This window comes from Lagopus leucura, unplaced genomic scaffold (genome assembly GCF_019238085.1).
Source record: "Lagopus leucura isolate 7727_CA_CO unplaced genomic scaffold, USGS_WTPT01 Super-Scaffold_810, whole genome shotgun sequence".
Classification (NCBI taxonomy): domain Eukaryota; kingdom Metazoa; phylum Chordata; class Aves; order Galliformes; family Phasianidae; genus Lagopus; species Lagopus leucura.
The window spans coordinates 13,263,826-13,408,004 of record NW_024962261.1 but is presented as its reverse complement, the minus strand read 5'-3'; the positions used below and the strand labels follow the sequence as shown (position 1 = coordinate 13,408,004).

General features: G+C 40.5%; 4 protein-coding genes and 1 long non-coding RNA gene across 12 annotated transcripts in view; 3 read left to right on the top strand and 2 right to left on the bottom strand.

Annotated features, from left to right (window-relative positions):
- HINT1 (histidine triad nucleotide binding protein 1) overlaps positions 1-3,111 on the bottom strand; it is a 3,997-nt gene extending 886 nt beyond the window's left edge. Inside the window, exons 1-2 of the mRNA XM_042866225.1 lie at positions 2,952-3,111; positions 181-285 (exon numbers count right to left, since the gene is read on the bottom strand). Of these exons, the coding sequence (XP_042722159.1) occupies positions 181-285; positions 2,952-3,062 (216 nt within the window). The 5' untranslated portion in view covers positions 3,063-3,111. The remainder of the gene's footprint in view (positions 1-180; positions 286-2,951) is intronic.
- Positions 3,112-5,144: 2,033 nt separating this feature from the next.
- LYRM7 (LYR motif containing 7) lies at positions 5,145-15,840 on the top strand. 6 transcript variants are annotated; one of them, XM_042866094.1, is made up of 6 exons: positions 5,146-5,243; positions 7,562-7,634; positions 8,641-8,711; positions 12,316-12,397; positions 13,773-13,810; positions 15,343-15,840. In XM_042866094.1, exons 1-6 carry the CDS (start codon positions 5,226-5,228, stop codon positions 15,448-15,450), a joined length of 390 nt encoding a protein of 129 aa, XP_042722028.1. In that variant the 5' UTR covers positions 5,146-5,225; the 3' UTR covers positions 15,451-15,840. The 6 variants fall into 6 exon arrangements, with proteins under 6 accessions (XP_042722029.1, XP_042722028.1, XP_042722030.1 ...); XM_042866095.1 differs by lacking the exons at positions 13,773-13,810; positions 15,343-15,840 and adding an exon at positions 13,462-13,718 and having other exon boundaries at positions 5,145-5,243; XM_042866096.1 differs by lacking the exon at positions 13,773-13,810.
- An 8,244-nt stretch (positions 15,841-24,084) lies between these two features.
- On the bottom strand, positions 24,085-25,194 carry LOC122177040 (actin, acrosomal process isoform-like). The gene has a single exon (XM_042866092.1). It carries the CDS (start codon positions 25,048-25,050, stop codon positions 24,085-24,087), a length of 966 nt encoding a protein of 321 aa, XP_042722026.1. The 5' UTR covers positions 25,051-25,194.
- Positions 25,195-26,764: 1,570 nt separating this feature from the next.
- Positions 26,765-43,687, top strand: LOC122177043. Its single transcript, XR_006177916.1, has 3 exons — positions 26,765-26,854; positions 37,947-38,529; positions 43,331-43,687. It is a non-coding gene; the product is annotated as an uncharacterized LOC122177043 (long non-coding RNA).
- Positions 43,688-44,261: 574 nt separating this feature from the next.
- CDC42SE2 (CDC42 small effector 2) lies at positions 44,262-143,046 on the top strand. Of its 3 annotated transcripts, XM_042866101.1 has the most exons (8): positions 44,262-44,403; positions 44,909-44,960; positions 65,162-65,234; positions 90,637-90,790; positions 97,740-98,058; positions 132,456-132,557; positions 141,807-141,924; positions 142,337-143,046. In XM_042866101.1, the coding sequence occupies exons 5-7, from the start codon at positions 98,005-98,007 to the stop codon at positions 141,903-141,905; spliced, it is 255 nt and encodes an 84-aa protein (XP_042722035.1). In that variant the 5' UTR covers positions 44,262-44,403; positions 44,909-44,960; positions 65,162-65,234; positions 90,637-90,790; positions 97,740-98,004; the 3' UTR covers positions 141,906-141,924; positions 142,337-143,046. The 3 variants fall into 3 exon arrangements, with proteins under 3 accessions (XP_042722035.1, XP_042722034.1, XP_042722036.1); XM_042866100.1 differs by lacking the exon at positions 90,637-90,790; XM_042866102.1 differs by lacking the exons at positions 44,262-44,403; positions 44,909-44,960; positions 65,162-65,234; positions 90,637-90,790 and adding an exon at positions 79,156-79,227.
- The last annotated feature ends 1,133 nt before the right edge of the window (positions 143,047-144,179 follow it).

Genomic DNA, 144,179 nt, shown 5'->3' with positions numbered 1-144,179 from the left:
ATATCACTACCTTTACCGGAAAAGCTGAGTTCCATTCCCATTCTAAACTAGAACCAGCAACTACAGTATCAGAAAACTACTTTATTTCTTCATAATGTCAAGATGAAAAGGGGGAGAGAAAAATATATTATGAAGTATTTAAAAGTAGTTTAGTGTACAGAAAGCTTCTACAGTACTTACAGATTCATCAGAATCTTCTGCTTCAGACAACCTGACAATAGGCTTCTTGGGAATCACTAGAAAATGCGTTGGAGCTTGGGGTGAGATATCATGGAACGCAAGGCACTGGAAGAAAAACAGATAAAAAGTAAACTTGCTTCAGAGAAAGGTAAGAATTTAAGGAAATCAGTATGCTCTGTGACATGTGCACTTAGGCAGATTATCAGATATTCTAAACATAACCAGAGATGTTTTTTTCTTGAGTGATATATATTAGCCACGTTTATGATTTCTGCACACTGAGCACCTACTTAACAAAACTTAATGGTGTGAACAGAGAATGATCATTTTTTAAAAGCATTATTCAGGAGCTGTAGTCAGCAAGTGACAACAATTTTTTCTTCTCAAATATGTATAACAACTAAGAGAGCTGATGACACACATATCTATAGAAAGTACATTTATTCTCATTTTTCCTCTTATTGCTCAGTTCATTAAGAAAAGAGCAAACAGTTGCCAACCATACTGCAAAAACATCTAAGTATTGCTTTGGTCAGAAACAGGGAACCTGCTTTAGTGAGGGAATTGAACTAGACAGTCTTCAGAGGTCCCCTGCAAATCCTACAATACCATGACAGCAAGGCAGCTATGCAGTTGAAGCCATATTACATTTCCTGTTTTCAGTAACATCAAGTATTTCAGAGAAAGACAATTTCAAAATAGTGTATTAAGGCTGCTATTTCACATATTTCCAGACTGAGAAAAAGAATCACCTTAGAAATACAAACAGCAATGCATGATAAGTAATTTACTCCTACCTTCTTTTACACAAGTACCAAAATTTGTTCTGAAACCACGCAGTACCTCCTTAGAAATATCAAATAAGCCTGAGCATAGACATTTACCTCCAGAAGTAGGATGCAAGAGAACAAGGGTAAGGAGACAGATGTTTCCTTTAAATCAGGAAAGTCCAGTAGGTGGAGAAAGAGAAGGGAAAGGACTTCTATGCCTGTTTGTGCAAATAACTGATGACAAAATCAGATTTTGGTACTGCAGCCATCACAGTCTTCAGAAGCCCAGACCATGTTCACACTTAGCTACTGGTAGCTAGAGGTCATCTCTGACTTACTCATCCACTTCACAGCAAAACTTACAGCAGTAACATTCCTCAAAACACATCTTTCCTAGAGGTTTCATTTATTTGTTAACCAATAAGGAAATTCCTATGCAATTCCAGATCTACAGCATTTCTAGTTCTCCTGCAGCAACTGAAGCCATTGTTAAGCTTTATAACATATTACTTTATTCTCAAATCCATCTTATCTTAAACTACCTTTGCAAAGAAGGCCAGTTTTAGATTTCTGTTGAACTGTTTGTTTCTCTCTACTAGAGAGGCAAACAAAGATTAATCAATGATTAGAACTAATTTGCACATAATTACATAAATTTTACACTGTACTCATTTTTTCAAAGCAGTTTTTCTGTGCTCTGTGGTGGAGTGCATATGCATAAACTAATTCAAGTACGTTAATGAACCAAAACCCAGCAACAACTAATTTTCTGTAGAATAGGTAGCACAAGTAGTAGTCAACAATCAGAAAAGAAAAACTGAGGGCACACAGGAAATCAACTGTCACCTTCACAAGTGCCATTTTTATTCTGACACAACTAAAAGAACAGTGACAAGCTTTAACTCTACAGAGACTTTGTACTTTTTATTATTTTTCTCTACATGTCTATTTACAATGCAAAGTCTTCCCTGTATCAGTATTACCTCACTTTAATCTCTAAACATATCCTCAGTACACTTAATAAAGTAAATTAAAGATTATTCTCTGTAAAAAGCAACTAAACTCTGAATGCACAGTTTCAGGTAAAAATCAAACAAGACTGCAGTTAATCACTCTTCAGTATTGGTACTGAAGAGTATTCAGTATTGAGCACTCAGTATTGGTGGCTGTCAGAGCCGCTTATCTACTGACAAGATTGATCAGGCTGCCAGCAGCACCCTTCTCAATCAAGCAATCGTAAGGCTCCTGGCAGGACAGCTGAGGGAGAATCTCACGCAGATTTCCCTTGGTATAGAAAGGACGCAAACACATCCCAACACAAAGGCACAGTATCTGACAACCTGAAGCCAGGGCAACTTCTCTTGAAAGTATACAGCAGCTGCAACATTACTACGATTTGTTAAAACATTGTTTCAGGCTGCCCATGATTGTTAAGCTCACAAATAAGGCATGGAGATGTAGCCGCAGGTACATCGTTATTTCAAGAGACACCCACCTAGCGTATCGTACTAAAGACAAAAAAACTGACGTTAGGGTAAATGCTAACTTAAAGCCAACACCTCGCAGTTAACACCTGCTTTCACATCCGAACCAGCTTACTGAGTTCCCGTACACCGCGATGAACCAGCAGTCAAGTCTCTGACCGCACTTCCCCAGTCACAGAAAGGCTATTTCCAGACTTCTACCAACAGAACCAGAAGCTAGAACGCTCCCTCATTTCCTACTTTAATGGCGCAGCCCAGAGATCCGTCGCAGGGCCCGGGGGGCAGAGCCCCACACACTCCACGGCGCAGCGAGACGGCGCTGCTGGACCCGCGCACACCGATCACGGGAACCCCGCCCGCGGGCACCAAGGCCGCGGCGCCGGGAAGCTCCAGTGCGACACACGGGCCACCGACACCGCGAGGCCGGGCGCACAGCGGAGCCAGCCGACGTCTCGCCCGCCCCAAGGCCGGGAGCGGCTACAGCCGCAAGCTGCAGCAAGGGGCGCCTTGCCCGCACCTGCTCGTCCTCGTAGATTATGTTGGCGGGAATCTCCTTGCGGATAATCTTCCCGAAGATGGTGTCCCCACCAGGGCGCGCGGCCTGCGCCTTACGGATCTCGTCAGCCATGCTGACGTACCGCAAGACACCGCGCACGCCGCCGCCGCCGCGCTTTCTCGCCGCCGCAGCCCCGCCCCTCACGGAGCTCATTGGCCCAGCAGAGCACCGTCCCCCGTTTCCCTCTTCGCCATTGGTTGAGATGCCTGCCTTTTTTTGCTAGGGCCCGCCTCACCGGCCCCGCGTTCTGGAGCTCAGAACGTGTAAGCGCCATGTGGCGCGGAGGGATCCAGCGAGGACGGGGTGAAGTGAATGAGGGGCGTGTTGCGGCCGTTTGTGTTGGTTGCAGTCGCTCGTTGCGGTTTCAGGCATCCGGCGCCTGTTAATCCCGCGGTCCTCACGCCGTTTTCGGTTCACGGCTAAGTCCAGAGGTTTGTTGATGGAAAGCTGAAAGAGAAACAGGGCCTGCTGTTAAGTTTGCGGGCAGCCATGTGTTCGTGGAGGTTACTAAATGAGGATGTGCAGCTGGTGGCACAGAGCATGAAGTGCCAGATTTGTTATACACCTCTGGTAATAACACAGAAATTCTGCATCTTTAGACGCTACACAAAGCTCTGAATGCTGGGATGATATTCCGTGCCTCGTTGTGGTCCTGCATTAATTTATTTTGGTGTGTATGTGCTCAAAGGATTCTACTGTAGTACAAGGCTAAAACGAGGAAGGAATCGGTGCTTCATGGGCAAATGTATTTGGTTTCTCTGTTTGTCTGTTTGTAAAGGAAAAGATAGATGAAGTCATTCCGTTGGCCGTGGAGTTCTTAACTGGAATATATATGTTTAAAAAAAGCCTTAGTGATAAATACAGAAATACAGTAATTTGGTACAGGTTGGCTTGTTTAGCAATGGGGACTAGTACATTAGTTTAAGAAACAATACATTACTTTAACAAAAGGAATCTCTAAGTCGTAATTCTGAAACTCTCCATTTTGGCTTTAGTGGGTGAAGAGTTTTGTTTTCTCTCTATAATATTGCACTGGTGACACAATAGAATACTTGTATCTTCTGCCTCAATGGTTTTGCCTCACGAGAAGTACTGGAGTCACCATAGAATACTTTTATCTTTTGCCTCAAAACATGTAAGAACATTCTCGTCAGGTTCTTGTCTTTAGAAGTGGCTGAGTGTGGCCTAATAAGCAGTGAAAATCTTCCAGAATGGGGAAAAGTGCATAAAAGTGGGTCAAAGGCTTCAGTGAAACTGATGGTGAAAAAGGGGAAGAATCAGGTGGGCACTCAACCACCCTGAATGCACGCCCAAAGGGACATTAGCACATATCTACTAGCGCTTGAAAAAGAATGAATATGTCTGCCGGTGTACTGAGTATGTACGTATTAACTGTTCAAATGAGAGGATGCCCTTGCTTGTCAAGTCAGCTGTTGCACATTGTGAGGAGTAAAGCCAAACTGTTTCTGTAACACCAATTGGAGTTAGAGAGTTTTCTTCTTTTTTGCCTCTCAGATGACGAATTGGCAAGGAGAGAGCTAAATGTGATTGGGCAGAAACTTTTTTTCAAGTAGCTGATTTCAGTAACATTTTTTGTCTCGCTGGGTATATTATATATTGTTTTGAAAATAGTAAAATGTTTTCAGAGCTTCGTGTTCATTTCATTTACAGCTATCATAAGCAATCCTGCAAATGATAAAGACAGTTTCTTCTGCTAAGGGGTCAATTTTTGTTATAAGATACATAATCTCGCATAATATAGTCCATTATAGTCCATTTTGGAAATCTGACTTTAAAAATACTTAGTAATATTTTTATTTTCACACACACCAACTATCTTTGAATATAACTACAATTAAATGTATTGAAGCAAGAGTAAAGAAAAAAAAAAAAAAAAGCAATAAAGCTGATTGCATTTGAAATCCTTATGCCCCCTTTTTTTCTTAGAAAGGCTTTGCAGCGTAAGACAGCCCAGTGATGGCCGTGGTGGGGCCGCGCGGGGTCGCACTGTGAAGCCGGGCCGCACAGCGCGTCGCGAATGACTACAATGGGCCCTGGGGGCGCGGCCTCCGTTGGGTCGCGGTGCTCAGCCGCAGTGGAGCGAACACTGCTCGGCACCAGAGAGGTGGGTCGTTGGGCTCGGCCGGGCAGCGTTGTAGGCTGCACCCGGCTGCGCCGTGCCTGGGCGGGGCCGGAAACTCCGAGAGTGCATTCCGCTTCCGCACATCGGTCGCCATGGCGAGCCGCGGGAGGGTGAGCGCAGTGCGCATGCGTGGCGGGGAGGGGGCTTCCGTTGTTGGGGTTAGCTGGTCCCGCTGGGTGAGGGGCTGGCTGGATTCAGCCCCACGGATCGGGTTCTTCTGGTCCTCGGGGGCTGCATTGAGTCAACTGGAGCCTGGGCCAAACGGGGAAAGGACGGAGGCGGCCCGCGCGGGGTCGTCCGGTCGGGGTCGTCGCCGTCCCTTCCCCGTTCGGCCCGTACCCGCCTGAGCTTCCGGGGAACGGACGTCGAGGAGAGCGGACTGTTGCCGCTGGCGGGGCGGGGTCTGTCTGTCGTGCTGTGTTCAGTGCCAGCTTCCGCGGCTCTGTTCATCGGTTATGGAAGTGTAAATAGAAGCGGCACGCATAACGAACTTACAAGATTTTTGCTTATATTTCCCTGGAAGTTACATAAAAAATGTCGATCAGAGAGTTCAAAATAATCATATCCTTCCTCTGATTTTGTAAGGCCTATGTCTTTGACTCAAAGCTGTTAGTAATGCTGATTTGCAAGGATGGTGAAAACATAGAATAGATATATTTTAAAATATGCTATTCAGATGGCGTGGTCAGATCTACTAAAATAGACTTACAGGACAAGAAACACAGTTGCTGGCTGCTAGTGTCCTTTATCAGTCTGTTCTCCACAGTTTTATCCACCTGGGGAATCGTTCATGAACAGAACAGATATTTGCTGGCTATGAATTATTGAGGACATGGAAAGCGAGTGGGAGTCAGCAGAGTCCACCTCTTCCATATGTCTGCACATGTGGTTTAACTCACTGTCAACTCCTATCCCAAGTCTTGTAGAAGAAAAGGTTTTTGCATAAGAATGCCGCTGACTTTTAAGTGGTAGAGAGTGTACTGGTCTGCCTTATGGCACAAAGATCTATTTTGCAGTTTATCCACAACAGCAGGATGCTTGATACTGAATTATAATATCTACTCGCTGAGATGAAGTGAGATTGGAATTTGTTGGTGCTTGTAAATTGTCCCTTAATAGACTGAAGTTGTTGTAATGTTATATTACCACAGAAGTAGTGGTAAACTGGTATAAGGCTCTTACTGCTTACAGCTTTTCTCTCTTGTCATCTGTCTTTTGTGTATTTATATCTCAGGATGGATTATGTTGAGCCAAGTGAGCAGCACAGGAGGGGAATCAGGAAAATGGCTTGATGCCTGGTGAAAGTAGTAGCATCCATAGAAGCCTGCTGCTGCTTTCTCTGCAATTGAGTGACTGAAAGCAACATTTTTTCCAGGGCCCTGACAGGATGTATTTACTGGCCACTCTCCCATGATTGGTCTTTCACATCTAAGGCATAGGCCTGCTTACTGATAAAAAAAGAGTGCTAGTGAAAAACATAGATATTTCTCATTTACAAGCGTGTGTTTCCTCTGTTTCCTTCTGAGAAATTTGTTGCATAGTAATTGTGAGAACACAATTCAAGTTTATCGTGAAGTACTGAGAACTGTGCCTTCCTGAAATGCCTAAACATACTAGAAAATACTAGAAATAACTTCAGAAGATGTCCCCTTAACAGTCTTTCTGGACATGGAGTCAGGATTTCCTGAAGATTGCATTAATTCATATATTCTATGTGGATAAGCAGTCAAAACTTTATGACTGTAAGCTGTGATTCTCAGTATTTTTGCTGTATATCCGCAGGCAAGTCTGTCACTGTTACATTGAAAAGACTTTGTTTTGTTCTGGATTTTCCGTGTCACCTGAGGAAGATGTTATCTAGGTGTTACAGAGGGAGATTAAAAATGTGTTCTAACTAGTGACTGTATGATTTTGAAATTCATTTGAAATTCACTTTTCATGTTTCTTACAATGGCAAAGTAAGAATACTTTGGCCAGTTAGATTTCTTTGCTTTTTTTTTTTTTTTTTTTTAATTGCAGAATATCCAGTAAAATGATTGTGCTAGTCCCTTCAGTGACATATTTGCACACTTATTCTGGTTTTGTTGTTTCTGATTTATATTGGCAAAATGGATGTGCTTGCATGAAAGTATTTTCAGGACTATATCCCCATTACGTTGAATGATTATTTAGAAGTATACTGCTGGTTCTGCAGTATTTCAGGTTGATCTGAAATACCTAGAACTGTCCAGGATTTTTTTCTTAAATCTGTTCTGGCTGCAAGCTATCTGATCAGGAATTGAGGTAAAGTATCTCAGATATTGATTTCATACGAAGTGTACTAAGTGAAAGTGCTGTGAAAGATTAACCAAAACACTTCTAATCACAGCATAGTTGTTTTAACTAAGGATCTTCCTTGCAACTAATTCTATTCATCTTGTATTTACAGGCTTTGAGGCTTTTTAAATTGTTACACAGAACTCGACAAGAAGTTTTTAAGAATGATACAAGAGCCCTTGAAGGTAAGATGGGCTTTTGTGTGATGAATACATGTTACACGCGAAAATAAGATTGATTCTCATTGGTGTCATTGCTGAGTCCATTAGAGTTACTTTTTAATGTTATGGTGAGGAAGCTATACGAGTGTTGTTTTTTTTTAAGGATATGAAAGTGGTGAAGAGAGCTAAAAATACTACCTTTTCCAGAGAAGGTGGTGTCAATTCTGCAGCTCCAGTTTGTACTTAACAATGCTAATGCTCCCATAAAAGTGAGAGAGTATGTGATGCAAGAGCATAAATGCAAGGTAAGGAGATGGGATCAACGTAATTTCAGTAGAAATCATGCTGTCTCATCCATTTTTTTCACAAGAAATAGCTAGCTGGATTCACAGAATCAGTCATAGAATGGCTTGGTTTAGAAAGGATCTTGAAGATCATCTAGTTCCCCACTGCTGTTGGTAGGGTTGCCAGCTGCTTGATTGGGCTCCATGGGACCTATCAAGCCTGACTTTGAACACCTCCAGGGAGGAGGCATCCACTGCTTCTCTGGACAGAGAGTTCCAGTGCCTCCTTACTCTCAGAAGTATTTCTTGCTAACATCTAACCTAAATCTCCCCTCTTTCAATTTAAATCCATTCCTCCCAAGATCATTGCTATCTACCTGTGTAAAATGTTGGTCCCCCTCCTGCTTCCAAGTATTGGAAGATCACAGTGAGGTCTGCTTGGAGAAGGCTAGATGAGCAGATCTGGCATTGCATCTTCCTTCTGTATCAGTAAACTCAAAATATAACATCAGCTGAATTCTACATAAGTCTTGTGTTTTTCAGAATGAGTGTGCCAAGAAGGTGTTGATATATATATTTTCATTAGGGGAAAAGGGTAGATAGGTAGATGGAGCATCGTTTAGCCAAGTTAAGAAGCAGACCTGAGGTAGATATCACAGCCTTATTTGTCACGAGCTTTGTTCAGTCACAAAGACAAGATATTATTGTTTTGTTCACATTTTATTTACTTTGCTTACTTTATTTAGCTGCAAGACAAAAGATAAACGAAGAATTCAGAAATAACCAAAGTGAAACATCTGAAGAGAAAATAAATGAGGTATTTCTTGTTTTCATTATACTTAGGGTTGGGTTTTGTTTGTTTTCTCTTGGAGTAAAAAGAGCATCTTTTACTTAAAAAATCCCTAAACTACCACAGATACTTACTGAATCATTACAAGAGTTGGTTCTAGAAAGGCTTTCCCATGCCTGTGTTTATAAATATATTGATCTTAGTAGTCTGTCATAGAATTTTGCACATAAGAAAGATATTTAAAAAGTAGGCTTTTTCTAGTAGTTCATTGTGATAATTTTGGAGTGTATATTCTTTAGGGGAAAAAACTGCTCTATTTTTCATGGAATTTTTTTTTCCTGTTCTGCTCATAATTTATATTTGAGTTTTGTTCACTTGAATTTACCTGTTTAGTTCGTTGTATAACAAAGGTGTGAAAGTTTTAAATAATCTGCTCAGTAATTGGCAGAAACGAGAATTTTTTTTTTAATCCTTGAGCACTAATGAGATGGCTTATTTTGTAAGACATGGGAAAGAAACTAATAGTCATGACTATTGTAACTATTGTATTATTTATACCTATTGGAGTTTTTTGCTTCTTTCCTCATGGTACATTAAAAATAATAAAGTATTCTGTTAGTTCACTTTGTAAGGTACCTTTACTTGTTACTTTAACACATTTTCCTGAAAGACATACTGATGGCCAGAAATAAGGCTTCTGTATGAACTATTTCTACTATTAGCATCCATATTGAGGAAGTAATTTAGTCAGTGACTTTTAGCCTCATAAGGGACTGTTTGTGATTTCTAGTAACACTGATGTTTTGAAAGAGGTTGCCTCCACCTGTCATTGAGAGAAATAAATCTAAACTTCTGCGTCACGTCAGTCACTCAGTTATATCATAAATAGTTCATAGCACTTAGTCTTCACTTTGTAGCTTTTCCACTTGTTGTCAGGCCCTGGTAGTGATACTTCTGTGTTTACATTCCACATATGTGATCAATTAAATATTATGTTCTTTTCTTCTGTGATAGGTGTATGGAAGACATACTTGCAGTAGTTTTATATTTATATGTATGTATGTATATAATTTATATGTATTATGAATGGCAACCTACAAAATACATGTCACATTTGGAATACATGTTAAGGTACTGATTAGAGGTCTGTGGAAGAAGTGGTAGAATTTCATCAAAACTGCATGGAAACACCATGGAAGCTTGGCATTATTTATGTAGTGGGGTGACTCAAAGGCAGAGGAATTGAATCAAATGATTTCTAAAAATCTAGATACGTACTTTCATAAACACCTGGGGAATTAGTGTTCTGCTTCTGTACAGCAGCTAACAAAAGCAAATACTGACCAACCAGATGCTCATTAGTTTGCCAGAGTTGAAAGCTGCAAAGTCTTCTAACATGGCATGGCGTCATTTTGGTATATAGTGCCTACAGAATAGGCATTTGGTATATATATTCCTACAGAATTTGGTATATATATGCCTACAGAAGTAAATGCAGTATTAGGAAGTGAGAGATATATAACACCTGAATCTACTAAAATGGTTCAGGTCAGGAGTGCATCTCATCTTGGTTGTTGCAGCTTAATTTGGTTTTGCTTGTTTTGTGAAGCAGCCTCAAAGCAGATGACAGTCCCTTTAATGTGAAGCTGAATTGGAAGGGGTGTATGCAGTCTAGCTCCTGGTGTATATTAACACACTGAACAGGGTGTTCTGGATGTTTCCCCTTTGAAAGGAGAAGAGTGCAGAGAAATTTTGTGTAGATGCCTAAATCCTCTGCTCCAACTCTTACATTGCAGAAAGCCTCTCCTGTTGATATACACTGCTTCCTAGTGTAGGCATGTTCCCAGGGTGTCTCATTTGTGCAAATTAACTTACTTTTGACAATGCTATCATGCAAACAAGTATGAGGCTTCTGATTATCGCTTAGCAAAATATGCAAGGGTTACTCATCTTCTTAGTGAGGAAGGGAATTGTAGGTCTTTTACCAATTATACTGTGCTAATCTTTAGCTAGTATCTGTTCCTCTACCACTTTTAATAAACCTCAGTATTCTTGTCACATCGTGCCCCTTTTTTGCCACTTCATTTCAAAATCAGGAATGTCAAAGGAGATAGCTTGCCCTTTTAATAGGTGTAAGTCAGACTACGTTATTGAGACATTCACTGATGTAGGTTATTACTGAAATGGTCTGTGAGGCCATCATGTGAAGTCTCTGGTGAATGGAAAAAGGGAACTGTTACTCCCATTTTCAAGGAAGGGAGAAAGGAAGACCCAGGGAGCTGCAGGCCAGTAACTTCATGTCAGCACCTGGGAAGATCATGGAGCAGATCCTCTGAGATCTGCCAGCCAGCGTGGCTTCACTAAGGGTGTATCATGCCTGACCAGTCTGGTGGCCTTCTATGAAATGACAGCATTGGTAGACAAAAGAAGGGCAACTGATGCTGTCTACCTGGACTTGTGCAAGGCCTTTAATGTGGTCCCATACCACATCCTTATCTCTGAATTGGAGAGGTGTGGATTTGAAGGCTGTCTTTTAGGTGGATAAATAACTGGTTGGATGGTTGTAGCCAGAGGGTTGTTGTCAGTGGCTGTGTGACAAGGTGAAAGCCAGTCACAAGTGGTGTCCTCCGAGGATCTGTCTTTGGACCAGTGCTCTTCAGCATCTTTATCAATGACATAGACAGTGGGATTGACTGCACTCTCAGTAAGTTTGCTGATGACACTAAGCTGAGTGGTGCAGTTGACACAGTAGAAGGGAGGGGCACCATCCACAGGGACCTGCACGTGCTCCAAAAGTGGGTACTCAATAATCTAATGAGGTTTAACAAGGCCATGTGCAAGGTATTGGCATTCACTAAGAGCAGCCCTGCAGAGAAGGACTTGGGAGTCCTGATGAACAAAAAGCCGAACGTGAGCCAGCAGTGTGTACCTGGAAGGCCAACTTCTGGGCTGCATCAGAAAAGAAGTAGCCAGCAGGGTGAGGGAGGTTATTATCCTCTTCTGTTCTGCCCTCAAGTACCTTCAGTACTTGAAGTGAACTAACAAGCAGGAACTGATTTTTTACATGGTCTGGATGGATAGGACAAGGTGAAATGTATTTAAACTAAAAGAGGGCAGTTTCAGGTTAGATTTCAGGAAGAATTATTTTACTCAGAGTGTGGTGAGAGACTGCAACAGTTTGCCCAGAGAAATTGTGAATGCCCCATTTCTGGAGGCACTCAAGGCTATGTAGGATAAGGTCCTAGGCAGCCTGATCTAGTGGTTAGCAACCCTTCCCCTCATAGAAGGGTTTGAACTAGGTGATCTTTAAGGACTCCTCCAAACAAAGCCACTCTGTGATAAATGTACTTACTTGTTTTGGTAATTGCATTCTACCGTTTTCCTTTGCTGTTTTAATCAGATGTATAGATTTTATACTGCTGTATTCTATTCAGCAAAAGGTTTAATCATGCTGTAGCTATTTTATCAGCTGTGACCTCCAAAGTGAAAGCTATGCAGAGACAGTAAATAGCTTACTGAATAATAGACCTGACTGACTTTGGTAATTGAATAGCTCTCTCATGTGGAAAATACCTTCAGAAAAAAAATTACATGCTACTTAAACTACTGTTTGTTTATTTCTCTTTATTAGCTCCTGAAAATAGCTTCAGATGTTGAAATGATTCTCAGAACTTCTGTTATTCAGGCAGTTCACACAGACTCCAACAAAATATGTGAGTAGAGCTGCATGCTTAAGGATGTTTTTAATTTTTTTTTAATTTTTTTTTTTTTTTTTATGGGAGCTATCAGAAGAGAAGCTCGAACTACCTTTAATGACCTCATTGTAAAAAGGAAGTTATACTTGGTATCCTAACCATTAGCTTGCATGTACTGGTTAACCGGTCTGTGTATGTATGAATGAATTAGCTACAATATCTGCAGGCTCTTGCTATAACATAAAGGTAGAAGTTGCCTGAGAAGAATTAACAAATGCAATCTCTATGATGTCTTCCAACAGCATTTTCTTTGAAATGCTGTTTTCTATCCTTGTTCTGACTGTTAAAGTTTCAGGTGGTGCCTTGGAATATTTGCCACATGATTACAGCCTTCATGCAGAGCCTATCAGATCCTGAAATCTTGGCTCCTGGCTTGGAAATTTCCTTGTAGGAAGAGAAATAATTAGTTCATCTTGCAGCCTCATGGTAGGATATAGAAGAAATCTTCAGCTGCATACATCATTTCCTTTCACTTCTGCTTAGAGTCTTAGTGTAAATCTTCGTATATACTTCCAAGTTTTGGGTTTGGTAAAGCATTTAACATTGGGACAGCCATAATGATTGAGGCCAGAGATTTGTCTAGACTGTACTGGCTGTAAATTTCTGTTGTATAGAAATCTAGGCAGATGACAATAGAAGAGTAGGAACAGAGGAAATGTGTTTTGCTGTCTTCCATCTGTTTAACTTGGCAGCACTTCCTGAGCCAGGAGCTGTTTCTGTTTTAGTTATCCTCAATGAATTTCTCTCGTGTTTCCTCCTGTCATCCACTCAGGTGGATTCAGGTGCTTTTGACAGAGAATTTAATATGTTTTATAAAAGAATAATTTGCTGTGGTCTTGCTTATCAATTGCTATCCATTTTTGCCAAGCTGCTCTTGAGTTTTTAAGACCTTAGTTGCCTCTGTCTTGCTTTCTTCATCTATGGTAAAGCTTATCTCTGAAACAGCAGCTGAATGTCTGTGATCATTCTGTTGCTTTATTCTGTGCTGTTCTCAGTTCTCAGTTCTACTATGTTTTTTTCAGATGAAGGCATCAGGGCTAAGTGGAGTCATCAGACTATGGGCAAACCAGGAGTTTTTGGCTGCTGTGTGCATACATGTATTTATTTTTACAAACTTACCTTGGATTCATTTAAATCATTTAGATAATCATAGTAATTAAAGCAATTAAAAAAAAAAAAATTAAAAGAAGAAGCTAAGCAAAATATGTTACAGAAGCTTATTGCTGCAGTATTGTCCTTAAGTGAGTTACTGTCAGAATCTTTAGTACATTTTTTTCTATTTTAGCTGACAATATATGATTTAGTTTCATCTGCTGTTGTTACTTCTCTGCAGTCCTGCCTCTCAGCCTTAGACAAAGAGAAGAAATATTGGTATGGAGACCTTTTTTCCTAATCAAATGAAATTATTCTGTGTTGTCTTAATTCCAGAACAAGTGCACAGGGCCATATTATTCTTTATAAAGAGAATTTGGGAATGCTGTGTATAGTTATGTTTAGATTTACCAGTAAATTAGTTTAGAAAAGAAAGACTGAGCTTTTCTTACTAATGAGAAAACATTTTCATTTTGGAGTTTGTTAGCCACAGTAAACATTTTTCTTATATTTTTTCTTTTTTTCTTTTTTTTTTTTTTTTTTTTTTTTTTTTTGCAGATTCAGATGCAGTATGATTAGGTTACTGAGCAGCAGACAAATATCTCTTCTTTTATTTATTTCCCTGTCTTTCAAATTAAACTAGTGCAAGTAAAACTTAAACTTTAATAGTGCTCCATGCACACAGTATGTTTTGATTGTTTTGATTTGCTGTGTGTATAGATATGTTCAAAACTTAGCTTCTTGAACAGAAGTTTAAAAGTTCTTTCATCTTTATCTGTTTGCACTTGGTATTTTTCAATATTTTGAAATTTTTGTTAATTCTGTCTTTTGCATTTCTATTTCATGTATCTGTTCCAAGTGTGTATATGAATGTGACTTGTCATAAGTTTAATTATCAATTTTTTCTCTATAAGAGAAAGGGAATTGAAATTTTGTTTCAAGATTTTAGAAACTTATTACATGCATTGCTGCCAGTCCACAGAGGCAGAAGTAAGATAACCTCAAGGAAATCATTTTTCCTTCTCATGGTTTGTGGGATATCGGTGTACTCTGGACCAAATGTTTTTGCACTTACAGATACACACCCATATTTGTAGGTTTGATATTATTTTAGAAGGTGTCTGACTTGGTCCAAGTGTTTGTGCTTTATTTTGTACTGCTTGAGCAAATCTGACATGACACAGCTCTTCCCCTTCATGGTAAGGGACAGGTTGATTTCTGAGGAGCTAGATGCAAGAGTTTAGTAAGGAATGGGTTAAAGTGATACATAATTAGGCAAACCCCAGCTTTATGGAGTTCTATGAGGATATAGCAGTCAGAATTTCCAATTGATGCTTTCTTTTTTGTTGGCATTTAAAGCATGTAAGAAGATGAATATTTTACAGATTTCAGGAGGCTGGAATAGAAGGCTATACCAAATTTAACATTAATTTTGGGAACTGTTGAAGTAAACAATCTGGCTTTGGACTTACTGACTGACTCAACTTACTGTTCTCTCTCGTGCTAAATGTTATTGCAATTCTTTGCCATTTTTTTAATGAATCACTAATACTATTAAAATATTTTCAAATATTTTTTCTTAAAAGCAAAAAGATCAAAAATGTTCTTCCAACAGAAGGTAAAGTCATAAAATCATTATAATGTTGTACTGAGTTGGTAACATGATGCTGCTTGTTTGCTTACCATAAGCTTAGATTCTTGTTTGACTGACCTGATTTTTTGTTTTTAAATGTAAAAACAATTTTATCATTTTAAGTAGTATTTGCAATAAGATGACATTCTTAATAGTTTGGTTTTTTTTTCTTTTGCAGTGCTCTTACCCAGGAAGGATCTGCTACAAGACAATATTCCTTACTTTGATAAACCAACAAAAAAGCATGAATCCTGAGAAGAGTGTGCCCTTCTTCACAGTATGTTAAAAGCTGGTAATGGAAACTCTGAAAAACAGTAGTGTGTGCCTGTCTTATTGTTTTCCAAATATTAATTTAATGCCAAGAAAATGTGGACTGAAACCAGTTTTGTTTGTTATGATATCACCATGGACTTCTTTTGAGGAAGATGGTACTGTATCCACAGAAACTTGAGATACATGATTTCCTTGAAAAAGAAAGTGTGTAAATATATGTACTGCTGAACTTCAGAGAGCAGTATCAGATACAGATTGTTTCCTAGCAGTCTAGAATTTTGACAAACTAAACGCAAGTGAATTGCAGCTCTTAATTCTGATAACGTGACATTACATACTGCTTTGAAATAACTGAAAACCATGTTGTAAAACTTATCATTAAATTTATGCTTCACATCAAAAAGCTTGAATTCTTAAGTTATTAACTTTACGCTAAAATACTGTAGTGTTTAAGAAAGTTCTTAAGGCTTGTCTGAATAAATTATTCAGGTGTTACAGAAAGGCAAGAGTGTGTGGTGTTTGTTTTCTCTCTCACACCTTTGAATGGAGCAGGATTGGCAGGGTTTGAGTTCATGAATGACAGTGAAACAAGACAACTGAAGGATATTGTTTTAGATCACAGGGTTTATGATTTTGTTTTTTAATCTTGTAACTATGTTGAGGTGTTTTCCAAAAAAAAGAGACTTATTTCTTTGTTGCAGTGGTTCTGATTTCCTGAGGCTGAGTTTATGGTGAGTTTTACTAAGTCATTATCACTTCCTCCGTTATTTTTTTAGGGAAACTCATTGGCTTCTCACTGAATTTATCGTACCATTTTGTTCACTTCCATTTTAATTGGAGCCTAACTACAGTGATAAGTACACAGAATCTTCTGATAAATCAGTACCAGCCGTCATGCTAGGATCAAAGCACGTAATACCATGGAAGAAGGATTCACTTTCAGGTCCAAATTACTTTATTTTTATTAAGCACTAAAAATATTTGTGACTCGTGTGTTATCTGACATTAGCTGTGACTGTATAAAACAAAAAAACAGTGCTTGAATCCAGTCTTCTTCTCACTGGTTGAGACAACAGGCAAATTTTAAAACCGTTGCCTCCAGCTGCCATGAGCAGGGTAGCCAGCAATAAATAGTTTGTCCGTGTAGCAGAAATGTTAAGTCATGGCTTGAAACAGTGACTGAGCACCTGGGAGGAAGCCAGGACCAACCCAGGCGAGCTCATATCTATGCAATGCAGGATTCACTCTTTCATAGACCTCATTTAAGGGTTGGCAGTGGAGGCAAGGGTATTTCTCTGGAGATCCCTGCATACCTGAAGCTTTCTGAAGGTAAGCAGCTTCTTTCCCTCTTTTCTGTGCCCATTAGTGTTACATTTGAGTGAATCCTTGATGACCATAGCCTGGTACCTTTCTGCTCTGCTGTCATTGTTGCGCTTTCCATCATGTTACATTCAGTAACTCTATTTCTGTTTCACTGATATTTCCTGCCAACACAGCTAGAAGTTAGGAAGCAAGTGATCTGAGGCAGAAGGAAATGCTTGCAATTCTTGCTGTTTTGTTGTGGTCTGTATCTGCTCTAGTACAAAACAAATATCATGGTCTGGAGCAGATGTGGTTCTAAGCCTTTTGTGTCATTCACTTCCCAAAGAAGTGTGTTATGCTTCTGGTTTTCCGTTCATTTGCACCTTGCCTTTTTTTGTTAAAGAGCTTAAGAGAGGGGTAGGCCAGGGTGAGAACAGGAGGTAGTTGTATCTATAAAAAGAAAACAATAAAACATAATATGGCCTTATGCAAAGTGACAAATTTTTAGCAGAAATTGCTTAATAGTGGACTGGCAAGAAAGACAAATTGCACAACCTTTTAAGTTGTAGGTCATCTGGAATTAGGAGTCAATTCATTTCCTGTATAGTCATGGCTTCTGGCTGTAGGAATAGTGTATTAATGATATTTAAATCCATTTCATAAAATTGTAGGTTTGGGAGGTCTTTACTCTTTCAGTGATTATATAAAATTATGTTACCCATTACTGTGCATAATATGTACTGAAAAAATGATACTTAACAGAAGGTGGCACTGTTTTGGCACAATCTTTGAAGAAACTGCAAGTGGATAAACTATTTGCATGTGACCATATTTAGTGTTGTTGTGCTGCTTTGTGTTTATTAGCGTTTTGTCTTATGTATGAATAGAAGTGCAAACTTACAGATTCAAACTTGGAAATTGACAGCCAGCTGTGTTTCATTTTGCATACATCTTGAATACTCAATAAAAATATAGTTAGTTACTGGAATAACACATAGAATGCTGAAAATAAAGGATATGTTCAGAAGAGATGATAAAATTCAATGGCTCCTGCATACTCCTGTACCGTATGCCTATGGTTCTGCACACTAATATTCCGTGTTTCTGCTGCCTTTGTGCATTCCTGGGCAGCAGAGATGAAGAGTTTCAAGTGCTAAGATGAGAAAAATCAAATTGTTAGACAAAATGCTATTAAAGTAAAAGAGGACTATTGTTCTTGTTTCACTGCTTTCAAATAGGAATCTGGTGAATATCCAGATATGGGATAAAGAATTGAGCCTGACAGTACTCCGAAGTTACATTCACTATTTGGCACAGCAGTTATTTTCTTTCAGCTAACTTATCCATCAGCCTGAAATGACTCTCATAAACCTGCTTAGTGAGCAGCTGTTTCCTCTTCCTGATTCCTTGCTTACCTGTTGATTCATTTTCCTGTACCCAGTCCTCTCCTCCAGCTTCCATTACCATTTGCTTTCACTGTAAGTATGATTCTGCTTTTGATACTTTTTACTGGCTTTGTGCTTTTGTGTATTTTTGTTTTTCTTAAGAATTAAATGTGAACCGAAATTTGGCTTAAAACATTACAGGGGCATTCAGTTGTTGGTTTGGAGGATTAATTGTACTCAGGAAAAACTGTAATTTGATAGGCTCCTGATAAGGTGATTCGATCATGCTGTGTCAGATATATCTTCATTAGCGACATAGACGATGGCATCAAGTGCACCCTCCGCAAGTCTGTGAATGACACCAAGCTGAGCAGTGCAGTTTTTATGTGGGAGGGAAGGGAAGCCATCCAGAGGGACCTGGACAGGCTGGAGAAGTGGGCTGTGAGAACCTAATGAGGTTCAATAAGGCCAAGTGCAAGGTGCTGCACTTGGTCAGGGCAATCCCAGGTATTTATACAGACTGAGGGAAGATCTTCTTGAGAACAGCTCTGCAGAGAAGAACTTGGGGTTCCTGGTGCACAAGAAGCTGGACATGAGCCAGCAGTGTGTGCCTGCAGCCAGGGGCCAACTGTGTTCTGGGCTGCATTAAAAAAGGGGTGGCCAGCAGGGAGAGGGAGGTGATTGTCCCCCTCTGCTCAGCTCTTGTGAGGCCTCGCCTGGAACACTGTGTCCAGGCCTGGGGCCCCCAGCACAGGAAGGACATGGAGCTCTTGGAGTGAGCCCAGAGGAGAGCACTGAGATGATCAGAGGGCTGGAGCACCTCTCCTAAGAGGAGAGGTTGAGGAAACTGGGTCTGTTTAGCTTGGAAAAGAGAAGGCTCTGGGGAGACCTCACTGTGGCCTTCCCCAGTGTTTCCTCTTCCTCTGATTCCTTGCTTACCTGTTGACTCTTCCAGTACTTGAAGAGAGCATATAAGCAGAAGGGGGAATGGCTGTTTACAAAGATGGATGGTGATTGGACAGGGGGGAGTGGTTTTATACTAAGATGGAAGGTTTAGGTTAGATATTATGAGGAAGTTTTTCACTCAGAAGGTGGTGTGATAGTGAAACAGGTTGCCCAAGGAGGTTGTGGCTGCCCCATTCCTGGAGGCATTCAAGGCCAGGCTGGATGTGGCTCTGGGCAGCCTGGTCTGGTGGTTGGCGACCCTGCACGTAGCAAGGGGGTTGAAACTAGATGATCATTGTAATCTTTTTTAACCCAGGCCATTCTATGATATTGGAAATGCAAAACTTCAGGCACATGTATGTGCCTTTTATGCTGGGATATGCACTTATCACCCTCAAAATATAAAGCTTAATGGTAGTATTTTTTAAGCCAAATAGAAAGAGATCTTTTTTTAAAAAAATCCATGGGCATTTATTGCAGTCAAGAAATTCTGTTGAAGAGGGCTCATAGCTTGTTCTGATGTCTTACAGTTCAGCTGGGATAGCAACCAGGTTGGCATGGTTTAACCAATTGGGTGTTTGTTATCTGTCCCTGCTGACAGCTGGTAGGAGAATATCAGCGGTGCTACATAGTAGTATGTGGCTTGCATAGTTTAAAGGCTAGTTTCAGATCTACATAAAGTATCCACATGCTTAGTTAGAATTTAGTAGAAGAACTGTCACTTCAGTGATTGCATTTAAGAAAATTCTTAGCGTATCAGCTTTTGACATCATTTACCAGAGAGACAGCTGTTAGAGACTTAAGCCCTGGCATTCTTCTTGAAGTCTTTATGTGCACTACAGCTTTAAGGAAATCATTAAAATACAGTAAAGCTGTGTTTCCTATTTAAATATTAAGATATTTTATTGTTCCAGCCACCTTTCCCTTCTTTTTTAATAGTTTTAAAAGACGAGGTTTCTTAACTTCTTTCTGCAAGCAGTAGCTCAGGATAGGGACCAAACATAGTCTTTTTGCTGAAAACTTGAGTTAATAAAACACAGTGACATTTCGTCTGTGAATTGCATGGTAGGATTTGAGCTCAAGTCTTTACAGCCTTCAAGTGAAGGTGGCTGTGCAAATTTAGCAGCACCAAATTAAGCCCATTTTCTGTTCCTATGCACCTTGGTAAAGGAAATGTTTAGCTGCTATTTTTACAAGGTCTGCTGTTGTATGATACAGGTTGATTCCACAAAGAGTTGATCTAGAAGTATTGTGAAGAATATAAGCCAGAAAAATGGCTTGTACTTTCCCTGATGTGATGAGTTCTTGAGCATTTTTTTCAGGTTATATAGGATCAATAAACCTGTGACATCTTCAGTGACTAAATCTAGCACTGGTATTTTTTAGATGTCAGTGATAGTTGAAGGTGCTGGGCTAGACAGAATGCTGCGTGGCATCACCTATGCTATTGGTTTTGTACTGAACCTGTAAATAAAGTAATTGAGCTTCTGGCAGTTCTGAGTACTGGCAGTTCTTTACACTCCCTTTACAAAAGAGGAAAAAAAAACATTGCCAATAAAAAACAAGAAGTTAAGGCTGACCAACTTACCAGAAGAATTGAGTCCCTGTACTTCCCTACCCTAGATAACTTTTTCCAACCTGCTTGCAGCAATGTATCCTGAAACTCTGCAGTTCAGTGGGCAATCAAACTTAGGTTGTCAACTTTGCTGGAAATTGCACAAAGCACAAGTTGCAAAGTGAATTTGGTACTAAGGCTGGTGTTTTACAGCAGCAGTGTTCTGATATTTTGATAACTGTAGTAAAAAATCAGTGATATTTGAAGGTACCTATATGTTACTACTATAGGGTAATATAAATCTGTGAAGTGGGCATCCAGATCTTTTGAATTCTGTTGGAAGACTGCTATAGAAGCTTTTATGAAAGTTTTTTCAAGGTGTTTTTTTTATTCTTGTGACTGTTTTCTTCAGGAAAAGTAAATAGGGGGGGAGGAAAAGGAAGGAAGGACAGATCTTCATACTTTTATAAATAAGTTTAATTTTTTTTAACCAAATATTTCCGTTTAGTAGGCATTTTGGTAATCTGGTTTGTGTCATACAACAGCATGTATTTTCCACTTTACACTTTCATTTTTCTCACAGTACAAATAACAGCTTTCCATTTAACCTACCCAGAAGACTATAGTTTGAGCTGGGATTAGTCAAGATTAAATAAACAGCCTGTGAAACTAATGTTTGTAGGAGCTGGAAGGGAAGATGGCGTTCTCTACATTGAGCCATTAAAATGGGAACAGTTCTACTGTTGCATCTGCTACTATGGTAGTTGCAGCCCGTTTCTTGAAGTCTGCCCTTTTATGCAAAGGTTGATTCAGATGAACTAAGACTGTGGAAAAAGCAAGTGATTTTAAGAAGGTATATGTTTCCTTTTTGCAGTTAACTGTCTCTATGTCACAACACAAAGAGCACATCTTTCAGGAATTAACATCCATTCCTTTGGATGTACTTTCAAATTTCATAAGCTTTCTGCCATGGTCTGTACATTATACTATAGAGGGACATCAGGTGAAGGAATTTCCTACATTAAAGCATAGTACTGAGAAGGGGCAAAGAAGAAATTTTTGGGGAAAGGAAATTGCCTGCAATGTGAAAAAACCTGTCTGATTTTTTTTTTTCTGGTCAGTGTCATTTAATTAGGTGTGTAGCTTTCTCAGTAAATAATCTCTGAACATGGATCTTAGCGGTGGAAATAAAAGCAGACAAATGGTCTCTGTAAACCCTGCTGAGCTGCACATTACAGGGTGGGGGAAGGGCTGGCTGCTGTCAAAGCAGTAAACGAAATACAAATTGAATGAGCATGTGAACGAAGATGAGAAAATTAAAATTCATTGAAGGATGAGCAAATTGAGTGAAAGAATACTAAGAACAGTTTTTGCACTACTGAAACAAAGATGCTGATATACTAAGTGGTTCTTAAAGCAATTTTGCACTATAAATTGTACTATTTTCATTTTTTAATTCTAGTCTGCGATGCAGGCTGAAGGTGAATGGAAGATGTTAAACCTGGGCTGCAGAGATTGAGCAAATGGAAAGAGAAATAGTAAAGGCAAATAATTTGTTTAATTTGCGCTTAACTATATTTTGATGCAGTCATAGTTGAGGTTTTGATTGACCAGAAGGTAACTTCTTTGAATGGAAAGACTGAGTGTCAATCATCTGTTTTGCATCAGTTTTTCTGTATAGTTTTGTCAGGGTCTTGGCTTTATCCTGTGTTCAATGGAACTTGGAGAAATAGCTGCTGTGATGTTAGAAATTTCTGTCTGTATTTGTATTCCTTATAGAGAATAAAGAAAAGGAATGTTTCCTACAAGGGAATTGTAAAAATACTAAATAATATGAGGGGGATAGTACAAGTATTTTCCGCTTACAATGTAAATCTGCAAACATTGTGTGATAAACTTACTACTTCTCACAATTCCATCAAAAGATGGAATTAAATAGATCTGAAATGTGCAAGGAAATTGCCTGCAATGTGAAAAAACTTGTCTGATTTTTTTTTCCTGGTCAGTGTCATTTAATTAAGTGTGTAGCTTTCTCAGTAAATAATCTCTGAACATGGATGACATCTTAATCTGGGATTGACACTATAGCAATACCTTCCTTCTTAAAAGGGGAATAAAGACTGTAGGAGTTGAGGTTCATTTTGGATTGTCTCATATATGCTTATAGAAATCATGCAGAAAGGCTTCAGGCAGGCAGAGTTGTATCAGGTGTGCTCCTCACTGCTGTTTTGCTTTAGTTACTGCATAAAAAGACACATTGTGACTCTACGGACAAAAGACCTGGAATCGAGTTGTAAGGGGTGCATGATCTGGCTTTCTCAGAGTGGAAGCCTACATTCTGATGCACCAGTTACATCAAATGATGAATCAGAAGTGACAGCATGCAGTTCAGCATCATTCACAACCCTCTGAAATTGATTTGGAGTTTGCAGTTCTGCTTTAAAGTGAATTAACATTCTTTTTTTTTTTTCCCCCACCATTTTTAACCATATTTCAGTGAATGGTGAAATAAGTATCAAAGGTGGAGAAATAGAAAAATAAAATATTCCAAGTGGGAAGGGACCCATGAGAATCATTAAGTCCAACTCCTGGCTTTATGCAGGACCACCCAAAATTTAACCCAATGTCTGAGAGCATTGTCTAAATACTCACTCCCTGAACTCTGGTAGGTTCAGTGTGTGGGCACTCTGTGCCCACTGCCCTCCAGTGCAGAACCTGTCCTTAACCCCCAGCTGCCCCTCCCCTGACAGCCATTCATGCCGTTCCCCTGAGCTCTGTCACTGTCACAGAGAGCAGAGCTCAGCGCTGCCCCTCTTCTCCTTGTGAGGAGCTGCAGCTGCCAAGAGGCCTCCCCTCAGCTCCTGGGCTCTGGGCTGAACACATCCAGAGATCTCAGTTACTCCTCAAACATCTTGCCCTTCATACCCTTCATTGTGCATCATACAGCCCTCCTCTTGATGCTGCCTTAATAGTTTTGCATCCTTACATTGTGGCACTCAAACCTGTACCCAGAGCTCAACGTGAGGCTACACAGAGCAGAGTGGGACAACTTGCTCAGCTGATAGTTCAGAGCCTGATGACCCCAGAATACAGCTGGCCCTTTTGGCTGCATGGGAGCACTGCTGGTTCATACTTAGCACAGCACCAACAAAAACCCTCAGATGCCTCTCTGCAAGGCTGCCTTCCGGCCATTTGTCCCCCATCCTATACATCCATCCAGGATGACACCTCCTGGATACAGAATCTGGCTGGTATGTGTATTCCATTCCAAAACATTATTTTGGGGCAGTAGATCCCAAATTTGAATGGAATAAGGGCTGTAAAAAAGGGGGGAGAAAGTCCCTTGGGGAAAAAAGAAAAAAAAAAAAAAAAATGTAGAGCTTGAATTTTCATTTTTTTTTTTAATAAAAATTTTCAAGCAGATGTAGTTGCATGCTACTCCCGCAGCTCTCTAGCAGAGTCAGAAGCAATACCGGTGCACAGCACTGGAGCCGCTCTCGATGTATATATCCCGAGGAAGCCATGAGCCCTGGAAGGCATCAAGTGAAGCAGCAATGGAGCCTCCTAGCCAGGCAGCAATATGGCGGCTGGGGGCAGCAGCAGGGTGCTCGCTGCCCAGATCCTGAGCCACACGTTGAGCAAAGCCACACAGCAGTGTGGTGCCTCCAGCCAGCAGCAGTGGGGGGTTACCAGGTTGGGCTCCACTGAGGTGCAGGGAGCGGGCCGCCATCTCTAGTAGCCCTGGGCCTGGGACTCCAAGGACCTTAGGGGTGAAGAGGGCCTCAGCACAGCGGGAGTACTCATCTTGAAGGAGGGGCCCCATGGGCTCAGAGTGGGCACCGGGTGGGTGGCAACAGCAGCGTGTCTCCTTCAGGTGCTGGAGGGTCTCTGCTGGCAGTCGCAGTCCGCGGGCTGCCAGCATCTGGCCCAGGTAGAATGTGAGATCATTCCCAGCCAAGTCCAGTCGGAAGGAGGCATGGGGCAGCACGTAGCCGTCCTGTACTGCCACTGCATAAGATGTGCCGGCACCAGAGCCCAGAACCACACCGGTGGTACAGCCATAGGAATAGGCAACAAGCACAGAGCGGGGCATCACAAGCATGGCTGGCACACCAAAGCCCTCGAAGAGGAGCTCGGCCACCTTCTCACGGTTGACGATAGGGGACAGCGGGGCATCGGTGGCCAGCACAGCCAGCTCCTCAGGGCACACAGCCAAATCGTGGTAGAATATGCGATGCCACAGCTCTTCCAACCCGTCCCAGTCAGTGACCACACCGTGAGTGAGAATGGAGCCATCCTTGACCTGGCTGGGCACCACTGATCGTGGCCTCTCATCCCCGGCCAGCCCGCTCTTGGTGTGGCCCATCCCTGTGTCAATGACAACAGCACAAAGATCCTTGTACCTTGCTGCTAAACCAGACATCATCACACGTCTGGGGCTGGCTCACTGCAGGGTGGACTGTGAGTTGCCAGAGTGCTTGCCTGCATCACAGCTGGAGGGAGGTGACATCACTGATGGCAGAGAATAGAGAAGGGCAAGAAGGAAGACACTGATAATTACAGGCCTTTCAATCAGTGCCTGGTAAAATTATGGAGAAAATGATGATGGGAGCTACTGAAAAACACCTGAAGGAAAATGTGGTCATTGGTCGTAGTCAGCATGGGTTCGTGAGGGGGAGAGTCCTCTTTAAGTAACTTAACTTCCTTTTATGACAAGGTCACCCAACTAATTGACCAAGGGAATTCAGTTGATGTTATCTTATAGAATTCAGTAAAGCTTTCAGTACTGTTTCTCAATATCCTTCTAGACAAAATGTCCAGTATATGGCTAGACAAAAACATAATGCAGTGAGTGAACAACTGTTTGATGGGTCAAGCCCAAGGATTATAGTAAATAGGATAACATCAGGTTGGCAGCTAGTCACTAACAGGGAACCCCAGGGTTCCATTCTCTTTGGTGCTTTCTTGAACTGGATGTAGGACTAGAAGGTGTTTTGAGCAAGTATGCTGATGATACTAATCTGGGAGGAATTGTTGACTCTGTCAAGGGTGGAGAGGCCTTACGGAGAGATCCAGACACATAAGAAAGCTGGACAGTCTCCAACTGCATGAAGTTTAACAACAAAAAGTGCTGGATTTTGCACCTTGGGAGGGGCAACCCTGGCTGTACATACAGACTGGGAAATGAGATGACTGCTGTGGAGCAGCCCTACTGAAGGAGATTTAGGGGTCTTCATCAATAGCAAACTGAACGTGAGTCAACAGTGTGCCTAGGCAGCAAGCAAGGCAAACTGTACCCTAGAGTGCATCAGGTCCAGCACTGTGAGCCAGACAAGGAAGGAACTGTCCTGCTCTATGCTGCACTGATGCAGCCTAATCTTGAGTACTGTCTGCAGTTTTTGGCACCACAATGCAAAAATGACATAAAACTATCAAGAGAGTGCAGAAAGGAAGACTGCAGAGAGACTGCAGATTAAGGATCTGGAAGGGAACACACATGAGGAGCAGCTGAGATCCCTTTGTTTGTTCAGCCTTGGGAGTAGAAGACTGAAGGGATTCTTCATCATGGCCTGTGGCTTCCTTATGAGAGGAAGTGGGAAGACAGGTGCTAATTTCTTCTTTCTGATGACCAGTGATGGAGCCTAGGGGGATGGAATGGAGCTGCAACAGTGTAAGATCACATTCTGTGCTGGGTAGCTGTGTATGCAAAATATAAATCATAGCTCGAGTCCAATAAAACTAGAAAGGCCAGAGCATCTTGTTGTCCTGTCTTTAACTGTCAATCTCAAACTCTCAATCTCAAATCTCAATCATCAAACAATGAAGAATTATACAGTAAAGGTACAGCATGGAAATACAGGCTTAAAGTCCCTGGGTGTGTAGCCCTCACTACCAGCAGCAGCAGCAGTGAGAGAGGACTTTATATGAGAATTCCAGCTATGATACATGCTAAAGTATGTACTATACTCTACCTGATCATTGTTTAAGCATATATCTCAAAGGATGGGAGTTGAGGTGAAGGTACAGACTCTTTGGTGGTGAGCAGCAACAGAATGGGAGGCAATGGGCACTAACTGGAACAGAGGAAGTTGCATACTAACACGAAGAGTAACTTCTTTACTGTTTGGAACAGGCTGCCTAGAGATGTTGTGGAGCCTCCTCAGGAGATATTCAAGACCCACCTGAATGCCTGCTTGTCTGACTGCCACAGGGAACCTGCTTTAGCAGAGGTTTGGACTCAATGATTTCTTTTTTTTTTTTCTCCATTTCTCTCAGGTAGAACTGTGAACATTTTCAGACTGATTTCAAGTCCTCCTACAGTACTATTAGACTTTATGAAAGTTTTAGCTGAATTGGTACAGCTGTATTCAGAGTTAAATCTTCACTGTTATGGGAAAACAAGTAGCAGAAAATAAAGAACGTAAGACTGAACCTCTCCTACCACTCCTCACAGTCTACACCTGTTAAAATTATGATAGCACCTACTTTTGTGGAGCTGATAGCCATCAAGACCTCTGCCTGCTTAGCCTTGCGAAGAGCTACAATAGACATGTGTGACATAAAGATTTTACTTGACTACTGGTGAAGTGAATACTGTTGAACAAAAATAACTGTTTTCTTTAGATTCCAGCATTAAGCAGTTTATCTCTGTTCACTATCGCTGAGCTTGTATAAAATGTAATTTTTTCATGCTTAGTCTCCCTTCATGCCTGAAACACCTTTGGAAAGAAAGGAATTCATGGTCTCATAAAAGCTGTAGTTGGAATAACTGTCAGAAGTCAAATCATAAATCACTGTTAGCAGGAAAGCATACTTGATGCAAATGAATTACATGGGCAGAGGGCTGAAATAAGCCAATTGAAGTTATTAACAGAAGCCTCCATAAATAGAAGTTGTTGGAAATAAACACTGACAAAATAAAACTTAAATAGATTATTAAGAAATGAAATACATAATTCTGATGAATTATACATGATTTTTTTTCTCTTCCTTACTTACCTCCTTTCCCCACCATCAAGCACCTCAGTAAGCCCTACATTGTGTGGTGGACATGCCTTAAATTCCCAGCAGGCCTCTTTACAGAAGGACAAAGGAGTTGCGCCACTGAATGTTGTGTCCCTGTGTTTTTGGTGTCTATTTTAGTAGTGGAACTAGGTTTGTACCCTTGACCTTCCCTTCAGTGTCTCAGATGAGTTGTGTGTCCATAAAGGACATCATTAGTTGGTATGGAGCTGTGTTAGCAAGAAACAGGAAAAAAACAAGTTTCAGGATTTGTCTGCTCCTTTTAAGTGGTGGTTTTCAGTTTTTTATTGGGCTTCTAAAAAACTATCTGGCTTTCTGTCATGGTTTTATGATGTTTGGTTATCAGTATTCCACATCATAACATCATGTAGTGCACTGGGAATTGAAGAGTTAATGCTCCAAGTCTGGATACCTGTCCCGGAAGAGAATAACTACTGCATGCCCCAGAGGACTGCTTGCTGTTCTGTTATCATTTCTGCTCAGGGGGAAAAGATGAAACGCCTTCGTAGGTCACCTGATGGCTCTTTTGGTCATCTGGCTTGTCTCTGTTGTGGGTGCCATCTCGTCCGTCACAGCATTAGAGTAAGGTCTTTGGTTTTCAGACACTCTCTCATAATGTTTGATTTATTAGCTTCAATTCTGATTATACTGTATTATATTGTATTATAGTGTGTTATCTTGAATTCGAATATGTTGTTTAGTAAATTAGTTTGTTTCTCCTCAGATCATTGCCAGGCCAAACCAGCCTGTAAACAGTTGACATTCTTGTTGGAGAATGCCTTGACACTTTCCTAGCCCCTTTTTATAAAACTCCTAATGCAGATCAACATTCTTTTTTATTTTAAAAATTAGCCACATTAAAAAGTACCTATTTATTTAACCAAATGTTATCAACTACTGTTACAGCATTGTGGTATAAAACAGCACTGAAACTCATTCTTTACTTGTGTAGAAATCTTTGTGTAGAAAGCTTTGTGTGGAAAAGACTGCCAGTGCTTTAGCAGAAAAACAGGAGCAGGAAGATCAGTAGAGGATGACTCTTGTGAAGGAAGTTCAGGAAGGAAAGCAAAAGAAAAGTAACAAGTGAGTCAAGTGAGACTGAGAGGGACAAGAATCTCTTCTTAGCATCAGTGCCCTCTTCTAATCATCAGCACTCCTCAAAACCTTCGTATGTTTCATGTCTCAAAACAATCTTCAAATAGGTAGCCAAAATACATATACCCTAAATAAAAACATTCATTTTCAAGATGTATCAAAAATGAGCCTCCTCTCACACCATTAGGCTGAGCAGCACGGGCACCAAGCTGCGCTGACCCCCTTCAGAGCAGGGTTGCATCTACCCCTCCTGCCACACTGAGGTCACAGAACCCTGGTGAGTAATACCTGGCACTTGCAAGAACAATTTTCCCTCCCTTGCGGCAAAGACACTTTGCAAAATGTCCGTCAGAGAGCTTGGGAAGCATCGCCATTTTCATTTTGCAGCTGGAGGAACAGATGCAGAAATAACGTCTGAGAAGTTGGTGGCAGGGCTCAGAAGCTAGTTCAGTGAAGCCTAGGTCTCAGGACTTTGAGCTAAGCAATACTTTGTTCTGAAGATGTCTCAGTATTCACATTTGCCTTTTTGTATAACAGGTATTTAATTTCAACTACATGAAAAGAGAAACAGTGTAGAACGCGAGCAAGTCAATTATATAAATAAGGCTGATTTCTTCAATAAAATAGAAGGCATTTATTGCTGAGAGAAATAGAATACTGAGTAAGCTGGGAGCGTGAATACTATTAATTCTGACTTCTGCAAACAGATCTTGTTAGATTGGCAACTGACACAAGCAACCTTCTGCTGCATTTCCAGATATGGGTTTTGTCTGTTCAGGACTGTCTTCCATGCGTTCATGTTTTAAATTATATGATTTCCTGAAAATAAAAATAGCTTTGTTAAACTTAGACATTCAACAAACTATGTCAGATTGCTCAAGGCAGGAGAAGTATTTCTTTGCATAATAAAACTTCCTGAATACTGAACAGTTTAAGAGTTAAAACTTATATGCTGTCCTGAGATTCCTCTTGTGTTCACCAGTTTTGCTCTGGATAAAATGGATGCTGCTGCTTACCCCATTTACTTTTTTTCTCACACTGAAATTTGCAACCACAGTAAAAACCTAAGTCCTACATCCGAATTCTTCTATCAGACTGAGATGTTGAACAACTTGGAGGAGTATCAGTATTTAATGTTTTCTTATGCGTGCACAGCTGGCCAGCAGTCCATGTCATGAACTTTGTGAACAGCCTCACTGAAGGTAATCAAGATGCTTCCATACAGTGGGATATAAAGAAACAGTCTGCTTCACTAGTGAGTAGACTGCCATTTTTGGAGAATTCCACAGACTGGGTGAAGCTGCAGGCCTGAACTGTCAAGTCCTGTGGGCAGGGGCTAGCTGAGAGACCACCTGCATGCACTTTGCAAACAGTAGGAGGTGGAGGTGGGCAGCACGTGGGAAAGCACCTGGCAGAGGCTAGCAGCTGGGAGTAGCTCTGCACTTACAAATGTGCCAAATTAAGGAAATGAGACAACAACCACGTGGAGGAGTTTGATATGGATGCGTCTAAGACATGATCACAATAAAATATCACATTAAGGCCCTACTTAATGTCACATTTTCAGGGGGGAAAAAAAGAAAGATAAATCCTACAGAACTGCCCAAGGTGTAGGCATTAGCAACTTCCTATACCATCTTCCTGAGGGTATTTTAGGCCTGAATCACTGACAAAGGAGTGCAAGTTGTCCGACAGGCACTGTATGCCTCTCAGCTAATGAGTGCATCTGGCTTTTAATCCCTTCATGGTACTAAGACATTCTTCACATCATCAAAGAATGTTGTTCTGTTTAGTCCAGACAGAAGCATGTGACAAGGAGATTCTCACTTGCTGGAATAGCGCACTGAAGAAGGGTCCCCTTCCTTTGTGCTGTCACTTAACCGTGTCAGTAGCTTTCCTCTGCTCACTGCTGCAGTGTTGCAGTAGGTTTGTAACTGTTGGTGGTTGCTGACCTGACAGCAAAATAAGAGACAGCTGGAAAAGACGTGGAGGAAGGAACAGCAGCAAAGTTTTCTGCTGCACTTTGCTACTCGCCTGAGGAGAAATTCTGAAGCTACACACACATTTTCTTCAGTATTTATTTTCTCTTGAGAAGTAGAAGCATGAAATGAGAGAAAGTCATCTTGCAGTATCAACAGCCTTGCAGTACTATCGTCTTGGGGCCATATCAAGACAGTCAACTCTAAAGAGGCTTCAGGTGTCTCTTTCCTGATAGCGCCATTGACAATGACTAAAGAAAAGAAAACAAATTACAGCAGAACCACTAGTGCAAAAGGGAATAAAGAAGAATACTCCTATTATGCTACAGGGACTGATGCCGTAATAGTAGATTGTGATTCTCCAAGCCTCATGAAACTGGTTCTCTGTTACGCATGCATGCATGCACAAAGATTTGATGTAAATCTTTGTCAACTCAGTAGATAATACAATAATCAACCAGAACTTGAATGATCAGGGTCCAGCAATCTAATTCTTGAACAGATACAGAAGGCTGTTCAAATTACATCTGCTGTTGTATATCAATGAATTCAGATGTCCTAATAACTTTTAGGGCACTTCTACATTTTGATGTCTTTATGTCACAATGAGTTTATCTGACATTCAAAGAAGAATATACAAATGGTTTTTTTCTTATTGGCAGCTGAGAATTGAGTATTTTTCTTTTCAAAACAAGTCTGAGACATTAAATAAATATCCTACATGCAGGGTGGGATAGTAAGCATTCTCAGTATGGGTTGGCAAGAAAGCAGTCCTGAATTCTGGGCCAAAGCTAGAAGTTACTTGCAAAATTTGATGATAAAGCTACATGTATAAATCTGTATTAGGGAATCCAGGGCTGCTTGAAAGAGACAGAAAGCCTTATACCCTCCAGCCAAGTTTTGTAGGTGAGTTGCTGAAGTCTGGTGCAGGACGTGTTAACTGCGTATCAGAGATCTGAAATAGTTTAGAAGAACAGTTTCTACTTGAACAAGCAGCATAGTGCAGCTGCAGCAGAGCAGTAGAACAAAATGCTCAGTGTTGGAGGACTAATGACCACAGTATATTGGAGGTTTTGAAAGAGTAATGTAAACATGAACTAAGTGATACAGAGGCAGAATGAGTGAAAGCAAAACAAGATGAAGAAAAAAAAAATCTATCAGCAAACATGCTGCAAACAGATTTTTTTTTTTTATTTTTTATTGTAGTTATGCATAGACTGAGCAGTAGCAAAGGCATTTTCCAGTGTCAGATTGGGTTGAAACAGACCATTTTGATCAACTACAACAACAAAGCAGCAGCAGATTTGCCTTTCAGTGGGAGGCAGGGGTTTGTCAGAGCGGTACCGCAGCCACCTAACCAGTCATGGAACCACCCACACTTCTCTTTGATTATTTTTAAGTTCAGCTTGCTCCTTCTTGCTCTTCGTTTTGACTGTGAGCTCTTCAAGCAGGTTCTCTTTCTCCATATATAAGAACTTTATTGTTTTATTTAAATATGCCATAATGGGAATTTTGGATTCTGACCAAGGCAAACAGTAAACAGAGAAAATCAACAGTAGCCATGTGTAATATCACAACATTTCATTACATTTTCTGCTTGCTCCTGGTTTTTCATTGCTGTTGACCACCCTGGAAGAAGAATGAATACAAACTCATTTTTTGTTTCAGTAGTCTCAGTTTTTTGTGCTTCAGAAAATTGCATAGGTAGTGGTCATATATGAGTGAATTCCAAATGTCCAAACAGGCCAAAGGATCTAGTGTCTTGTTCTGAACATACACATGAGTAGATTCAAAATTTGAAAAGAAATTTGGCAGTTGTGAGATTTTCCAACATTAGTAGAAGCAAAGATGCTTTGTCTCCACTGTGATCTGAATGCATTTTGCAGCATATTGTAGAATCTTAGAATGACATAATCATAGAACCAAACACAGATATAGATTGGAGGGGATCTTGAACATCACCTAGTTCCAACCCCATGCTGTGGGCAGGGCTACCACCCACCTGATCTGGCTGCCCAGGTCCCATCCAACTTGGCCTTGAGCACCTCTAGAGATGGAGCCTCCAACGATTCTCTGGCAGCCTGTCCAGTTGCCTCACCACCATCTGAGGAAAGATTTTCCCCTGAAGTTCCCCCCTAACATCTGTTCTAAATTGTCCCCCAGCAGAAGACATGGTGTACCACACTGTTCACACCCAGCAAACTGCTAATCCTGGTTAGTGCTGTCTCACAGGCAAGGCACAGCACAAATGACAGGCACTGTGTGTTCCCTAGGCTCATCCAAACATGGAACTGCCTGTGTGTATTCTTAGACTGAGATAGTGTAGGAGTAAAAATGAATTCATTAATAATGCAAGGTGAACAGTTTGGGGAGGGAGGAATGTTATAACTGCTGGTAGAGAGGTATTTTTTTGTGCGTGTGTGTGTTCAAGTCTTATCTGTAGAAGGCAGTATGAGGAAATTTTTAAGGAAACCCAGAAACTGTTTAATTGTTCTGTTGCCACACTATATTGTCTAGGCATAATAAAAGGAACATGAGCCCCATGTCTCTAATTTGATACCCTCAGAAAGTTCCTCATTCTCTTCTTGCCGAAGGAAGACATCTATTCTCCTTTTATATTTGCTCCAAAACTAATGCAATTCTTGGGATTTAATCCAGCTTCCATAGAGGTTAGTGGGAAATTCTTAATGGATTTCACTGGGATACAGTGATTATTTATTTACTTATTTCTTGTCAGATTAGGTCATTACAAATATATCCTTCATTCTTAAGGAAGTGGCATGGGAGAAAGTAAAAGGATTTCACTTCCATGAAATCCCTCAGTATGTTTCAAATCTAAAATGAGGTAAGGAAAAAAAACAAAGGAAAAATGGCCCAAAAGAGTTAGCACATTTTTTTTAAACTCCTGCAAGTATATCCCACATACAAAGTCCAGATTGTCACCATAAATATCTCACAAATGAAGTATCTTACAGTGCCAATCCATAAACTTCCAGTAGCAACTACCCAAGATTTTTGTCAGAGAGTCCCAACCATTCCTGAACGTGGTGGAAATCTTCTGGTACAACACCGCTATGTAGAACACTGGTTGCCAGCAGCATGTCTTTGCTCTCACTCCTACTTGTCCTAAACATTAGTGAAGCTGTCCTAGCACTGGCAAAGCATTGGTAAGAAATACCTTCAAAGAAAAGCTTAACGCATTAAGCTTTTGGATGTCAGTGTTTTTTAATTGTGTTCCCACATTGTATGAGTAAATTGTGCTAAAAGTTTTCCAGGAAGATTTTGGCTTAAGCTCCCATTGCTTCAGATGCCTTAGGGACAAGCCTCAGAATAGAACTGGCTATGTATAACTTGATGGTGACAAAATACTAAGCATTCGGGGAGCAGCATGCTGTTTTCAGTCCTCTGCACACTGAGGCAATCTGTTTGCTTTAAATGTTCTGCAGACCTTCTTCTTTCCAATAAAGCAATCAAAATAAAGCCAGTAGCAGCAGGCAGTGTGGTATGCTGACGTTGCTCCCTGCTTTGAATTCCTAGCTCAGTGGGTAGAACAAGGCTGTGCACCAACAGCTGAGCCACCTCAAGTCGATATGGCTTTATCCCACCTTAGGCTCCCACCATAGGCTGCTTGTGGTTCCAACAAGATGAAGTGGTGCTCCATCTGTTCCCAAACACACATTTGGACCAATAGGACTAAAAATACAGAAACCAAAAAGGAAGCAATCACATGGTGGACATAAAACACTAAAGCACATACTGAGTTTCCGAAATTACATGTCCTTATATTCTCGAGGGCACAGCTCTATTTATCTCTATTTATGTATCATTGCCATTTACTGCTCAGCTGTGGATTGTTTGAGGAAAAGAGAGTTTCTATGAGATAATTCAGCACACAAATCCTTGGAATGTCTTCCTAGATGTATAAATAGGCAGTACATTATATTTGGTAGCTCCCTGCTGCTGTTCTACACATTTTCACTGTAATTTTTTTTTTTTTTTTTTTACTGATTTATGCACACTGTAATCAGTCTCTCTGTCAGGGATCTTTAAAGTGGAAAGCAATTCATCAACATTTTGCTTGACTTTTTGGAATGCTGAAAAAGTAAGTTATATGAACTACCAGGGGATAGCCTGACAAACTGTTGAAATTGTTCAGGTAGTGTATGTGATTTGCTCATGAGCAGAATCTATGCCGGTGTATTTTTTTAATAGAAATAACTGTTCTAGAACAAATAGTTGAAATCTACTCAGGTGAATAAAAAAACTGCTTTTTGAGAGATGGCTGGAGTTGCTGTAAATTTCAATGTGAGTTTAATATCTGAAGAAGCTCCAAGATCTCCCAGTGTGGAACCTGAATTACATTTAATATGCATATAAAGCCTCAATTTTTTTAAAGTTTGCCCACCAGCGTTATCACATGGTGCCTAATTTTTTCTTTGCAATTGCTCAGAGGACACCAAACTCTATTCCAGGACATGATTATGCCCATTAGCATACTTCCAATACATTTCAGCACCAGTGTTGGCTGCTCTAGTAAAGAGGCAGACACTCTGTGGCCCGACCTCACTAGAAGGAGGTCGTTATGGGGGAAATGAAACATAGGCATTCTTAGGCTTCCTACACAGCCCCAGCTTCCTGCACTGCTCCTGCTGCCAAGCAGGTGCTGAAGGCACAGGTGCAAAATACACCCAGTGGGCACCCACCCATACCTATGAATCTGCTCAGAAGGACATATTTGGATAACCTTTCAGGTTACAGCTTACTAATTAAGTCATAAGAGTGAATCCTTTTTTTTTTTTTTTTTTTCCCCCAGCATAAGTCCCAATGATTTAGAGCCCCTTATTCCAGAATGTTTACTTTTCTCTTTGGATATTACAGGATCATACTTTAGGTCAGATATCCCAGTGCTCTGATAAGTTAGAAAGCAATGCTGGTACAAATGACATCCAAGGGAAATTTCCCATGTTTCCCCTAGTTTTGTGAGGAAAGAAAATAAATTAAGGTCAAATGTAGACTTAGGAAGGGAAAGAGAATGGTTGATTAAATATTCCTTTGTCAGTTTTGTGCCATAGGGGAGAAAAGGCAGTCACTCAATACCCAGAGGAAATATACTTTCAGAGAATATTTGAACAATCATCTTGCAGAACTTTTTGCTACCGTATATTTCTTAAGGCATTAAACTGGAAAAATTGTATTCTGACTGCCTGCAGTAGCTGTGATTTCTATTATGTGAATTGGGTGATTGGATAGCCCCATTTTCACAGCTAATTCTCTCAACCACATAAATGTGAAAATCTGATATTCCTTTAAGGCAGTTTTCATTATTCTATTAGCTTTCTTTTCAGATCAAGTTTTTTTTCTCTCTCTTTTTTAATTTCCTATTCAAATTAATAAGGTTTTCTTACCTTGCTTCAAGCTGTGAATGCTGTGTAAATCTTAGTTTTTGTCATAAAAAGATAAAGTCTCAGATTTGTAAGTTCCTGTAAGTTTTTGTTGTCCTTTATTAGACTGCAGAGAAACCACACAGCAGAGAGTTGGTGAACATCTCACCTGCCAGAAAAACTTTGTTCATTTGACTTTTTTATCAGACCATATAGAGAAAAAAACATAAGAAACTAGAATTTATTAGCTCTGGCAAACCTGGAATTTCATACTAATATTTTACTGTTAGTATATCTTAGTCACATTTCAACTTACAAGTATGCTTTTGTCCTTTTGTAGTTCTGTCACCACAAAAGACCGAGATTTCACTTCCCATTGCACACCGGAGACCAGAATTCAGAATGGATATTGTCATCCATTTGCATCTCAGGAAGACATTTTCCTGCCAAATATTATGGGCAACATCCATGTAATCTGATATCTTGGTTTAATTACACATACAGCATTGATGATTGCATGTACCTATAACTTTCAGTTATTAACTATGTCCATAAACATTTTGTTTTCATTCCCTCAGCACCTGTGAAGAACTTTTCACTTCTACAGAGATGTTCACTCACCATTCACTTGTACTCTGTCTCCAGCGTCATTTGCTGCATCAGTGGTCTTGCTCAGTTCAGGAAAATAAGACATGTTCAGGTCTGCCCCACACAAAAAGCCATGCCCTGCCATGGCAAACTGTGGCAGTGCAGCTGGACAGGCAAGCCACAACTGTGCTTCACCCAAGCAGGAACCAGTGAGGCTGATGGCACAAAAATAAAAAGCTGCATAACCTCACACATACATTTTTCTACTGTGGGGATGGTGTTTAAGTTTTTTGATGGATTGTCACATATATCCTGCCTCTGGCTTCGAGCTTTCTAAAATTCTCCGAGCTCTATAAGCAGTCCTAAGGATTCTTATTTTCAGGAAAGCTCAGCATGTTTTTCCCCTACATCATCTAGTTCTATTGTGAAACCCCAACTCTTTTGACCAGTGCTATGGACACAGAATAAATGCCTGTACTTAATGATAGTACTGTTACAGATTTCAGTAGCAAGCAGAAAGATGGTGCTTCAGGACACAACATTACTGTGCATATAGGAAAAAATATAGGAAAAGCAGTTGCTTTTCCTTTTTTGTCAACATGAATGTCCTGCTCAAAATAAATGTCAGTCTCTGGTGGCTTGAGACTGAAAGTTATTCCAAAGTAATGTGGCAGGTTGGAAAAAGGTCAAAACTACCAGCAATCTGTGAGTTGATGTAACTTGCTGCCTATTGTGTAAAGGAGGAAAGGAGGTATGTCTTAATGGAATGGCTAACTGCTCAGCCAAGCTGAGCAAGCAGGCTTTTAGTACCACCCATCCACCTGCCAAGTAGGATTCTGTTTTTAAATGTCTAGCTGCAGCAAATAACAAAACCAGCAGCAAGGGAAAAGGTATATTGCAATTTATTAGTGTAACTGAGCATGAACCTTCCTGATACTAAGTGGGGGGAAAATAAATAAATAAATAAAGACCCAGACACTCAAAATACTGTGTTACAAAGCTATAAACACACAAACACATGGTAAAAACCTGGTCTTACTGAAGATGGGGGCACATTTCCCACAGTAGATGGGAAGGATCCCTTCCTTTGACCTGGAACCCAGAATCCCATTGGCCTTCTTGGCCACCAAGGCACACTGCTGGCTCATGGCCAACCTGTGGTTCACCAGGAACCCCAGGTCCTTTCCCACAGAGCTTCTCATGTCCAGCAGGTCAAATCCCAACCTGTACTGATACTTGTGGTTATTCCTTCACAGGTGCAAGACTCTACAGTTGCTCTTCTTAAACCTCATCTGGTTTCTTACTGCCCAGCTCTCCAGTCTGTCCAGGTCTTGCTGAATAGCAGCACAACCTCTGGCATATCAACCACTTCTCCCAGCTTTGTATCAGCGTAATTGCTCACAGTGGATGCTACTCCCTCATCAAGGTCATCAATGAAGATACTGAACAAGACTGGACCCAGCACCGACACCTGAGGAACACCACTAGTTACAGGTCTCCAACCGGACTCTGCACTGCTGATTGCCACCCTCTGAGCTCATCAGCCAGTTCTCAACCCACCTTGCTATCCATTCATCTTTCCCACACTTTCTTAGCTTTGTTATGAGGATGTCACGGGGGACATTATCAAAAGCCTTGCTGAAGTCAAGGTAGACCACATCTATTGCTCTCCCCCTATCTACCCAGCTGGTGATGACATCATAGAAGACTACAAGGTTGATCAAGCACGATTTTCCCTTTGTGAGTCCATGCTGACCATTCCTGATGACCTTCTTCTCTTCCGATTGCTTGGAGATGCCATCCAGAACAAGCTGTTACATCACCTTTCCAGGGAAAGAGGTGAGAATGACTGGCCTGTAGTTCCCCGGATTCTTCTTCTGGCCCTTTCTGAAGACTGTAGTGACACTGGCTATCCTCCAGTCTTCAGGCACCTTTCCTGTACTCCAACACCTGTCCAAGATGATAGAGAGTGGTTCGGCAATCACCTCTGCCAGCTCCCTCAGCACATATGGGTGTATGAAATCAGGTCCCGTGGCTTTGTGCACACTGATGCTCCACATTTCACAGAGAGAACAGAAGTCTCTTTAGAGGTACAAAATGTACCTGACACCAGATACAGCATCAAAATATATATTTTAAAGCTAGAAACAGAATTATTGTGAAAGTATTAGTAATTTCTTTGCATGCTCCTTTGGCCAGAAAAAAAAAAAAAAAGAAGAAAAGGGAAGGTATGAGAAGGGAGGAAGGGAAGGGAGGAAGGGAGGAAGGGAGGAAAGGAATTTTTTCCAGAATGAGAAGGAAAACACTTGAGCATAGTCAGCACTACCAATGGTGTAAATCTGTAAAAGTCTCCATTTCATCAGTAAGACACTTGGGAATATTAATACTAATGGTGAGAAAAAGTAGATGTTGAAGAGGATTCCAGGGGGTTCGCTCTCATCCCCTGACCTTTCTGCCAAATTTCACAGCAGCATCTCTCAGCAAAGCCTGCTTTCCACAGTGCCTAAAGGAATGACCTTTAATGTCCCTGGTAAAACCAGTAAAACTCATATTTTTATACATAGGAAAACAAAGTTAAACTCGAGAGCTCCTGAAATAACAATACAAAAAATTAAATTGCAGCATTATTTATTATTTATATCACAATAGCAAGTAGAGAAGCCAATCTAATAGGAAATTGCTTAAAGCCAGGCAATGACAGCATGAACATAACATGCACCTTAAACAGACCGGGAGCAGAGGGTGAGAGAGGAAACAAAGAAGGAAGTTAAATAATTACAGCTTTCCAGGACCATATAAATGCCTACAAAGAAAATTCAAGGAAGTTATATAAAGTGTGTTACAAACCCAATTATCAGCCCTGGTTCTTGCACAGACAATAACTGTAAAAAAATTTTTATGGTATTGCATTTCTGTCAGGAAAAAAAAAAAAGAGCAGTGAATGAAGACATTGCACAGAGATTTGACTGCAGGCTTAGAAAGAAGCAACAAAATCACTGCCACTATTTACTGAAGCTCCTTTCTGACAGAGGAAGTGCTGAAATGGAATAGATCTGCAAAAATTCCCTTTGAATTTACAATTGGTGAGCTGCTTTTGTTTAAAAATCTTATTTTTACATCACAGAAAAGCTCTGGGGTACTCTGCCAGATTCAGGTCTTTACATGTTAAGTGAGAAGTGATTGAGCTGATAAAACACATGCTCATTTCCACTCTCACCTTCCCGGTGAGTGTAAATGTGCCTCACTCTGCTAACAGAGTACCTGAGCTTGTGCATCAAGTGTATCTTCTGTGAGTGTAAGTGAGAAAGAAAGCACCGCTGCCTATAAAGCTACGAAGCATGTGGCATGAGCCTTCGTGTCGACAGGACATATGGACGGGCTTGCATGCCAAATCTGTGTGAATTTGGAGGATTTGCAGGGACTTCCAGGGGGGAAAAATAAAAAAAAAAAAAAAAAAATCTGGAGGAATAAAGGTCTTCCCTTATTCTGGCTTGTTTGTGGTGAAGGACTGGGGATATCCACTATGGGTAAGTGGAGATCCCCATGGAGATCACAGTAGCTTTCTTTTACAGTAGCAGACCAAAGGCTAAACTTGCTCCTTGCCCCTGCACCACCTGTCAGAGCTGTTCTTGAGTCTGGCTCTTAATGTTTGGACTGATCTTCAGTGCTGGCTGTGAACAGACCATTGCAGACTCTGGCTGAATGAACAGAGCTTAACGTGTTGCCTCTCAGAAGTTGAGCTGCATTAGGGGCCCCTAACTCCTTGCTTGCAGAAAACAGCAATAGAAAAGACTTCTGCACAGACTGCCACAAGAATGCACAGGGTTGGCACAGGTCAGCAGCATGGGCCTAGCCAGCTGCAGCAGCTCCATATATTGCTGACCCCACTGCTTGTAGCTGCCGTCCAAACCTTCTTAGGACAGCCATGGCAATTCCAGAAATAGAGGAACACCATGATGTTTGTGGGTGTTACATCCACACACTGTAGCTTGGTCACAGCTAACATGTTCAATTTATTGTTTATTTAAAACAGAGAACAATGCATTGCTAGATTTGGAATTATTAAACTTCGGTTTTTTCCTTTTAAAAAGCAACCATTCTATTGCAAACATAATCAAAGCAAGCAATGGTGGATTTCTCTTTGTTTGGAATGCTAACTGCCAAGCATTCTGGCACACAGGGTGGGAAGAATATCATTTATCACAAAAGGTTCATTCAGATATAGAGTTATTTCTGCCCTGATAAATTTCATTCTTTGGCATGAGGCCCCGAGGAAGCGGGAGGGGGAAAACTAGATTCTGAAAGATAAACTTCCCTTCTAACTTTAGATATGGAAGAGATAATTTTAAAAAGTCATCAGTAATGGGAAAGAAATGCAGAGAACAGTCACTCTTTGCTCAGAAAGACACAAGACAAGTATTTAGAAAGTGAAGATTTTATGGCTGTGTATATGTGTGGCTGTATATATGCAGTCTGGCCCACGACTGTCCCCTGACATCTTCCTGGCACAGTGTAGATGGACTTCACATGGTGCTGCTGCACACATCTTGGAGACATTGGGTGCTCACTACTTTGTGCTACCAGGACCAGCAAGACGCTCTGGGCACACGGCAGGGAAGATGCCCAAGACTATGAGCATTATCAGAACTGCCTAAAACAGAGAATGATGAATGTATACATCAGTGGTGCTCCCAGTGTGGGCAGTTCTCCACAGGAAGAATTCCTGTATAAGCAGGTTTTGTCCAATATCCTGCAGTGTCCTTCTGATTTATGCACTTCAGCACAAAGCCTGGCCAATAAGATCTGGACATTCTCACTTAAATCAAGTGCACAGTGTGGAAGCAACACACGGCACAGCATTCTTCATTACGCTTTTTGAATATACACTACCAAGACAGGATAAAATTCTGCAGAAGGTTTTTTGTACAAATATGTCTAGTTATAACATTTCTATTTAGATATTCAGCTTTCTGCATAAGTTGCTTCTCAAAAGATCTTATGTCAGCATGTCCTCTTCATTATTTCTTCAATACTACCTTGACTTCTTGACTACTAGGAGTCAAGAACTGAGAAACTGAGCTAATGAAAGAAAAGGAACTTGTGTCTAGAATGACTGGGACTGCATCCAAACTCAGGATTGTTTTGCGTGACTTACCTAGTAGTCTTCTATGATGGTATTAAATGCATCAATAGACAAGAAGTGAGCCACTGATATAATCTGTTTGGACTCCAGTAAGGTCTTTGACATGGTCTCCCATAACATCCTTTTCTATAAATTGGAAAGATATGGATTTTTTGGGTGAACTCTTTGATGAACAGGAACTGTTTTCAAGGCTGTATCCACAGAATTGTCTTAATGGCTCAGTATCTGGATGGAGATCAGTGACAAGTTATGTGCTTCAGTACAAGGTCAGTACAGGGAGAGACATTCTTTAGTATCTTATATCATATCTTAATATCAGTGACATCGACAGCGGGGTCAAGAGCACCCACAGCAAGTCTTCTGTGGATGACATCAAGCTGTGTGGTGCTTGATGACATGCCTGAGAGATGGGATGTAATCAAGAGAGACCAAGGCAGGCTTGAGCAGTGGGCCCAGGAGAGCCTCATGAGGTTCAACAAATCCTGGCGAAAGGTCTTGTACCGGGCTGTAGCAACCTCTGCTATCAGTACAATCCCAGACAAGAAGATTGAGCATAGCCATTGAAAAGGACTTTATGGTACTGGTGAGTGGAAGCTAGATGTGAGCCAGCAACGTGCCCTTACAGCCCAGAAAGCCAACTGTACCCTGTGCTTCATCAAAACAAGCATCGCCAGCAGGTTGAGGGAGGTGGTCTTGCCCCTCTGCTCTGCACTGGTGAGATCTCACCTGGAGTACTGTGTGCAAACGTGAGTCTTCACTACTGGAGAGACATGGACCTGTTGGAGCATGTTCAGAGGAGGGTCACAAAAATGACTGAAGGGTAGAATACCCCCCCCTAAGAGAACAGACTAAGAGAGCAGGGGTTGTTCAGCCTGAAGGGGAAAAGTTTCCAGGGAGACCAGAGAGTTGCCTTTCAGTATCTAAAGGGTGGCTGTAAAAGGGATCAGACTATTTAGCAGTGTCTGTTGTGATAGGACAAGGGAAAATGGTTTCAAACTAAAAGAGAGGAGATTTAGAGTAGATATAATGAAAAAAGGTTTTTAAAGTGATGTTAGTGAAACACTGGAACAGGTTGCCCAGAGAGGTGGTGGATGCTCTGTCCCTACAGACATCCAAGATCAGGCTGGACCAGGCTTTGAGCAATCTCTCAGAGCTGTGAGTGTCCCTGTTCATTGCAGGGAGGTTGGACTATGTGACTTTGGGACTCCCTTCCAACTCAATTGTATGATTCTATGATTCCATGATTTGGTTTCTGGTTTTACTATGCACTATCTGTACGACATAAGGCAAGTTATAGTGTTTTTTTATGCAGTCCATTAAGAATAAAGAGAAGTTTAAAACCAATGCTAATAAGGGCTGCAGCAGCACTTTTCAAGAACCGGATAATATTCACGATCTAAATAGATGCATGAAAAATGCTGCTGGTGTGGCTGATACATACTTGAGTTTGGAAGAGAATAACTTTTATTTTTATTTATTGATTTATACAATTTTAAGACAATGCACGGTCCTAGCAAGTGCTATGGAGAGCACTCTGCTCAAGATTCCTGATGCCATAACAGCTACTTGGGATCGGCAAACCAGTCACTGCTTCACCACCCACTCTGCCGTCGGTAAAATGGTGAAGGTCATCAGCAAAACACGGGGCCCGCTGCTGTGAACGGTCTTGGGTCTAGCTCAGAGCCTTCTGCCGCGCTCTACACTCCCCTCTCCTGGAGCTATGATCCGACCGCGTCAGATCTCGATAGCTGCTTTCCCACGGCCTCTGCAAGGACAGCGCACTCCCGCTGATGACTAAGCAAGCAACCAACCCCTCACAGCTGCACAGCAGGTGAGGCGATCCCCGCGGCGCGCCGGGAGGGGTCCGGAGCTAGGCCTGCAGGCTGCGGCAGGGACCTTCCCTCTGGCCACGGCGGGGGCCGTGCTGCCCGCAGCTCTAATACCTTATAGAAGCACCGCGTGGGGCGGGCGGCAACAGCTCGCCGGCCGGCACGACGCAGCACGGCCCTGCCCTGCTGCCCGCCGGCGACTCAAGGCCCTGCTGCGCTCCGAGAGGGAAGGGCCGGCAGGGGTCGCTGCGGGGCCGGGCACGTTCCCTCCCGGCGCCGGCGGTGCTTTGGAAGCGCTCTGGCGGCGGCGGCGGAGAGGGGAGCGGGCGGCGGCAGCAGCCGCCGTCGCTACCGCCCGGCCTCCTTTGTCCCCTCCCTCCCAGCGCCGAGCCGAAACCGACGGGGAGCTGGCCGCCCGGGGATCCGCTCCCCTCGCCACAGCAGCGCTGTCGAGGTCGCCATCTTCACCTCCATCCACCCCGCCCCGGAGCCTCCCGGCCGGGCTCGCAACGCCGCGCCCCACCGCGCAGGGAGGGCGCTCGGCCGGGAGCGCGGGAGGGGGCCCGCACCCGCTGCATGTGACTGCCCGGCCGCGTCGGACACCCCGCCGATCGCGCCCGCATCCTCCTTGCAGTCGCCCCGCAACGCGGGGAGAGGCGCGGGACGCCCTGCGGAGGGGTACGGAGGTTCCGAGGCGCAGCGGGCAGACAAAGGAGAGGGCGCCGCCGTGGGCAGCGGTGAGTGACGTCGCGGGGGTCCGCAGAGCCCGAGCACCCGGTGCCACGGGAAGCGGCGAGCAGGGAAGGGAAAGACCGGGCCGGGCCGAGCGCGGGTACCGATACCTGGCGGCGGGAGGGACCGCTCCCTGCCCGCGCGCTGGCGCTGCAGCGGGGCCGGAAGCGATGCTCGGCCGGCGGGCTGCGGGCAGGGCGAAGCGCGCTGCTCTCTGTCGTGTTATCGGGCAGGTGCCTCGGCGGGCGGGTGCGCGGATGCGGGCCTTGGGCCCGGCCTGCGGGGGGCGGGAGCGGGCGGGCGACAGCGGGCGTGGGGTGACCTCAGGGTGGTGCTGTGGATGGGCTCCCCGAGGGCCGCGAGCTTGCCGCTGGTGCAGCTCGGTAGCACGTCCCCGAAAAGGCGGCCGTGTGGCAGCGGAGGTGCGCTTGTCCGCTGAGGGGGGACGGGGGTTCGACTTCTGCTGACCGCATCTAACCGTGTGCTTCTGCCAAAATCTTGCTGTTACAGAGAGAAGAACATAAGGTCCTGGGACTTTTTGCTCTGAAGTTGATATGATTGAAACTGTAAGTCCGCTCATTCTGTTCTTAAGTTTGGATGGGTGAATGGATGGATGGAGGAATTATTTAATCTCTGTCTCACATTTTTTTTTTTCCTACAAAAAACTTCAGGTGCAAATTAAATGAAATCCTAAACAGATTTCTCGTAGCTATTGCAACACATCTTTACAGTACTGTGATAACAGGATGCAAAACTAAGTGGTTGTAAACCTCGGATGTACTGTTTGGTAAAGCCGGAGGTTCTGTTTTTGAGGTTTTTTTTGTTTGGTGCTGAGTCTTATTTAATCCTGAAGGACAAATGGCTGCTACTGAATCTCAGTTCAGCAGTAAGGGAGCCCTTGTAGCTGTAACACTGACGTGCTTCCTTATATTTAACTGAATAAATCGGGGCTATGTGTGAGGAATAACCACATTTTAAGGAATGTTTAGTCAGTGCCATTTGCTTAGGTAATCTGATTAATGATAGCTCAGTACAGATACAGGGATGTTTCTGAAAGGTATCTTTCATATTGGTGACATAGTCACAATTTTGAAAGACAAAATAACTTACAGAGATTAGTTTTTTTAAGGTTAAAAGGGGCTATTGTCAGTGAAATTGTAGGGAATGTTCAAGCAAATAGTGAACTAAGTAGAAGCTCAAGTAAGCAAAGAAGTCATGCACTGTGTATAAATTCTAATTTGCACATAGATTTGTTTACCAGTATATACATCACTGGTCTTCAAACTTAATTTCACCTTAAAATCTGAATATGGTTGACTGAACACCTAAACATGTTTTGCTAATGTAGAAAATGTTTTCAACACAATTTCTGCTTTGAGGAAAGGAGGCTCTTATTACCATAGAAGATCAATTATTCTGTGTTCAAGACTCTTCCTTGTGGAGTTTCTGAGTATCTAGACCAAAGATGTTTAGGTCTGAGAAAAACTGTGTTGTATGGTCTATGAAGTGTCCTAATCCATTTCTACACAAGATGATGAAAACTGAAACTGTTGGCAGGTGCATTTTGTTATCGAGAAATGCTGCGGCTCTATCACGTATTATCTTTTATTGAAAGCTGTAAAGCTGTAAAGCTGACCTTATACAGTTTACCTGTGCTGTAATACAACCACACAAATTACTTTGAAGAATCCTGGTAGTTCTGACCCTATAAAACATGTAAGGAGTTCTGTGATGGCTTGCAGTGTGTGGCCATCTAAGGGAAAGCCTGTGGAGGGGGTGGCTTATCATGATTGAAAAAAGAGAAATGAAAATGTTTCAAACATCCTGTCATGGTTTCTGCTGTCAAAAAAAAAAAAAAAAAAAAAAAAAAAGTTGGGCTGCTTTAGAAATGGAAATGGAGAAAAAAAAATGCAGTTTATGTTCTAAGTGACTTTCTGAATGTTTTTTCTTTTTTATTGTTACTTTTCTTCCTAGCCATCAGAGCATTCATTGCAGTGATTAGAATACTACTAAAGCAGTGTCAAGAAATTGGATTATGTCCTATGGAAATATTGCAGTAAACAAGAAATATTAGATGTTCACGCTTAACATTTCTCCCTGGTGTATGATCAACACTGTTCTGCTTTTCTAGAAGTAGTGGTTCATGGTAGTTAAGTAGTTTGTTAACCAGAAGTTCCTTGGTAGTCTAGCACCTGGTAACCTGAACAAGCCTTTTGGAGCTTGCCCAAACCCTTTAGATGTTGGTACCAGACTTTTTGACCGTCAGACGTGGAGTGTGTGTGTGTGTGTGTGTGTGTGTAAGGGTGTCTCTTTTTTCAGTAAGATTTCTTGCTGGCAGTGCAATACACTATCACATAAATAAAAATGACTTTTTTTACACTGTTGACATATAAATAATAAGGAGAATATTTCATTATGGAGTGTGTAATTGAGGTGATAGTTTCTTGGAGCTGAAGAATTTTTTTGAAGTTAAGAATAGTGAAGTGATATTTCATTTGTTTAATGTGATCATAGACCAACCCTTAGGCATGAAATGTAAAGCTGAATTAAATTACTCAATGATGTAACAAACTGCTTCCCAAAAGTATCTTTCTTTCAAGTCTTTTTTTTTTTGAAGGAGGGTAACTTAGCTTGTTGTGAAGAGGCAGACTGTACATAAGCCTGGTGCGCTACATGCCTAAAAAAATCTCTTGTCAATCTGCTTTACACATACAGTAAAGACTCACTGTAACTCTGGGTTCTGGTCAGTGTCACCTGAGCACTTGGTTATAACTTGGTTATAATCCAAATACTCCTGACCTTTTACCTCCTTTGAGTGATCCCTTGGCTGTTCAAATTAGTTTTTGGTTTCTTAGTTGCAGCTTGTGACTACACTTGGGAACTTGAGTGTAGGAGCTGAGTAGAAATTTCACATCAGATATATTAGTTCAACACATGTTTTTAGTAGGTAGGGTTCTATCTAACACTAAAAAGTGTTGCTTGACATAAACACATGCCTGAACAGCCCACTTATCTTTGGTTGCCTCCCTAGCTCTGGATATCTGTTTCTCATGCTTTGCCTCTCTGTATGTACAGATATGAGAAAATGGGTAGTCAGTAGCATGGTCCTTCCTACAACCTTGCTAGTACCTTCCTCTGTCATGTTAATGAAAAAGTGTTTGCTAGTAACTACAAGTAACTGCCCATCTTGAATACTGGTCTCATTATGTCTCCCAGTAGTAGCATTTTTCTGCAAAGCACGTAACTGAGATGTGTGAAAATGCTCACTAGTTCTGATGCCTTAGGTGCAAAGAAAAGCATTCTTGTTTTTGCTCAAGGTTTGTGGGGAATTTGCTGCTATGTACTCCATTTATGCGGTTGGTACATATGTGCCCATTTTCTAATGCAATTTTATCAATTCTTAAAGCACACTTTAGCAGGATTAGTATTATGGTGGATTTTTTAGTATTACAGCTGTTTTGCTATTTTCCTCTTGGAACAGACATGCTATAGAGGCTAAGTGTATATGATGATGACTACACAAGTAAATACTTTGTTGTTGTTGTTCAAGAGCAAACATTTGAATGGATTTGATATAAACTTGGGAGTGGAAAAGAAAAGGGGGGATGAAAAGAGAAGTGTTTTTGTAAAGCATTCTGGATGAAAAAAGGAGCAAATTTCAAGCATCTCATAATCATTTGAAGATTTGATATTTTGATGGTGCAAGACAGTCTTGCATTATTAGCGTTTCTTTTTTTTTTTTCACTGCATTACTACTGATGATGTCAGGAAATAATGATAAATTTAAGGCAAAGCAACCTGAAACAAATGAAAGTGGGTAAGAGAAAAGTCAAACAGTTGCACTGAACATGTTGAAGTTTTCAAGTTCATGCTGCACTTAATGAGTAGAATGAAGAGAATGAAGAGGAAAATTAACAATGAGAATGCTGGCTGGTTTTGACAGACAGTGTTTTAGAAAAAAGAAAAAAAGAACAAGATGAATGATTCTGGAGAGTGCTGTGTGAGAATCTTCTCAGTGCTTGTTGCATAGCTGGGTGTTATAATGTTTGAGGACCCTTTCGGTCTCTTTTTACTTCTGTGTGTTGTGTGCAGTTGTTGTTGAATTTTTCACATCAGCTTTTTACTCTGGTGATAACTACTGTCCTACTCAAGTTTAACCTGGCAGGTACATTAGTACTAGACAGTCATTCTCAGTGCGCCAGGGGAGAGTATCGAAGGAAAAAAGAAATAGAATTCATAGGCTGAGATGAAAGCTGTTTACTAAGAAAGAAGAGAGAAATAAGCATGTTATTATTATTATTATTAGAAAACAAGTGATGCACAGCACAATTGCACACTACCCACCCAACAATGTCCAACCAATTCCTGAGCAGCAGCTGCAGCCTCAGAACTGCTCTCAGTTTTATAGTTTTTTTTTCACACAATGTCATATGATATGGAATTGTAAAACCATAGAATCATTATGCTTGGAAAAGATTGTTAAGATTACCCAGTCCCAGTCCAACTGCCAGTCCATCCTCACTATGCCCACTAAACTATGTCACTCACTTCCAGATTCACGTATTTCTTCAACACCTCCAGGGACAGTGACTCCACCCACTCTTTGGGCAGTCTACTCCAATGCCTGAGCACTCCTTCTGAGAATAGATTTTTCCTAATACCCAAGCTGAACCTTCCCTGGTGCAAATTAAAGCCATTTCCTCTTGTCTTGTCACTGTTGTATGGGAGAGGAGGCTGACTGCAACCTCACCACATCCTCCTTTCATGCAGTTTCAGAGAGCTATGAGGTCATCTCTAAGCCGCCTTTTCTGAGACTAAACAATCCTGGTTCCCTCAGCCACTGCCCATAAGACTTGTGCTCCAGACCCTTTACCAGTTCCATTGTCCTTCTCTGGATATGCTCCGAGGCTTTGATGTCTTTCTTGCAGTGAGGGGCCCAAAACTGAACACAGTATTTGAGATGTAGCCTCAACAGTGTGCCAATATGTATGCATGGCTCTCACAGAGGGGTGGTCACCTCCCTGCTCCTACTGCCAGTGCTATTTCTAATACAATCCAGGGTGCCATTGGCCTTCTTGGCCACCTGGGCACACTTCTTGCTCATTTTCAGCTAGCTGTCAGATCCTTTTCCACCAAGCAGTTTGCCAGTCACCCTGCCACAAGCCTGTAGTGCTGCATGGGGTTGTTGTGACCCCATGTGACACACAGGATCTGACATTTGATCTTGTTAAAGCTTATACAGTTGACTCAGCTCTTTCATCTATTCCATCCAGATGCTCTGAAGGACCTTCCTACCCTTGAGCTGATCAACACCTCCTCCCAACTTAATGTGACCTCCAAATTCTCTGAGGGTGTACTCAATTCTCTCATCTAGGCCATCAGTAAAGATTAAACAGGGTCCCAGGAATTTCTTTTATCACTATTGTTTTACTTTCACCTTTTGGAACGGGATTGTTTTCCTCTTGTAGTCATCAGGTGAATTTGAAGAACGCTTACTTAAACACTGTGCAAAAGCAGAACTTTCATAAATTGGTTTTCTCACAAAAACAGTTGTAATTAAACATTGAAGTATTATGCAGAAAGTTCTTTGTTACTTTTATTTTTTGCTTTATCTTGTGGCTCATGCTCAAAAACTCTTGTACTGACTGATAACGTTTCTTTCAATTGGCCCCGTGTGGTGCAGCTATTCTCATCAAAGGCCAGTGCTAAAGGAACTCCACCTACTCCTTTAAAGCTTCCTGAGAACATTTTTTTGTTTGAACTCAGCTACCTGTTTCCCTTCTTAACCATTCCAGTGAAAGCTAGCTTGGTCAGAGCTTCCATGGTCAAGTCTCTTTCAAATAAGCTGTGTTTTTTAAGACTTACTCTTGAGAGAAACAAAATGAAGTAAAATTGATTTAAAAACCAGTTTTAAGTTAAGGTCTGTCATGTTTACTTGAGCTTTGTAAACAGATTTTGAGTTCTAGTAGATACTCATTTCTCCAGTCAAAACTATGTGTTGTAGAGTTCAGAAGCAGGATTTTAGCTAATTTTCTGTGTCTAGGAAGTCAGTTCACTTCAAAGAAGTAGACTGAAGCTATTTTAAGTAACGTCTAATTTTTATAAGGTAAGCATGGTGGAGTGGTCCACTATGCTTACCCTATAAAAATTATTTATTTATATATTATTATATATATAATTATATTATATATTATATAAATAATATATAATAATATATATTATTTATTTATTTATTTATTTATCCACTAAATTATTGTTTATTTGATATTTCATGTGCTCTCTGCTCACGAGTTTTTTAAATTGTCCTCATACACATGATACTTAAAACAAACAAACAAACAAAAAGCTTTCTTACAGTACTATTACAAAAAAAAAAAAAAAAAAAGAAAAGAAAACCCTCTATACTGATGGAGTTGCATGGAAAAAAATGCTATTTGCACTACTTTTTATGGGTTTGAGGGAATCATTTGTGGAGCTCGTAGAAGACTACATATTCAGTAAGTTTTATTTTATTTTATTTTCATAATTTTATTTTTTGTCCTGTCAAAAATTCATCTTAGACAAATGTTTAGGTGATCTACTTTCACTTGAAGACTGTCACTAGTGTCAGTGTGGCTGATACAGCAATGGTTTGCTGCATAATTGAATTTCTATTTCAATATTGAAATAATGACTTATTCTGAAAGATGAATATAGGTGTGTTCAGCTCTGTTATTTGATTCAGTTCTAAGCTGTTTTGGGTTACAGTAGTTTGATTCTCTTAAAAAATGCTAGTTCCACTTGAGACTGTATTAGGCTCTTTCCAAGAGTATATATGTCAGTATAGACACCTTTGTGAAGCACATGGTTAACTAAACACACTGTTTTTCCTCATGTACAACCCTCCTGTACAACCCTCCTGTTGCACCAGTGCCAAACTTGTTATGAGAGTTCTAAAGAAAAACTTGTAAGTCTTGCACTGGAGCTTCTTCTTCACCCATGCGTGAGTATTAAGCAGTTCTTCCACTTACTCCAGACCTTTCCCAGGAATTCTATAGGAGCAGTGAGTGAATTCTTTCAGTTTGAAGTATTTCAAGTAAAGCCTTGCCTGTGATGAGTTCAGCAGTAAAATTATCATTGAGATCCTAAACTATATCTTAAGCAGGTCAGTCACATTCTTGTGAATGCATTTGCAAAGTATTTGTCATTACCTACAAGTTAGAATTATGCTGCAGTATTGTCTCTTGAATCTCTTATTGGAATCTTAATTGCTTTAGTTATATTCCAAGCTGTTTTACAAACAAACATTATCACAATATACACATGAGAATCAACGTACCAGAGGCTATCGTGCATTTGTTTGGTCAAGGCACGATGAACCAAGAGTTGTTTGTTCTACCAGTCCTTGCCTTCTCTGTTTTCAGGATGCGTATATATATCGATAGTAAGATGATTCTTTTTTCTGTCCTTCTCTATTATTTTAAAATTTCTATTTGAAAAAGGTTGTTGAAGGTAAGCTGGGTAAAGTGATTTCAGTTCTGGGAAACTCACAACAGGTAGACATGCAATTTTCAAAACTAGAGTGCATTTTAGTGGAATACTGTATAAATGAAGAATTCCTCTGAAGAAAATATAACTTTTAAAATAAAAGTCTCGTTGCTGTGAAAGTGGCATCTGTGCAGATAACTATTCAAATATTAACACTATGCTAAATATATGCTATTTCCTTTTTTTTTTTTTTTTTCTAATCTTCAAACTCAATTCCTTTTCTTTCAGGATCTGAAAGTGCAGTGTGAAGGCTTTGTTGGTTTTGTTTCTAATAGTTAAGGTCACTACCAGTTTGTCAGTGTTCTGCTCTTAAGATAATTTTATGTGGATTTGATGGGTGGACTACCTGATGGATAAGGAAGGGATTGGTTGAAAGGCCACAGACAGAGGGTGGTGATTAATAGCTCTATGTCCAGATGGAGGCTGGTAACGAGAAGTGTCCCCCAGGGGTTTGTCTTGGGACCGGTGCTCTTTAACATCTTTATCAATGACATTGGTGAGGGAATTGAGTGCAGCCTCAGCAAGTTTGCCGATGACACCAAATTGAGCGGTGAGGTTGACATGGCGGAAGGAAGAGATGCGATTCAGAGGGACCTCAGCAGGCTTGACAGGTGGACCTTGGTAAATCTAATGAGGCTAAATATAGCAAAGTGCAAGGTTTTGCACTTGGGCCAGAGGAATCAATTTCAGAGCAGCCCCACAGAGAAGGACCTGAGGGTCCTGATGGCTGAAAAACTTAGCGTGAGCCAGCAGTGTGCTCTTGCAGCTTGAAAGCAGATGGTATCCTGGGCTCAATCAAAAGAGGGGTGGCCAGCAGGGACAGGGAGGGGACTGTTTCTCTCTACTCTGCCCTTGTAAGGCCCCATCTGGAGTACTGTGTCCAGGTCTGGAGCCCCCAGTCCAAGACAGACAGACAACTGTTGGAGGGGGTCCAGAGGAGAGCCACAAAGATGATCAGGTAGCTACAGCAGCTCCCCTACGAAGGCAGGCTGAGGGAGCTAGGCTTGTTCAGCCTGGAGAGTAGAAGGCTGTGGGAGGCATTGAAGCCTTCCAGTAGCTAAAGGGAGCCTACAAACAGAAGGGAAGTCAACTCTTTACAAGGGTAGAATAACAGCAGGACAAGGGGAAATGGTTTTAAATTGAGGGAGGGAAGATTTAGGTTGGATGTCAGAGGTAAGTTATTTACAGTGAGAGTGGTGAGGTGCTGAAACAGGCTGCCTAGAGAGGCTGTGGATGCCCTGTCTCTGGAGGTGTTCAAGGCCAGGTTGGATGGAGCCCTGGGCAGCCTGGTCTACTATTAAATGGGGAGGTTGATTGGTTGGCCCTGCATGTGGTGGAGGGGTTGGAGCTTGATGATTCCTGAGTTCCCTTTCAACCCTGACTATTCTATGCTTCTGTGATTCTAATAGTGTTTGTAGTGTATTATCTTTGTAAATGTAACTTAATTTGTATTTGCATTTATTCAAAGATGGTGAATGCATTTTAAATTCTGTACTATTGACAAATCGCAGGCAGAAAATTTTGTAAATCATCATGGTAAAGTGTGTGGGGAGGAGAAAGGCTGAAGTCAGAGCTTCTGTTTAGTATTGCATATGCTCAGTTCCACAGGCACTGCTTACTCTTTGATGTATTGATGTCTGTTGCTTAATATTGATACCTGTTGCTTAAGACATCTGTCTGCTTAAGTCAGATTATAAGCAACATGAGCTGCATCATATTGTTTTGTTTTTATCTGATTTTTTTGTGATTCTGCAACTAATCCACTAAAATAATCAGTTGTTCGTTAATGGTTGAGACTTCTGTCTGTTCAGAAAATTACATTCACGAATCTTGTAAAGCTGGCAAACAAACTGCTTTCAAGAACTTATGGAGAGGCTTAAAGTGTGCATTTTACAACTAGAGCTGCATAGAACGCACAGTTGCTTCTGGTGGCTCATGTCCTGGTGATTTCTGTCACATCACTGTCAATGTTTTAGGTTCTCTTCTTTTAGGTAAGTCTGTCTGAATGCTTTTGTATGTGTAGTCATCGCCTTAGACACAGAGATAATTCTGAACTGTAGTCAATGCTTGTTTATATATATATAAAAAAAAAAAAAGAACATTTTTAGGAGGACCTGTATTCTGTTTTAGAGCAATGAAACTGTTTGGATAAAAATAACAAAGCATTAGGCTATTTTCTTAATAATTATTTCAGTCAACGCCGACTACAGATAAAAATTTTGAGGGAATTTGTATGGAGACTGCCTGCAGGTTTTTATGGAAGATGGCGGAAGTTGTGCTGGCACTTTACTACTATTGTCTGTGTAAGCTGAAAAACTGGGAAACTGGGATAAGCAGTTGTCTTTCCCCATTACTGTATTGACAGCCCCAAATTTTAATGAGTTGCAGTAATGTTATTAGTTTAAAAATATTTACCTATTAAGAGTCCAAGAAGCATTGATACTGGATCAAACTCTGCAGCACAAGTTCTGATATGGTTCATCTATTGATGGCCTGTGAGAACAGACTTTTTCACTCTTCTGTTTCTTAGAAGAATCATCCTGAAAAAACATCCAGGCATGTAGTGCTAAAATGTTCTATGCATTCAGCATTCAAAGAAGCTGGTGGGGGCTTGTGAGAGCTGCCTGTGCCAGGATAATTGATCTAACATGACACAAACGTACAGTCTGACTAACATTACACAGTAACCTGTAGAGCTGAGCTATCATGGCTGTGTTCTGGTCATCCACTACATTTTGCTTTTATAAATCCGTTTGTTGTTTGTAGTGTTTCATACTAATAATGCTTCCACTGAGGCATTTTTTCTTTAACACACCAGGCCATCTTTTAAGAGAGTGTATGTGGGAAATAACTGCTTTGAATTTCCTAGTCTTATGAAAACAAGTTTTGTATTTTGAAGACTGTGTTTGGTGAAGTCTAAGGCCATTTGTGTAGGCAATCACTAGCTATCCAAATAGCTCCACTCGATAGACTCCTTCTTTAATTGTTGAAGGAGTTCTGTAAAAGACATAAGTTTGGGATGAATAGAACCTCGAACATTGATCTGTTCAGATTTGTTTATTGTTCACTTGGTTACCTCAGGCCTTCTCCTTCTGTTATGTAGAGGATTTGTACTGCAATAAGGAGACTGATGTCTTTATGAATTGAAGTAGACAGTCAAAGGATTGTTTATACTACATTTTGAAGGAAAAGAGCTCTCAAATCCTAGGTTGGCAGGTATGAAAACAGACTACCTCCTTCTGAAAAGCACACTATTAAATGCACCTTTCTTCCACCAAAGCCCTGATGGCATCAACCTTATCCAGCCATTTCCTTAAAAAAATAGAAAGAAAAAAAATAAGTTTACATGCAGTGAAAGACACCTCAGTGAGATTTAGACATGTGTGGCTTGAGTGGTTGTAAAGTAATAGGAAAAAAAATTGTTAGTTCACAATACTTTTTCTTTCTCTTTATTAAATGCTTACATGCTAAAACACTGTAGTACATGCATAATTTTTCCATAATAATTGACTGTGTTCACCTGGAATGAAAATGCAAGATTTCAAACTTAGTTGCATTTCTACATTCCCAGCCTCTGACCTATGTATTTTTTCAGTCTTCTCCTTAGTGTGTTCATACAGCATCGTCCATTAAGCATCCAAATAAACACACCTGTGCCACTGATGAGCCAAAGAGTTTCGTTAGACCAGAGAAGAAATAGGAAAACTTGATACTGGCACAGACAAAGATGACAAAGATGACCTACAGGTCAGCGTACTAAGTGCCTGACCATAAGTAGTTTCTTGGAAGATTGTCTTTTCTTTTTTTTTATTAGTGGAGAGATTTCTGGAAAAAAAGGGGGTAAGGGAATTAAATGTACATAATATGAGATATTGAAGTATGTTAATATTAATGCCTTCTGAGGATGTTTGAAAATGTTTAAATTGAGGGGAAAAGTTATTCAGAGGAGTTTGCTGTTCCAAGCAGTCTCCTAGGCTGTCAGTTAGTATCTCCCTCTTTCAGAATTATCTGTGTTAAAACTCTGGTTCTAAATTGTCCTCTAAAGGACTTTATTTTTGAGGCATACACATCTCTGGTAGGAAGGGGAGAAACTTAAACTATCTTACCTGATTCTTACTGCCTCAATTTACTTTTAATGTTTCTTTTCATAATAATCTTATAGCCTTCAATTTCCAACTATTTGCAGTGATGAGTTCATTGCCATTTACTAACTGCATTCGCATTCATTATCATTTCATTAAAAGGATTGATATACAGAATCACAGAGTTTTAAGTGCTGGAAGACACCTCTGGAGATCATCCAATCCAACCCCCTGCTGAAGCAGATTCAACAGAACAGGTTGCACAGGAAGCATCCAAGTGGATTTTGAATATCTCCAGAGGAGACTTCACAGTCTCTCTGGGCAGCCTGTTCAGTGCTGTCATCCTTGAAGTAAAGAAGTGCTGTTTCAGGGTCAACCAGCTCTTTTCGACCAACTTACCTTCCAGCGCTCTAGCAAATGGAATGCCTCCAAACAGATCCTTCAAGAGGTCAAACTTAGCTCTCCTCAAATCCAGGGTTGCAGTCTTTCTTTTTGCCTTTTTTCTTCCATATAAAATCCCAAACTCCATTATCTCATGGTTGTTGTATGTAAGGCTGTTCCAAGCCTTTACATTCCCAAGCAGCCCTTCCTTGTTTGTAAGAACAAATTCATCAGCACACTGGCTCCTCTGTTACCTGTGTCAGAAAGTTATCTTTCATGCACTGCAGGCAATCTGGACTGTGTTTGCCTGGCGGTATTTCTTTTCCAGAAAATATCAGGGTAATTGAAGTCTATGAAAGTTCGTGCCTGTGGTCGTGAGGCTACTTTCTTCAGTCTGTAGAAGACTTCATCAGCTTCCTCCTCTTGATCAGGTGGTCCAGAACGTCATCCATACTAGCTTGTCCCTTAATTCTCACCTGTAAACTCTCCACTCAATCATCATTTATTCCTAGGCAGAGCTTAATAACAGTAAGAAGCTTTATGATTATATGATCTGCTGGCTATCAGTCATTTTGTATAGGCATATGATTGAAGATATGAAGAAATTTCCAAATAAGGATTTCCTATTGACTGGAATGGGAGGATGACTAAATATCTATGTATGTAAATGCTATATATGAATAGAGACATGTAAATAACTCAGCAGATGTAAAAATGATACCTTGTATCACTTCAGTTTCTATTTTTAAAAGCTTGCAAAAGGATGAAAATGTCTGTTGGTGAGCTGATGGTATCAAAACCCAACATACAGTCTTACCACTTTCTTATGGATAAATTTATCAAACTGCTGAAGCTCAATATTTGTATTCTTTAAATGGAAATATCTGAATGTTTGAAGACTATTTAAGTATTCATGCATTGTAAATCCATGATCTCGTCTTAGAAAATAAGAAGCAAATGCGTTTTTTAAACTTGCTCTTTTCTAATAGTATCTTAATGCAAGTTCATCAGATTTGAACCTTAGAAAATTCCATATAGTTCCACTGATCATTTCCTCTCTGAATTTGATGCACTTACTAGTAACGATGTTAGTTTTCTGAAGTGTATTAGTTCTTAAGATGCACTTGTAGCTACCCCATCAAAGTAGGCTTGTTTGATGTTTGGGCTTTCTAAAAGTGTGTATTGCTTCAGCAGAAGCACTATACTAATAGATATATTCCATCTTTTAATGACAATCTGTATGCCATTTGTTAAATTGATTTTTACTGTTTAATCTTTATTTTCACCCACAGCTTTTGTACTGAGTTTCTCGAATACAATCATACGACTCTTAAGCAGTCATGAACTAAGTAAAATAAGAAATCATCTTAGCAGATAATGCCAGGATAACGATGAGATTGCATGTAAATCTTCCAACACCAGGGATTCCTTGCAAATACTTCAATTGGAGTTTTAGCTCTTCTTATTTAGAAATAGAGAAATTGTATTGAATTATTAACTCTGGAAACAAGGCTCTAGACAAACAGAAAGCTAACACTTGAACAGCTGTTATTTATAACTAATATTCTAAATGACTGATATGGGTAAGTGTGCAATAAGCTGTTGAAACTTTTCATAGAAAGTGGTTACAACTTCACTGGTAGTTGGCCCTGACAGTATCTGTAAGCAAACATTCTTTTTGGTGGCTGATGCTCTAGGCCAGTTAATTTAGGAACATTTCAAAACAGAAGTTCAAAGCCACTTACAAAAGTGGTTTTGTCAATTAAATTGCCTGTTAAGATGTGGCTTTAGTCTCAGTCTAGGCTTCTTTCATACAAGACTAAATAGCTGTGACGTGACAGTTTCAAACTAGCAGTCCGTTTGTAACTGGATTCTGAAAATGTTGCAAGAGGATGGCTTTCATATTTTGTTGACGTTACTTTTACCATATGGTTTTAGATTTTGAATGTTATAGTTTGAGAAGGTGAAATTCATATATTTTCTACTTAGACTGTAGAGGGATAAAGAAATACATTTGGCTTAGTATTTGTAAAAATAGATATTAATACATCGTACATCATTTTTTATTTAAATATTGCTGAATACCGAGATAACTTATACAGAACTGCAGTCTCTATGTGTTTTTAGGATGTCCCATGACCTTTTCATGTGTACTCTACTAAAATCTCACACACCATCAGGATGTTTAAGAGCCATTGTCCCAGTTTTGTCTCAGTAAAACTTATATGATATGAAAACAAAACAGTGTGAATCTTTATTCTGTTTCAAATTCTGCGGCATTCTATTTGAGTGGTGGTCTATATTATACTGAAGTTAAATTAATAGCTTCTCCTATGGTTATCTCAACAATTGGCCACTGGTAATTTAAGCGGAAGTAGCTAACTTTCAGTGACAATTCAATTACAGCACTGAGGCCTACTTTAAAAAAGCACATCTGCCTTCCTGGCTTACAGGATTTTATTTACTTTTTTTTAATTAAACTTGTTGGGCAACTAGTGCAATGTCATTTGTTGTAAGCTGATTATTCTGTTGTTTTGTCCAAGAAGCAGCTCATCACGATGCAGTTATTATATAAAATGGAAGAAAAATCCCCTGAGCTCAACTTACAGATATTCTGAATACAATTAACATGGAGGCAAATTCTCATTTGTTCGGTTTTGTGCTATTTTGCAAGAATCTGATCATATGTGAACTTTTCAGCGAAAGTGTCTTTATTATTACCAACTGTTTAAGCTTTTAATGCTTCAAAGCCAAGGAAACTTGACTAAGTATTAGTCACTGAAATGTTTTCCCTGCATGTCTGCTGCTATGTTGGTAGCCTTCTGCTGTGCTCTGACTCATCATCTGAACTTCAGGACCTGTTGTTCTCCTTCTCCTTAATAACTCTACGCCCTTGTTATGATCGGTTGAACAGGTAACAGTTCTGTTAATTGAAGTTTATTTTTGTCTCTTACTCATTCTTCTGAAGTATCTAAAGATATACACAGTATAATGCCAGAGTTGTTGACTCTTTAACTGGAGAAAGGAGACCAAACCTATTCTTTCCACACTGCCTTCCCTTCTATCTATGTAATACAGAAGAACTGCTTTCATCAAGGCAGTTACAGCTAATTCCTAATATCATCTCCATAATTAATCATAGATTTACAGAATCCTTGGAGTTGGAAGGACCTCTGAAGGCCATTTAGTCTAACTCCCCTGCAATGAACAGGGACACTGCAGCTAGATCAGGTTGCCTAGGGCCTTATCCAGCCTCGCCATGAAAGTATCCAGTGATGAAGCATCAATCACATCATTGGGCACCTGTTCCAGTGCCTCACCACCCTCACTGTAAAAGACTTTTTTCTTACATCTAACCTAAATCTACCCTCTTTGCGCTTGAAAGCATTTCCCCTTGTTCTGTCACTACAGACTCTGCTAAAGAGTCTGTGTCCTTCTTTCCTGTAGCTATGTGTTAGATAATGAAAGGATGCCATCAGATCACCTTGCAGCCTTCTCCAGGCTGAAGAGCACCAGCTCTCTCAGCCTGTAGGAGAGGTGTTCCATTTCATGAATTGGTTTGGTGGCCCTTCTCTGGTGCAGTCCAACAGATCCACGTCTCTCCTGTACCGAGGACTCCACATGTGGAAGCAGTGCTCAGGGTGAGGCTTTGCCAGTGCAGAGTGGAGGTAGGATCACCTCCCTCGCCCTGCTGGCCACGCTTCTTTTGATGTGGCCCAGGGTACCGTTGGCTTTCTGGGCTGTGAGGGAACATGGCTGGCCCATGTCCAGCTTTCCATCCACCAGTACTCCCAAGTTCTTCTCAGGAGGGCTGTGCGCAGTCCTTTTGTCCCTCAGCTTGCATTGGTAATGGGGGTTGCCTCAACCCAGGTGCAAGATCTTGCATATGGATTTGTTGAACCTCATGAGGTTCACCTGGGCCCACTACTCAAGCCTGTGTAGGTCCCCCTGGATAGCATCCTGTCCCTCTGATGTGTTGTGTCAACCTCACTCCACAGCTTGGCATCATCAGCAAACTTGCTGAGGGTGCACTTGACCCCACTGTCAGTGTCATTGATGAAGATATTAAAGAGTATCAGCCCCAGCGCTGACCTGGGGGACACCACTCTTGCAACCAGAGGAAAGCCTCCTTTAACATCTGCCAGCTCTGCTCTGACCTGTCCATGAGGACAGTTTCCCAGGGTGTTTAGCTGACTAACTCCTAGAAGAGATGGAATTTCACTTTCCTGAAGTTTAGTTTCCAAATTTTACTCTTCACCTGTTTCATATTCCTCCGGAGTGTGAATTAACCATAGTGTGGAAATGAGATGTTGTTTTTACATTAGAACTAACAGGATAAATATATTACTAATACTCCTTTCCTAGTCTTTTTACTTCATCTGGGGTCTCTGATAGTCTTCGCATACTCAGCAGACAGATGAAGTAATTTATAGTCACAGAGATTAGGTAGATGGTGTACATGGTAGATGTTTATAGGTACAAAGACTGTAGCCCTTGTCTGTCCAGCCATCTGGAATGCCTCTGAGCCTTGAGTTAAAGACAAGTTAGATGGTGGTATGGGAACTGTTGATCACAGCCTGAACCTCTGATTGACCATTGAGGCAAGCAGTGAAGGGGTGGAGCTTGGCTTCACCTCTTCTAGACCGCATTTAAGGACTGACTGCCACTGAGGAATGATCTCTTTTGGAGATCGCTGCTTGTGGAGTTTATTGCGAGCCTACATCAGTGAGCATTTTTCATTTATTATCTTTCCACCGCGATAATCCTACTTAGCTAACCTCTGTACATTTTTTGATTGTACACCTATTCATTGTACAGTGGTCCACTCCTGAACTGTGACAAGGATATCAGTAGGCTCATTATATTGAAAGACTACTAATTTTTTTTTGTGCTGGACAGAAAAGACGTGAGTGAGAGGAAACTTAAGGAGAAGTTAAACAAGATGTCTGGGTGGTTGAAGTCCCCATGCACGACAAGCATTTGTGATTGCGATGCCTCCTGTAGCTTGAGCTAGAAGACCTTATCAACAGGCTCTGCCTGATCTGGTGCCTGTCTGTACTAGACACCCATCACAAGGTTCTCTTTGCTGTCTCTGTCTATAACTATCATCCATAGGCTTTCGACCTTCTCATGACTGTTCTTTAATGAAAGATCTTCACATTCTCTTCCTTTCCTGATTTAGACAGCAACATCCCATCCCCTCCTTCCTTGTTTGTCCCTTCTGCACAGCTTGTAGTCATCGATTGCCACTCTCCAGCTGTGGCAACCATCCCACAGGGTTTCAGTAATGACAACTATGTTTATGGTCTTCTAGTAGCACAGTGGCTTCCAGCTCCTTCTGTTTGTTTCCTGAGATGCAGAGGTGCAGAGGCATTTTAGCTGGGCAGCTGGTATTGTTACTTTCTTAAAGGATGACTCCTCAATTCCTTTTAGGTATTTCCCTTGATTTTCTCCATTGCATTCTCCTGTTGCCCCAGCACTCATTGCCTCATCACCGTGGAGTTTTGTATGTGCTGCAGTGTTGCTAGAACCTCTTAAGACAGTGGGTCCTTCAGGTTCCCCTGAAACCTTGACCTAATATAGTGTCTTCCCACACCTTATCATGGGAAGTCTTATTAGCCCCGCACCCCTTTCATACCTTGTTTAAAGCCCTTCCAGTGAGCCTCGGTAGCTTTTTCCCAAGGACTCTTCTTTCCCTTTGAGAAAGGCAAACCACATCTGGTGCCCATAAACCCAGTAATGTGTAGATTTATTGGTTGTTGAAAAACCCAAAGTGCTGGGAGAGCACCAGCCACAAAGCCAGGTATTTAAAGATAAGATCCTTTGGTTTGTTTCTGTGTTTTAGGCAATGCAGGAGGCAGAGAAGATGGTCTGTGCATTCAATTCTCTTAGCTGTTGTTCCAAGGTCCTGAGGTCCCTTTTGATAGTCCTTGACCTACACGTAATTGCTTCATCTCTCCATGTATGGAAAAACAGTAAGCAGTTGTGGTCTGCTGGCTGTACCAGGCTAGGTAGTTTCCTGGTGATGTCCCTCACATGAGGACAGCAGACTTCTCTAAGAACAGAGTCTGCTCAGAATACTGGATGTTCAGTTCCACGCAGGGAGGAATCATCTACAATACTTGTCTCTTCTTCAGTGAAGAGTCTTGATGTCGAGGGAAGGCTTTTAATGGTTTGGTTTTGTTAGAATGTCTAGACTGAGTGAGCTGTAACCCACAGACTGGCCTTCCATTTCCAGGGCCTCACACTTATTGTATGGAGGCACCTGTAGGGGTGGAGCAGACCAGGAGAATTTCATTTGCTCCTTCAGGTGCGAACTTGCCTCCATCTGCTCTGTTCTTGTCCCCAGCCTTGCAATTTTTTTTCCTCAACCTGATGTGATGCCTTGAGCTCGTGTTTTTTCCTTAGAAATAACCTGTTTGTGCATGGATGAACTGTGGTTTCCCTGCTCCTCCTTTTTGTTCCTAACGACAATTTTTCATCCTGTAGTTTGGCCACGAGGCTGAGTAGGCCGTCTGTCTGCTCGCATGTCACACAGCTGTTCTGACAGTTGCCCCACGGAGACAGCGAGAGGTTCATGCGCTGTGCACATCCGGAGGTCTGAAGTGCTATGTGGTTGCCTCCGAACTCGGTCAGGGTTGCAACATCCTTCCTGACGCGGGTGACACTCTAGCTCTCTTCCGGGTGGATACCACGATTAAGTCTCGGTCCTTGGGGGGATAATCCTGCACTTCAGAGTGTGATGAGCCTGAACTTTGCAGCTGATAATCACCTAATGAATTATCTCTGTAGCCCTGAGGTACTCGCTCGCTTGCTCCCTCGCTCGCCCTCCCGCCCTGCACGAGCTGCCGCGCGGTTAGCCCGGACGTCCTGTTTGCTCAGCTCCCTCGCGGCAGGTTTTATCCGCCGTCAGCCCCCGACTCCGCCCCACCGCGTCAGTGCCACCGCACGTCGGGGGCTGCCCTCACCTCCCAGCGGCATTTTCCGAGGAGCCTTGCTGCGGATTTTCTCTCTTGGGAAGGCTCCCTCGGTGTGAATTTCTGCTGTGCAACTGATGCGCATGTTATTTTTTGTCTTTTTTTCTTGATCTCCCAAATTTCTGTCCTAATAAGGAAGTTACCAGTTTTCCGTCTGTGTCATATAATACTGTTCTGATGAGTTTCCTCTCTTCCTTACCTTCCTCCTTAGCATTCTTCTCTTGACTTAACAATTTTGTTCATTTATACAATCTGTTTTACCTGCTTTTGTCTAGTACCTCAACTGTTTCTGGTCTATAAATTTTCCCTTTGATTTTTCTCAGGGGAGCATGGGATAAAGGTTTTTTTGTTTGCTTATTTTTTATTTATTTATTTTTTTAATGTTTGAAAAGACTACAGTTTTATTTTTTAAATCTGGCTTACATCAGCCTGACAAAAAACAGAAGACTCAGTTCCTTTGTTTGTGAACAAAGAAGACTGAAATATGACAAGCCCCTATTGAAAATCAGCAAGCAAATGAAGCATGACAGATAAAACACTAAGACCTCAAGAGTAGAAGAGATTTAAAATTAAGTAAACATATTTAAAATCCACAAAATATTACCCTGTTTACCACAGGAGATGCATAACATTTAGTTTACTACAGCTTCTGCCATATTTTACATTAACATTTTGAACGGGATTGGAGGCGTCTACTTTCCTCACATCTTCAATGTGTTTAGAAGTCCAGTTCTGATATGCAGGTGCAGTCAAGTCAATTTATCATTACAAATGGATATTCTCTGAACACAGGATTGGTTGTTGTTATTGCTTTGGTTTTAGGTTGTTTTTGTTGTTTTTAACAAAAGTTTAGCACTAGTGAATAATCCACTGGCCATAACAGTTCAATAGCAGGTTCTAGTGCAGTGGTTACTCTTGTTAATTGGAGGCAGTTCTGAATCTGTTTACTTTCTGTTATTGCTTGCAGTACTTGTAATCTATCCTTCCTTTTACTGAGAACTACTGAGCTTGTTAGCAGTTTTCATGGATGATAGTTAATGGCAAATGTCTTTGCTCACACATACCATGAGTCTTAACTGAAAAGTTACGCATTTCTATTACACGCATAGTTCAGAAAATAAATGGTTTGTACAGTCTGGCATTACCTGTGGTCTGAAGCCTGATAAGTGAGATGGATTGTCTAGCTGGAATTGCACACAAAATTAATTGGAACATCCATCTGTTTTGGTCCTTTCCACCAGCTCCTGGTAATAGTAAGATATGGCTAGCAAAGAAAGCAGCCAGAACTGAGCTGCTGCATTTGAATTACTGTTTCTCAGTTATTCATGTGCTATTACTGTATATATATGTGTTAAAAATATATATATATAAAATATATATATATGTGTTAAAAGATTGTATATTTATATAAATAAACACATGCCTGTCTATATAAAACATGTAAATCTATTAAAAAAAAAAACAAAAACTGTGTATTTCCTCAACTCTTGTTTGTGGAAACGTATTAGTAAAGAACACCAAAAGTGCAAGAAGTCAGTACTTGCATTAAATACTGCAGTAAACAAGGAAGCCGCTTCTTGAATTCATTCACTGATTCCAGGAGCTATCAAGCTTTTCTGAATTATGTTATCTGTCATGCTTTACAAAGGAAAAGAGATGAAGAAACTCCTGATTTTGGCCCAACTGTTGATATCTCTTGTATTTTCTTCATAATAATATGAAGTTACGTTGTTCTGTGCTGTAGATAATCTGTAGTGACAGCTGTAACAGATACTTACACTATTTTTTCCTCTTCTTTAGAATTGGGGATATCTTCAGTAAATAACTTGCTGCTCACAGAAACGACTGAAATAACTGAAGTTGTGAAATACAGGTAAGCAATACAGCCAGTTTATTTTTCATTTTAAATGCTCAACTGAACATGGATGATGAATCTATGAATATTCATTGTGATGACAAAACCATCAAGTCATTATAGGGTTTTTAACCTTAAATAGATTGATTTCATGAATTCTGAAAATCGTTTTGATTGCCACCCTTGTGATGGTGGCTGAAAAACTTAATATGAGCCAACAGGTGCTCTTGCACCTCAGAAAGCAAATGGTATCCTGGGCTCCATCAGAAAAGGGGTGTCCAGCAGGGACAGGGAGGTGATTGTCCCTCTCTACTCCACTCTTGTGAGGCCCCATCTGGAACACTGTGTCCAGGTCTGGGACCCCCAATACAAGAAAGACAGAGAGCTGTTGGAGAGGGTCCAGAGGAGAGCCACAAAGATGATCAGGGGGTTGCAGCACCTTGCCCTCAAGGACAGGCTGAGGGAGCTGGGCTTGTTCAACCTGGAGAAGAGAAGGCTGTGGGAGGAAGACATCACTGCAGCCTTCCAGTATGTAAAGGGAGCCTACAAACAGGTGGGGAGTCAATTCTTTACAAGGGTGAATAATGGCAGGATTGAGGGAAAAGGATTTTAAGTTGAGAGAGGAAAAATGTAGGTTGGATGTCAGGGGGAAGTTCTTTACAGAGAGAGTGGTGAGGTGCTGGAACAGGCTGTCCAGAGAGGTTGTGCATGCCCTGTCTCTGGAGGTGTTCAAGGCCAGGTTCGATGGGGCCCTAGGCAACATGGTATAGAATTAGGTATGGAGATTGCTGGCCCTGCCTACAGCAGGGTGGTTGGAGCTTGATGATCCTTGATGTATCTTCCAACCCAAGCCATCCTATGATTCTATGAGTCCCTGATGACAAATCCAGCAGAATTGCATGAAGCAAATTTCTTTTGTGCTTGTACAAACATTATAAATGTTAATGTAAATGTAATCTTAACCAATGTAAAAACATTGGTTAAGATTCATACCTAATTCAAACCAACTTTAATAGGAAATCCTGGTACTTTGTGACCCTCAATTAATTTCATGAATTATTTTTGATAACATTGAATTGTCTTATTGGCCCAGCAGACTCAGGTATTCCTGATACGTGTAGCTCCACTTATTTTATCTATTTTTTTTCCCTAATTATTGTACTGAAGTATATTCTCTCTGGCTTTTTTGATTATTTTATGTCAATTTTACATACCTATTTCATTGTTGAAATTAAGTTTTTGAAATATATTTGCTATATCTAATTCTTCAGTAAAATGATAAAATTCTGGTTTTCTTTCATGACTAAGAATTTTACTTAAATTAGCATCGTGTGTTATCGCTTATGGTAGTTTGCTGTAGAGCTTTGAAAGACTCATTCAGCCTGTCTATACTACTTAATTTCCCTCAAGTACTTATGCTTTGGTGTGCTCTCATGTAATGTAGATTAATGGCCATTATTTTTAATGAGCTGAGTTCACCTTTAACAAAATTCCAGGATATATCTATTCCATATCAACTTGAATAGTTGATATAATTGCTACGCATTTATGTAGAATTGAGTTCAGTGGATTCAGAAGGTTTTTAAATTATACTTTAATGTTTTTCTTTACTGTTTTCTGTTCTGTTGTCTAAAAATTCCATATGAACTTTCAAGACAGATTATTGGATTACAGTACTTTAGGAAATATGAGCAAAAAAGTGTTACATGTGTTGCTTTCTCAGGAAAAGATGTGTCTTGTGAACACATTACAGAATTATATTCTAAGTGCAAAGCATGCAAAATAATATTTAATTACTCAAGTACTAAGAAATAAATATTTTTCCATTTTACATAATTCTCTGTGCTTCTGAGCATCATTCATGAAATACATAATTTGAGCAACAGTCAAACAACGATTTCCCCTAAACACAATAAAAGTCAGCTGAATTTCATTTAAATATTTGTTAATAGCCAAAATGACTTTTTTTTTTCCTCTTTTCTTCTTTCTCTCTCCCTTTTCCCGAGCTTGTTTGACAACTCTGAAATGTTTTGAGTATGACTGCAATAACAGACATGTTTAGACTTATCTTTCATGTTAAGCACTTCCTTTCTGTGAGCATACTTGCTTTTTTCAGCTGTGATTTTGCTATTAGTTGTAAGCACAGTGCCGGCGAGCCTGGGAAAGGAGGAGTCCACACATGTATTTACCCTGGAGAGATCTGTTAACAAAGAGGTATTTTTTATTACCAGCATATGAAACTGGAAGGGTAGGTGGTGTCGTACATCAGGAACGGGAGCTGCACCCTGCTTCTTCTAGCCCTGCTGTTTCATCTGTGGCCTGCTTCAGTGCTGTTATGTTTCAGGAACAGATCCAGAAGCTTATATGCCTACCTTATAAAAAATGTTACAATGAGGAATTGGCATGGTATGTGGAGATGGGAAATGTCCATTCTGGAGATTTTGTCAGGAGTTCAGGGAAGAAAGCAGAGAGAAGAAAATGGTATTCAGATGAAGTAATAAAACAAAAACGCATCCTGTGGAGGTTGGTGAAAGTGAGAGAAGAGACAACAGGCATTTGAGTGGCAAATTATAGGGATAATAACAGCAGGTGAAAAATGTTGGTGATTTGTGATTGAAGAGGAAGACCAAGGAATGGAGGCAGCATGTTTAAGGAGAAGAGGGTGATACTGATCAGGGTATACTCAGTATCAGGGTGATACTGAGTGTATCAGGAGGGCTTATGCATGGGTGAGAGCTGGTGCAGGAGCAAACCAGTGGGGAAGGGAAAGGGCTTCTATTCAAGTACTGGAAACAGTCAGCAGTGATACAATGGGAGAAGAGGGAGACAAGAGGCAAAGAGAATTGCAGAGTCACAATCATAAGTGTTGGATGAGACCTCTGGAGATCATCCAATCTAATCCCCTTCTAAAGCAAGAACGGGTTGCATAGGAAAGTGTCTAAATGGGTTCTGAATATCTCCAGAGGGAAAAACTCCACAACCTCTCTGGGCTGCTTGTTCTAGTGCTCTGTCACCCTCAAAGTAAAGATTTTTTCCTTACATTCATGTGGAACTGCGTGTGTTCCAGTTTGTGCTCATTACCCCTTGTCCTATTGCTACATACCACTGAAAAGAGCCTGTACTCACCCACTTAAGTACCTCCTGTTAGGTATTCATAAACACTGATAAGACTACCCCCCTCAGTCTTCTCCAGGCTGAACAGTCCCAGGTCTCTCAGCCTTTCCTCATAACGGAGATGGTGTGGCCCCCTCATCATCTTTGTGGTCCTCCACTGGACTCTCTCCAGTAGTTCACTGTCTTTCTTGAACTCAGGAGCCCAGAACACATTACTCCAGATGTGCCTCACCAGGACAGAGAAGAGGGGAAGGATTACCTCTCTCACCCTGCTGGCCACGCTCTTTTCAGTGCACCCCAGAGCACTACTGGCCTTCTTGGCCATAGGGGCACACTACTGGCTCATGGTCCACCTGTTGTCCACCAGCACACCAAATCCTTCTCTGCAGAGTTCCTTTCCAGCAGGTCATCCCCTAACCTGTACCTACGTGTGCGGTTATTCCTCCCCAAGTGTAGGGCTCTATATTTACCCTTGTTGAACCTCACAAGGTTCCTCTACACTCAACTCATCAGTATGTCCAGGTTTTGCTGAATGGCAGCACAATCTTCTAGTGTGTCAGCCACTCTTCCCAGCTTTCTATCATCAGCAGACTTGCTGAGGATGCATTCTGTTCCTTCATTCATGACACTCATGAAGACGTTAAACAAGACTGGATGCAGTACCAGCACCTGGGAAACCTTGCGAGTTACAGGCCTCCAGCTAGACTGCACTGCTGATCACCACCCTCTAGTCACTCTGGCAATAGGCCAGTTTTCTTCCACTCCACAGACTGTTAGTCTGTCCCATGCTTCCTAAGCTTACTTATGAGAATATTATGGGAGACATCGTCAAAAAACTTGTTTAAGTCAAGATAGATTAACCTTCACTGCTCTCTCATCATCTGCTCATCCTTTTGCTATCGACAAACTTAAAGACCTTTGTGTTGTCCTTAACTTCCTTAGCTGGACTTAATTCCAAATGAGTCTTAGCTTTCCTCATCGCATCTGCATACTCCCTGACACAATTCCTATATCATTCCTGAATGACTAGACCCCTTTTCCATTGACTTTCTTCCTCCATTTCAGTTTTACCTTGAGCTCCTTGCTAATCTATGTGGGTCTCCTACCACCTTTGCCTGATTTGTTATTCTCAAGAGTGCACTGGTCTTGGTCTAGAAAGAATTGGTACTTGAATGTCAACCAGCTCTCTTGGGTTGTCTTACCATTCAGTGCTCTAACCCATGATATATCTACAAGTAGATCCTTGAAGGACTCACAACTGGCTCTCCTGAAGTCCAGGATTGCAATCCCATTTGTTGTCTTGTTTCTTCCTTGTAAGATCCTGATCTCCACCATCTCATGATCACTACATCCAACATAGCCTTCAGCCTTCACATTCCCAGCTAGTCCTTCCTTGTTTGTAAGAACTCCACAGTGTGAAAATATCTGTACTGTGCTCTTGTGCCAGAAACAAGTGAAGTATAATAGGTATTTCTAACCTGTTGACTTCCCTTTCTGTGCGTATTCCAGGGGTGTCTGCAGGAAATTTCAGTTACAGGTCAGGAAGTATAGCCTTCCTGGCCTGTCTCACTGATAGCTACTGAAATTTGGAAGAGTAATATCTCCATAAACATCTTGTAGTCTGTTCTGTTCTAGTGTTCAAACAAGAAAACAAATGCTTCTCTTCATTTGTTTTTAAGTACTTTGCTGTTCAGTGTGGCATGAAATGACGGTGCAGAGCAGCGCAGCACCACCAAGGCAATTCCTTGCTACTGAGAAGTCCGTAGCTTCTCCTTCCCTTGAGCCCCTGCAGTTGTGTGACTGGATTTGCATCTTCACATAGCCAGACTTGTCACATGAATTTGATTTGTTGATGTTTTTCCAGTAATGAGAGAATGGCATTAGGAATTGTGGCTCTTCATCATGGTTAGTATGTTCCTTACCTAGCCTTATAATATTTTGAAACCAATTCTTTCCAACTGTATGGAGCAAACTCAGAATGATCTGGGGAAAAAAAAAAAATAAAAAAATTCATTTTGCATTCCAGTATTGCCACATACCACTTATCCTACTGAAAGTCTAGAGTTTGGTGTACTCTTGCTGCCAGAACTACTAACTTAGAATCTTAGCAGACTATTCATGGGTTGTGTTTGTTCAGAAACCACTACAGGAAAACCTGCTTGTTTTCATAATATGAATCGTCTTTTCTGTTGCCTTAGTTTTGTAGTATATGGTGTTAAAATTTGGTTTGTAGGTTGTCTTTTCCATGTAAGGTTTTCTTTGAGTTCTCACTTCCTGTAAGTAACTGCAGAATTGCGTACACTTCATCAAATGTCTTTTCATCACTCTAATTTTCGATTTAATAATTGATTAAATTGATGTGTGCTCTTTAAAAGCAAAGGAAAAAAAATAACAGGTGTTATTTTTTAGTATGAATGACTGCTCTTTTTCAGCTTAATGTAAATAACTTCCATTCTTCACTCAGAAGTTCCCACTAATCTTGCAGATTGACTATTCGCAGTAACACAAGTGTGAAAACTGTGCCCTTGTGTTACTTACTTTCGCATGCTCTTCTATACAAATACTCACATTTCTTTATTGTTGTCCCTTGCACCAACTGTGTTTCTATCTGTCTTACACTTCAGTTGTTAAACTTGGGTCAAATCACTGAGGTGCAGCTGGATTGTGTGACTAACTCATAGGGCTTCTTATACAGGGAAATAAAGCCAATGGAACTGTTTTTTAAAGAGCTGAAATACTTCATTTACTTTCAGTGTAGAACATAGCTGATCCAGAGCAATGTTAATGCAGAAGTCTGCTGTTTAACACTTGCTATTGCTTTTCACAGTAAAGTACACCTGTGGTGTTAAGTCAGTGAAACTTTTTGCCAAATGGAAAACATAAAACAGAAGTAAGTCAGTAAAATCCAGTAAGAAAATTGCTATAATGGAAGCCAACTTTCATTATACCTGTCTTTATGAAGAGAATATTAACCAAAAATTAGGATTGGAGAGTGTGGCGGGAAAACTGGTTGACATCTATATTGAATACTTAAACTACTTTGTCCATTGTGGGTAAGCCCTCCTGTAGTTTTAGGTCTACAGGAAGAGATTAGAAAGCCTGAGGCCTCCAAATAAATGCTGCCAGAAAGTATAACTGAAGTATACCTGCATAATGTTCAGTGACTGCACTTTGGAATGTTGCATGCGCACTCTGAGAGATCTTTCATTTTCAAGATTTTACATTTTGACTCCTAACTAACTGTAGAATATATTTTATAATGATATTTAAAGTCTCTCTACCAGATGGGAGAGTTCTATTCTATTTTTTTCTTTTCTTTTTGGAAGTGCAGACATATGCTGTAATCTCAATTTGGATACATTTATATAGAGTGTGAAAGATGGTTTTGTGTGTGCTTCCTGTCCTCTTAAGCACAGTGTACTTTGCAGTTATATTTTCAGGTTCTTGTCCTGAAAAAGTCCCCAAGCCTCCATAATGCTCAGGACGGACTGCCTTCTGCAATTAGCACGCTGAAGAAGAATGTCCTGAAACTACTTGAGCACTGAAGTCTCATTTCCCAGGAGGGACTGGGGAGAGTGTTAATAGTCCTTGTCAGGATATAGTGCTTGCTATTTGTACATCAGCTTTGTATTTAGCATCCAATGTGTAGTGCTACCAGAAAGTATGCATGCATTACATAGTTAAGGAACACTACACTAGAGCATGAAGTAACGAGGTACTTAAAGTCATGTAAGCCTGGTTGGGCAGAGGCAGAGAAGTCCTCATATGAAATGTAAGAATCTGGTCTGTGCAGCAGGCTGGTTGCAAAAGAGAACTTATGGGAAGATCTCTTTCCATTATCTTTTCTAAATTTTGTTCCTAAACACAGGTTTAAATTCTGACTGGCCATTTAGAGATATTTTGTATTTTGTTTTCTTCAAGAAAATTAAGAGTATAATATTCTCTTTTATGTTAATGTTCTAAAGAAAGAAAGAGTAAATGATAGACAGATGTTTGCTAATGGTGTAATTTAATTTCAAGTTCCGCTTTGCCCACAGAAGATACTCTGATATCACTTTGGCATCTTTTTTTGGACCAACACTTGCTATAGCACAAGGAAGGACACAGAATGGTTTATTTTCTAGCTCTGTTTTTAACTTTATGTACTGCTTGCTACAGGGTACTCCCTTAATTGAGAAGGTACTTTAAGCCTTGGAGGACATATGTGTTCCAGTAATCACTTACTCAGATCTTTGGCAACTAGATTAAAAATACTGTCTCGAAAATGTTACAAACATTCTATTTCAGACATAAATGTTTCACAGATGTCTTGCTTTCTTTTGCATGTGCTTATGTCCCGAGTTGTCACAGTTTAGTTCAGAAGTTTAGGTGCTACTAAGTGTTCAAGGGAGACTGATCTGAAACGTTTATTGAAATTGTTCATTCAAATATCAGTTTTTCTCAGAAGACAATATTCTGCAGTGTAACTTACTTCTTAATATAGTGAACAAAGTAATTTCTTATTGCCCCTGCCTTCTTAGGTGTGAGCCAGCCGCAGTATTTTTCAAGAATTCAATTTCTTTATTTGATTGAGGGCATTCAAAGAAGTGTCATGCCCGTCTGTCTTTCCTTCTCTATTGAAATGTACAGCAGTCTTCAACCCTTCTTGTCTTTTTTGATTCACAGTTACTAATTCTACTGGGAATGTTATCTCAGACTCAACTAGGGAAGGAAAGGGGAGCAGACTTTTACTGATGCTGCCTGTCTGTGTGGATTATGTATGACTAACTGTTCTTTTGAGGCTGTTTTATTAGACTTTGTTTCAGTTATTTGTCAACAGTTATCCTGTCAGTCAAGCTGGGGCAACTAGCCTTGAGGACAAATTAAATTCAGATGCTGAACAATATCCTGAGCACATTGTATGGCTGCAGCAGGAGTTTGAAGAACTGGAAGTTTGGCCTAGAACCATAGTTTACCTGAATCCCATAGAACAGCAAAAAGAAAAATGCTGCTTTTGAACTGAATAGAGCAGGGAATGAGTAGTGGGGGAGTTGCTGTGACTTTATTTGGTTTGCTTTTTAATCAACATAAGTGGATTAGAAAATGAGGATGGTAATGCCAGTTAAGCTCCCATTTCAAGTGTAGTCTTTTCAAGTTAGTATTAGTATTGTTTGGAATTGTTTCTCTATGTGAAGGAAATCTGAAATACTTTCTCCCAAAGATTAATGCATGGATGATGATGCATGTCCCTCACTTTATTCAGAGCATTGAGTTGGGTGCATTGAAAAGCATTGTGATTAATTATTTAGACTGGGCAGGAAGTAGGGCCCAAGTGTGAAGCAAAATTGCCATTTAACTTGTAAAACTGCAGGATGAAACCGCAGTTGAGAGTGCTTGCTTGGCAGGTGTGAAGTGGAAATTGTTGGATACTTGGCACTGCTGCAGACCAGTTGCCAAACTTTCCAGATATGTTTTGAGAAACTTCTAATAAGGCTTTTTACTCAAAATGCCTGTATGGGAACTGCTGAGTCACGGCCTGAACCTCTGATTGATCACCTGAGGTGAGCCATGAGTCAGCCAGAGGAGCACAGGTGAAGGCAATTCACCTGTGCTACCGGAAGGGGTGGAGCCAGGCTCCACCCCTCCTGGACCTATTTAAGAGCTGGCTACCAGAGGGGAAGGATCTCTTCTGGAGATCCTCCTCTTTGATATCTTCTAGTGAGCTCAACCCAAGGGTAAGCTCTTCTACTTATTCTCTTTTGTGATCCTTGTTTGCCTTACTCTTTTGATTATATTGCAATTATAACATCTTGGTTATACAGCTTTGCCTTACTCTTTTGATTATATTGCAATTATAACATCTTGGTTATACAATGCCCCAATTGACTAGAATGCTGCTATAGTGAATGTTTTTTGCCTTTTAACGATCTGTGGCTGGGCACGTAAACTAAAAGGCACACGGTGACCTGTGTTTGTGTAATCCCAGCTGAGTCTGAAGTACATATCACCTGACTAATATGTACTCAAATCTTTCCACTTGCTTTTTCTGCTGTTGGGAGAATAAGTTTGTAATAGATCGTTTTCTCTTTCTGACAAAATTGGCATGGGAAAAATATCTAGAAAAATATTTTGTCAACAATTGCATTCTCATAAGTGTGATTACTCCTTTATTTCTTTACCCTCTTCTCCTGCTTTTAGTCTGCTTCCTCAATGTCTCCTATCTTTGCCTCTGAATATTTAGATGCAAGGGTTCCTAATGCAGCTGTTTATCTGTTGTGGTATCATTGCGTGTGCTTTTACTTCCCTTCCCTCACCCCCCAACCCCATTTATTTGTTTGTTCAAGATCAAATCTCCCACTCAATCTGTTTGTGTTTAAATAAAAGACCTGTTTCAGGAGCATGGTCTCTTTCTCTGTTCTGCCTTGCTTCTTTTCTCCCTTTCTTATCCCATTATATCCTTTCTCATTACGTTTCTGTCTTTTCCTGTCTCTTTCAGCTGCTCGTATCTCAAGTAGCTGTAGTGGTTGTTCTTGGTGTGGTTATGCTGACAGGTGTACCTGGCACTCAAATGCTATTGGACACATTGTTCTGAAGTCCTTAATGGGATGATGAGCTAGAAAACTCAAACACATTCACAATGTTAATGGAGTTAATAGTTGTCCAGAAACAATAGGTTGTGTCTCAGGAATTGGTTATATTTAGAGGACACTTTTTCAATGTGAACAAGCAATTTTGAAAAGAAGGAATATCAGCCACTTCAACTGTAAAGCTTTTCACTATTACATGGTCATTCTGGTAGTATTTGTACATTTTGGAAAGTATATTTATTTATTTATTTATTTATTTATTTATTTATTTATGAGATGCTACATTTTCAGTATATCATTCCCCGAGATATTGTAGATGATGTGTGCTCAGAACTCCTTCAAAAATCCCCACAGTTTTTAGTTTTGTTGTTTTTGTTTTTCTCATCAAAGAATCAGTACAGAATTAATGAGCTGATGTCCAATATTATTACTATTGGTTCTATTGCTAGGATAGTATTGGTACTATTGATGTCTAAATTTTGTAGCATTCTGTAATACTATAAAATTAAATCAGCATTTGTTTTGAATTCTTAGTCTCAAGATGAGGCTGATGGCTTTGTGCACGTCTCAGTAGATCAACAGGAATGCTTGATTTTAAGTATATAATAAATATTTTCAAGCACTCAGAAATGGATGTAAAGATGACGTAAGAAGTAAAAGCACTTTCTTGGTGAACACCAGACAGTGTTACACACTGTGCTACATAGTCAAGAATTAGAGTTATTTCAATGCAACTTTGTATTATTCCACCACACCTCTGACTGTTAAGCATCTTTGTTCTTTGAGTTACTTATGGTGGTTGAGTGTTGTCTAATGTGAACTAGGTGCGTTTGCTGGCTCTTCCCCTCTCCCCCCTCCCCTCCTTTTTCTATCAAACGCATGTCTTTAAAATAAAAACTTAGGGCCTTTCTAGCAATTGCTCTGTGATCCCAATTATGGAGCATTACAATAGGAAATGGAGAGATAGGTATAAAATTTGGCTAGGAAAAAGAGTAAAAAAGTGAAATCAAGTATTCCAGTGAAATCAACTGTTATAAGTAAACATGGTACAGGTACCTTTTTTGATTTTCTTGTATACCTGTGGATGAAAGACCACAATTAGAGGTTAAGACATCACAAATTCTGTGTTAGAAGAACAATTAAGTCCCTACTGCACTGGAAGTATTTGTATTATTTGTATTATTTATGCTACCGACCTCTTTATTTTCCACAAAGTTGTTGCATGGCACAAAAACCAAAATAGTTAACTATAAGTATCTTGCTTTATTTTATTTTGTTTTTCTAAGTATGAACTTTTAAAGCAGTTTCCTTCCAGAAGTTGTACTTGTTTGCCACTGCCTTTCTATAAAGGGATGGTCTAACCTGCTTCTCACAAGGCTAGCAGAAAATAGATTAGACAGTTTGCAAATGTCGTATGTCAATGCAGAATTAAAATATTACACATCTGTCTACAGTCTTTCCAGAATTAGATCACAGGTGTCTGCATATGGAACCGGCAACATTCTTTTGGTTTTAGACTCTATCTGGAAGTCATCATCTGGCTGAGCGTGTAACCTTGTCAGAACACTGTGTTAATCTTATGGGCAGCCAGCACTGCAATTCCTACTGCCTTTTATGGAGACATGAGTTCCTCCGAGCTGGCATAAATCCCAAATGCTTTCTCCACAGTTGCTGGAGAAACAGATTTTCAGGTAGGGAATTTCTAATCCGAACTGAAAAGTTAATTTAGCTAAGCTACTATAGGACCTGAAAAAAATGAGCCTAGAAGAAAGATGATTTCCATTCTATCTCTTTGCTGAGTAACAGTAATAGGAGATACTGAGGAATAGTCACTATGTTACAATACCTCTATTCTCTGCGTACTCTCTAAATACGCTCATTACTGTAAAACTGATGATCACTCTGGTTTGCTTTCCAGGAAAAGTAATCTTTCTTCTCCATTTTCATTGTAAACTACTAATTTTCATGTAGCATCTAAAAAACCAATGCTCTTCTATGAGTAACTATGTAGTGACATCAGAATTCTTTTTAAGAATTCATTTATTTTTATTTCCTGTTCTTTTTCTGCTATTCTGTATTTTTGTTTGTGGGTTTTTTTGTTTGTTTGTTTGTTTGTTTTTTGCCTAGAGGAAGAGGAATCAGAAGTGAACACCAATTATTTTGGGATATTTTCTTTCTGATGACACTACAAATAGTAGAAAACGTCTTTATATGTGAATAAGCAAGACAGTACCAGAGTTAACCACGAAATAATTTTAACTTGGGATTTTATTATTATTCTTACTATTTAAAATTTTACAAGATATTCTGAATAGAAACACTGCTCATATCCCTCTCCCCTTCATAGCTGACACAACCATATTAGCATTTTTATAGAATGATAATAAAAGATCTAATTACTGAGAAGGAAGTTCAGTGTCAATGAACAGCACTGTGTACTGGTCTGGTAGCTGTGTTCTTTTCTGTTCTGTGTCCTAGACAGCGTAAGGATGTGTATGCAGAAGATGACCAGGATTTTTAAAGTCAACTGTTACGTGAAGGTTAGCAAATAAGGAGATGGTTCTTAATGGTTTTGAAAATCATGCCTCACTGGTTCTGAAGCAGTGCTCTAGTATTAACTTTTCATACAATCATAGTGAAGATAAACGAACCATAATTCAACAGTGTTTGAAGACCTTGTTTACTGAATTGGAGAGTTGTATGAAATTCAGTTAAGGCGTGAGATTCCTGGTGCAACTGTCCATATGTAAATAGTCTGATTGAATGGCTGGGATTCTCTGAGTACTCCCTGGCTGGGGGAAAAGGGAGGGAATGCACAATTCTGATGGTCCAGTGCTCTGAGAAAAAGATAATGAAAATCTTTGTGTCCCCCTCCAAAGACATGCGCTTCAACAGGAATAGATCATGCAGCTGCCGCCCTAGCAACAAGGCACGGGAGAAAAGAATTAGGGCAGCTTTCCAAAGGAGAACAGCCACATTTGAGTATGATCAAATTAAGCTCCTGGCACAGCAGTTAGAAGAAACAGTTAGAAGAACCTGTGTGCCTGTCAGTCTTCTAGGTTCTCTTTGTTAATTTTTAATATTTAGCTGGAAATCTCTGTTCTTGTTTTTTAACATAAAGATAAATTAATTACATGCTACTATTGTTACTGTTTGTTACTTTTAACTGTAACCTATTCTGAGTTTTAGAAATTTGTGGTTTTCAACATAATACTGTAAGTATGTTCTCATGCAGAGTAGAAAAAAACTTTAGTGCTTTTGTGTGTACATGAGTGTGATTTTAAAACTAAATTAGATAAGTGTATTTCTTGAAGAATGACTAATGCTATTTGATACAGTGCACAATTCATTGTCACAGGTTGAATAAGATGAAGTAATTTGGCTGGAATTTATTTTTCTAGTATAGATGCATAAAATCTTTAAAGAAGTAGTGGTTTGAGAAATGAATTTATTGCAAATACATATATATGTGCATAGGTATATATGTATATATTCATATGTATGTAAGTGTTTGTGTGTGTGTTCACAGGATTATTTGTAAGATTTGTATTGGTTCTTACCAAGGGATTATACTTATTCTAACAGATGTTTTCTAAAGAAATTCATAATACGAGTTTCATTTGTAAGATGCAGCAATGTGATCAGTTTGCACGGAGAGTCCTTAATGAATTGGGATACTGCTGCTGATGTGAACAGCTGAATATGCAGCTGTACCCATCGCAGGTCTCTGCACGTTTGGGAAAGAGGGAGAGCTCATTTGAAAGAATGACTGAACAGTGAATACCTTCAACCAAATGATTGGTGGCTGAGTGTCAGAGGGCTTGTAAGAAGTGACTGGTGGTGCCTGTGAAAGGGCAGCAGCCATGGCTTTCCTTGAACCTAGCACCTGAGCCATCATCCCCATCTCTCTTGGGAGAACCAGGGGCAGTCAAATCCACTCATACCTTTCTTGAAGCTGCTGTTACTGTCTCATGCTCCACTAGTTACTGTAATGAAGAAAGGCAACATGAAAAGTTACATTGCTTACACTGTTTTCCAATGATTTGATATATTTCAGTGGGATTGATACTTTTTTTGTTTTGTCTTTTGCTTTCTTATTTCCTAAATCCAGTCCTCAGTGTTTATGCAACAGTCTGTTGCATAAGTCAGGACCCAGAGCAAACAGAGCAGCAGATCTGATGGTTTCTGGGTGAGCTCTGGTGAGGCTGACTTGCTGACCTGATATGCTGAGAGTCTGGAGCAAACTTGTTCCATCTGCTGACTCTGCTACAGAGATGATCATGTCCTGCAGAGGAGCAGGGTGGAAAGCTGTCACAGCATCATTGAAAACTGTAAGAGCGGGATTTACTGCCACTTGATTGTAAATGTGGTGTGGTATTCAATTCTTGGTTCTTTTGTTTTTTCTTTTGCCTTTTCCTTTACTAGTTCTTTACGTAGCCTATGCAGTGAAAGAGGGCTGAAAGCTAGGAAGAGCGTATTCCCTCAATATGTGTGTTTACTGACATGCCTTAAGGTGCAAAGGCAAAAGACTGGCACCTGCGTAATACTTGGATATAACTTGAGTTTCAAATTATCTTTGTGAGGGGTAGGGAAAATAAGGAAGGTATTTTAGACTGGGATGGGATTTCAGGCTCTACTTAAATACCAAATTCAACAACTACATATTGTGTTCTTTACAGAAATTTCTGAAAGAGCTCCCCTGTATTTAGGGAAGGTCAAACATAATGGGAAAAAAAAAAAACCCTCATTAAAAAGCATGTGCAACTTTTATCTAAATGTGTACTTTTTTTTTAACCTTAATGTGAGCTTTCAGATAAAAAGTTGTAATGCCAGGCAAAGCAATTAGCTTGTAGTTCTGTTTGTTTCCTGACAGACACAGGATTTCTTCATCAGCAGATTCAAGGAGAATAACCACCACCCCCACACACACAGAAAATAAGAAATGAACAGATGTATGGCATTAGAGGAGATGAGATCTCATTTAAAATAGGGAAATTCTGCATGGCAAACTGAATTATTGTAATTACAGAAGTTTTACAATTCAGTCAAGTTAGTTGCTGCTTGCTTTTCATTTGAGTTTATTTAATTAGATCAGTTCTACAAACAGATATGCCCCCCAGCAAAATCCTAGTGACTCAGTTCCAGATATTCCATTGGGAGAGACTGCACATATGAAATATTATGATGTTATTACATAATTTACAAAAACAAACAAACAAAAAAATCAAACCGCAGCAACAAGGAAACAAAAACAAACAAACAAACAAAAAAACATCCAGAAATGTGAATGCAGCAACAATCCTTCTCTGTCTTCTTTTAGTAGTGAGGATTGCACTGAATTTTACAGCTTAAACTTCTAGTAGTAATGGAGATTGCCAGCAGTTCTGTTGTGTGCAAAAATAATGCTCACCAGAAGTATTGTAAAGGTCAGCAAGAAGGCATTTGCCAAATGTAAATATTTCAAAGTTATTGCAGTCTCTTCTTTTAAAGTGGCTGCAAAATTTTCAAGAGTACAAAGTAACTGGTGAAAAGGGACAGAAATTTCCATAGGGCTATAGAAAATAGTGTGTCTTCTCTCAAAATCCAAAAATCTGCACTCCTACCTCCTTTGTTACAGTTATAGTGTAGTTGGGACTTTTTTGAGTTTTCCAAAACTTTTTCTGTTTAATTATTGTTTCTTGGTCATTTGCCACAGCAGTTTCTAAGAGAAAATGAAGCTAACATTCAACTTAGTTCTTTGTATTTCCAAATTGTCACAGTCCCTGCAAATGTCAAAGTTTAAACTGTGTTTAACACAGCACAAATCTCATTTGAAGCACCTGCCTGTATTCATTGGCTTTTCTGACCCAGGCAGTACCTGAAGAAGCAATGGCTTTGTACATAGGGAATTGTGATGACCTGTCCTGTTTCTCCATAACAGTACTTGCAGCTAGGATGGTTGTTCTGAATACCTAGGTAATCTTGTGGTCTAGGGAATTAAGCATTTGTCAAGAGAGATAGCTGGTTAACTAAACTTACCTGTCAAAAGAGGTAAGACACTAGGCCACAGGGAATGTGGTGTTGGCAGTGGTTGGGTTTTTGTTTTGTTTTGTTTTGTTTCCAAGCTTAAATTTGGGAGCATCTGATGTTAAATCCATTATGAGCTAAGCCTTGTAATTCAGATCATTTTCTGTGTCTTGTTCTGCATCTTATCAGTGTAGCATACAGGAAAGGCCTTGGACGAACCTGGCAGTCCTTCCTGATGCAAAGAACTGCAGAGACTGCTGCTGCTGTTTGCCTTCTGGCTTTGTCATGTGCATTACAAAAAGACTGCTTGTTGTGTTGCTGTCTGGAAAAATCTGTAGCTGATCTTGAATATTTCCTTGTTTCAAGTGTGCAAACAGTTCTGATTGATGTGAGAAACACTTGAGTCTTCATGCTTGTTTATGGAGAATCTTATTTGGGTTGGCAGCAACATTCTTTTCATAGCAAGGAAGTGTAAATTTTGTGTATTAGTTATTCAAAACCTTTTAAGTTTATCAGCAGTACTGTATGTCTAGTGATTGTTTTGGTATGAGAAGTACTGTTTATTTTTCAGATTTCACTAGGGTTTTTGGCTGCCTTTGTTTATGTCAAAATTTTGGAAAGATGAAATGAAGAAGCCCATATTCTCACATGTGTTTTGGTGTGTATTCCCTTCTTTACCTATATGCAAACAGATTCTGCCAAAATAGTACAAAGATTTTGCCTGGAGATAGTATGCCTTTGGTCTGTATACAGGAGTTATTAATGTTGTTTTCAAATCTGTTTTCTTGTAAATAATCACATTTTTTCCCTTTTCTTACTCCAAAACAAATTCACCTGAACTTAGTTTATGTGGCAGTATTAATTCAGTGTGGAAGCGAATACTTTAGGGGTAACGTAATGGCAAAACATGGCTTGCTTACAATGGGAAAAGGAACATAGATTCATTGCTGTGCTAGCATACAGTGATAACAGTTCTCATTCTGCTGTTATCTGCTGTAAGCAGGCTCTGTGTTGGCCGTTACAGAGTGTGATATGTGGCCATCTTTTTTTTTCACTGTAGGTGCATGGTGTAGAGATTCTTGAAGAAAGGATGAATGGGTAAAATTAGGTAGGGGCAGTGTCTGAGGATGGAACCAGTCTGGTGAGGAGATGTGGACTGTAACAGGACAGGGGGAAGGAGCATAGAGTCCTCCCTCAATAGAATTTCTAGGAACAAAAGCATGAAAGGATTCTCAAACAAGAAGAAATGATTTTTGAAGAAATAATTTTGAAGGTGAGACTGCTTGTCACCTTAACCATATAGAAAAGTTATGCCTTGATAAGCTTGTCTAAAAAAACTCCATTGCATCCCTTTACTCAGAACATCATACGTAATAAAAGACAGCAATGTGTGATCTGTCATGTGCACTTTACAGGTACTTTCCTGAATTATAAGGAAGAAAGGAGCCATTTCTGCTGTATCTTGCCTTGTGGAAGCAGTGAGGAGGTTGTGAAAAGATTGTTTGAGAAACAGAATAAGAAGTTGTTTGAGGCCTGTTAACTCTGAGTTGTTTCTGAAATAAAGATGCAGACTTTTAAGACTGTAATTAATCATCAGAAAGGTTCTCAAAGGAAAATAATAGATTACTCTTAGTTCATTTTCTGCTGATGACGTTTGAATGCTGAAGGAAAAAAAGATCACAAATCAGGCTAAAGGTTGAAGTTCTTAGTGTTCATTCAGTTCTGACTTTAATTTCTTTTTCTGTAGAATATAAGATAGCAATACTATAGAGTTCTTTTCAGTTTAGAAGAAATATCATCCCACTTCATGTAATACTTATTTGTGTTTAAATCAAGACTTTCTTGAGTTAGCTGATGTTTGTCCTCACAGCAAACTTTGATATTTAAGACCTTTTTTTTTACTCCCTTATGGTTATATTAAAAAACATTTTTTAAAAAACCTGAAAATTTGGCTAAATACAAAACACATGAGAAGCATATGACTAGCCACAAGTCAACTGCTGACATCACTGACTTTATTAATTGTTGTGGGGTTTTTTTTGACTGACTAAGAATGCATTTTTTTGCAGTGCTTGGTAAAAGACAATAAAGAAATGCAGATTTCTGTCATGGTGACATACTGATAAATTCATACACTAGTAAATACGATGTTTTTTTTTTTCTTTCTCCTAAACTGTAACTGCTGTAGGTCAGCTTTAGTAAGCTTTTAAGTCAGCTTTCCTTCCAAGCCATATTTACATTTCTTTAGCTTATTTTTTTCCTCTATGGTTTCTCATTTGCAAGGCATTTGCCTCTAATCTGTAGTCTCATGTTTTGACTATAAAATCTTAATATTGAGAATACTGATTAGGCTTTTTAAGATCTTGTTATGTTAAGAAAATTCAAATAGAAATTCAAATTCAAATTCAAAAATTCAAATAAAATACAAAATTGTTCAGTTTTGTACATCTGTGCATTGAATTTGATATATTTGAAAGTGCAGTGCTGTCTGCACTTCCATAGGTCACTGCATTCTCTATCTTTTCCACCTACACAAACACTAAAACCTGTCTTGGTGCAATAGTGTTAGCTACGAAGCAGTATGTTGTATTGCTGTCCTATCTCCAAAAAGCCATATATGTTATTAATTCTAAGCAACAAAATTCAATAACTGACAGGATTTCATTTTGAAAAAATGCAATTTTCTCATGAAACATTCTGAGTACATGACTTCATAGGTATGTTACTGGAATACAAAGAAAGCAGATACATGATAAACGGAAGGCTTTTTTAAAAATTATCCCTGTTCTAAGTTACCAGCACAATAAATTCAGGTGTTTTCTTTTTTGTTTTGTTTTACAAAGCAGATTGTCACTGGCAACTTCAGAGTTCAGAGTAACATACAGAATTCTAAAAACTAACATTTCCTTATGGCCTGTTTTGCTGGGGGAATTGTTGCCCTCACTGTGTTACCATCATGCAGTTTCAAGTTCTGCTAAAATACATAAACCGAAATCGATGAACTGGTGGAAATCTCTTGTACTTATAATTAAGAATGTTCTTAGCTATATTGACTCATAAGATAACACGATCACTGTGCCTTAGTTTCCCACACACATGCTAACTCGAAGAGGTCAGGAGACTTCCTCAAAGTCAGTGTATTTATGGCAAAGCCAAGAATAGAACCTGTATTTCCTGCCTCACAGTTGTGTGTCTTGTTTTTTAAAAGTTAAACCGATTCCTGTTAAATATTTAGCAATAAGACTCCTGTTGAATAGTTAGCAGTGAGATGCGTGATGATGAATTATAAGCAAAGATATTAACAATAATGCAACCATTTGTACACATGATTTTTTCAGTAATGTAGCAATTGCCAGGCTTGCTACGACACTCCAGTCAAAAACTTGACTTCAGAAGTTCAGTGAAGTCACCATAGCACGAGATCAAGAGACAGGCATGTATTAAAATGCTGCAAAAACAGAGTTTTAGTTCTTCTGCCTATTTGGTATTGGTTCTCAGAGTTTTTATCAGCCCTTTTAATGTTACTGAGTCATTTTTAAATTTTTGTTAATATGGCTTTGTTCTACATGGAGATCTTTTGATTTCTTTCCCACAGAATAATTTAAGAATCGAATGGAAAAGATATGCTCATTCATTTCTTAATTTCTTTGCCATCATGTGGCTTTTTGTTTGTTTGTTTTAACTAATGCTTTCTGCAGTGTAGTACTAAATGACTCGCATTGGAACTTCCACCACTTGCCTACTGAGGCAGTTTTGTAATTCAGTAAGAATTTATGAAGTTTTTCAAAGTTTTTTTTTTCTAATAATCACTTTTCTGGTTTTCTTGTTTTGTTTTGTTGTTGTTGTTTTGCCTTTACAGCTTTTACTGCTAAGCTGTATAATCACTAGCTTAAGTTGAATGGATTAAATTTGTATTTGAGTAGGAAAGGGTCGTGGAAGCTGAATGTCATAGTACAGGGTGCTAGTTGTCAAACTTGTCCTCAAAGGTAATGCTTTTGGGCAAAATAAACAATTTTTATTATTATTATTATTATTTTAATTAAAGGAGAGTTTTATGCATCCATCCACCATCTGAAATTATGACTACACAAATTTAAAAAGAACATTCGTATTTGAGATAAATTCAATAAATAAGCAAGATTTACCCTTTGCGATTAAGTTTGATATTCATTCATCTGTGAAAAAAATCTGTACTCGTGTATTGATTACTCTGCCTTTGTTGCTTGTGGTGTTTGAAAATACTATCTTAATATGCATGGGACTTTCCAGGTAGCATCAACTAAATAAGGAATTCATGTATGCATTATGTATGGGCATCATTTTTTTCCCCTTTGAGGCCAACAAAACTCATCTTTGAAACTGAAACAGCAGTGTTACACAAAAATGTTGAAATTGCACAAGCATCTCTGAGCTCTGATTAAAAATAATAATAATAATAATAATGAAAGCAGTAAATGTTTTATATTAGCCCTGTACCCATAAATGTATTTCATGCATGAAACTCTTACAATAGAAAAGGGAGAGAGCAGATCCTTTAAGTGCAGATTTTTGTTGTTGTTGCATTAGTCTGGAAATAGTTATTTTAGTTTTCATGCAAAGCAGCTTTGGTGCTATCATGAAACAGAGCAACATGCAGCAATTTATCTTAAAAACAGTGATGTTTCTAGCTCTTGGTGACCCCAGCTGCCCATGCCAATGGTTGAGGCACAGTGTTTGCAAGGCAGGTGGGATGCTTGGTGAGGGGTCTTGCTCCGAGGCTGGTGTAGGAGGGGTCCTGACTGCTCTGTGGGGTGCTTGGAAATCAGCCTGCCTGCTTGTGGCAGCTAGCTCTCTCACCTACAGCCCTGTGCTTATGGATAGGGGTAATTTGCAGTGTGGTTTGGGGAGATTTTTGAGGGAGTTAGGATTTTTTTGGGAGTGTTTTGTGAAGACGTTTCTTAATCCAGAGCAGAACTTACCATTTAGTCACGTGAGCCAAGACTGTTAGGAAGATCTGAGAAGCGTGATAATCTTTCTTTACTATAACGAGAGCCTTGTCAGGATTCCTGATGTCTGCAATTGAGAGTATGATTGGAACATCAGTTTCTGACCACCTGGTCGCATAGTGGAAGATATGTTTCTCAGACCACATCTGAGAAGCAGATAGTTTTTCCAGGGGTTAGATTTTAGTGTACAAGGAAAAATTTTCTGCTCACAAGGAGATTAACAATTAAACCATTGACTGTGAAAGTAAATTGAGAAAAATGTTGTGCTGTTTAGATTTTCTTTATTGTCCTTTGAAGAAGAGAGTGAGCTTGCTAGTGAGTGTGCTCTTTGCTTTAAAGTGGCTGATTTCTTCACACTGCAGTATTCTTGGATGTCAAACAAGATTTTTGTTGCAGTGGATGTTGTGTTGAAAGCTATGACCCTGGGATCACTGGAGGAAATGTGGCAATCTGTACCTTCCTTGTTAGAGCCACTCTTTAGATTGTGATTGAAACATGAAAATCAGTCTCCTGTCATATGATTCTTAATGTCTTCTGATGTACTTCTTCTCCCACACACACACCCCCTCCAGCTTGTGCTTTTAGAAGTAAGAAATACTGTTTTGATTAACTTTTGACTAGGACACACTGAGTAGCCAGCCTGGCTCTGCTTTGCAAATGTCGTGTAATAATTCTTCCCATAGTGACTGTAACTTCTATTGTGTGATATGAATTTACTCTAGCATGTATTATGAAGAGATAGGAAGGGTGTTACTAGTGCTAAATGTGCTTAAGAGCAAATAAAAAGAAGTGTTGTTGGGGAAGATAATAGCAGGTGTGCAAGGAATTATCACTGAAATTAATTCAAAACATGCTTTAAATTGTTGTCAGACTGAGTTTGCATTGTGGAAACCATAACCTATTTATGATACTCTGTTTCTTAAGCGTATACGTGGTAATGTAATTTCTAACTACATGTCACCTTCTCTCTGTTGTATGAGAACTGTAATTAATGTAGCTGAAAGTTTACTCTGGGGTTATAATATGTCATCCTGTGGTTATTTGGTGTCAGTGTAGACTTGGTGCATAGCCTGCTTACTTCCCTATAGCGAGCCATTGACTGAGAATTGAGATATATAAAGTTACTTCAGTATTGAGCAGGCAAGCCCTGCATATTGCTGATGGTTTTGTCAGCAACTTTAAGATTGCAAAACTTATGTACAACTCGTCTTAAAATTAGTTGGAGAAGTCTGAAGAATTTATACTCTTTTAATCCAGGTTTATCTGCTCACTGGTTTGTTACCAGCGCAGGTGAGCCATATTCTACTGTATACATGGTGTTAAGAAAAGAAAGCCAGATCACTTAAGATGATTTTACGTTGGCAATAAAATTCAAGACTTAACCACTGCTGAAATATGACCCACAGGGCATTTTCCAAATCAACGCTTCGGTTGCAGTGACCTTGATCTTTTTGTGGGTACATAGGGAATACAATTCATCGTTTCTTGGCATGATAAGCAGGTCATTTGTGACAAGACAGTTTAACTTCCTGTACTTTCGGGTTTCAGAACAGGAGTGGTTGTTCTGTTGAGAATATATACTTTGTTATAATGTTTCTGGAACATTTTGGATCTGCGTTTGTTTTTTAACTAGGTCAACAATTCTGGTATCTCCACTGAAAGTTCTCTAGCACTAGAAATATGTCTTGCGCAGCACGTATTTTTGTCTCAAGCTGTCTGTATCTTCACTTGACTGTTTTTCTATGTATGTTATGGCATAGTGTCTTTTCTCTCAAAATATTTGTTTCTAAAATTGCACAACTCTGCCTGAATTCTTAAGCTTTATTGATCTATAATAAACCTTTATTTGGTAAAGTTCTTGTGTATATAAGTATGCCAAACAACAAACGTGTTTTGTACTTTCAAGCATAACATTAATAAATGCATATCTATCACAAAACTAAAATCTTTGAGAATTTTCACTGTTTTCTTTGTGAATAAGTTTATCATACTCCAGCCTTTGAGTGAGTAGATAAACATTACATCAGTGTTTTAAAAAAAGACACGCAAGAGCTGTCTGAGGTGAAATATTTCTTGTAAAGATCCTGACTGAATACTAAGTATCATTCTCAGTGACGCTCACAGCCTTGGGAGAATGGGAAGAAACTGGAAATAATTCCTCATAATTGTCCGAATCAAGCTGCATCTGAAGGTTGTCCCAAAAGAGAGAGGTGGAATAACCTAGTATAAACAACTGTAGTGACAAAAATCTCCTGAAAACTTTTTTCTCCATCCTTCTCTCCTCTCTAAATCTCATCCTGTTTTGAAAAATAATCATTACTTTCAGGAGAAGAAAAGGTATTGTTGACCTATTAAAATCTCATTTCAGACTGACTGCATTTCTGACTGCAGCGAATTTTCTTTACCATCTAACCTAGAAACTTTTTTCCAGTATTATTCTCTTTTATTTAGGTGTGCTGTTTGAGGATCGTAGAGGTAAGAGTTTGTTAGCTTTATGGCTATTGTCATATTTGCTGCACATAACGTGATGATCTTAGCCCAGTGAATCAAATATTTTTTTACCATCGCAGTTACAGAGTTACAGGTTTTGTGTGTGGCTTCATACAGACACAGACACATGCAGTCATAGTATTTTGTAGGCTTCTGGTGTTTAGAAATTGACAGGAGGGGTTACCTGTACTGTGGAAGCCGCATGATCTTCTTTCTTAGCAGTTTAGTTTAAATTTACTGTGAGGTAAACACAAAACACAAATGATTTGTTTACTGTTTTGTCAGTTATTCAGGAATTCTAGAATTAAGACACTTCACTGCATTATGGAAGATATGGGTTATATTACACAGACCCAGCTTCTTCATTTCTACAGCTATTTTTAGATTTTCTTTCTGCTTCAGTGAGACGAGAAATGTCTGGGAGGAGACAGCCTTTGCTATATAATTGTATGGAGAGATGAAATCTGACCCTGGCATCAGGATGTTATGTTGTGCTGCGTGTTTTGTGGTGCTGCCTTAGCAGGACTCTAGGTATTGATGGGAAGAAGACAAAACTTCAGTCAGTTTCTCATGTGTTTTTCATTTGCTCTTGTCTCACAGCAAGTGCAGCTGTGGCAAGTGTTATCACATGTACGTCTGTTTCTGTCTAGAGCATACTTTTTGAGGCCTACATCGTTAGTCTACTGGTGTAGCTCCAGATGCTTATCTTGGTGATCAAGTCCTAATAAGCCCATTTGGTTCTATTTTAGCAGCCTAATTTATTCTGAGGTATGCATGGTAGCTGTATGAGTTTGGTTTGAGTGAGCAACAGTAGAACCACCTGAGGGAGTCCTCTCACACAATGTGCCAGGGAAGGTGGGAATGGAGTCTGTGCACCTGGCTCCGCACACCAGTGACGTTCAGCCTTCCTGGCATCCTGTACTGCCAAACAGACTTTCCTGTCTCATCCCACAGAACCTGGCTCTGCTTTGATTATGTTGTCAGTCTCAGAATTGCTTTGCTCTTGGATGTGAGGCAAGGACATGGTAACAGTAGGTTTCTAGGGCTTATCGTATCTTTGGATAGGATGGCAGGCTTTACTGCAAGGCTGGCTGAGTTACAACAGTAAGTTAGTATCACGAATAGTAGTGTTCCATTTTCCTATTTTCTTTTGAAATGAAGCTCTTACCATTCTGTTGAAGGGTTGCCTCTATGATTTACTCATAGTTTTCATGGCCTTTTCCCCATTGATTCCCACTTACTCTTTTCTCTATCCTAAACCTTCCTTAGAAATTGCTTTGGAACATTGGTTTCCTTGAAAAAAGGAATATTAAGTGCTGTGAATAATTCTTTTTACCTATTATCATACTAGAACAACAGATAAGAGTCCCTTGATTAACTCATATGGCCTAACAAATAGTTTGTCATGGTTCCTTTTTGTTTGTTTGTTTTTTTTCAGTAGGCTGTTGTTCCACTGTTGTATAACTACAGTGTTCAGATGGAGAACTCCAGGGACCCAGATGCTGACTAATTCCTGTCATCAATTTAGAAGTAAAAATGGGGGATTGCTCATAGAGATTTTCTGTTTCCATTCATTGTGGAAATTATGCCTTGTTCAGAGCCTGCCTTTTTTGACTCCTTAGTTTTTCCCTCTGACTGGTATTACCTGTCAAGATAAATAACTTCTCTTTTCACCCACTCTTGTTTTCTTTTGTGTTACCTTCAACAGGAAGTGTCAGCTAAGTAGTAATATTATTGATCAACTGAAAATTTAGGAAAAAAAATCCTGTTAGTCTATGGAAATTGATAAGAATCGTGAACTTAGATTTCCTGTATGCATAGCAGTGTGCTTAGCGTAGATTCTTAAAGATTTTCACTTGTTATTAACAGATTTTCTTAGATAGGAGAAAATACATTATGTCTAGACTAGGTCTTAAGAATGACAAAAGGTATCTATTTTGTCTTAGAATTTCCTTTATCATTTTTATAAAAAATTTAGATCTTAGTTTTCTGTTAGTCTTCAGGTATTTTCAAAGTGCAGAATTATTTGATGTTTTGCACTGTATTTTAAAGAAGAATGTTACTGTTTACATGTATGACAAATCTTTACGGAGGAACTAGTATGAGCTGTGTATACAAGTCCTGTCAGAAAGCTCCATTGGTCCCATGTCATTATTAATTGTAGGCACAGGCAGCTTTAAAACATCTGACTGAACAATACTGGAATTTTAATGAGACACATGCAATATTGTCTATTTCAGTTGTTAATTTTGTGCACAGGGCAACAGGGACCTTGGAGGCTGGGACATTCAACTGAACTACATAACGAAATTTAGCAGTTACTGGAGATTAGAACACAGGGAATTGTGGGTGGAGAGTGAACCATCAGGACAGCGGTCAGTGGTAAAACAATTGTTTGAGCTTCCTGTTACCGGTATGTTTTAAAGATGCTTAAAGACACTCTTCTTTAAACTTTGCACTAGCACCCACAGTGTTACTGCTTGTACCAAGTGAGCTGTTTTCTTTGACCGTGTAGTGTGCTTTCCTTCCTGTACCTATTTTAATGCTTTCTTTAAGTCATTGACTTGGTAAAAAAAATACCTGGCTGACTTGCTGTAGCTCCCTTCCTGCATCTTTTGCTGCCTTCCCTCCTGTTAAGTGGGTGCATTTGTTGCAGGGAAATCATTGTTGGCGTGCTACCAACTGAGAACACAAACAAACTTGAAGCATTTCTGTTCCAGTAAAATATGAGATTGACAGTGTTATATAAGCAACAACAAGAATTTAAAAAAAAAAAAAAAACCAAAAAACTTTTTCCTTCAAGTAAGCTGTAAGGGAATCTTCATCTTAGACCATATTTTCTGAAATTTTTCAATTGGAAACAAAGCAATTTTATTAGGCCTCCATGGCTATTGGTTTGTATTCATCTTGATTTGAAGTACGACCTGTTCTCAAGTTACTTTGGGAAATAAACTGATGAAAACTATTTCACTGTAAGTATGGAGAGAGGGCAAGAAAAGGGGAGGGAGGGATTGACTCCAAATGATCAATTACAACCAGTAATCCTCAAATAAAACACTAAAATAAAATCTCTTAATTCTAAGCAGATTTAGTTACAATGTTCAAATAAGACAATATATGAATAAAATATTTATTTTAAAACAAAGTCAGGACCTATACTTTCAGTGTTCAAAATGCACAAGAAAGTCTTAACTCAAAGTTTGAAGAATTTCAACTTCATTGTTTTGAAACTAAGTCTCAAAGTATATTGCAGGGACAGGGATAGATATTGGAAAGTTAGAGGGAAGTGGAAAAGGGATTTGAGCTTGTGCTGATGTTAAATAACATCTTTGATCTGGCAAGAGCTCCTTGCAGTTCAGATATCTCAGCATCTGAGAGTGCAAAAGATATCCAGAGCATTGAAAGCAGCAGCAAAATCCCCTGCAGCATCTGCTTTGCTGGTGGAGAAAGGAAGAATTGCCTGATTGCCTCTGCCCTGCCCTGCCAAGGCAGACTGATAAAATGTGTGCACATTTTTCAATAGATAGTGGGTTTTTTTAAGCCTATATTGCTTGTCCTACATATTGCTTTGTTTCAAAAAGTAGTTTAAAAACCAGGTTGGCAAGGAAGGAAACACTTCCAGCTTCCTTTGAGATCTGGAAAGCATCCCTCAGTTGCTACAGCTTAAACAGCATGGAAAGAGTACAGAAGCTTGACCTCTTTGTTAGTTTGGGGTTTGGGTGCAGCTTAATGTCATTCATTTGTTGCTGCCACTTGAGCGTATCCTCTAAGCAGCAAGAAAAAAATGGCACAGCCATAATAGAGATTAATGGGACAATATGAAAAAAAATTTAAAAACAAACAAAAAACCACTCTACAATAGCTCTTTGGAGAATCTAAAGGAAAAAAAAATATATATATATACATACATATTTAAAATTTCTTTCCTATCAACTATTAGAGACAAAAAAAAAAAATGTAGTAATCCTAGCCATTACTGTATGCATACTTAAGCATAACAGATGCATTATAATATGACATAGCATACTTAGTTAAGACTTTGTGTACACTTCACTTCTTTCTTTTTTTTCTTTTTTTTTCAGTAATTTTTCCCCCTCTCCTTAAATGGTAGTCTGAGCTTTGAGGCAAGTTAGTTAAAATTCAGACATTAACACCTGCACTCATTTTCTTTCTCTTCCTGTGGTTTTATTTGCTTTAAGTAATTGTGAGAGCCTTGTTACCACACTTCCTGTCTGAAGCTATAACAAACAGTATGCAGCTAGAGGATATAGAAGGTTGACCCTTGAAAGAAACTTAATAGAACAGTGGGCTGTTCTTAACCTACATAATTAATAAGTAGCTTTATTACAACTGTACTCTCCACAGAATGCAGTGTATCCCTTTTTGGATCAACTCAGGTAAATTCTCTCTAATTCCTTTTTGCTAGTAACTCTGAAAAGCTTAACTGGGAAAATGTCCGATTCATTTTTTATCCTTTCATATTTCCTGCTTTTTTGTTAGCCTAGAAAATTTATTTCTAGTTTAATAAGATAAACTACTGATACTATAACAAAATGTGTTTCCACCCTTCAGTTGCTAACATAGTTTTTGCACTTTCCACCTTTGTGACTGGTATTTAACAGTAAGCAATACATTATCTTTTTTGTTTTTTTTGGCATTAGATCAGCTTCTGTGGAATAAATTTGGAAACCAGCAAGTTCATTTTCATTATTCCACTTTAAATAATGATGCATCCTTCTTTTTATGTATTTGTTTTTCTATACTTCTTATAAATGGAGTAAAATAGAAGTTATAGGTAAGATATAAGACACTTGAAACATAACAAAGAATTCTGGCATGGTAGTTTTACATGCTCTTCTAATATGAATTGTGTGCTATAAAATATGGCTTTGTGTTCGGAAAGTTCAAAGTGGAAAAAAGCAAGTAGATGTTTCGACACCGATCACTATTTTGTCCTTGTAGTTCAGACAGAATAAGCACACTGGGCTTTCAGCCTGAGCTGTGTGATATTCTGCTTCTCTGAGCATCAAAAACCTATGTAAAGAGCAAAAATGAGAAGTAATAGTGCTTTTTTTGAACTGCATGCTTCAACTGCATTCAAACAGCCCAGGTACTGTCTGCTTGATCTGGCAGGTCTACAGAGATGAATATGTTCTTCGCATGATGCCATGTTAACAGCTGGATAATGTGACAAAGCAGAGAACAAGCTGTGAGGTGTTGTTTCAGAATCTTACAAAATGTGTTCAGATTTGCGATAGTCCAGGTCTATAGAAACACTTTATAATCAAATTGTTGAAGGACTGGTACTGCATAATTGCCCAGCTTGTAGATGTAGGTCAGTGTGATCATCTTTTTCTTTCCAGTAATTTGAAAAAGCAATTTTCCTGTTTCAGTGTGTTCTTTAGAGGCTCTGGTAACAGCATAAGATCAAGAGTCATGTTGTCAAGTGTCAGTATCTCTTCTTGCCTTCAGCATTTTCTTTCCATTTTGGTGCAGCAGATTTGTGTCTGGTCTTTTATATTAACTTGTCCACTGTAAAGAACACGTGCATAGCAGAGTGAAGTATATAAAATTCCTTCACTCTAATAAATACCTGTGAATGTTTTTTTACCTTTTAAAGGATGCAGTTACAGTCAGTTTTCTCCAGAGTTCTGAGATGTTTTTCCTCTTTCTACCTTAAAAAAAAAATTAGAAGAGAATTGATAGAAAAAAATGCTTGTTACTAAAGCAATAACAGGTTAATTTTGGCATTCAGTTGCTCTTCACACAGGATCAAAGTCAGTTTTAGAGAGAATCATGTCTGTGAGGATTCAAGTCCAGCACAATGAGTGTGACTGGGTTGAGGAGGTCTTCTGCACACTTGAGTGTTTTGTAACCAGGAAAAGCATTCAGGGCTCAGAGTAGCATAGCCAATCTTTTCAGGTTTGTTCTCAAGGCTTCAGGTGAGCACGGTGCTTAAAGCTGCAGCAAGCAGGAGAGTGTGCTAGCTGCTAGCATGGAACTGAGCAGGCTGGTCAGCAGAGGAATTTCCATGGCTTTCCAAGAGCATGGGAGAAAATTATCCCTCTGTGAAAATACGAACTTGATATGCAAAATGTGGAGTTTGTCAAAAGAAGTTGTGAGAAATTTATGTGATTGTTAGAACTTCAAGAGCTGCACATAAAAATTCTGCATCACTTGCCCAACAAGAGAAGACCAGTGCAAGACACTTGTTTATATAGTTTATGCAGACTGAGGTGTATTAAGCTTCAGAGTGCTGTAAGTTTGAGTACTTCATTTTTCAATTGCTCTTAATTTGAGTAGCTAGAGTTAGGAGAGAATTGCTCCATTTCAGAGCAGCTTTGGAGTCCATCTTCTGAATAGCAGAAGCCTTAATTTTAAGTAGAGATAAGCTATACAGTTACAGGATAAAAAAAAAAAAAAAAGAGAGTTAATTTTATATGCATTTCCGAAATTAACCATGTTCTAATTCCAGTTTTGTTACATACTGAATGAAGTACAGAAAATAATTACATAGGATGCATATTCTGAGATTGGGGACTGGGGGAGCAGTGTGTTTTCTTACAAGCTTTATGTTATACTCTTACTGTTTGAACTCAATCAAACCTTCACTGACTAGAAAAATTGAGAAAATTATGTGACTTTACCTAATTATGACATTAGAATTTCCTTACAGACCTTTAATGTTTAAAGTTATTTGAAGTATTACAGTATTACATTTCACATTGTTGGTTGATTGTTCCCATGTTTTATTGTAGCTTTGTGACACTTGGGGTTTTTAGATGGTCATTTTGGGGGTAGAAAAGATCTTCTTCTAAGTAGTGAAAATAAATCGTATTAGCAGTGTAATAAGGCCTCTTTTTGAAGTAAGATTGACAAAATAGAGATTATGTGGAAGGATTATTTTTTTTAGCTGTTCAAATTGCTTTGCTTTGTATAGTATTCATTATAAAGAAGCACGGTAAAATATCTTTCTTTTTTCTATTCTGATAACTAGGTAAGAAATGCATATAAACTTATTTTAAACACTACTGAGATCTCTTTCACAGCTAGAAATAATTTCGCTGGTGTTTCTTATTTAGATGGTTTTATCACAGCATGTATTTATTTCTTGAAGACCCTCCTTTAGTTTCTTGAAAGGTAAGAAGTGGAAGGGCTACCTGGAGGCTTTCAACTTAGTACAGAAAAGGTACTGCTCCTTCTCTGCATGTGCATGATAGCCAACAGGACTGGAAAGTACCTGTCTTGTGGCTGCATGGTACAGTACCTTGGCTTGTGTGCAGTAAATTAAGGGCTTCATTTGTATTGTATGTAGAGAATTGATATAGACAGCTGCTAAGTGGGCCTCCTGTACGACAGAATCAACTCATCCACACCCATTAAAAATTGCCTCACTGTGTGTATATACACATAGATGTACCTAGTATACCCATTTACAAGAAAGGTCGTAAGGAGGATCCGGGAAACTACAGGCCTGTTAGCCTGACCTCGGTGCCAGGGAAGGTTATGGAGCAGATCGTCTTGAGGGAGATCATGCGGCATGTGCAGGGTGACCGGGGGATCAGGCCTAGCCAGCATGGGTTCATGAAGGGCAGGTCCTGTTTGACCAACCTGATCTCCTTCTATGATCCAGTGACCCATCTGGTGGATGAGGGAAAGGCTGTTGATGTGGTCTACCTAGACTTCAGCAAAGCCTTTGACACTGTCTCCCACAGCATTCTCCTGCAGAAGCTGGCAGCCAGAGGCTTGGATGGGTACACTCTTGGCTGGGTAAGGAGCTGGCTGGAGGGCCGGGCACAGAGAGTGGTGGTGAATGGAGTCAAATCCAGCTGGCGACCAGTCGTGAGTGGTGTTCCCCAGGGGTCGGTGCTGGGGCCTGTCCTCTTCAATATCTTTATTGATGACCTCGATGAGGGCATCGAGTGCACCCTCAGTAAATTCGCAGATGACACCAAATTGGCTGGAAGTGTGGATCTGCCTGGGGGTAGCGAGGCCCTACAGAGGGATCTGGACAGGCTGGAGAGCTGGGCTGAAGCCAATAGGATGAGTTTCAACAAGGCCAAATGCCGGGTCCTGCACTTCGGCTACAACAACCCCAGGCGACGCTACAGGCTTGGGGCGGTGTGGCTGGAGGACTGCGTAGAGGAAATGGACCTGGGGGTATTGATTGATGCTGGGCTGAACATGAGCTGACAGTGTGCCCAGGTGGCCAAGAAGGCCAATGGCATCCTGGCTTGCATCAGAAACAGTGTTGCAAGCAGGAGCAGAGAGGTGATTGTTCCCCTATATTCAGCACTAGTGAGGCCGCACCTCGAGTACTGTGTCCAGTTTTGGGCCCCTCACTGCAAGAAAGGCATTGAGGTGAACGGTTGGACTGGATGATCTTTTAGGTCTTTTCCAACCTGGGTGATTCTATGATTCTATGATTCTATGATTCTATATCCCATGGTGTCCTAAACTACTTCATACTGTGAGAAAATGCATACAAATAATAATGCATAGCTATACACAAAGGAAATTTGAATGAATCTAAATAAAGATGCAGCCATCTTTAGAATTTTTTAGGATTACATATGTAAAAATTTCAAAATGCTCTCTATTTCATTTCTCTGCAAACCAGTGTATGATTAATGGCAAGGCAGATGATTTCAGTGAAATCTGAGAGGAATTTTTATTGCAAACTTAGTGAAAGAAACTGGGTTGGAGATTAGCCAATAAAGATTATTATAGCAAAGGAGTGACTGGAATCTGGAGCCTCAGTTGTTCCACGTGAGGAATTTTGAAGGTTTAAGGAAACAGTTTCAAGCTCTACAAGTAATCTCCTATTTTTGAGGTCAACTGTACATGTAGCAGTGGAACAGACAGAATGAAAATAAAGCCATTTTGTTTTGACCAAGTTTATCCTTTTTGCAGATTTTTTTTGTTTGGATTTAGGAAAGCTTGTTTTTTGCTTGACAGCTGTGTTACGTCCTTGCTCTCTGAATGGACTGGGTAAATTTTCAATGAAAATAAATTAAGTGCCAATAGGCTGAATTCCGTAAGTTAAAGGGGTGTATAGTCAATTGTGATTTTCTAAAACAACATTAGAAAACTAGAAACAGATTGAACACTGAGTGCCAAAAGATTGGACACAAATCCATTATACTGCTTCATTATAAAAAACTAGAATCTAAGCCTCATTTGAATTTCTAATATATGACATTTTGTGTAGTTTTTGAAGAAATTAGTATGTGAGTTGTTTGCTAGCATCTCTTCATTCAGTAGTCAAGATATTACCACAAAATCACTGGTATGGGTGGCTCTCTGGGAGTATGAAATTCAGTATGCTATTTCTTTTTAATATAATGTTCTTCTGTTTTCAGGTTCACATAACGCTAGGGACCAAAGAAGCATAAGTAACATTTCCATGGTGCTGGGACCAGTCTGTTGAGAGAAGATTTCTGAAGTAACTTTTTAACTACATCGTGTTTGTCCTGAGAGTATCTTGAGAGAAGAGTTCAAGAAAGGAAAAATTCCCACATCAGAACCATCACAAATAAATCTATTTAAAGAACTTGCGACCTGGGGATACTTTTATAGAGATCAAGTCCTGGTTCTCAACTGTGATCACACTTCAGACTGTAAACAATGAGTGAATTCTGGTTGTGTTTCAACTGCTGCATTGCAGAACAGCCTCAGCCTGTAAGTATGAATGTTAACACTGCTTTTTGCATAAATTAATTTCATTGTGCAGATTTTATGGATTTTTTATGCTTTTTTGAATTAATGCCATTTGACCAACTTCAGTTAACTTGGGTTAACTACTGGCTCAGTGGGGACAGAAGAATGTCTTCTGGATGGATGTTGCACATTTGCTTTCCCTCTTCTTAATCTCAGATCTGTCCAAAGTCTTTGAAATGGAAGCTTGTATATCTTTGAATTCAGTAGAGGGAGGAAAAGGGAAGGAAACGTGAAGGTGACCTAACCTGGTACTGCCAGAGAGCAGCTGGAAATCTGGACATTGTGACTCAATGTCCCCAGCCTGTCTTGAGGTGTGGCTGGACAGTGGTGAAAGAAGTTTTCTTAGAAAAAGCAGGGTGAAATCCAGTCCTTTTAAACATTAACTGAACTCTAGATTTCAGTCTTAGTTGTTTTGTTAATTTTTAGATAAAACCCGTGAATAGTGAAGGTAGTGAAGATAGCTTTTTCAAGAATTTGAAATAGCTGTTGCATGAAAAGGTTCTTAGTCACCAATTTGTTAGAAGAACCTAAGGGGAAAGACATAAATATTCTTGTGTTTCTTTGGAATATACATTGTGCCCAGTGCTGTAGGAGAAAGTTTGCCTGCTTTAGGGTGGAATTAACTAAGACTGTGGTTAGTACTTCAAGAAAAAAGCATTGCATTGCGTGACATCCAGGTCAAGCTAAGTGAACTTAAAGAAAGGAGAGCTATCTTGCAAATATGACTACTGAAGCTGCATTACAGTGACATTAGAGAAGCCCGAATGAGGGCAAACTCTCATTCATACACCAAGGGATTTTTAAAAAAATCTAACATCTGATGACTTCAGAAAAACTGGGTAGGAATTGGCACTTCTCAAAGCTTGAGTGCAACACTGATCCTTATGTGTCAGTGCAAATATTACAAATTTGACCATTAATGTTTCTAACCAATGAATGCAATATTATCTCAACCTTTGTGCATTAGAACTGTAGGAGATGAGATTTCAAATAACAACATAGCCAGAAACTCCCTTGAAACACACCTATAGGTACACAGAGCTGTTGGCATAGTTTTGGATTGTATATTTCAATTGAAATTAGATATGACTCCTAAAAATCTGAGATGTAAAATGGCATATTCTGTTTGTTTACAAAAATCTCCAGTCTTGCTCCTTATTAAAATCTTGATTCAAGCTTTGTGAAACAGTTAAGCTGTTGCCCAGAAAAATACATGGCATATTAGAGCAGCATGTAGTGATCTGTAGATCGTGACTCATGGTAAGGGTGGAGAATATATTTTGAAAGTGGAGAAGAAGGAAACAAGCCATTTTTGTAGATTTCTGTTAGGCTGGTGATATTTGTGATGTGGTGATTGCTTAGAAAATTAAAGTCATCCTTAGTAATTAAACTACAAACAGCACTTTGTTGAGCTTGTGCTTGAAATCAGCCTTTCAGATGTTCATAGAATCATCATAGAATCATAGAATGGCTTGGGTTGAAAAGGACCTTTAAAGACCATCTAGTTTCAACCCCCCTGCTATGTGCAGGGTGGCCAGCCAGTAGACAAGGCTGCCCAGAGCCACATCCAGCCTAGCCATGAATGCTTCCAGAGATGGGGCATCCACAACCTCTCTGGGCAACCTGTTCCAGTGTGTCACCACCCACTATATGAAAAATTTCCTCCTAATATCTAACCTAAACTTCCCCTATCTTAGTTTAAAACCATTCTCCCTTGTCCTATCACTATCCACCCTCGTGAACTGCCATTCCCCCTCCAAGCTAAACAATCCCAGTTGCCGCAGCCTTTCTTCTTCAGAAGGGTGCTCCAGCCCTCTGATCATCTTAGTGGCCCTCTTCTGGACCTGTTCCAAGAGCTCTTTGTCTTGTGCTGGCAGCCCCAAGTCTGGATACAGTTCTCCAGATAGGGCTTCACAGGAAGGCTCATGGCTGCAGGGAGTTCCTGACCCAGTTACTGCCCGAAGAGGGTGGCAGGGCTTCCACCTGTGTGAGATGTGAGCATGCTGGTGGATGAGCTGCTCAGCCTGGTGGTGAGCTCAAGGAGGAGGTGCAGAGACTAAGGACTATTGGGGATTGTGAGCAGGAGATCGACTGGTGGAGTGACTCGCTGGTGTGCCAGAGGGAAAGGTGCCAGTGAGATACCCCCAGGAAGGTAGTGGACCTCCTGCCCTGTCACAGTCGGACAGATCTGATTGATGAGGAGAGTTGGAAGAGAGTCGTCACTCAGTGTCATGGGAACCCCCTCCCCACCTACCTACCCTGCTTCCCCAGTTCCCACTAAGTGACAGGTTTGAAAAATTGCTGGAAATTAAAGGGGAGGTGAGTGGTGAGGTAATGGAGGGTCTGCCTAGGAGGGAACCTACAGTGAAGCAGTCATCCTCACACCTAGAGACTGCCTCTGTCAGGAAATAAGGAGAGGTGGTCATGGTCCCGTCTCAGAAGAACAGAGGGCTTCATATGCAGACTGGACCCAAGAAGTCAAGACATGTGCTGCCTTCCTGAGGCCTGGGTCAGAGAATAACTAGAAAACTCCCAAAGCAGATTCGGTCCACTGATTACTTTCCATTACTCATAGTTTAGGTGGGCAGTGATGAAATCGCTCAGAGAAGCCTGTGAACTATGAAGAGTTTAGTTCAAGGAGAGGGAGTGCAAGTGATCTTTTGTTCTATACCTTCAAGGGCAATGAGGGACACGGAGTGGGCTTGGAAAACACAAGTAATGAAAAACTGCCTCAGAGGCTGGTCATGGCAGAAAATTTGGGTTCATTGATCATGGGGCAATTTACTCAGCCTCTGGCCTGTTGTCCATGCATGGAACCCGCCTGTCTCAAAGGGGGCAATGAATCCTAGCACAGGAGCTAGCAGGGCTTATCAGAAGAGCTTTAAACTAGCTATGATAGGGAAATGGGACAAAACAGGGCTCACCAGAGATGAGCCAAAGGGAATGATGCTTGAGCTGGGGGTGAGGCAGATGACTCAGCTGAAGTGCATCTACACCAATGCACACAGCATGGGCAGCAAGCAGGAAGAGCTGGAAGCGATTGTGCATCAGGCTAACTATCACCTAGTTGCTATTACTGAAACCTGGTGGGACCACTGTCATGAGTGCTGTGATGGATGGCTACAGGATCTTCAGAAGGGATAGATGAGGAAGGAAGGGTGGTGGTGTGGTCCTTTGTATTAAAGACTGTTTTGATGATGAATAAAGTAGAGTGTCTATGTGTAAGGATCAGGGGGAAGACCTGTAGGAGTACGTCTTGGTGGTGGTCTGTTACAGACTACCTAATCAGGATGAAGAGAAGGATGAGGCATTCTGAGCAGCTTGCGGAAGTTGTGTGATCATCAGCACTCACTGCACAGAGGAAGCAGTCCAAGAGCTTCAAGAGGGTGAGCTTCAACCTGTTCAGGATGCTTGTAGCACAGGTCCCTTGCTCCTTAAGGGTAAAGGGGTCCAGGAAGCCTGGACATTCCTCAAGATGGAAATCTTAAAGGTGCAAGACCAGGTTGTCCCTGAATACCATAAAGCAAGTCGTAGGGGATAAAGACCAGTGTGGATGAACCGGGAACTACTGTTGAGACTCAGGGAGAAAAAGAGAGTCTATGCCCTCTGGAAGAAAGGGCAAGCTACTTGGGGAGAGTACAAGTAAGGCATGCAAGGATGAAGTTAGGAAGGCAAAAACCCAACTTGAACTCAGATTGGCCTCTGCAGTAAAAGAAAATGAGTAATCTTTTTACAAATATATCAGTGGTAAAAGAAGGATCAAGGCGAATTTCCATCCTTCGCTTGATGCAGCAGGGAATGTGACCACTGAGGATAAGGAGAAGGCTGAGGTCCTCAACGCCTTCTTTACATCTGCCCTTAATAGGCAGATCAGTTATCCTCAGGGTACTTTACATCCTGATCTGGAAATCTGGGATGATATGCAGAATACACCCCCAGTGATTCAGGTGGAGACAGTTAGAGAGTTCCTCCTCCATCCTGACTGTCACAAGTCCAGGGGACTGGATGGGTCCCATCCTAGGACTCTGAGGGAGCTGGCAGAGATGATTGCTGAGCTACTTTCCGCCATCTACCCACACCTCTGATTATCTGGATAAGTCCTAGAGGACTGAAGGCTTGCTGATGTGACTCCCATCTACAATAAGGGCCGCAAGGAGGATCCAGGGAACGACAGGCCTGTCAGCCTGATGTTGGTACTGGGGAAAGTTATAGAGCAAATCATCTTGGGTGAGATCACACAGCACATGTGTGGCGTTCAGAGGATCAGGCTCAGCCAGCACAGGTTCATGAAAGACAGGTCATGCTTGACCAACCTCCTCTCCTTCTACGACTGGGTGACCAAACTGGTAGACAAGGGAAAGGCTGTTGATGTAGTCTACCTAGACTTCAGCAAAGCTTTTGACACAGTCTTTCAATCACAGTATTCTCCTGGGGAAACTGGCTGCCCGTTGCCAGGTGACCCGTTGGACAGGTTACCCTTCTTTGGGTATGTAACTGGCGAGAGGGCCATGCTCAACAGATAGTGGTTAAAGGAGTTAAGTCCAGCTGGTGACCTGTTACAAGTTGTGTCCCCCAGGAGTCAGTATTGGAACCCATCTTGTTTAATATCTTTATTGATGACCTAAATGAGGGGACTGAGTGTACAAACTGAATAAGTTTGCAGATGCCACCAAGCTGGGAGGTGGTGTCGATCTGCCTGAGGGTAGGGAGGCCCTTCAGAGGAATTTAGGCAGGCTGGATTGCTGGGCTGAGGTGAATGGGATGAGGTTCAACAAGGCCAAGTGCTGGGTCCTGCACTTTGGCCACAATAACCACATTCAGTGCTATGGGCTTAGGGCTGAATGGCTGGATGACTGTGAAAAGGAAGGGGACCTGGGGGTATTGATTGGTGCTCGGTTGAACATGAGCTGACAGTGCGCTGAGGGCCAACGGCATCCTGGCCTGCATTAGAAATGGTGTGGCCAGCAGGAGCAGGGAGGTGAGCATCCCCTGTACTCAGCACTGGTGAGGCCACACCTCAAGTATTGTGTTCAGTTTTGGGCCCCTCACTGCAAGAAAGACATTGAGGCCCTGGAACGTGTCCAGAGAAGGGCAACGAAACTGGTGAGGGGTCTGGAGCACAAATCTTATGAGGAGTGGCTGAGGGAGCTGGGATTGTTCAGTCTGGAGAAGAGGAGGCTCAGGGGAGAACTCATTGCACTCTACAACTTCCTGAAGGGAGGCTGTGATGAGGAGGGGTTTGGCCTCTTCTTCCAGGCAACAAGTAGGACCTGAGGAAATGGCCACAAGTTGTACCAGAGGAAATTTAGATTGGATATGAGGAAAAACTTTATTTCTCAGAGAGTGGTCAGGCACTGGAATGGCTGCCCAGGGAGGTGGTGGAGTTGCTGTCCCTGGCAGTGTTCAAGAGGTGCCTGAATGAGGAGCTGTGAGATATGGTTTAGTGCTTGTGATAGCAGTGGTAGTAGGACGGTTGGACTACATCTTGTAGTGCTTTCCAACCTTGTGATTCTATGATTCTACAAGAGCTGAGTAGAGGAGGACAATCACTACCTCTCCCTGCTGGCCACCCTTTTCATAATGCAGCTCAGTTGGCCTTCCAGCTGCAAGCACACATTACTGGCTCATGTCCAGCTTCTCATCCACCAGGACCCCCAAGTCTTTCTCTGCATGGCTGCTCTCAAGGAAGTCTTCCCCTAGTTTGTATAAACACCTGGGATTGCCCCAACCCATGTGCAGCACCCTGTACTTGGCCTTATTGAACCTCATTAGGTTCTTATGGGCCTACTTCTGGGTCCCTCTGGATGGCTTCTCTTCCCACCAGTGTATCGACTGCACCACTCAGCTTGGTGTCATCTGCAAACTTGCTGAGGTTGCACTTGGTTCCATCATCTCTGTCATTGATAAAGATGGGCTTAGTGCATACCACTTTTGACCGGTCTCCACCAGTCTCCAAATCCATTGATCACAGTCCTATGGCTGTGTCCAGCCAACCAATTATTGATCCACCAAACAGTCAATCCTTCAAATCCCTACTTTTCCAATTAAGAAAGAAGGATGTGTATATTGTAGGAGTTTGCTTGTTATAAAGTGATATGTCCTTCAGGAGACAACTCAAAAAAAAAAAAAAAAAAAGAAACCATTGTGGGCTGGCCTTCTTGTGTTTCACCATGAATGTTTAGCTGTCCTTCTGCCACAGAGATGAGCTCATTTTACTGTGTGCTGTTGTCCTGGACAGCCTTCGTTCTGTCGCACACCATTGCATTAAATGGATTTAATCAGAAACATGCATCTGAATAAGTACGCATTTTTATTATTCTGTGACATGCACATATAGATGTGTATTCCATCAGTGTAAGGAAACTCTTAAGCCAGACAGGTGTTAAGAAAACTGTTCTCACCCTACCTCTGCAAGGACTGTGTAATTCAGGAGACTTGGATGTTAGAAGTGGTGATAGGTTTTCATCCAAATATACTGATATTTATTGTTCTAAAAGTTTCTCAGAGTAGATAAAAAACACAGACTTGCATAGCAGATGTGTGTCCAATCCTGTGATACCTTTAATCTGTCAGTGTAATCCAATCCAGTTTCTCAGAAGAAATGTAATGTCTAGCCAGTTTCATCTGTTTCATGTGCCTTCTTTCATTTTACCTTCTACATCTCAACTTTTTCATGGCCCAGTGAATGATGTTCCAGCTTTCACTTTCATGTTCTGCCGTAAAGCGTGCTCTTTCTGGGAAGGCCTCATCTCATCTTGCAGCAACATTAAAAGCAACCAGCGTCTCAGAATAAACACCCTGAAAGCAGGATGTTGCTTAATTTTCTACTTACCCTGCTCGAAGCTTAAAATGTTCCTGTTGTTTGTAAATTTATGTTCTCTGAAATGTGATATTTTTTCTCATAATTTTTGACAGGTGCTGCTGTCTGGGACATCTTTAATGTTGTGGATATCAACATAAGTTTAAAGCCATATGACTAGTGAGAAAAGAAAACATATTTGAGTGACTGCATGTGTTTCTGAGATATTCACAACTTCCTCTGAGTTGCAGGGTATTCTTTTTCTCTTTAAAGGCAGGGTGCAAGAGCAGACTGTTGCTTCATTCTAGCCAAATGCTGGCATATCGTATCAGGTATCTTCTGTACAGCCTGTTTTTTCCAACTGTAGTACACTTAAAATGAAAAATATATAGAGGCACTGAGACATTTAAATCATTTTTGCAGAAAGCTGGTTTAGACTGCACACAATAACATCTTCGAGGTCACTTTGGTTGCTCTGTAGACCTTCCAGAATTACATACTTATGCTTTCAAGTGCTTTCTCATGGTTTTGAACCATGCCTTTGAAACAGATCTGTGAATACTATGGTTAGAAAAACGCATTACTTACCTAGTTTCACTGGTATTATCCCTCTAATAGCATATCCCAGAGCACTACACTAACAGTGTTAGTGTATATTGGTGCATTTGAGGAGGTTCCTTTGGTATAGAGGTATTACCATCATGTTTCACAGAAATGTGTCACCATGCAGCTTCAGCCCCTGTCTTTTGTCAACACTAGGCAGATATACTGTATTGCTTCTTTAAAAAACTGTTTTATTAGCTCTGCTAATGTTGCTTTCACTTTGTGCTTCTGAGACTCCTAAGATGATTGTGAAAGAGGCATGTTTGAACGTGGGTCTGTATTCTTCTCTGAAATAGGAGGATAAATAAAGGAATGGAGTATGCAAAGAAGCGAAAATAAATAGTGAGACAATTGGAGGAAACATGTTCCCATGTGTGATTTTAGTCTTGTAGTATCCTGGGATCTTCTCCATGATAGGGAAAGGTGGGCCATGAGCAGTGGAGGTCATCTGCCTTGACTTCAGCAAGGCTTTTGTTACGGTCCCCCATGACATCCTCATAAGGAAGCTGAGAAAGTGTGGGAAAAATGAGTAGATGGTGAGAACTGGCTGACTGGCTGAGCACAGAGGGTTGTGATCAGTGGCGTAGTCTGGTCGGAGACCTGTGACTAGTGGTGTTCTCCAGGGGTCGGTACTGGGTCCGATCTCGTTCAGTATCTTCATCGACAACTTTGATGAGGGAATTAGTGTCCACCCTCAGGAACTGAGCTGATGATACAAAACTGGGAGGAGTGGCTGATGTGGTGTCATTCAGCAAGACCTGGACAGACTGGAGAGTCGGGCAGCAAGCAACCAGATGAGGTATAACAAAAGCAAGTGTAGAGTCTTGCATCTGGGAAGGAATAACCACACGTATCAGTACAGGTTGGGACGTGATCTTCTGGAGAGAAACTCTGTGGAGACGCACCTGGGAGTCCTGGTGGATGACAGGTTGGCCGTGAGCCAGCAGTGTGCCTTGATGGCCAAGAAGGCCAATGGGTCTTGGTTTCCAGATCAAAGAACTGTGGCTTGCAGGTCAAGGCAGGTGATCCTCCCCCTCTATTCTGCCCTGGTCAGGCCCATGTCCAGCTTTCCATCCACCAGTACTCCCAAGATCTTCTCAGGAGGGCTGTGCGCAGTCCTTTTGTCCCTCAGCTTGCATTGGTAATGGGGGTTGCCTCAACCCAGGTGCAAGATCTTGCATATGGATTTGTTGAACCTCATGAGGTTCACCTGGGCCCACTACTCAAGCCTGTGTAGGTCCCCCTGGATAGCATCCTGTCCTTCTGAGGTGTTGTGTCAACCTCATTCCACAGCTTGGCATCATCAGCAAACTTGCTGAGGGTGCACTTGACCCCACTGTCAGTGTCACTGATGAAGATATTAAAGAGTATCAGCCCCAGCGCTGACCTGGGGGACACCACTCGTCACCAGTTTCCACCGAGACATTGAGCCACTGATCACCTCTGTGGACTCAATCCTGCAGCCAGTTCTTCATCCGTTGAACAGTCCACTCATCAAATCCATACCTCTCCAATTTGGAGAGAAGGATGTTGTGGGGTACCGTCTTAAAGGCCTTACTGAAGTTGAGCTAGGTGACATCAGTGGCTCTTTTCTTGTCCACTGATGCAGTGACATGATCATAGAAGGCGACTGGGTGGGTTAAGCAGGATTTGCCCTTGGTGAAGCCATGCTGATTTTCTCATATGACCTCCTGCCTTCCACATGCCTTAGCAGAGCTTCCAGGAGGATCTGTTCCATGATTTTCCCTGGCACAGAGGTGAGAGTGACAGGTTGGTAGTTCCTGGGCTCATCCTTTGAGCGTTTTTAGAGATGGGTATGATGTTGCCTTTTTTCCAGTCACGAGGGACTTCACCTGATTGCCACAACTTTTCCAGTATTATTGAGTGTGGCTTGGTGGCTACATCAGCCAATTTCCTTAACATTCTGAGGTGATGTTGATCTGTTGAAGAAATAGCTATGGACACATTTTTTTTCTCTATTCTGTATATAGTTGAAATTTAATTTCAGTGGGTGGGTGATCTGACCTTCCATTGTTTCTTTGTTTGTTTGTTTTATTTTGAGAAAAGTAGCACTTTCTGTGATTGCACCAGCATTCTTACACTCCTATAAATACGCTTTTTAGGTTCTATAAGCTGATCTTGCATTTTCCAGTGATAAGTTTTTCTTTCCATGTACATATGTGCTGTCACCATATCCCGTGCTGTGTTTCAGTAAATTCTGCGAGATCTCCACTACCATCTACATTGCTTGTTAGGAGGAGTTTGTAAGCCTTTTGTCTTGAAGATTTTTGTAGAACACTTCTCTGTTTTCTTACCTATGTTAAACTCATTGCATATACCTGGAGACTGCTGTTTTCCTCCTTATTTGTTTCTGTCCTATCCATTTTTATCTTGCAGAGTCTAAGAAGTCCTTGGTCACAACCTGGTGCCCTCTCACCTGGTTTGTGCTACTGCTCAGTAGAGATCTTAATATTCCCTTGACCTTGCATTAAAAATATTGCTCTGTTATAAAGGAATAAACTGTTCTCACCTGGCTAGCTCTAAAATTCCTTCTTCAGTTAATTAGTTCCTTCTCTGTTGCTTGCCTCCTGTTTAAGATTTTTGCATTTTGACAAACGTTTTTATGATACATTGTGCCACAAATGTTAGAAGTAATTTAGAAAGTGACATTTCCCTTATGTCATTTTTGATATGTGAAACAGAATTGACAAACTTTGAGTGAGGAAGCACAACATAAGATAAAAGAAAAAAAAAATTTGTTTTCACCTCAAGCAATATTGTGTTATCTCCGGTTGAATAACAGTGTCATGGAGGTCAAAAATGAATGTTGGGCATTTGTGAGAAGTGGGTTTCTATGCAAATGATTTCAAACTTGGTTGTAAAAGAATTTAACTTCTGGTGCTCAGGGCTCTGAAAAGAGGAACACAGGAGAAACACCATCTGGAGCACAAGAGGTTCCCTATGAACATCAGGAAGCACTTCTGTGATGTGCGGTTGACCAAACACATGCAGAGGTTGTGCAGACAAGTGGTAGGATCACAGAGTGACAGGTCGGAAGGCACCTTCTGAGATCATTCAGTCCAACCACCTGCTAAAGCAGTTTCCCTAGAGTGGGTTACACAGGAGAGCATCCAGGCAGGTTTTCGGTATCTTCAGAGAAGGAGATATCTCCACAACCTCTCTGGCAGCCTGTTCTATAGAGTCTCCTTTCTTAGAAGTTGTTGAAAACTGCCTGGACATGGTTGCAGGCAGCCTGCTGTGGGTGTCCCTGCTTGAGGAGGGATTGAACCTGCTGACCTGCAGTGGTCCCTTCCCACCTCAAACTTTATGCAGCTGAATTGAATTGGGCCATTAAGATATGCTAGGTGTTCCTGCCTTAACATTTTTGAAAAGTACACTGTTTTGGAGACTTGACAGTAATTTTTTTTCTTTTCCCTTTTCTCCCAGTTGTGATAAAGTAAAAAAATAAATTTTATTAGGAGAGAAGTAGAGCAAGTTCACATGAATGAGAAGAGGTAGAAAAAACTAGATAGGCTAACACACCTGATCCATTTCCCACTATAATTCTCAACAATTTGTTCACAGTAAATATAATTACGCTTTCAGTACTCATAACAAATGCAGAACAAATCAGTCTTGGTGCATGTTTGCTGCTGGAGAACCACTAACTTCCGTACTGCCATGTCCAGCAAGTTCAGATTCTGAGTCAAAATTACCAAAATGTTTAGGGTCTCCTATTCATCAAGTTTGATGAGCTTACTGTGTTCAGGAAGCCTATGGGAAATGTCTAATGTAAAAGGTGACAGCTCCACAGAGACCTCACATTTCAAAGTTGTCGTATTGAATTATGTGTTGAGCTACCAGTTTCAGACATTTGGAATTCCTTCTTTCTGCTCTTCAGTGGTGCTGTAGAGCTAGGCTGCAGGAACATCTTTTGAAAGGGAGTCAGAGTCCAATATGCAGCAAAATACTTAGCTTTTCTTTCTTGAGCTATATCTGCTCATGCTGCTTTTAGCCTGGTTGGACTGTTTTACATTCATTTCTTTTAAATTTAAATTAGTCCCTGCACAGTCTTGAAATATCTGTTATGGTGTTTGAGTATAAAAATATTTATAAGGAAAGTAAAAAAGAAAGGCAGCATTCCCCCATTGTAATTAACTGAATGTTTTATGATCCTTAATTATGAATATGTGTGTGACATTTTTAGGAGCAGTGAGCATTAGCTCAGAGCTTGAAAAATTTATACTTCCAGACTCCAAAAAAAAGTATGCTTTGTATTAATGAACAGAGATGTCAGTTGTTGCCCTGCAACTAAATGTTCGGCCTTTTACCTTTGACTGTTTTTATATGAAAGGGAATTTAGAGAGTACAAACTGGGCTCCATCAGAAAAGGGGTGGCCAGCAGGGAGATCATCCCTCTCTACTCTGCTCTTGTGAGGCCCCATCTGGAGTACCCCATCCAGAGACCCCAGAACAAGAAAGACAGACAGCTGTTGGAGAGGGTCCAGAGGAGGGTCATGAAGATGATCAGGGGACTGGAGCACCTCCCCTACAAAGACAGGCTGAGGGAGCTGGGCTTGTTCAGCCTGGAGAAAAGAAGGCTGCGGGGTGACCTCAGTGCAGCCTTTCAGTACCTAAAGGGAGCCTACAGGAGGGGAATCAACACTTTGAAAGGGTAGATAACAGCAGGACAAGGGGAAATGGTTTTAAATTGAGGGAGGGAAGTTGAGTTGGACGTCAGGGGCAAGTACTTTACTATCAGAGTGATGAGGTTCTGGAACAGGCTGCCCAGAGAGGTTGTGGATGCCCCATCCTTGGAGGTGTTCAAGGCCAGGTTGCATGAGGCCCTGGGCAGCCTGGTTTAGCATTAAACGGGGAGGTTGGTGGCCCTGCCTGTGGCAGGGGGGTTGGAGATTCATGATCCTTGAGGTCCCTTCCAACCCGGGCCATTCTGTGATTCTGTGATTCTTTGATTCTGTGATTCTGTAACTACTTCAGCTGGTACCCTTCTGTATTTTTACTGCAGCTTCTCTGCAGCGGACCTGAGGTGCTTCATTAGAGTTGATTCTTAAGATCAATATGCAACTCATGTAATATAACTCACAAAATACACATTCTAGTTGGGTGTTTTAAATATAAATATCTCCACGTTAACTTACATTTTTAATTCCTAACATTACCAAAATCATGAAAGTTTTCCCTTTTCAGACTGCCCCTCAAACCTTCTGCAATTCCTATTGTGACTCTTGTTTATATCACCATGCATGGTATTAAAGTTCCCATTAAATTGTATTATAGTTATTCTTCTTGTGTACTCAGAGTTTTATAAGGTGCTCCTTAAGCCAGAGACTTCAACACATAACCACTTGCAGTGATTTTTCTCACTTGCGTCATCAGGGTTGCCTGGCTTGACACTCTGAACTGCTCACATGCGTAGTTCTGAGCTGGAAGTTGGGCAGAAGAGGTGAAGTTGTGAAGTGTCTCAGATTCAGATGTAAGGAAGTAACACCTCTCTGAATCCAGTTTTCAAATAATTTTACTTTTTAAGCTGCTTGGGTTACCCTCAGAACAGCTGTAGTTCATTGTAGCTGAGAGATGGCAGCATCTCTTTGCACAGAGCCACACTGAGCAGCAGTGTAGGGCTCACCAAGCATCAGATATGGTAGGAAGCATGCATCCTTGCCATGGGAGTGCCTCACTGCTGCTTTGCAACTGTCCTCTGAGGCTGTGGAATGTCACATAGCCTTCTGGGTTTGCTGAAGAAAACTGAGGTCTCATCAGTCTCTCAACTCAAATACTGAGAGCATTTCCAATGGGCCATGAATGTGGTAGCAGCTGAATTGAGGTGAATGCTCTGGGAGTTGGCATCAGGGTGCCTCCCAGGTTCAGACTGCTTTAAGCACTGAAAGCCTGGAGGATGTTTCTGATCTCAAACTGTTTTTTGGCATCTAAGGTTTGACTCAGCTGGGAGGCACATTGATTTGGGCCAATTGATTTGGGGAGCTGTGTGTATGGTATTTAATCAGTAGATTCCAATTCTTTCCTCTTAAACGGGGAGAAAGGAGAAGACAAAAAGTGCCAAGGCACATAAGACGTGGTGGTCAGTAGAGAGAAATGATTTGGAAGAGAATAAAATGAAGGAACAGACTTCAAAAGGATTGGCAAGTAGATGTTAATTGGGAGATTACATTGGAATTGTACAACTGTCTTTTTAAAAACCCCAAAGTGAAATAAGCTCTAATTATTAATCTTTATCTCATTATGTATAATTGCATATATCTTGCTCTTTGGGATGCTTTATCTGAAAAACTGATGCTATCAGAAATGAAATTCCCTGAAGAAAGAACGCTTGTTCATAATCAACTGGGAACTACAGTTATATATCAGTGGAGAGTGTTATTTATAAAAGGAAGTTAATTTTCATGATTCATAAAATTCCTGTAAACATAGTGAGCTTCCAAGACAAATCAATTCCAGGTAAATTTCTTGAGAGATATGAATGTCTAAATGCAACATTAATATAGCACATGTTATTAAACTCTGCTTGGAACAAACATGGCGTATTTTAAATATAGCTTGTGGGATGCCAGCAACTTAAAAACATTTTAATGCCTAGGCACCATGGTGTTGGTTACACAGTAGATTAGTTTTAAAATGGGCAGTAAGCTGAAGTAGACATATATTCTGAATAAATCCATTACAGTATGCCAGTACACGCACTTGTGTATGTGTGTGTAGTATGCTTGTGGTATAGTTGTGTACTACTATACTAACTATACTATACTAACTATACTACTATATTGTAGTATAGTTGTGCTTGTACATAACTGGGCATTGATGAGCTTATGAAGAGAAAAGGAAATACCAGAACAATGACGTGTGCTGGTCTACATAAAGTAAGAAAGAGAGCCTGCAGTACCTCTTACTCTTCATGGAAAAGTATCAGGAGCATGTTTTCTTTTTGTAAAAGCAGAATTAAGCTTAGAAAATGAAATAACTTGTGAACTTGTAATGCAAAGGAAAAGTAGTCTACGTACTTAAGAAAATAAGGAAATGAAACTTGGATGAGAAAGAAGATTTTGGGATGCTGATTATTGCTTTTCAGAGCATATTTTAAATCTCTCAAAGATATCTGAGCTCATTCTGCCATGTGGATATTACATTTCCTGTAAATTAAAAATCAAAGTAAAACATTATATAACCAATGCTAGGCTGCTACCAACAGTGAGCCTGAGAAGCATCATGACTTTTTTTATTGAAGGTAGCAAAGCTTAAATGTTATGGCAAACATTAATTCTCACTAGATTTTAAAATGGGTTGCGTTGATTAAAATCTGTTTTATTTTATACACTTTATTCATTTGATGTTCATTTCAAACAACTTTTCATATTTAAAGAGCTTAATTAAAATAGGAGTTTCTAAAGTGTGTAATGCTTATATGAAATAACCTCTTTGCAGCATTTGCCGTAATATTTTACAAATACAAATGTGAGGACATCTTTATTATCTTCTGAAGACAACAAAATGGTATGCTGTTGGTATGAGGTTTCATTCCATCAAAATGACATTCTGTAATTTTTTTTGTCTTACTCTCTTAATTTACACCATTGTAAATACTTACTTCTACTTAGTCAATTTGAAATGAAGGCCATAGCTTGATCTGAACTATCTTACCATAGGAAGATAGAAAAAATGTTCATATTATTCCTCAGTTAAAATGTAAGAAAAATGATAAATTGAATGAGAGGATTTGGTTTGGTTTTGGTGTCCTTGTAGTTTTTTTAATGTAAGAAGACAGACAAAAGCTGCTCTTCCAAGCATAGTCTGAAATACAATTCAAAAACCTGTTTTTACTGTACAGTAGCTTGTTGCTCAATAAAATATGCATAAATGATCAATATTTACAAAGAATCACCTTTGAAAATTGGTAGAACTTTCAGCTGCCAGTTCTGGAAACTCAGAGTTCCGAATCAAGCTGAGTACTTTTCTCACACTGGCACGGTTAAGTTTTCTGCAAGTAATTCCTTTGCTTCAGCTCATTGGAATTTAGAAAATAATTTGGTCATGCCCAAGAAGGAATAGAATTCAACTTAGGCTCTTAAGCTATTTTGGCCCTGCAGGCATTGTAAGGGCAGATACTGTTTTTATAACCTAACTCAGCAGGCACATTTATGTTTGCAGTATGTAAGACTAGAAATGCTGCAGGATGCACTAAATGTGGTTCAGTTCAGTGCTGTAGTTGTTCCCTAGCCATACCTAATGGTATGTTTTTATAACATAAAAACATAACAATTTATGTTGTGTTTATGCACGTTTGCTTAAGAGACTACAAGTAAGCATGCCCTGTAACTATACAGTCTCAGAATGCAGGATAGTGATCTGAAGATGAAGCCTGGGAAACAGAATTGGGAAAGGCAGAAAGGTTTGGATTCTTCAATTTTTTCTTTTATGATTCCAAAGAAGAAATGTGGAGAGCTTTGATGATAATGCATGTCTCTTCAGTTCTTGACTTTTTTCATTATTGCAGATGGAATAACCATTTAGGTGTTCACCCCAAGTACTTAAAAATTATTTGGATTTTCTGTGTGATATGTTTAAATTAGCATTCTAAAGCATAAGATGTGGTTGTTTAAGATTGTCTAAAATTATGTCATAGAGCTAAGGTCACTTCTGAAGCCATAATCTTTGGTTTTGCATAAAAAGCATCTTGCGCATACACCAAATATATATTATTTTATAAAGATAAGCATTTTAAATTTCTGAAAAAAATATAAATTTCTGAAAAAAACATACTCCCTTTTTTCTGGGATTTTAACATATCCTTTACAAATGATTTAGGACTAAGGAATGTGAGGGAATTGCCAGAATCTGTAAGAAGGACAATTCCTTAATACTGTTCTATCTTATAATCTATGCAGCCTTTACAATAGTAACTTGTCAATCAGTTGTTCTTTGCAGTAAGAATTACTAGCATCACTTGGGTGAAATTCCTACCTGGATGCCTGTCCAATGACAAAGTTTAGAGGTGTTTGTAGGGGACCAGAACAGACATAAAAATCACTCAAAAAGAGAAGAGTCAAGAGGGAAGGGAAGGCTTCTGAGAAGTAAAATGTAGGCTGGATGTGTCAGTCATCTGGAAGGGTGGTATCTCTCTGGATTTCTGTGTATGATAGGCAACAGAGCGATATAAAGCGAATGAAAGAGAGAGCAGTGAAGATGTGAAAAAGACTACCCCATTCCTATTATTTTTCAAGTGTTTGTATTGCACTGTTTCCAGAGATCAGAAGTGGAAGGATGAAGAAGCTCTGAGAAACCCTCTGTAGGCTAACTTTAAAGCAGTGGCCTGTGCTTTGCTCATTTCACAGTATATTATTCAAATGCTGCGTTTGAAGTCATATAGTATTAAATGTGCAACAATTCATGCTGTTATGTTTCTTCTTGTGCGAAACTAATTTACTGCTGTTCTCAGTCTGAAATCTTGAAGCAATCTAGAAGTCTGTAGACTGAATAGGCTGTTGAGGGCAGCAGCTGTAGAAGGCTGCTCTTACGCCTGTAGCTGTAGATCTTTGGATCTTCCCATAATCTCAGGGAAGCACAGTGGAATGAGAGGATACTCTTGTGCAGATAGTGAAATGGAGATGAGGCATATAAACCATATAGGAAATCCAGGAAGAAAACAAATTTATTGCAAATCCCATGCCTGGGATTCACCACTGGAGACCTGTGTGTTGGTAAAGGATATGTGAATACAGCTACAAAAGAGTGTTGTGGTGGTATTTTAGCTTAATTTTCTTCTGTAACTGTGGAGTGATAGATATTTTCCTATGAACAATTACTGTTTTATTTTTTTATCACATCTCTAGATAATGGGAAGACGAAGTTGTGTGCTTGTCATTTTTAGGTATCATATGGTTCAATTTTTTTCCTGTAAAGAAAAAATACGTACAATGAATAGTCTGCATTTATTTTTATGCACCCAGTTCGGAAATTCTCAGCCTCCAGATCTTTAGAAACCTGTTTCTGTTTTGTATGTTTGTAGCTTTTTCTTTTCTCCATTCTCTAACATTTTTGTTATTGTTGTCAAACTGTCTGACTGTAAATCTGTAGCCAGTAGCTGATGCTGGCAGTGTCTTGCATTTTGACAGGAGCTGACTACATTTGTGGAACTTGAGTTGACGTGAAATTGCCAATAATGGCAATTCATAGAATCATTACATTTGGGAAGACCATTATGATCATTTAGATCCATCACCACCATGCCTACTAAAACATGTCCCTCAGTGCCAAATCCAGATATTTCTTGAATACTGCCATGAATGGTGGCTTGACCACTTTCATGTGCAGTCTACTTCAATACCTCACCACTCCTTCTGAGAAGAAAAGTTTCATAATATATAACCCACACATCCCCGGTAGTGCAGCTTAAGGCTGATACCTCTCATCCCCCTCAGATGGAGGGATTATAGATCTCTGTAGTGCCTTATGTTGTGATGCTTAGCTTCCCTTTCTTTACTGACTATTAAAGAACCATGTTTTCCTATTCTGTCTTCCCTAAGAAGCTCCTGAATATAGGCTTGTTTTTTCATGACCAGTGAATCTAGTACACTAAGAAAGCCACAATATTTCTTGGATTTCCATAGTGCATCCAACTTCAGAATTACCAGATGCAGATGGAACTACTGGTGTCGCAAAGTATGTGAACGGAAGACGCACAATAATAGGAGTTCTTCTCTCACAGTAGTAAATTTATCATATTAGTGCAGGTGATCTGCAAAGTAAGGAGGAACTGGTTTGCCAAATAAATGGAATAGGAATTGCAAGATTTTCTGAACTGCATGAGCAGCCTGTGGAGCCTCTGAAAAACAATTGGATGTGTTTTTGATCCTACTTTGAGTGTGATAGTAAATTCTGAATAGTAAAAGTAAGTGAGACTTGTCGTTAACAAAATCTGTGCATTTTCTTGGTGTTACTAGAGGAATAAGGAACTACTGCTGCTACTTTTGATTACGTACTTTTTTTGGAAGAATAGAATTTGACAACAAAGCTAGTAATATGGGGCATTTTCTGACTTGATGAAATGTGAGTACTTAATGATTGTTTACGCTCCAAGAGCTGTGGAATTGTGTCATGCCTCAGCTGGACTACAGAAAAGTGCCTGTACATGCTTAGCATTTTCCTTTCAGTTTGAGTTGGACAAGGCAGCAAGGACTCCTTTGCTTTGCTAGGGAAAGAGCACTGCTTGAAAGTGCTTCATTTTTTTGAAGTGCACTAGTGGGATCACCTTTCAAATGTGTTGAAAGGTGATTTCACTAGTTTTTTTCATTGCATGGATAGAATTGTATGGATAGAAAGCTATTTCTGCTTTGTGTAAGCTGTAACTCCTTTTTGCTTTGTCTTTATAAGTACAACTGAAGACTGGTTATGTTGTAACATATTCTGGGATGTGCTTGTTCAGGTGGTTTATCTAACACAAAGTAGACGAACACGTATCCAATACTGACAGTCAAATTTGGGAGCTTTTTGCTCATATGACTAAAAAGTCAGATGGTCACTGAAGAAATTTGTGATTCCACATTTACGAATACCTATCCCAACTCTGAAGATGAAGTGGGTGTTCTAGAGTCTGTGTGATGGCACTTCCATGCTGATGAGGTAACGGGTGAGGATGTCATTGGGATAGCAAGGAAAACTAATGATGAGTTCGCACAGGTGAAAAATAGCATAGCAAGAAAATACCAGTGGAAGGATAGCCAGAAAGGCCAGCAATGTGTCTCATGAACCTGGCATATATAAAATTGTAGAGGAATTACTTCTCTTAGAAAAGGAATTACAGTAAATAAATAAATAAATCATTTTATTACTGTTGTAAGAAGTACGAGTACTTCAGTACTACTGGCAAACCAGATGAGTGTTTAGGTCTTATATTACATACATACAAAATTGAACAGGTTACTTCTATTTTAGTATTGTCAAGTTTTGGAGATTATGTTCACAAAGCTCATGAATTTTCTGTGTCTTTAGGTGTTTATTCTTAAGAGTATAGTTATTAAGTATTATGGCTTTGTTTTTGATTTGTGGCTGCAGCAGTGTTATCACAGAATCATAGAATGGCCTGGGTTTAAAAGGACCATGATGATCATCCAGTTTAAATCCCCCTCCCATAGGGTTGCTGGCTACCAGACCAGGCTGCCCAGAGCCACATCCAGCCTGGCCTTGAATGCCTCCAGGGATGGGGCATCCACAGCCTCCTTGGGCAACCTGTTCCAGTGCATCACCACCCTCTGAGTGAAAAGCTTCCTCCTAAAATCTAACCTAAACTTCCCTTGTCTCAGTTTAAAACCATTCACCTTTGTCCTATCGCTGTCAGTTCTCATAAAGAGCCATTCCCCCTCCTGTTTATAAGCTTCCTTCAAATACTTGAAGGCCACAATGAGGTTTCCCCAGAGCCTTCTCTTCTCCAAGCTAAACAATCCCAGTTCTCTCAACCTTTCCTCACAGGAGAGGTGCTCCAGCTCTCTGATCATCTTCGTGGCCCTCCTCTGGACCTGTTCCAAGAGCTTTTCATCTCTCTTGTGCTGGGGCCCCCTAGTCTGGACGCAGTGCTCCAGGTGGGGCCTCACAAGAGCTGAGTAGAGGGGGACAATCATCTCCCTCTCCCTGCTGGCCACTCCTCTTTTAATGCAGCCCAGAACACAGTTGGCCTTCTGGGCTGCAAGTGCACACTGCTGGCTCGTGTCCAGCTTCTTATCTGCCAGGACCCCTGAGTTCTTCTTTGCAGGGCTGCTCTCAAGGAAATCTTCTCCAGTCGTAAAAATACCTGGGATTACCCTGGCCCAAGTGCAGCACCTTGCTCTTGGCCTTATTGAACCTCATTAGGTTCTTATGGGCCCACTTCCTCTAGCCTGTCCAAATCCCTCTGGATGGCTTCCTTTCCCTCCAGTGTGTCACCTGTATGTCTCAGCTTGGTGTCAAACTTGCTGAGAGTGCACTCGATTCCATTGTCTGTGTCGTTGGCAAAGATGTTGAAGAGCACTGGTCCCAGGACTGAGCCCTGAGGCACACCACTTGTGACTAATCTCCATCCAGACGTAGAATCACTGCGACCAGCCAACCAGTTCTTAATCCATCAAACAGTCCATCTTTCAGATCCATACCTCTCCAGTTTAGAGAAAAGGATGTGGTGAGGAACCGTGTCAACAGGCATTGCAGAAGTCCAGGTAGATGACATCCATCGCCCTTCCCCTGTCCACCTATGCCATCACTCCAGCCTAGAAAGCCACCAGATTGGTCAGGCAAAATCTGCCTTTGGTGAAGCCACGCTGTCTGTCTTGGATCATCTCTTCCTCTCATATATGCTTTAACATGATAACCAGGAGTGTCTGTTATGTGATCTTCCCAGGCACAAAGATGTGGCTCACCGGTCAGTAGTTCCAAGTAATCCTTTCTCCCTTTCTGAAAAATGGGAGTAATGTTTCCCTGGAATTTTGCTCTCCTGACTCTGCTTTTTGCCAGGCCTTAAGTCCTCAAGATCACAGATTCCACCAGGGCATGATCACTGCAGCCCAGGCTGCCTCCAATCTCCATTAATCCACTTCCTTAATAATTTTTATGGCTCTGCGCTGGACTCTTTCAAGCAGTTCCTTGTCCTTCTTGAACTGAGGGGCCCAGAACTGGACACAATACTCCAGATGCAGTCTCACCAGGGCAGAGTAGGGGAAGGAGAACCTTTCTTGACTTACTATCACACCCCTTCTAATACACCCCAATATGCCATTGGCTTTCTTGGTTACAAGGTCACAGTGCTGGCTCATGGTCATCCGACTGTCCTCCAGTTCCCCCAGGTCCCTTTTGCCTACGTTACTCTCCAACAGGTCAGTTCCCAATCTATACTGGTACCTGGGATTGTTCTTGCCCAGATGCGAGGCACCTGCCCTTGTTGTATTTCATTAAATTTCTCCCGTCTCAACTCTCCAGCCTATCTAGGTCTTGCTGGATAGCAGCACAGCCTTTTGGCTATCAACCACTCCTCCCAGTTTTGTGTAGTCAGCAAACTTGCTAACTATTTTCTTTGTTCCCTCCTCCAAGTCATTGATGAATGTATTGAATAGCACCAGTTTCAGTACCAATCCCTGAGGGACTCCACTAGAGACAAGCCTCCAACTAGTCTCCATGCCATGGACCACAACTCTTTGGCTTCTTCCATCCAGCCAGTTCAAAATCTTCCTCACTACCCCAGCATCCAGACCACACTTCCTCAGTTTAGATGTGAGGATGCTGTAGGAAATGGTGTCAAATGCTTTACTAAAATCAAGATAGACCACATCCACTGCTTTACCATCATCTGTCCACCTGGATGTTTCTTCATAAAAGGCTATCAGGTTGGTCAAACATCACCTCCTCTTGGTGAACCCATGCTGACTGCTTCTAATGGCTCTCTTATTCTTGATATGTCTAGAAACAGCACCAAGGATAAGTTGTTCCATCATCTTTCCAGGGATTGGAGTTGAGGCCTACTGGCCTATAGTTACCAGGGCCCTCCTTCTTGTCCTTTTTGAAGATTGGTGTGACATTTGCTTTCCTCCAGTCCTCAGGCACCTCTCCCATTCCCCACAACTTACCAAAGATGATGGAAAGTGGCCTAGCAATTGCTTCCACCAAGCTCCTTCAGCACCTCTAAGTCCTATTACTAAAAAAATGTCAGTGCTGTAACATCAGAACATCCAGCTTCTCCTTTTGATGGCATTACTAGGAGTCATGTGCAGAAGCACTCTGAGAATATCACATGTCCCATTTTGTTGTCAGTAGTCACATGTAGATTACAACGTGCAGTATGAGTACTGCTTGGTAGCACAAACTGCAGTGTGTTAAGAGCTGTTATCTTCAGAAATGCAGGTGTTCTAACAAACTGTTCTAGCTGGTGTTAGACATAGACTAGTGTTTGGTTTTGCACCGTGAGTACGACTGAGAATCCAATATCTGGTAGTGGCTGTTAGGTTTATTTTAGTTTGTCTTAGCTCTTGTGCTTTCCTATAGTGGAGTTTGGGACATATATAATTCTGAGTTAGAGAATCAAACAGAGGGGAATATACATAGGAGTATTGAAGGCTTATATGTAATTTATGTAATGCATCATAGGGGACATAACAAGACTGCAAAGTTAGCCAGCTAACTCTAGGATTAGATCTTGGGGGATTTGCAAGCATGAAATTTAACTTCTTGATGAAAGAATTTCAAAATGCAGAATATTTAAGGACACACGGAGTTGTGTTTGTTGATGAGGGTGATACTCACTTGGCTGAGCAGGGGGGGCTTTGTGTTGCAAGTCCTCTTCCTCTGGAGAAATGTAGCTCTCATCAGGCCACATCACCTTTTAAGTATTTCCTGTGTTCTTTTTGGAAAAGGTCAGCAAGTAAAATGAAAGAGTATAACAGGGTACACATCTCAGTACGTTATTATCTCTGCTATGTTATCTAGGATTTGTTTTATTAAGAGCCTATTAAATATACCCAGAAAGCTTGCACTGTAATGTATCTTTACATCATTTGTTTAATCTACCTCTCGTTTTTTAACATTCTGACTTTGATCTCTGGGAAGAATGCCATATCTGTGTTTCAGCAAAGTCATTTCCAGCCTATGTACTGTTCTGTATTCCTTCTCTTCATCACCATCTGAACTTGGAGACTTGAAGAATAAACTGAGTAGGAAGAGACCTCTGGACGCTGCCGAGTGCAAGCCTCCACTCAAAGTAGTCAACCAGACCAGCTTTCTCGGGGCCATGATCATTTGTGTTCTGGAGATCTCTAGAAGTGGACATTCACATTTCTAAGCTGGTCAGGATTTGGTATGCTGCAGCTTGAGATTGTTGAATTTATCATAGTGTAGCTCCAAACCTGTCTTCTCTTACCATCTTCTAGGTAGTAGAAGACGAGTAAAACCACAAGCAGGCTTCACTTTGGAAGGCTGAACAAATGCACTGTTTTAGTCTCTTTTTGTATGCCATATGCAGCAGTTCTGGATTCATTCCAAAAGCTGCAGTATTAAAATTTGTTTCCAGCTGTGGATTGCTAATAAGCACTCATTCCAAGCAATAGCCGATGTACGGCGAGTTATAATGCTTGTCAACTGCATGCAAAACAGGTATTTTAAATGCTAAGATCTGATTTTTATTGAGATAATCACAAGCCTGTATCACAGATTTGTTCCTTACATTATGCCCTGTTGTTCATCTAGTTGATGAATGATCTGCTACTCTGTAATCAGACAGTGCAGTCTGAAGATGCTGTAGAAAAATGATTCCTATGTTAGAAATAGAATATTAGATGATTGTGGTTTTTTATTAATTACATTAAAGAGGCATTGAAGTTGGTGGTAAAATGTGACTGCCAAATTCTGGGGAATGTAAATCATCTTAAAATTGTGCTGGTGGGTATTATGAAAAGAAACGTGATTACTAGCTATGAAATGGATACAGATTTACTATATGACTGAGCTTCTGGAGTAGAAAAAATTCCTTTTAATGTGTAAGCTAAACATTTCTTTAATGACCTATTGTCTACCGTAGTCATTTGACCTAATCTGGCAACTTTTCCTGTTTGCTTAGAAAATGTAGACTACAATTGCCGGTATTGTCATCTGATGACTAACGCCATCATAATATAAGGGAAGATTAGAAGGCAGGCACCTCTAAAGATTAAAGGTGATGATATGCTGAATTTGCTTTAAAACAGGCAAACAAAAACAAACAAAAAGATGAAAGTGCTGCTTGACATAACAAAAAGCAATCCAGCCTGAGGTATTCGTTTACAGAATAGAATGATTTGTAAAGTTGTACATAAAATCAATGGCAATTTGGAAGATTTGACCTACTCCACTGTTTTAATTTGCCCCATACTTCTGTCTTATTCAAAATATGAACTGCTATTTCATTCACTTATTCAAAAGGCTGTTAGTTTTTTTCATTTTTTGTCTCTTGAGGCAGTTAGATGCCAAGCAATGTTGCCTAGATCCAGTGTGCTCTTGATATGAATTTTTTAGGTTCTGATTATAATGACTTAAGATTCTTCAAAACCTCTCTCCTTTCAACCCTTTGTCTCAGTTTCATAGCTGTCCTTTAGCTGGAGGAGTCATTCAGCACCCTGGCTTTTTGGAAAACTGCAGGAAAGCTGACTCTGCTGGAGGCCTACCACTTATCTCTACTGATAAATAATTGGCATGAAAACATGTCCTGATTTCCTCTTGTTTCTCCTCTGTCAAAAACGTAGTTTGTAAGATATGGAAGCAATCAAGACTCTAAGCAATCTGCTAGAAAATGCCAATGAAAGTGACTGAGAAAAATCTGCTCTTAATGGGAACAGGTTTGGCGCTTACAGTTAATGAGGACAACAATGCTGGTCTAAGCATCACTACACCAGCCTTAGATTCTGATTATTAGTGTTTTAGAATAAATCTATCATTGAAATACAGTGATTTGGAGGAAGTAGCTAGCATTTTATTTATTTTATTAACTTAGTTATCCTTCTTTGTATTTCTTCCGTACAATAGAGAAATTGTTTTAAAGCATTTGAACACTGAAACTTTAATTCTTCATCCTTTCATCTTTAGGGGGTGAAGAGTGTCCTGCATTTCAGTATTGCCAGAAACAATTTATAGTTTATTTAAAAAAATGTTAAATGTTAAAACATTTAATATACACTATTGCCTGACTGGAATTTTAATGTTACCATGGATGGTGCGTCTTTAATTTCATCTGTCTAAGTATACTAGTAACATATTGTATGAATATTGGAATTAGCTGTGTATGTTGTGGGTTTAAAAAGCTGAAAAAAAGAAGGAAAATACTGCAGAAAACAGGAAGATGTTTGGAGGTGTTTGTTTTTTACTTTTTCAGAAATAATGTACTGGCTATATAATGACTACATGTCTAACTGTGAGCTTCATGGTACTACTTTCCTGTGTAATGATGCCAGTGCTAAAACTGAGAGTGTATCAGCATTTCTGCTTTGAATGCTTTCTTTCTGCTTGGTTTTGTGTGTGTGTGTTTTGTTTGTTTTTTTGGTTTTTAGTTTTTGTTTGTTTGTTTGTTTTGCTTTGTTTTTTTATTTTTTTTAAACACTGTTCTCTAGGTTCCTCATAATGGAAAAAAGTATGGAGAAATGCATCCTAAAGAATAGTGCAATAAATAAATAAATGCAAAGGACACCCTATATCTGCAGTCCTTTTTATGTAGGGTTTGATGAATAATATTCTAAGACCTTTATAGCTTATTTTGATGGAGCAATGCTGGGAACTCAGATACATCACTCAGACTATAGCTTGTTTTGAGAAGCACAGCCACCATGCTGCTCTTAGGCACGGCCCTGTTAGTTTTGTCAGGTTGTGCTATGTTGTTTGTACTGGTGGATGCAGCTGTCCTACACACATCGGGCTTTATTTGGGAGCAGAACAGCATGTATGTGGCAGAACGGAAAACCACTTCTTCACAGTGATCCAGTACTTACTATTCTGAGAGATTACCTAGTTCCGCTTGTGAATGAGCGTGTGTAGAATCTGCTGGGTGACATTGCACAGGGACTCCATTGCTTTTGCTGTTGGCTCTCTCTTAAAAGCAAATGTACAGTGCAAGAAAGGTCAAAGTAGGAACAGAAAATGAAGGATGGTGTCTCTTTCAGTTTCTCTTCTAACAGTCCAAACTCCCCATCTTTAAATAATTGACTAGCTTGGCTTTGATTAAACCCTTTTCTTAGTTTTATATCTCAGTTTTTATCTTTGGCTTTTAGCAGAGTTCTGGAACACAAAGCTAGCAAACAGCTATTTCAAAATATTTATGTCATTGGAAACTTTAGTAAATCACTTTGTTTTTAGGGTGAATATCTGAAATGCATATCTAGATTGGTATGGAAGAATGCAGAAAGCAAAGAAGCAGATTAAAAGAGCTTGCTTTTTGCACTGGTTTAGCAAAAATTAACACTTTTGTGATTGGGACAGAAGTTCTCAAAAGAAAAAAAGAAAAAAAAAGTATTGCCAATTGAGAGCTATTTGTGGCAGAAGGCCAAGCACGATAGCCCTGACTCCCTGCCTTGATCTGATAGTTCCTGTTTCAAAAATAGTTTAGCAAATTGCATACTTGCCTGTCTTAATTGCCCCTCTGTTCAGCATTGGATTTACGCGCAGACCAACTCCGAGTCAAGAAAAACGATGCTCTTGTCAGGTAGAGAACTAGCAGTGCCTTCCTTGTTTGTATTTGTCATACCTAGACATATACCTGTCATGAGAGTGGCGGCAGTGGAATCTGTACTGGGAATTATCTTAGTTTAGTTCACTTTATTTTAGTAGAGTTTGAGATTTTTATTATTTTACTATGAAAGATGCGTTATTTCTAAATCCGCTAATGTGGCACAGATTTAAACATGTGGTTAAAATTATTATGATTCAATACATTCAAATTACCCTTCTGTTGCTTAAAAGCCAAGCCTGCAAAAAAATTGTAGTGGAGGCTAACTTGCTTCTTAGTGTACTAGAGGATGCCATTACAATCACTGAGATGTGATAATAATGTTACTGAACGGTCTGAAAAATGGCCCTCATGTTACAAAGACAAGCTTGAAATCTGTGCTAGTTACTAGGGTTTATGTTTTGAGTCATCTTCCTTCTTTGGAAAGAGGAAAATTTTGGAGGTAATAAATATAAGTAGTCATTTTCTGACCACAAAACCTTATTCAGCAGAGAAGCCCTTTAGGGCCTCCAGCTGGATCATTCACTTCTCTGTTGATCAGGATAAGTTTGCCAGTGGGGAGTCAGCAAGTGAATTTATTGAGTCTTCAACCACTCCTCAAAGTGGAATTAAGTGTTCTTTACTTATCTTCTTGCCAAGAGAGATAAGCCTATTTTTGACAGTAATCATGTAAGAAAAGAGGAAAAAAAGGTATATATTTTTTGGCCTTAGCGAGGCTTATGGGCCTGCAAGCCACCAGTGAGTGCTGCTGACTTGAAAGCCACCCCAGCAGGAGAATGTAACTTTAGCATCATGTGCTGCTGGGACATCCACTTTAAAGTGTACTGTATGAATACCTTGATTTCCACAACCTCCATTCCTTTCAAGGAATTAATTTTTCAAAAATTGTAGGAGAGACTGATAAAATGCTTGAGGACGAATGTCAGGAAGCTGAGATTTTTACTTTGCATAAGATGAGGCACCAAAGCATGGTGGGTTTTGCTGTTGTTTTTTTTTTTTCCTTTTTCTTTTGCCCAATTATATATCAAGGCTGTTTTGAAGTTAAAATCAATAAATGTTTCTCAGCGTATTCAGAAGAGGAGTCTGTGAGGCGCAGGCTTTGTACTACAATGTCACTTCTTAACAGAGAATCCAGAAGAACAGATTGTCATGAAGAACAATATAGATAGTCTTGTGCAGTAAGCAGTAATGATTATGAATTTGAACCAGAGTTGTTCTTTTGCTAATAATTAGAATGAAACAAAGAATTGTGTCAGAAAAGTGAAGGTGCATCACTTGCCTTTTTGTGTACAAATCACTTTGTGTTGATTTAGATCTGGCTGGAGGCTTGTTGCACAAAATTATATGTATGTCACTCCAAAAGTAATGCCTCCTGTTTATTTCCATGGAAACTATGACAGATGTAAAGAACTGCTTAATAGTGCTAATACTAAAAAATTCTCAGCTACAAAACACTATTTTTCAACATAGTCACCACCGTTAGCTATGCATTTTTGCCAGTGATGACCAAGGGCCTGTATGTTGCTCTTTTAACAGTCTGCACCAGCAGAAGTGACACACTCTCACCACTGTTGAAATACACCAGCCACTCCTCACAGTGCTCACATCCGCTCTTTGATCTCTGTCAATGTTCAACAAACATCAGTGAATGTCAGTGGGTGCCATTTTTTCTACATGGAGGAAGTCAGTGTCACACGTTTGCTTCATCTGCACTTCCACAATATAGTCTGATGCCATTTTGTCAGACTGCGCCTCTGCTGCAGTCTGTCACATGACAACAAAATGTAACAGAATATTGGCAGGAAGATTCAATCTCTGCTGCCATACCATCAACATCTGCCTCTGCTATGGCGGAGCACCATAATATAATAGGAGGTATTACTTTTGGAGCAGCCCTTGTAGAGTGTAGGTCAGCTCAGCATGCTGCTTTCTTTCAAATTAACCTACTCCGCAGTACATTTTTTAAAGCACAGGTAAATACTAAGTTACAGGAAAAAAATACCTTGTTATACAATATGTAGTGTAGTATCTAGTTGTATAATGTGTATTTATATAAATTGTTTAATATAGCATTTCAAATACGTGCACTGTGTATTTATTGCATAAAAAGTTATATGCATTGTGTATTTATTTCATATAAAATAAGCCAAAACCATATATATGGAAATGCAGTTGTGAAAACTCTCACTGTTGCAGAGTTCAATATTAGCAGGGATAAAGTAAGTTCTATCCTTGCATTACGTTATTTTGCTAATGCTGAGAAATAATGGTAAAATGCTGTCCTACAGAAGGGGGGAAAAAAGAGAAAAAGAAACTAAAAACAACTGTGTTAGTTTTTAGAGAAAAATGATTATAGCAATATTTTATTATGTGAATTAAATACTAAATTTCATTTTCAGCATTCGGTGCAAAGGTGCAGTCTGTCTCTGTCACAGACTTATTTCTAGTGTAGGTGTTCTCTATTTTCTCCTCTAATACTTTTTGTTATGCTGAGGGAAGCAGGTTTTCTGTTGCTTAGTTTCTTATAGCTCACTTAACATTACTGAAATATTAAGACATAAAAAGTCAGTCCAACACATACATTTGGGTAAAAACCATTGCTGTGTGGGGATAAAAAAGTGTGGCCCTATCTTCTTGTGTATAAAATGGGGATAAAATGAAATGTGAGGTGACAGGAGAAAAGAACCACATGTCATAATTTCAATAAAGAGGTACTCTTTTCAGAAGCTCTCTGCATGTTTGTCGTGTAGCAGTAACTTAACATCTCCTTTTAATTTCTTCAGTTCCTGCTGTGTATCACTTCGTGTTTAGAACTCATATTCCAAACCTGTACCCACAGCACCACCTCTAGCTGCTAGGGCCTGAGGTGGAGTCTTATGCAGGTCACATCAGTTAGGCTTTTGTGTGCATTGATTGGACTCTCTTTGAATGATATTCTGCTTGACTTCACTTGTGACTTGCTTTTAGCAACTTTCAGGAATGTAATTATCAACCTGCTATGGGTTTTGTGAGTGGTGTTATTTGTTGTTGTTTTTTTTTTTTTAATGTGCTTTTTCCTTTGTATGTTTGATTGGTGTTATTTTTTTTGAGAAGACATGTCATGAAGGGTAGAGATGTATGCTTAACTGTGCAAAGAAAAATAATTTCCAAAACTTTCCTGTGTGTCTGTGTGTAGGAAACCACAAAAAATATCCAAACTAAGTAGTGCAGGGTCTCAAATAGGTCAGAAAAGATCTGAATGCCACTTAGGCCCTATATACATCACATACATACACACATACAGATACAGGCTAAAAAGTTGTCTGGAAATGCTTCAGTCACTGTTATTGCCATCACTGTGAAATTACTTTACCTGGGGAAGTGTATCCCAACTTCTGGACAAAATTTGGAGGTGGTCAGAAAAGATAACTTCAGCAAAGGAGAATTAAAAGGAACTTGTGCATGCTCATCGATGGCAGTCACTTGTTGATTTATTTTGTTTGTTGTTTTTACTGTGTTTTTTAAATCGAAGTTTTGAGCTTCAATCATTAAGATTTTTTTCAACTATTAAAAAGATGCTTCAGTAAGGTGTTACCTAACTTCTGAAAAGAAGTTTTTAAAAAGCTTATGAGAAGTATCTAGAAATGTGCAGGGTTAATATTTCAATGTGATGCAACAGTTTATGGCCTTCTGAATTCCAATCTTCTACAGCAAAAGAGGTGCTACTTTGTGCGGGTACAAAGCATCAATCACAGCTTTAGAAAAGACATCAATTCTTTACTTCATTACTATGGCAGCTGAAACGTGATCTCATTACAGTGCATGTAGCATATGTGTTCAAAATAAAGCCACTGAGATGGGCCCACAAACAGCTCCCATTCCTCTCAAACATTTAACACACAAGCCTGCACCTCTTCTACTTATTTTTAAGTATGATTTAATTCTTTTTGTGAGGCAAAGATTACGGTTTGTGCACTTTGCAATGCAAATTCTGCAGATTTTTTTCAGGGGAACAATCTGAGTAAAGCCATTAAATGATGAATTTCATACGCCATTTCCAGGATCCCTCTACAAGTCGTCTTCTCTCATCTCACCTCCCTTGTGTTCCTTGCCATGCCATAACACCTTAGTAAAGAAGGAAATAAATGACTTCAGATAAGGCAAGAATCAAATATGAAAATTCAGTTATAAAATTTTCTTCAGCTTTTGATACAAAATCTTTCAGTAATTTAACCAAAACTAAGCAAAAAGAAAACAGATACTTAGTAAGTATCTTACTAAGATACTTAGTAAGTTAATCTTGGGGATTTCCCAAGAAAACATCCATCCACAGAAGTACAGAAACAAGAAAGAGGATGTCACTGCAGCTAGATTGCCAGAATTAGGGCACTTGCATGTTCAGTCAGGTTAATTGTCTATGGTATATGCGATGTTAGAGACGTGGATGACTAGAATGGCTTTATCTGCTCAGACATGTGAATTGAACTGAGAAACAATCACAGAACAGGCACAAACGGTTCATAGATGGAAGAGAGCTATTCATGCTATTAGCTTCTCAAGTGAAAGATGAATGTGCTGTCTCTTAGCTGCTTTCAAATTACACGTACTAGATTTACTGAAGAGTCAGTCTGTGTGTCTGAGCGATGGTACTGCATGTATATTTGCAGGTGCAAGGCCTCAAAAAATGCTACAATAAAATAACACAATATAGGCCTGACAAAAGTTGTCCGTGTAGTATTTTCTGTGAAAGTTTTATAACCTTGCTATGCATGCTTCCCTACTGCTGTCTCCTGTGTTATATCCTTTGAAAAAAAAATGACTTCTTACAGTCTTACGTCCCTTCCCCTGCACCCATCAGTCATTTCAGTTCTGACTTGGGCTGTGTCAACCACAGAAATAGCATACAGTAACAGGAGAGCAGTGTGGAGCAAAGCACTGTTGAGGAACTGAGGCATATATTTCAGGTTCTGCTTCAGACTGGTTTGCCTGTTCCTCTGGCCTTGATGTCCATTAGCTGTTGGAGTACATCAGCTAGCCTTCCAGTTCAGGTCCTTCAAAAAAGCATGTCTGGAATTACTCAGAAATACAAATTGAAGCGTGTAAGTAGGAACCAGCACAGTTCCTGCTAAAGTATGCTCATAATGCGATATGGAACACTAATATAAAGACAATCTGAAGCAAAAAATAAAAATAGTAATAATAACAACAAAGGGGGAAAAAAAAAAAAAAAAAACAGCCACCAAATACCATTTTGGTTTCTTTTAGAATCATAGAATAGCTTGGGTTGGAAGGGACTTTAAACATGGTTGAATTCCATCCTTCAAGCATTTAAATGTTTTTCCATTGATTCAGGATCACCTCAGTGGGTACATGCTACAGTGTAACTGCCTGATGGCTTCTGTTAAGAAACTTGCCTTAGATACGAATCAAGGCTTGATGGCAATTTGCTTGTTCACTAGCTGATGAATACTGAAGAATTATTTACAGCCTTTCTCGAGATCCAGTACTCCTTAATGCTGTTTCTGGCTCACTAGTACTATTTGCAATGAAAAAAAAAAAAAAAAAAGAAAAAATAAATGAAATTTTCCAAAAAAAAAAAAAAAAGCTTGTTTGTTCTCCACCCCCCCACCCCCCAGAAATAAAGAATGATCTGCAAGCTTTTGAGGTTTGTCTGTGTTTGGCCTACATCAGACCCCATGTTTCCAAACTCTACTAAAACCAAGAAATCACGGATGTATTGTTTAGGTGTGCAAATGACTCATACTCTGGCTTTCTGTGTATTTGTTTTAAATTTAGGGGTGGGCACCTACAGGATACTTGAAATAATTTTAAGTGTTCTAATTGAGTGGCTTGTTTCACCTATGAGACTTTCTCTGTCAGAGTACAGTGTACCACAATAGTATGTAAGTCCAGCAATGCATCTTTAGCATCATTTGTCCATTACACCTGCTGGGAATGCTCCTAATTCTGATCATGCTAGATTGGCGGCTCTCATCCAGTGTAACTAGAAACCTGCTATCAGGTCTTTCCTCCAAGTTAGTCGCTGCTTTACTAGCTGATGTCAAGCTGAGCTTAAGAAGTAGTTTGCTGTTTCTGTCAATGACTTTGGTTTCCACACTGAAGTACTCACTCATTGGTGGGACATGTTGATAAATCTTACTTACTTACTTACATCTTGATAAATTACTGCTCCTGGCTTTACGAATACTAATGACTTCTGTAGCTGAGACATCTCCATTTCCATAAACACTTTATCCTTGAAAGCCCTTAAACTACACAAAATTATAGCTATGGTCATTTTATTTTGTTGGTTTTGTCAATACACTGGGAGTAGAGAAATCATCATCAGTTTTGGCATAGATCAGCTTTTTTTGCTGTTTCTCTTAGAGTGTGTTAAGTGTTTCTTTTACCTGCAACCCCCCTTTAGGCCACTAATACTATAAAGTGAGATACAGTGAAATCTCCTAAGACTTGTTTTAATAAGGATTAAGAGTGTTTTGTGCTTGCTGGCTTCACCCTGTGGTGGATTCTCGTAGTTGAGGGTCTGATTCGTTAAGATTCAGTCTGTAGAAGCACTTCAAAAGTAGTTGGCTCACTCATGAGGCATGTACCTTTCTGGCTTGAGTCAGAGTGGTCTTATGATCATAGTACAGATTAGGAGTGGACATCCCACTAAAATGAGACCAAGTGGACTTTACAACAGTGGGAAGCTTTTAATTGAGCTCAACTAATTTGTTAGCTATTATACTGTATTTTAACCACCTCAAATTGAAGTATACATGTTGTGCTTTTTGGCTATTGTTTTTTTTAATACACCATATAGACAAGTGGCAGCTGCATACTGTAATGCTTTGCTCTGCTTAAGGTCTGCTCTGCTTAAGGTTCTGATTGTGGCCTAAGAAATGAGGACAAGGTATCCTGTTTTCTTCCTTTAGATGCAATATTTGGCTGGAGACAAACAGCCCACATAGCTTTAATTAGAGGAAGCCCTTACTGCTTCTGATTTTTAATTTGCATATTTTTATATTAATAAAAGTTGAAGCCATGACTCTGAGAAGAGGGAGGCAGAGTTAAGCAGTTCTTTCTATAAAACTCTCAGAACAGAAATTGGCATATCTCTAGGGTACAGTCTAGCTCACTGCCTCACTACCCTCTGCACCCCTTCAGCTCACATTCCACATGAGGAGTGTAAGTTACCTCAGTGTATGAGGTTCAGTAGGGATATTATAGTGGTTGATGCCAATCGAGACGTTACTATATTATTCTACTATAGAATGAGTGACACAAGTTCCCATGACATGCTGCTGAGAAGTTCTATAAGTTAGCTACTTTGTATGCCCTGATAATGCTCTTATATGCTCTGATAATGATCCTTAATTCTCATTTTGAATAACTAAACATCAAATTTGGTCCATTACATCATGATTAAATGATGGAAAAATGGATGGATGCAGAGTTTGCTGTATGAAACATTGCAAATATTGCTTAACCAATACTTTGTTAACCTAAGTGCTTAGGAATGGTATCAGTGCTGGTCTAATGATCTTCTAAAGATACCCTAAGTGAAAAGAATGGACCATATTACCAATGTTTAGATTAACCTGGGAATTCAGACTTTCCTTTTTAATTTCACGAGAACATCTCATGGTGTATGGAACACCCCATGTATAGTTTATGTTTACGACACATCCTGGTTCTGCCTTTTAAATTAATCTCAGCTAGATGGTTTCTTTATCTTTCTTCCAGAAAAGACGACGACGCATAGATCGAAGCATGATTGGGGAGCCAACAAACTTTGTTCACACAGCTCACGTTGGATCGGGAGACCTATTCAGTGGAATGAATTCGGTAAGCATCTGTGGATGAAGATATTTTATCTTAGACAGGGTACAGGAACATTGTAAGAGGCTAAAGCAATGAAGAATGATTCTCTACTGAATTGTGACAGGGAGGCTCTGTGTAAAACTGAAGAATAACTACTAGTGTGTTAATTCCAAGCCTTAGTCACTCACATTTTAGATTATGATATCCTGTAGTTATTGACAATGTCCTGGTGGACAACAGGTTGGCCATGAGCCAGCAGTGTGCCCTCATGGCTAAAAAGGCCAATGGCAACCTGGGGTGCATTAAAAAGAGCGTGTCCAGCAGGTCGAGGGAGGTGATCCTCCCCCTCTACTCTGCCCTGGTAAGGCCTCATCTGGAGTACTGCGTCCAGTTCTGGGCTCCCCAGTATAAAAAGACAGGGATCTCTTGGAAAGAGTCCAGCGGAGGGCCACAGAGATGGTGAAGGGCCTGGAGCATCTCTCCTATGAAGAAAGGCTGAGTGAACTGGGTCTGTTTAGCCTTGAGAAAAGACGACTGAGAGGGGACCTGATCCAGGTCTATAAATATCTAAGGTGTGGGGGGCAGAATGGCGAGGCCGGACTCTTTTCAGTGGTGAGTGGAGACAGGACAAGGGGAAACCGACATAAGCTGCAGCATAGGAAGTTCATGTGCACAAGAACTTCTTCATGGTGAGGGTGACGGAGCACTGGAACAGGCTGCCCAGGGGGGTTGTGGAGTCTCTTTCTCTGGAGATATTCAAGTTGCCTGGACGCCTACCTGTGCGACCTGCTGTAGGGAACCTGCTTTGGCTGGGGGGTTGGCCTCGATGATCTCTGGAGGTCCCTTCCAACCCCTACAATTCTGTGATTCTGTGATGTTGCAGTCTATCCATGAGCGTCGGTCATGGTTATGTGATTGGTAGCTCGCACAAAAGGCCCAGGAGAAGGGTTTATGGGTGCCACAGCCACACTGGGTGCAGAGAGCACCGGGTCTCGTACGGCACAGTGTGTGTAGGGTGTGCGCATGAAGGATGAACCTCGGAAAGGACAGACCCTGCGAACAACGCGTGCTTCTGTGTTCTAATCTTTTATTGGAAACGCGTACGCCCCGCTAGAGGCGCCGGGGGCGCCGCCTCTTGGAGGGCGGGGGAGCGCGCTGGGCGCTGCCGGCCCTCCTCTTCGTGGGGCGCCGGGCCCCCCCAGCCGAGCGCTTCCTGCCCCGGCCGCGAGCGGAGGGGCCGCGGCTGCGGCGCTGACCAGAGGGACCGGCTTCCTCGGGACCCGGCTCCTCGCCATTACGTGTGCCCAGGGCCCCGCTGGACGTGCCGGGGAGCTCCTCTGCGTCGGGACCCGCGGAGCTGCCGGAGGGCACGGCGCTGCGAGCGACGGTGTCTTGCGGGGAGGCGGCGGGACCGGACGGGGCCGCGGGGCCGTCCTGCTGCTCCTGGGCAGCGCTGGGATCTTCGACGCCCAGCAGCCTGCGGGCCGCCTGGCCGCACCGGCTCTCGATAGCGGTGATGAGGCCGTCGACGAGCGGTGCGGAGCTGGGTCCCAGGGCGTGCTCTGTGCACTCCACCAGGACGACCCGGTCCGGCCCCACCTGGCACAGGAATGCCAGGATCATGCTTTTGAGCCAGTTGATCTTCCACCATCGCAGCTCCCCATTGCGGCGCAATTCTCGCTCCAGCCAGGGCAGCACCGGGTCGAGGATGTCTCGATGGACCCTGAAAAGTGCCGCCCACTGCTCCAGCAGGAGGCCGCCCACTCGCTCCGGCTCCTCGGCCATGGGCTCCGGGGACGGCGGTGGAAGGGGTGGCAGAAGTTCCTCCTCGCCGTCAGGGTCAGTGGCAGCGGTGGCGCCGAAGCCGGCGGGCACCGGCAGTGCGGGCGGGGAGACGATGCAGTCCACGAACTGATTGTCTCCCCGCACAGAGACCCGGATGGTCTGCATGGCCGTCCTGCAGAGCGGGCAGCTGTCCCTCAGCCTCGCCCACCGCTGGATGCAGCCAAGGCAGAAAGTGTGATTGCACGGAATCACACAGGCCGTGTCCCGCCGCACGTCGCGGCACACAGGACACGTCCATGCCTCTTCTGCAGCCATGGTCTTCTCGCTGCAGGGGCTGGGAGAACCGAGGATGACCAGCTGTTCTCCCTCAACGCAGCCGCAGAGGTGCTGTCTGCCCTGCAAGAGGAAGGAAGGTCACGGTCACTCGCTGTGCCAGGGTGCCAGTCCTCTGCCAGTCCTCTGCCAGTCCTCTGCACAAAGCCCTCCCAAGGCCACGACTGGGCCTTCTCGTGCTCCCCGCTGGCACAGGGCCAGGCTCCCCACGGCTGCCCTGAGGGACCCAGGTGTCCCCACACCACTCACCTCCGCTGCTGCGGGTGCGCTCCGTAGGGGCCCGGCTGCCTGCACGAGGCAGGGCCGGGAAAACAGACGCGATGCTGCGGGGTCAGGCACTGAGATGCTGCGAGCAGCCCCAGGCACGACCCAGCACAGCACAGCCAAAACCTTGCTCGACCTCCAAGCCTCGCAGAGCTGCTCAGCACGGTCCAGGAACGAGCCAGACTGAGCCAGGCGCAGCCGGCACCCCACTATGAGCAGTGAGGGCAAGGCTGTCACAATCCGTCACCCGGCGACGTCACAGCCTGTTGCTCGGTGACATCACAGACTCATCTGGATTGGCAAAGACCTCCAAGATCATCAAGTCCAAACTTTAACCTAGCACTTCCAAATCTACCACTAAACTATGTCCCTAAAGGCCACATCTACATGTCCTTCAAGGCTGGGGACTCATTTTCTTATCTGTCCAGGAAGAAAAGACATAGTAAAATAGCTTCTCCTGAAAGGCAAGCAAACTGTCATAGGCACTAATTGGCCAACAGCAGTCACCAGCACTGAGAGGAGACATAAAGAATGTCATTTTAAAACAGACTTACAGGGCATGGTCTCCTACTCCGTAATGCCAGCTCGATGTCAGTGTAGTCCCACTGTCCAGTCTCACAGCAGCTTTATTCCTGCACAGACAAACCGTCTTACACATTTTGCACATTACAGTTTCTCAAACATAGATGGTGATACATATTAGTATAAGTTTTCAAGGAGCACAATGGTGAAATGCTTTACACAATACAACATCAGATAACAATTGTCAGTTCCAGAAGGATTATACGCTGATAGGTGTTTGCTTCATTAATTACATGTGCATGCATATGTAGCCTTCCGCATCATGCTGTAAGATGGATGCGTCTGATGATCACTTATCATGCACTTTGAGCAACATGGTCCAAACATAAACATGTACATTAGTGGGAGATTTGAATAGAACAGCTATCCTGTAGGCTTTGGTCCTCTCACCTGTACATCTACCCAAGCTGTGCAGTTTTATGGGAAATCAAAGCAAGCCTTGAGTTGCTTAACTTTTGGAAATCTTGCCATAGCAACTTTAGGAGGAAAGACTGAAAGGGGGAGGAATGGAGAGAGATTGCCAGTCCTGGATCCAGCGTCTGACCTGCCAGTGGGGTGTCAGGCATGGAGGGAAAGGGCCCCCCTAGACTTGTACACGTGCTTACCTATAGGCCCCAGTACCCAGTGCTTTTGGAGCCTTCTCTTGCCCCAGTTCCAGGACTGGTTGAGACACCTATCAAATCAAGAGAAACTGTCAGCTGGATTGGGCTGCTAGGACTGAAGTTTCTCAGGAATGGCAACATAATGGTGAATTATCTTTGACTTGGTGGGCACGTGAAACGGCTAGGAGGAGATACAAAATAGAGATGAACTCAGGACTGAAAAGTGGAGGTGAACATGAATGATATCCACCCTCAGCAAGTTTGCTGATGATACGAAGTTGGGAGGATTGGCTGACATGCCTGAAGGCTGTGCTGCCATTCAGCGAGACCTGGACAGGCTGGAGAGCTGGGCAGTAAGTAGCCAGATGAGGTTTAACAAAAGCAATTGTGGAGTCTTACACCTATGGGAGGAATAATTGCATGCACCAGTGCAGGTTGAGGGATGAGCTGCTGGAGTGGAGCTCTGCAGAGAGGGACCTGGGTGTCCTGGTGGACGACAGGTTGGCCATGAGCCAGCAGTGTGCCCTCGTGGCCAAAAAGGCCAATGGCATCCTGGTGTGCATTAAAAAGAGCGTGGCCAGCAGGTCGAGGGAGGTGATCCTCCCCCTCTACTCTGCCCTGGTAAGACCTCATCTGGATTACTGAGTCCAGTTCTGGGCTCCCCAGTACAAAAAAGACAGGGATCTCTTGGAAAGAGTCCAGCGGAGGGCCACAGAGATGGTGAAGGGCCTGGAGCATCTCTCCTATGAGGAAAGGCTGAGTGAACTGGGTCTGTTTAGCCTTGAGAAAAGAAGACTGAGAGGGGACCTGATCCAGGTCTATAAATATCTGAGGTGTGGGGGCCATAGTGGTGAGGCCAGTCTCAGTCTTCAGTGGTACGTGGAGACAGGACAAGGGGAAATGGACATAAGCTGCAGCATAGGAAGTTCCACACGCATGTGCGCAAGAACTTCTTTACAGTGAGGTGACGGAGCACTGGAACAGGCTGCCCAGGGAGGTGGTGGAGTCTCCTTCCCTGGAGATGTTCAAGACCTGCCTGGATGCCGACCTGTGCGACCTGCTGTAGGGAACCTGCTTTGGCAGGGGGTTGGACTCGATGATCTCTGGAGGTCCCTTCCAACCCCTACAATTCTGTGATTCTGTGTAGCAGATGTTGTATATACTGTGCAAGCTGTTTGTAGAATACCACTGAAAAACTCATTTTGATGGCATGTGCAAAGTAATATAGAGGAATATTTTGAGAAGTACTAGAGTTATTTAGAAAAAAAATCTTCTAAATGCATCTCGTAATTCAAGTTAGATTTCTTAGCTTAAATGCTTTAAAGTATTTTAAACGTAATTTACATGAAATTCCAGTTTACCATATTTTATGGTGCACAGAAATATTTTTGTGTGTACTTGATGAGACTGTCTATATTTTGTAATTCTATTTGCAACGTGAATTGTTTCCAGAGCAAGCAATTGTGTCACAAGCAGAGTTTTATGGCTTCCTGTAGATTCTTGACGGACTAAATATTTTTTCTCCCTGAAAGTGAAAAACAGAGGCTAAGATTGATAATGAAAATGAGCTTACAAGGATATATCTCATCTTCAAAACCATATTTTATGTGAAACATCAATCTATTTTTAAGTCAGTAATTACAAAAAGGGGTGATATTTAGATGAATAAAAATATTTCTCAACCCAAGTAATTATTTTAAAAGGAAAAAACTTCTTTTGAGATGGTGGATTTTAGGAAAGAGGAAGAATGACTTCTGTCAGAGGTATTAATGTGGAGAGCAGAGTTGAATGAAAAAGGTCAGTATAAATGTAGGAAACTGAAGTCAATAGTTTGCAGCTTACTGTGATTAGAAAAAAAAATTAATTTTATAGCTCTTAGGGAAAGGCAAAGCTAGTATATCTGACGTGACTAACAATATGCTAGGTTTTCCCTGAAACTAGATAATGGAGCAGAAATTATTTATACTAAATCATCAGTAAGGTAAATGGACAAACATAGCTACAACTTGAAAAAATTCATTTAAAGCTGATGATCTATTCAATAAATAATAAATGCATTGTGATTTTAAATAATGAAGTCAGTGATCTATTTTTCTTAAATTTCTCTTATAAGCATGGCTGTTTGCTCATTAAATGTTCTCTCTCTCCCGTGTGAGAACCTTCTTCATTCTCACATCTGAACCACCTCTTGGGAGTTTTGCTGCCTGAAGCTTTGCTCTTTCACATCAGCCTTTCTCCCACGTGCCCTCAGCCTTGCCTAGTATGCTTAGTTCATCTCCAGATAATATTTCATGATTGCTGTTGCTACATAGACTTTTCCGTTTTGAACAGTATAACTGGGCATATCTTTCACTTTTTTTTTTTTTTTTTTTCCACTTTTTTCAATGGCCAGAGGAATATTTTCTGATAAAAGAAAGAGACTGTATGCAAAAAATAATCTTTAGAAGCAGAAATCTCCAGTTCTAACATCACCTCTTTTTCTACCCCTTCTTTGATGATTTACTGGGGTAAAACTGCATCCAGTCTCCTTGCTTATTCTTTACAGTTTTATCCCCAAGGTCATGGTGGCATTTCCACTTGTTTTTCTACTATTTGACATCCTCTATGGTAGAGGCATTATATTCCTTTGTGAACCTCCTCCAGTTTTATTAGCTTTTTGCCATATAACTTTGATTCTTCAATAAGTAGCTCATCTGTGCCTTTTCTTTGTCAGAGTTGTTCTTCATTCCCTTGTACTTCTGAGTGCAGTAGTATCCTGGTTACTGAAATACTTAGATTTTTTGCCTTCTGTGTTAAGAGCCTTGCTCATTGGTGAAATGTAAGCATTAACAGTAGTGAATTCTTACTTTCTCATGTCTGTCACTCTTATATTATTTTTTTTAATCTTAAATTGCACAATGGAGTCTCCTACTTTATTTTTTGTCATTGTATTCCTCAGTTTAGCCTTTAATTTTGCATATTTCTTCCTTCTTGTAATTTTCCTTGCATTTCTTCTCAAGGACCATCTGTGCTATTTCCTGATCCTGAAAGTGAGCGTATGGAGAAAGAAAGAAAGAAAGAATATAATGAGAGAGAAAAGCACACAACACGTTTTATGATATTTAATTGGTGTGATCCTCTTCTCCTTGCAAAACCTTTAAATCCTTATCCTACCTAATTACATGTAAGAGGCAAAAAAACAAACAAACAAACAAAAAAAACCATTGCTTTATGTCATCCGAGTGGCATCTTTTTAGGGGGAAAAAGAAAAAAAAAGCTTGTTCTTATAGCTCAGGCTGCCTCAAAAGGAAAGTGCTTCAGGAGTGCTACCTTGTAAGGTGGATTACTAGGCCTGGCTCTTTTGACAGTTTTTAGTATTACATTTCTCGCATATAAGTTTTAACACACAAGGTAGCCACTGAATCAAGATTAAACTTGCTGGAGACTTTTTATATGCAACAGCCTCTGTATTTTAGAGTGATAGTTCCTAATGCACTCCTAAAAATATCTGTATGTATCATTCAAGTACCAGAGAGATTTCTGAGTCCTTCTTCTAAAGGTTAGAGTAAAATCTACTCTTCCACCTTGGAGTTAGTGTTGATTCCTCTATAGTTTTGAAGGAATGTAGGCAAGTTGTTTGTTCAGAGAAGGGCAGCAAAGCTGGAAGGGGTCTGGAACACAAGCCTTATGAGGAGCATCTGAGGGAGCTGGGATGTTCAGTCTGGGAAGGAGGAGGCTCAGGATTAGGGCTCTAAACAACTACCGGAAGGGAGGTTGTAGTGAGCTGGGGATCATCCTCTTCTCCCATGAAACCAGTGATAGGACTAGAGGGCATGGCCTCAGGTTGCTCCAGGGGAGATTCAGATTTGACATTAGGAAATAATTTTCTGAGAGTGGTCAGGCGCTGGAATGGGCTGCTGGAGGAGGTGGTGGAGTCGCTGACTCTGGAGGTGTTCAAGAAATGTTTAGGCATTGTACTGAGTGTCATGGTTTAGAGGGAAATACTGGTGACAGGTGGATGGTTGGGCTGGATGATCTTGGAGGTTTTTTCCAACCTTCGTGATTCTGTGGTTCTGTGGTTATAAGTTGTCAATCTGGAAAGTAACATGCCCTGGGGATGGTTTCCAGCTCTTTTTCTCTAGAGCCGGAGGTCATTCAGATTAAATGGGTCCAGTCCTTAAGATGTGCATACAATGACATATATATTAGATATATTCTGGGGAAAATAACATTCTAATTTCTTTTGTTCTAATGACCAACAGAATGTTCCAGATGAAGAAGATGATCAACTTGATTAGATGCAAAAATTTTCAAACACCCTGTGAATATCGTAGCACTCTCTTTCACTGAGTCAGTGATGTCAGAGCTGCTCGAGTATTGACTCTGAATATGTAGCCCTGCAGGAAAAATGTAGTATAATATTGCTTTGCTGCAGCTTCTTCACCATTGTGAGCAAAGCACTAAGGTAAAAAATACTGTGCTGCTTCAGTGATTTAAAAAAAAAAAAAAAAAAAAAGGTTTTTTTTGGTCAGCACTGCAATACATAATACTTTTGAAGACAAAGACCCATTTTAGACACTTTTTTCATGCTGACTTGAGAAACAGCATGCAGCAAAAAGTTGTGCTGATTCATTTTGTATGCATACATTTATTTTGCTTTGCTGTGAAAAAGAATATACTTCTGCTTTTGTAGATGGGGAAAATATTATGCATGCTGCTTAGCTGTATTAAAGCCACACTGGACAAATAAGTCTTTCCGGTGTTGTTCTGAGGTCTCTGGTGAAGGAGCTGTGCATGAAAGAGTTGCAAGTGGCATCCTGCGGGCTCCCTGATGCAAGTTCATTTTCAGAAGCTGTAGCCTTAGATGCACATGTTACTTTGTGCTTGTTGTGTAGTTGTTAAGCATGCTCTGGTGTGCAGACAGAAAAGGGACTGTAAGGTTGGAGATGTCTTCCTGTAGTTGAGAGATAATTAATTTGCCTTCTTCACAGCAGGAAAGAGCTATGGATTCTCTTTCTTATGTTGATAAAAGTAATGAGAGCCATTCCTTTAAATTAGTTGTTTCCAGACTAATTGGTAGGTTGAGTATGATTTAAATACTTAGCCAGTTACAGGAATAATACTGAGTAAGTGAAGTGGGACATGCTTTTGCATAAATGGATAAGTAAGAAATTTTCCATACACCACGAGCTCTTGGTTGGTTTTAAAAGCATTTTTTATTATTATTATCTGAAGTTACTTATGTACTGTAGGTGTTATCCCAATGTTTTATAAGTTGTCTATTCTACTTTTTAATGTAATGGTGCTGACTTCACTGGCAAATCAATTGGCAAATAATGTTTCTCATGTAACAAACTAAATTACAGTTTGTCAGCTGGAGTGGAGTTAGATATCAGTACATGATTTGGTAAATTTTCTTGAGTACTCACATGGTTCAGTGAAAACTTGAATTTAACCTGAAGTTAAACCTGAAGTTTTCTTTGGGGGTGAGGAAAAAACTTCTACTCAGAACCAGTTCTTTAATCTCTCCTGCTGAGCTACCTTCAGCACCAAGAATTCCTGCAAGCCTGCACTGCATACCTCCTCACGGAAAAGTAGTGTAGCTTTAATGGTATAAAAGAGCTCTGGAAAACCAATCCAAAAAGAAAACTGGAAGCAGGAAAATACCACAGTTCACTTCTAACTGCCTGTCTTGTTCTCTTTGCTTCATTTACCCTTTGTCCTCCAGGTGAGCTCAATTCAGAACCAAATGCAATCCAAGGGAGGCTATGGAGGCGGCTTGTCTGCAAATGTTCAGATGCAACTTGTAGATACAAAAGCAGGATAACCTTGGGGATATCTTTCTAGTAAGTATTGATCTCTGCTTTTTTGGCATTATTAGATTAGTAGGGAGGAACATTCTTCCACGTGCCATAGTTATCTCCTTATAAATAGCTGTGTGCCTTATGATGCATGACTTTAAAATGCACTCCTGATTTTTAAAAAGCAGTACTGTGACATTGTGTTTGGCTTTTTTTAATATAATGAACAAGAGATTGTGTCCTGACTGCATCCTGATGTCTATAGATCTTTGCAAGTAAAGTTAGTGCAACACATCAAAGAAGAATTTGATTACAGTAACATTTTTACAATATCTATGGTTCATTAATTTAATTAACCATGTTATGTGTGGTGTTAAATCATTGAAAACTAACGTTATGGTAGAATGGTCACTCAGAAGGTTCAAAATTTAAGTTTAACATGTTTTCTGTGTTACAGGTTAATGTGAGTTTCTACATCTTCTTTCCTGTGTCCTCTCTTTTGCCTTGGTGACTGCTTTCTGTGTTCATGAAAAGAGAGAAGTAATGGCTTATTGTTCACCCTTTGTGATCACTCCAGTGAAAAGTTGCTGCTCTGCTCTGATGATGCCATTTTTCAGATTGGTCCAACTGTGCCTTTCAATGGCATGCACACATTGGCCTCTACCAGTACCATGGACTTGGAGCTTTTTAGGGTTGTTTTTAGGTTATTGTTTGTTTTAAGGCAAATCAAAGCACCAGCCTTAGCTTCCCTCACCCCTCACAAATACTAATGCACAGCATTGTGTTGCTTTTTATTAAGTCTTTTTCTCCACTCATGTAATTTAGAAATGATTGAGTTTCCAGTAATGTTTTTAATCACTCGTTGTTCATATCAGTTTTTGAAAGGTCTGGGACCTGCAAGCACAAATGATTATTTGTTACAAAATCAGCAGAGTAGATGACTGCATGCTTTGTGAGGTTGCTTTGTACGGTGGCCTGTTTGGTGCCAGAAAAAAAACTGTGTATTGCAGACTGATGATACTGTTGCTGGTGAAGAATTATGCTGTGACACAAGTCATGCCTGTTTCTGAAAAAGGACTTGTAACTTAGCTGCTTCAGAGTTATGTCTTTATTTTAGTTTTTATCCAACGGGTCTTGAAATAATAAAGAGAAAGCTTGCATTCATAAGGCATTTGTTGTAAATGTTCGGTAAACCAGTGTAGTACCGTATCTCAGTGTTGTGGAAGCGCTTTAAACTATTTAGAAAGCATCATGTTTGACTGCTTCTTTTTCTTTTTACAATTTTTCTTGATTTTAGGCTGTGTGGTCATTTCCAGTGGCAGCATGTCAGACTGCCTGCAGTATTAGCTGAAACGTTTAGTAGACCTCTCTAAGTAGTTGGCTGTTTCTGTGTACTAAATATTTAGGGGCCATGGAAGTTGCTAAGAGCAACATACTAATCTGGCAGAACAGATGCCAGTGAAAACAACATACAGGGTGACTTTTTACTAAGTCAGTAAAAAGCCTTTTGCTCAGGTTCCAAAGCATGTTTCTTTCACACGTTGTGAAACTTGTATTTTAATATTGCACTGTTTTCTGTATCTTATCTCTGTAAATGGTCTCTTTTCCTTCTTGCTATAGTTTGGAAAAAGTCAGTGATGCTAGTCCTGCTTGAGTTATTTTTTTATGTGAAAAAAATCATTCCAAGAAGGCGTAAGTGAGCCTAGTCAGATCCATTTTTGTACATAAGCACACACGTGCTTATAAATATAGACTGCTGTCATAAGTGACTCTTTACTCTTTTTCCATGCTTTCCCTGATTTCACATTGCAACAACTGTTAGACTGAGTCAAAAATATATAAACCTACCTACTCTTCTCTCAGTTCACACACACCACACCAAATGCAGGATGGAGGTAGTTTGTTTCCCCTCAGTAGTATTCCTGTGGTAGATGTCAGTTATCTGGTTGAATAGCTCCAGTTAGGCTCCTTAGTCTTCACTGTTGAAGGTACTGATTCATGATGACAGAAGATCAAGACATTCAGTTCTCTGGGTACATAAACACATGTCAATGAAGTGATTTTTTTTAAGAATCAGCATTTCCAGTGCCACGTAAATCAATGAGTCTTAAATACACAATGATTAGAAAATGATTTGAACTTTGACATCGTTAACAGCAGCTTAAATTTGCTTGCCAAAATGATCTTGCACTTGTCAAAATGTTTCAGCTCACCAGAAAAAAAAAATTGACATATTTTTATAATAGACATACTTTTTTTTGTACATGACATTCATTCTTGAAAAAAGTCAGTTCAGTGTT

Coding starts and splice junctions, on each gene's coding strand:
- CDC42SE2 (XM_042866100.1), top strand. CDS start 98,005: ATGAGTGAATTCTGGTTGTGTTTCAACTGCTGCATTGCAGAACAGCCT. Junction 98,059..132,455: donor TTGCAGAACAGCCTCAGCCT/GTAAGTATGAAT, acceptor TCTTTCTTCCAG/AAAAGACGACGACGCATAGA. Junction 132,558..141,806: donor TATTCAGTGGAATGAATTCG/GTAAGCATCTGT, acceptor TTTGTCCTCCAG/GTGAGCTCAATTCAGAACCA.
- LYRM7 (XM_042866099.1), top strand. CDS start 5,966: ATGGAAAGCGAGTGGGAGTCAGCAGAGTCCACCTCTTCCATATGTCTG. Junction 6,068..7,561: donor CAAGTCTTGTAGAAGAAAAG/GTTTTTGCATAA, acceptor TTGTATTTACAG/GCTTTGAGGCTTTTTAAATT. Junction 12,398..15,342: donor CACAGACTCCAACAAAATAT/GTGAGTAGAGCT, acceptor TTTCTTTTGCAG/TGCTCTTACCCAGGAAGGAT.
- LOC122177040 (XM_042866092.1), bottom strand. CDS start 25,050: ATGATGTCTGGTTTAGCAGCAAGGTACAAGGATCTTTGTGCTGTTGTC.